Source organism: Podarcis muralis, chromosome 10, assembly GCF_964188315.1.
Source record: "Podarcis muralis chromosome 10, rPodMur119.hap1.1, whole genome shotgun sequence".
Classification (NCBI taxonomy): Eukaryota; Metazoa; Chordata; class Lepidosauria; order Squamata; family Lacertidae; genus Podarcis; species Podarcis muralis.
Window position 1 is genome coordinate 45,789,130 of NC_135664.1, and position 110,900 is coordinate 45,900,029.

The 110,900-nt window shown below is 42.8% G+C and overlaps 4 protein-coding genes across 8 annotated transcripts; 2 read left to right on the forward strand and 2 right to left on the reverse strand.

Moving 5' to 3' along the window:
• Positions 1 to 569: 569 nt before the first annotated feature.
• ACO2 (aconitase 2) lies at positions 570 to 21,866 on the reverse strand. Its single transcript, XM_028746826.2, has 18 exons — positions 21,722 to 21,866; positions 17,217 to 17,359; positions 15,661 to 15,919; positions 14,325 to 14,417; positions 13,110 to 13,268; positions 12,574 to 12,724; positions 11,539 to 11,643; positions 10,076 to 10,167; positions 9,511 to 9,616; positions 8,808 to 8,965; positions 8,623 to 8,696; positions 8,229 to 8,340; positions 7,657 to 7,779; positions 7,029 to 7,184; positions 5,360 to 5,551; positions 3,921 to 4,053; positions 2,412 to 2,533; positions 570 to 1,050 (listed from the first exon to the last, which is right to left on the reverse strand). Exons 1-18 carry the CDS (start codon positions 21,755 to 21,757, stop codon positions 913 to 915), a joined length of 2,352 nt encoding a protein of 783 aa, XP_028602659.2. The 5' UTR covers positions 21,758 to 21,866; the 3' UTR covers positions 570 to 912.
• Positions 21,867 to 22,417: 551 nt separating this feature from the next.
• Positions 22,418 to 31,276, forward strand: PHF5A (PHD finger protein 5A). Of its 2 annotated transcripts, none has more exons than XM_028746825.2 (4): positions 22,418 to 22,698; positions 24,647 to 24,670; positions 27,244 to 27,410; positions 30,772 to 31,276. In XM_028746825.2, the coding sequence occupies exons 1-4, from the start codon at positions 22,647 to 22,649 to the stop codon at positions 30,859 to 30,861; spliced, it is 333 nt and encodes a 110-aa protein (XP_028602658.1). In that variant the 5' UTR covers positions 22,418 to 22,646; the 3' UTR covers positions 30,862 to 31,276. The 2 variants fall into 2 exon arrangements, with proteins under 2 accessions (XP_028602658.1, XP_028602657.1); XM_028746824.2 differs by lacking the exon at positions 22,418 to 22,698 and adding an exon at positions 22,741 to 23,095.
• Positions 31,277 to 41,557: 10,281 nt separating this feature from the next.
• Positions 41,558 to 53,219, forward strand: TOB2 (transducer of ERBB2, 2). The gene is made up of 2 exons (XM_028746144.2): positions 41,558 to 41,845; positions 48,786 to 53,219. The coding sequence occupies exon 2, from the start codon at positions 48,872 to 48,874 to the stop codon at positions 49,895 to 49,897; it is 1,026 nt and encodes a 341-aa protein (XP_028601977.2). The 5' UTR covers positions 41,558 to 41,845; positions 48,786 to 48,871; the 3' UTR covers positions 49,898 to 53,219.
• Positions 53,220 to 76,172: 22,953 nt separating this feature from the next.
• TEF (TEF transcription factor, PAR bZIP family member) lies at positions 76,173 to 103,327 on the reverse strand. 4 transcript variants are annotated; one of them, XM_028747828.2, is made up of 5 exons: positions 103,137 to 103,323; positions 89,129 to 89,455; positions 87,305 to 87,525; positions 85,555 to 85,766; positions 76,173 to 83,729 (listed from the first exon to the last, which is right to left on the reverse strand). In XM_028747828.2, the coding sequence occupies exons 1-5, from the start codon at positions 103,237 to 103,239 to the stop codon at positions 83,708 to 83,710; spliced, it is 885 nt and encodes a 294-aa protein (XP_028603661.1). In that variant the 5' UTR covers positions 103,240 to 103,323; the 3' UTR covers positions 76,173 to 83,707. The 4 variants fall into 4 exon arrangements, with proteins under 4 accessions (XP_028603661.1, XP_028603659.1, XP_077791057.1 ...); XM_028747826.2 differs by lacking the exon at positions 103,137 to 103,323 and adding an exon at positions 92,313 to 92,614; XM_077934931.1 differs by lacking the exon at positions 76,173 to 83,729 and having other exon boundaries at positions 85,551 to 85,766; positions 103,137 to 103,327.
• Between the last annotated feature and the right edge of the window lie 7,573 nt (positions 103,328 to 110,900).

The following is a 110,900-nucleotide window of genomic DNA, read 5'->3' on the forward strand; positions in this document are numbered from 1 at the left end:
CAGTTATCCCAAAGCCAAGATATTACAATATCCAATGGGTGTTCCAGCAGAGGTCTAGCAAGTATGTTAGATTTCTAACCTAGGGGGATTCATTCCCCTTTTTGAATAGTTGTAGCCAGGGGAAAACTCCAATAGCAGGTTCATCTAGTGTGCTATATTATGTTGGAATTTTATTGTACAATTGTTTATTCCTTTTAAAACCAGATATTGAAGAAAGTATCAAAATAAGAAAGCATGAAAAAGAGCAGAGAGAGATGTAGAAGAAGGATAGGTATGGAAATTCCTGCCAAATGTGAGTAAAATCCCCTGGAATTGGGAAATCTTAATACTGTATTGGTTCAATATTGCAACAGGTGCTGCGCCCTATATCAAGATATTTACTAAAACCTTTAAGACAAACAAAATTCTAACTAAAATGAAGATTCCACAAAAGCTACTTGATTCTACATAGAGGCCACATTCTAGGATTTATAGTATGCTTCCTGATGGACTCCTCAACCACATATTACAGCCTATATCCACTACGAAGCTGAGCAGAGTGCTAGTAGGAATACTAAATGAAGACTAGATGAGTCAGTCACAATCTTTATTTTGTTTTCCACAAGAACAATAATCTTCTAATCTTTTATCCTTTTGCCATCACTGAAATGATCGGGCAGAAAAATCATCAGGAAATATAAATACAAAGCAATATGGGACAACTGAAATGCACCAAACATAGGCAGCTATGGAAGCCAGAACCTGATAATGCAAAAAATGAGTACTCTCATTAATGTCAGCAAGTGAGTACTGTAATAAAGGGGAAGCTAAGTTAACATTTGATCACAGACATTAATTGTCAAGAATCGTAGTGGAATTGCACTTTTATAGAGACAGTCATCAGGTCCACTGGATGTGTGTACTTGTCTAGGTTCAGTGCTTCTGCAGCTCTTTCATTCTGTTGAGTGCGCTACCAGCTTGGAACCACTCAATCTGAGTCTCGTTGAAGGTGTGGTTCAGAACAATTGTTTCTTGGCTCCCGTTAGGATGCTTAATGATGCATTTCAGGGGCTATGAAGGAAAGGAGAGAAATTAGAAGTCTAGGACTAGGTTAAGCATCTCAGCTTGTTCCGTCAGACAGCTAAAGGCATCATTTATCAGTTACCCTGGTCAAAAAATGCATTTGATTTTTCTTCCAGTTTTTTTGCAAGCCGAATTGAGTCTAAGAGTGAGATACCCAGATCTTTTGTTTTAAAGGACTATCCATTTAGTTAACATAATTCACAACTCAGGTCTACATAAATCATGACTTGCCTACTTATCTGTACAGTGGTACCTGGGGTTAAGAACTTAATTTGTTCTGGAGGTCTGTTTTTCACCTGAAACTGTTCTTAACCTGAAGCACCACTTTAGCTAACGGGGCCTCCTGCTGCTGCTGTGCCGCCACTGCACGATTTCTGTCCTCATCCTGAAGCAAAGTTCTTAACCCGAGGTACTGTTTCTGGGTTAGCGGAGTCTGTAACCTGAAACGTATGTAACCCAAGGTACCACTGTATTGCAGATCATGTATCCAGTTAACGTTAGCTAGATGTTATGGGTAAAGATCAGAGCTCAAATGCAAGAATTCTATGCAAAAGACCCAAAAATCTGTCTCAAAATAAATTATGCATTTTCCAGATAATTTTAAAGCATTTATGAACTACTGGATATTTCAAATCTCTAAGTGGCATACGAAACTACAATAGTAAAACAGTGTCAATAAAACAAAAAGCAAAACAGCAAACATAGCATTATAAATACAGAATTCGGTAATATAAGGGCCCAGTCTTATGGGTCAGAGAAAGTCTGGGCAAAAAGGTCTGCCTTTACAAGATTTTACACTTTGATCTGCAGCAAAATATTTGCACCATTTTATGGGAAAACAAGAAGCTGGAACCATAAGCACAGAAAAGCACTTGAATACTGTACAAAGTAAAGAAGTTCATCCATTCAATCTAGCCAAGATTCTAGATTTCTAATACAGTCGTACCTTGTGTTGCGGCCAGGATCCGTTCTGGAGCCCCAGCTGCTAGACGAAAAGGACGCAGGGCAAAGTGCCGCACACACGTGGAGCGGTTTGCGCTTCTGTGCATGCATGAGCGGCAAACCCGGAAGTAACCTGTTCCGGTACTTCTGGGTTTGCCACAGACGTTCACCGGAATGGATGCTAGACAAGGTGGACGTTAGCGAAGATATTACTGTATATTGTTTGTTCAGGTACCTCTGAGAAATCCAGAATATCTGAACTGCATTTTTTTAAAAAAATAGAAGTTCTTTAGAAATTGATCTACTCAAGTGGAACAATAGCCCTGATATATACAGCTGTATACTACAAATATGCAGCAGAAAAGCAGGGAGAGGAAGGACTATTGCTGAGAAACTGTGGCCATTACCTTTCCAGGAGCAAAATCTTTCAGACCCACAATACTGAGCTTGTCCACAGGGTGGATCTTGTCGTAATCAGCCGGATCAGCAAAGGTTAGTGGCAGGAGGCCTTGCTTCTTCAGATTGGTTTCTGTTAAGAACATTGGACTTAAAACAGTCAGCAGATCACTTTCAAGACACATTCTAGCAGCCTGTTGCAAGAAGTAACTGAATGGTTTTTCAATGTAGTCTATATTTCATCTACAGAAGCAGTAACAGATATCCTAGCAAGCAAAATTAGTAAATGTGACTGAAGAAACAAAGGGAAGCAAGTCTCTATATCCCAAAGGCAAATCATTTAAGATTTTCAACTGGAACTGTTAACCCGCTTGCATGCACTACTGCAGCTTTCTAAATGTGCAGCCAATAGAAATAGTTTTGTTACTTTAACATGCCACTGAACACATAAGCAGTTTTTCAAGGAGAAAGTATATAGAAGGAATTTAAGTCTAAAGGCCTAGGATTATAGTTTGAGGAGTTTACACCAGAATAAGGAACTCCCTGAATTGGGGACCATTTCTTTACAACAAAATAATCATGGAAGGGTCCTCTTTCCCCTTAATACATGTATACAATTATCTGCAATGAGAGTTCAGCAAACTAGAGAGAAGATAAGAATATTAACTTCTATATTGTTGGATTCCATACATGAGATCAGTGAACACAGACGGTACCATTAGCCATTTGGATATAAGCATTTACAGGTCTAAATCTGTTACCAAATGCCATAAAAAGTAGATGACTCAGAGCATGATTAAAACAGAATCACACTATGTTGCAGCATCCAACATTTTGCACTTCAACTGTAATAATAAACTACAGCAAGCTGCAAAAGAGGTAAAATGCTACTACTTATAATTTAACTCAATATTTCAACACACAATTAGTAACCCCCTATTATCTGGCACTCTTTATCCACTTTCAGTGTTCTGAATTGTGCTGGCAGTCCACCATATGGGATTCATCCCATTCCTTTTTAGACAAAACCACAACTAGAAAACTAGCTACATCATACATAATCCTATGGGTCTGGTTTGTCAGCAAGAAGTCCAGTACATCCTATTATCACGGTCCCTTTCTCTCCCAACCACTTTGCTATTAAATTTTGTTTAGGGCAACTACAAAGACAGAGGTGCCACACTACATGCGCCAGGGTTTCCACAGCTGGCTGTTCACAGTGACACCAGCTCTCCTCCAGGGAATCCCTCTGAACTGTCCTGATGTAACTAAAGCACAAAAACTAAGCTGATTACTCTCCACTTTGGACATGTAAGTTTTGATATATATGGTGGAAGGATCTTGAGTACAACGGAGGTGATACACATTTACAGAAAACCACTAGTGCATAGCTGTGGATCTAAGCATGTATGCACCCACAAGTTCCTAAGGGAGCAAATGTTTGGATTTGGACAAAAACCCAACTGTACGTATAAGCTCCATATCACTTCAGTTGGCTCTATAAAAAGTGGGGTTCTCACCATGAATCCTGGCAAAGCTCTTGACAATGATGGCTCTTCCTCCAAGATGTCGTGGTTCCAGTGCTGCATGCTCCCGGCTTGAGCCTTCACCGTAGTTTTCATCCCCAACCACTACCCAGTTAATACCTTCTTTCTGTGAACAAAGCAGATGCACACACACAAAACATTTAGTACTCAGAAAGAAAGAGACTGCTGTGGCAAAGCAGGAATGAAGGTTTATCCCAGGGCTTATCAGACACTCGAACTCGGGACAAAAGGGAGAAATGTGCTAAGAGGAAGGCACGTTTGGCAAACCCTCACCATGATCAACTCCTGCCTGGAAACCTATGTCCCCACTGTGGAAGGACATGGGGATCCAGAACTGGCCTCCACAGTCACTTACAGACTCACTGTTAAGACCATGTTCATGAAAGACAATCTTATTCTGCTATGAGTGATCGCCAGGGAATAAGAATAAGATGTCATGTAACCTTTTGAAGGAAAAGAAGACTGAAGGCCATGAATGGTAGCAGCAAGTCACATGAAGGCAATCAGAATAGGTAACTACTGGACAGAGTTAAGTTTCTTTTGCACGTAAGAAAGAAGAGAAGAGCTAAACATGCTTCCCTAGTTCTTGTGGTTAAAACTGGGGGCACCCAAGGACCTATAACCCCTCTTTACTACCCGGACCTTTCCCTATGTTGCATTTATTTAGTTTGGTTAATTTATTCTACTATAGTTAATTAGTTCAATTGTAACAAACAATATTTCATTAAAGAATGCAGTTGCACTCATGTCTTGCTTGCAGGCTGCCCACACACATCCAGGTGGCCACTGAGAACAGGATGCTGAACTAGGTGGGACTCGGGTCTGATCCAAGCAGAACTCTTCTCAGGTTCTTAATATCCCACTTTTCAGGGTACAATGCTTCCAATAAAACATACAAATAATTTCAGTACATTAAACACACACAAAATGAGTAAACCAACATGTGACAAGCCATATGGAGCCATCACACAGGGCAGCAAGTAGCAGATAGCCCTGTCGAGGGGACAGTCCAGCTGGAATCTTTATTATTACTTACATTCCTATACCCTATACCCTCCCTCTTAAAGGAGACTCCTCTCCTTCCTCTCATGGGATCCTTCTGACAGGACAGTTGATCGTAGTTTGGCCCTGGATATAAGTTCTGATCAAACCGACTGGAGTCCTTGGCTCCAGAGCATCCTCTAGTGTCTAGAAGTGGAACAGCACCTTTTTTGCAGGACATCGTGCCTGAAGCACAGTAGCTACAGTATACGGTGGCTTTTATACAATTGCAGGACAGTTGAGAGGAGATTTTATTCTTGCTTTATGGTGTTTAAAGTGCAGAAATGAGTTTTGAGAAGGAAGCAGTGCTATTTGTGAGAATGCGGCTAGGAACTATTCACCTTCCCCTGTGGTGCTTAGAGAAGTCTCACCTTGTAGTAACGGGCTGTGTCAGGAACAGGTCCAAACTCCTGGGTTAATGCGTTCCTCACTGTGTTGGCCTTATCGTTCTCAATATTTATGGCTCCAATCAGCAGGTTGTTTGAAATATTGTCCAGGTGGCCACGGAATTTGAGCCAGGGGCCTGCTGCTGAAATGTGGTCAGTGGTGCATTTACCTTTCACCTGGAATACAAGTTAAGAGAAACTCGGTATAAAGAATGAGCATTTTGACAACATGAGGTATGTTTCAGTTTCAAGGGCTTATTGTGTATTGCATTATTTAAATATTTTAAAACTGCACTTTCATATAAAATATTGCAAGGTGGTATGCAACTTAAGAACTGAACGTGACAATAAAAAACACATCAGTACAAGCGGCTTGGCAACGAATCTCACATTTGAAAGGCGTGCCTGAATAATAAGCTTTCAGAAGATGCCTGAAAGCAAGGATGACTCTTACTGAACCTCTACTGCTAGGAGTTTCCACAGGACAGGGTGTGCTGCACTATAGGTTTGGTCCCCAGCAGAGGCTAGCTGAACTTCAGGGGTATGTGGGCCACCAAATTGCCCAATCGGAAGACCTTGGTCACCATCAGAAACCAGACGGTCCTTTAAGGTATTTGAAGGCAAAGTTGTTTAGGGCTTTGTGGGTTAACACAAGAACCTTGAACCTGGCCTGGCTGCAAATTGGTAACCAGTGCAGCTATCTCAGCATCAGTTCTCAGGTCTCGAAGCTACCAGCATGAGTTTGACCAAACTGCGGGAGGCAGTGGAAGACAGGAGTGCCTGGTGTGCTCTGGTCCATGGGGTCACGAAGAGTCGGACACGACTAAACAGCAACAAAATCTCATCATCAAGCGACATGTTGCCAAGCAGCCTGCTCCTGTCAGCAGTCTGGCTGCTGCCTTCTGTGCTAGTATCCAACTAAGTTTTAAATGGAACCAACTCACTGAAATTAAGGGACCTAATTCATGGTCATTATTTTCAATGGTTCAACCCTGAGTAGAACTAACACTGGATACAGCCCTATATGATCAAAAGGAGATATGCTTTTTTATTCCGATTTGTTTTAAGTTATATAGAGGACCACCACAAGCTTTGGGGTTTCCAATTCCCCAATTTAGTATTCTTGGCATCCTTTGATTTTCATGCCAATGTGGAGATTCCATATATTTAATCCCGTCCATACGCAACTTACTAAACTTTCCCCTAGATCTTCCATTAAAAGCTACTGAATTGGCAAACGGTTAAACCTCATAATCAGATGAGATTAGCTGAAAATTATCAGTGGAACCTACCCTTGAATACTGTGGTTGGGGTCATAGTGCTTGTGATATAAAGTTCAAGGACCCACCTTATAAATTACGGGCTGTGAGTTGCCAGGAACATTTGGATATCACACATTGTTGGCATCTGTCTGTCCTGAGAGACAAAGGTGTATGCCTCCGGGGTGAAGCCAAACCGCTGCGTTAGCAGCACCGAAATGAACTCCCTGGGGTGCAAGCCTGGGCAGTGTGTATGGAGGTCTCCAGCAGAAGAATACCTCAGAACATCCCTGAAGTGTGTGACACTGGACCCTTGGAAGCAGGCATTCCCAATTCCAGCTGTGAGTGGACAACTAATAGTTCCCATCCCTACCCAGGCTCCCTCCCCTCCTTACTTTTATGAGAATTAACATGTCTTCAAGGTCCTTGCCATTCCACTTGTCAAAGGGCTCAAGGAGCTGCAAGCGCTGACTGGTGGGGCTCACATCCACATGCTGGCTGCTGCCATCCTTGGGGGGATGCTGATAGGTGTCCTGTCCTGGATCAAATTCCTGAAGGAAATTATTATTAAAAGCAAAGGGATGTAAGGAGGAAGCCAACCTTATCCAGAAGAGAGAACCCCCCCCCCCCCAAATTCATAGTATTCATGCAAGGCCACATATTTTGTATTTCAGGATCACAAAGAAAGGGTATCTCAAGGAATTCCCCCATCAATCATCTCTCTGCTCGGCCATCTTCAGGTGTTCCTTGAATCATGTAATCTTCCCTAGTTTCAACTCTTTTCTGCTGTCGTTGTTGACTGCCTGCTCCCACCTCCCACATCTATCTCACTCAGATAAGACAACAGTCTCTGTCCAGTGGGATTACTACTCATGTTCTGCACACCACCTTAAGAGCATTTTCATATTTTAACAGCTATACTGAGGCAAAAACATTGTTTCCAATGCATCATCCTTTAATAATATTCCTACCAATTGGTGATGTAAGATGGGAAGCAAGTTTGACAAGAAGTGGGAAGATTACCAGTTTGGGCAGCTCATCAGCATCAGGTGGCTCAAGTTTGAACTTCTTTCCATCAGAACCTGTCAGGAAGTCTACCTCCGGGTTAAATTTCAGAGTGCCGGCGAGTGATAGGGCTGTTACAATCTGAAAAAAGTATCTGTTATGGGTGAGAGAGAAGTCCATTTCCTAAATTTCAATCTATTCTGTCACTCTAAAAATTCCAATCTAATTTTTTTTTACCATAATTCAGACGTCTCACAAGGAAATACTTGTTAGGGAAAGCCTACTATTAGCATGAAATGTGAGGGTACAAGGAAGACATGTCTGCTCAAGACTGAAACCAACCCTGACTAAACTGCATAATCTCCTCACCTTAATTTCAAGTGAACAACTATTTGTAGTCTCATTTTGAAAAGACTTGTGGGCCAATAGGTTTTAAAGCACAAGGAAGCTATCCACAATTCTTATACTTCCCCCGCTTGAGCTCTGGAGCTTTCAAAGGCCCACTTATCCTTTTCCCAAAGGAAATGCAGCAGGTCCACTTTCTGATGCCTACCGCTCCCCTTGTAGAATAAACCTGATGCATACTATACCTCTGGTGAAGTTACAAAAGCATGTGTTTCTGGGTTGGCATCATTGCGACCAGTGAAATTTCTGTTGTAGGAGGTAACAATTGTATTCTTTTCTCCCTTTTTCGTATCCTTTCTGCAAAGTCAAGCAAAAGAGAAAGGCTTGTCAAGATCTACAGAAAATGTGAGACCTGAAGCTGTGAACAGCTAGCTAGCCCACGTGCAAAGCTCTGCAACCAGCGTTCCCAAAGCTGTGCTGAAAAACAATTTAAAACATCTTCTTCCCGCTAACCAGTTCATTTGAGATCTGGGAGAACGATCTCTGCTTGCAAGTTTTTGCTTTATCTGCATTCATTTCATTTCCAATGTAAAAGGATTTGTTTCTTATGGGAAATCAGTTTAATGCATTCCCTCTTACCTGTCCCACTGGCCTATGCATGGCCCGCAAGCATTGGCAAGAACCACTCCACCAACGTCACGCAGGATTTTTGACTGAAGAAGGTAAAGAACAGAATTAGCCAATAGAAAACTACATGGTGGTCTTCATCTTAACTCTTCAGGAGGCACATACTGGCCACGATGCGCCATCGCAAGAGTACTCACATAGCCATCCCTCTCAATGGTGGCCCGGATCTGCTCGGATCCAGGTGTGATGGTGAACTGAGACTTGCACTTCACCCCGTGAGCAAGCGCTTGCTTTGCCACAGCGGCAGAGCGCCCCATGTCCTCGTAGCTGGAGTTGGTGCAGCTACCAATCAGACCTGTGCACATGAGATGGAAAAGTCAGTAACAGACCTCCAAATGTTTAACCTCACAAGTCCTGTTAAAAAAAAGAAAGAAATTAAAGAAACATGTAACATATCAGTACTTATTTTGCCAGAGATTTCCAAGCTAGGCTCTCTGCTTAACCTCTACTATCTTAGAGCAACACTTAAAGAGAAAAACAGCCGGCTTCCCCTTGGAATTAAATTTGAGAGTGAAATAGCTCAAGCATGTTCCTTAAAGGAAGAAAGGATAAAGACGCCTAGTGGGATACTGAATGTTCATGTTTACAGAACAGGTTTGTCACAAGAAGGTTCTGCATATTCTAGACCACAGCCAATGAGGACCTTCAAGCTCTGTTGTAGTCCCAACATGCAAGACTGGAGCTACCTGTATACTTGAAAGACGGAGCATTCCTTCCAGGAACTGGCTTAATAGTTATGAAGAGCATGCTTAGAGGCAGCTGAAGTAACGTTACCTCACTTTTCAAGGTGGAGAGAAAAGCTACCTGGAGAATCATCAGCAAGGGAAAAGTGCTACTCACCAACTCTGATATCTACTGGCCAGCCCTTCTTTTCTGCCACAGCACCAACTTCTTCTACAGTGTGTGCCAGATCTGGAGTGAAGGGCCCATTGATAAGGGGCTTCAGCTTGAGGAAGGGGGGGGGGGGGAATGTCACAAGTAGTTGAGAAAGTTCTGAATAATCACCACTACATTGCAAGAACACGATTTTTATACACGATGGCAAGACAGGAATTTTTCATGAACAAGAAGCACTTTAAAATGTTTGTTCTTAAATAGGCACTTTTAGTTGAGAAATCTCAGTCTAGGAAGAATGGACCAGGAAGAGCAGAATATATGAAAAATTTAAGTCTAGGTTAGATTTTAGGAGTGAAAAGGTCAGCAAGATATGCAGTTTCCTTATTTCAAGTTGCTACAATAACTTTTCTTCTTTCCAAGTCAATATTCCCTACTGATATATAGACTAAACTTTAGAAAGGAATTATGTCAAATCTCTTGAGCAATGTCATTTGAATATATCATCTAAAATGCCCTTGTTAGGTCTCCTACATGAACTGTTTCTTTAAAAATAGCAAGCGTATCCTACCTCGTTGAGGTTAATTTCAATCAACTGGTCATAAGGACATCCAGGATCTGGCTTCAAGTGCTCTTGGAATTCATCTGCCAAACTAGCAATCGCTGAAATCAGAGAGGGAGAAAGCTGAACGGAGAGGTCAAGAGGAGATAAACCAAAAGGCAGTCAGCAGTAAAGAACAGGTCCCTAGACTGGGCTCTCCAGGACTGGACTGATATTAAACATTCACCATATTTTGTACATTAAACTTATGTAAAGTGATTAAAGTTATATACATTTATACACATTGCATATTAATTTGGAAATTTATATGCTCGTACCCAATTTTGCATTTTGGTTCATCATTTGAGTTGGGATTTGTATTTCCTTGTTTTGGGTACCTTGAATGAAACAAGCTTCATGGAGCTTTTCCACAACATGGAACTATAGTTTGATCTGAGGTCCCCCATGTGGTTGCAACCCTTGTACACACCTCTCAGTAGCCAACAAGACCTCCTGTCCTTCCCATTTTCTTTTTTAAATTTAAGTTGTGGGCTTTTCTGGAGCTATTTGGTTGGGAGAGGGTTGCCTATTTTGGGAGAATGTTTCCCCCTTTTTTTAATCTGTTTAGGGGACTGTAGATGTTGTGCTTGTTTGTGGGGGGGGGGGGGATTCTAAGCATTTTCCTTCTGTAAAATGTGCCTCCAGGCCCAAAAGGGTTGGGGACAAGGACATTTCCATTCTCCTCTTGCCAGAGGAAGCACACAAACCAGGTATATGTTATGGCTTATTTCCAATACTCTGAACCAGACTTTTCCAACCTGGTGCCCTCCAGATGTTGTTGGACTACAATTTCTATCATCCCTGATCATTGTTCATGCTGGCTGGGACTGGTGGGAGATTTAGTTCACCAACAGCTGGAGGGCATCAGGTTGGAGAATGTAGCTCTGAGTCATGGTTTATAAAACTGGCACAGTTATGTTTTAATCAACAATAAAGTTCATTCATTCTAGCTACATTTACTTAAGAGGATTGTAACTGCATAGCATAAGTTACCTTCTACAAGAGCCCTGACCAGTTGATGTTTGCCTAAAACAAACATGAACTGAGGAAAGGACACAAGCTGCAACTCTGCACCAGGTTAAACGACATGACGCAGTTCAATTCTCCTTCTCCCCACCCCCCATCCCATTCTCAATAGCCTACCATCTCTGTTCAGTTAAACAATTTAAGGGAGCAGCCCTTTGAATTCATGATTTGCTTTATCCCATTAACTCATGAAATGAAATGTCTTCTACAGCTTCATTTCCTTAGGTATTTCCCAGAAGTCCTCTTGGCTTTGCAGTATGTTGGAAATTAAAATCCATTTAATTAGAATAAGAGACAAACAGCCCGCAAATGAAAGACGTAATTTCACACAAGGCAGAACAGTGAAGAAAAGGAAAAAATGCCTTCCGTTTTGTATGACCCCTTGACGTCTTTCCACAAGTTCTTACCTGCTCGTCCAGTCTTGGACAAGTATGTTTTCATCCGGCTATTGTAAGGGAAGACTGAAGTGGTGGCACCAATCTCTGCTCCCATATTGCAGATAGTTGCCATTCCTGTGGTTGAAATAAGTGATCCATACAACAAGTGAGATTCAAACCCAAGTAGTTAAAGCCATTCGCAAGTCAGTATACTGACCTGCTACAGTCTACCATTTTACTTATGAGTTTATAAACAGCCAAGAGCCAGGTATTACTGCTTGTTAGATAAGAAAATCTCTCTTAAAAGCAGAGATTTGGTATGCAGTTAAAAAAACTAGATAGTTTGATTAATACACTACTTGTACTGCAATCCTTTCCCCTTCTAATAGCAGCAGTACTGTCTTTTCCAAGAAAAGAAGTCACATTTTACTACCAATAACTGTTAAAAAAAATTATTCTATAGATTTACATGTAGTTTTAGTACAGGACCCAGGTAGTGACCAAACACAGCCACCTCTAGATAGCACCTCTTTGGGCATGACGACATGAATTTACAGAAAAGCAAGCCTCACTTGAGCCACTTGGAGCCATCAGACCTATGAAACTGCCACTCCTGGTTAGGGCTGGGTGATATCTGGTTTTCAGCATTGCGATATATCACAGCTAAACACCACAATATTTCAATAGATCACGATTCAGTATCTGAAATAATCGATTCCTAGAGCTATGTAGAGGTGAACATGGCAATGTCCTGGCAACTGCTACTACATATGGGTCTAATTCTGAAACTGATAAATGTTTACTTACCTTTAGCATATTGTTACAACTGCTATGTTATAGTACTAGTGTACCAATAATGTTTAATGTTTAAATTAGGGATTAATACAAAGATTCTTCTACATCACACTGCTGATCTACTTAGCCAATTGCTGCTTGTCATGTTCTAATTCCACTCCCAAGGACCAACAATTTCTTTCCATCCTCAGTCACTGATCTGACCATTACCACCAGCTCCCAAGCCTTCATGGTCCAAAATTTTCTAGATCTAAGGTGCTTTTTTCCTACCTGTGCAAGAGATGGAGTCAACGCCAGGCCCATGATACTCTATAATAGCTCCTGTGCCACCTTTCACAGTAAGTATGCCAGCCACTTTCAGGATCACATCTTTAGGAGAGCTCCAGCCAGACAGCGAACCTGTCAGTTTTACACCAATTACCTGAAGAACCAAATAAAACGAGTTAGCAGAAAGAGTCACTTCCAAAAATAAGTATGCAGATTCAGTTTCTCAAATGGCTGTTTACTAATATCCTTATTGCAAATATAAGAGAGATTATTGGAGCAGAGATTCACATTCCTTATCTGCTATTAAGCTCAGGTATGCTTAACTAAAGTTAGTGGCATCAGCGTATCTTCCAAGCTACAAGAATAAGAAAAAGGGAAGAGAGGAAATTCAGAGTTTCCACTTACAAGCAATAGATATACATTTACACCAGCATATTTTGATATTGTAACCCCCCCTTTTTTTCTTTAGAAAGAACCCTCTTGTTCACCTATCCCAACTGTCTGCATGGAGGCAACGTTTATATGCTCCACTGTCTCACCTTTGGGCATTTGAGCTCCCAGGGGACTCCCGCCATGACATCAACTGCATCAGCTCCACCAACTCCAATGCAGATTGCACCCAAGCCACCACCATTGGGGGTATGGGAATCTGTGCCAATAAGCATAACACCAGGATAGGAATAGTTCTCCAGGATGATCTGAGAAAGAAGGAGAGATTTATGTAGACAAACTCAGCAGGACTCTAAGGTGATGTAATAACTACCAAAATGGTTTGGAAACTTTTCTAGTACTAAAGCAGATTCAGAAGGGTCAATCAGTTTGGGCTGGCTATGAGTCATGCTCATCAGGGTAGGGAAGAAAGAAGCCATCAGTAAGGGACACAAGAGGAGCTTGCTGACACAATCACATGAATTTAAAGACTTCCATCTCCTAAGTTTCCCCTTGAACTCCTGCTCTCTAAAAATTCATAGTTAATTATAAGAATACAAATAGCTCAAAAAATACTATGACCAATTAACCTTAAGGTCAAATCTAATAGGATATATTAAAGCCATTAGTTTCCAAAGGAAAACTAATATTACATTAAAAGAGTGAGTGAGTTCTGGCACAGAAAATGCCACAGTTTAATTGTGGAGAGCACAAATCCATTGCTGCCCCTTCTCAAGTCCCTGCTTTCAAAAATGAATTTCAGCAGGAAAAAAACATGCAAGTGACATGGTGCAGTGTCCAACTCTGCAATTCTAACCTGTCAACTTTCTCTTAAATTTGCGACTACAAGGGAAAAAACACTGGATTTTGGAGACCCCCCCCCAAAAAAAAACACCCTTCCAATGGTGTTCTAGAAAACAAAATATCAAATTACACTCTGATCAGCATGACCTTGAATGGACAGCTGGAAAATCTGTCCAGAGTGGCACACATTAGTCACCCTGCAGGACCACATGTCCCCCCCCCAAAAAAAAAAGAAGTTGCAAGTTCTTCTCATATGAAAGATTGAAAATCGCCCACACAAAGGATGTCACAAAGTACAGAGAGTTATTTCTCAAGAAGGAGGGGATGGGCTATGCCTAAGCATCTCCAGGTAGAGCAGGGAAATACCTCTGGCCTGAACCTCTGGAGAGTCACTGCCAGTCACGGTGGCCACTATTGAGATGGACAGACCAACGGTCTAAAACAATGCAAGTCCGCCTCCTATGTTCCAAAACCATATGTACTAAAGTTCTGTTCTTGCTGCTAAGGAAGAAAGAGTTTACCTGGTGAATGATTCCTGATCCAGGTTTCCAGAAACCCACTCCATACTTGGCAGCTGCTGTGGCTAGGAAGTTGTATACTTCTTGATTAATGTCCTGTTTATACACAGACAAAAATGAAGTGCATCTGTAAAGATATTGGTATGGTTTCTAGCCCAAATAGTTAAGAGGCCAGCCACCCCCCTCTTCACCTTAATTCCTTGATTTTACTCTGTACAGAGATTTTATTTTGAGAATGACATCCCAGTCAGATACCAAGCAGTTAGGTATTTATTTAATTTGCTGGTTGCAACTTACAATAAGTTATAATTTTCCTAGGCATATGTTGACAGGCAGGATAAATAACCAAAACCTGTCTGTTGTGTTCTAAAAAAAAGTCTGCATCCAGAGATTAATTGTATAGCTTGCATGAGTTGTATACAAATCTATTCCATTTTCTTTTTTGTTATGGCAAATATAAACAACTGTATAATAATCTACTCTTTTCCAAACACTGCATGCTCTTCCTGTAGAATACATATTTATATATGTATGTACATTCTTCTGAGACACATGCAAAATGAGATGCTGTGTCTGATCTCACCAATGTAATAGACTGAGCCAATTAAAAATAAAAACAATGCCAAAGATTATAATGCATGAAGGATGATTTTCTCTGTAAATGCTGCAGTGATTTGTTTCTATGAATCAAGAGGGCACATTTGTTACATTATTCAACCTGACATGCAACAGTCCAAATGCAGAACAAATTTAAAAAATCACTTCTTTCCCATGCTTTTTTGGTTACTCTCCAGATATTACTTTGCTGACTTAATGAGCAAAAAGATTCTTGAGCTGGAACATTTCAAACCCAAGAAATCACATGAGGTACCTTTATCGTAACTACAACAGTGTCTACTACAGCAGTATTGCTCTAAGCCTTACTGTTTTGGAAACTAAGGTAAACATTTCAGAGGAAGAAGTGACAAGATGGAAAGTTATTTTAAAGGGCAAGACTGGAAAATATTAAAATATGCAGGATCCTCATGGCTTGCTGGGGTCTAGGAAGGTTTTCCCTGCATTTAGCAGGCTTACCTTTCATTAGTTTAATGGTAGTTTAGAGACTCTTAGTCTGTACCACCACATCCGTTTAGTCCCAACTTCCATTTCAGATGCAACCTCATGCAAAGTGGTTGCTAGGTCTGAAACGGGAATTCTGCCAGTGACTGCAGCATTGTGACCCATAGGTCAAAAAGGAAGAGGGGTGTTCTGAAATTTCACATATTGATTTAAACAAGCCAATTATGTGGCTGCAAGCCTCCAGTAAATAAAATGCTGGTGTAAAATATAAATAAATGACCTTTGCTCTTCGGAGATCTTTCTCGCCACCCAACTGAGCTTCAATAAGGTGATCACAGTGGATGGTCGAGGGCACTGCGACTCTGGGCAACCCGCTGCTGATGAACTGCAACATGGCCATCTGGGCAGTGGCATCCTGCATGGCTACACGGTCTGGCCGCAGACGCAGATATGTCTTGCCTCTCTCAATATCCTGCTTGGCAGGATCGTCTAAGTGGCCATATACAATCTTCTCTGAAAGGGTAAGGGGACGGTCCAATCTGTTGGGAAGGAAACAGGGAACTTTATGTCTTCAGCTCCTTCATTTTAACCACGTCACATATTTCAAAATGTTAACATGAGACTCATAAAGGTCCTGTCTGCAGCGCCAGGGTAGGGAAATTACGGTCCTCCAGGCAGGTTGGATTCCATTAGTCCTAGCCAGGGTTGTCAATGGTAAAAGGTGATGTGAGTTGTAGTCCCAACAACTTCTTGAGGGCCAAAAGTTCTCCACTCCATTGTAGCCCATTACTTTATCCCAGTTCCATCACAGGTGAAGGCTCATTGTCAGGTTCTACACGCAAGTATGTCGCTAGAGGAAAGAGCTTCAGGAGCTAATGGCTAGAAATAGTAGATCCTGATGCTGCATACACTCTAATGTTAGAGCTAACAAGGGAAATTTGTGCTCCAGAAGATTCAGGGCATGACGGAAAGCAGAGAATCCTGCGGCCCACAACTGCTTGCTCAACCAGGGTTTAAAAAGCAGGTATGTTATACCAGAACTGACTCCTAACTGTTCTATTTAGCTTCTCTAATTCTCATTTGAGATGTTTCCCCTTTTGTAAAATAAATATAAATTTGTATGACGTTCAAAGCAGTTTTTCACTCATATATTCACCTTCTATTTTGGGTTAAAATCTCAACTAGTTACATGATAACAGCTTGCATGAATTGATTAGGTTTCCTAGATGCTACAGGTAGGGTGGAATGACTTATAGGATCTATGGCAATAATTACCTCACAGCTCTGAAGGCGAGGGCACATAATGGTCATTTTTGCTTTGATCCTAAAAGTTTCGCAGCTAGGACTACTAAGGATGAACCAGTTAATGCAATTATTTTCATACTCAGATTGGTTACCAAAAGCTTGGAAGATGCAAAAATGACTATCCATAACAGAAAGTTATTTCTAGAAGCTTTATATTTTTAAATTTATGCCCCCCAGAACAGAATTCCACAAGTTCACACACCACTTTAGAGTGCTTAGTTAAAATGGCAGCATTTAAAATGAAGTATTAGTAATAAGCAAGCACTTTTTAAAATAACCTGTGCAATTAAGACTACTTTAAGCCTAAATCTTTTCTAATATTTTGAACTGAACCAGTTTTAAGGAAAAGGGGAAAGAAACTGAAATAAACATTTTTTGCCACCACATGCATTCAAGCCTCAATACATGAAAGCTGTCCAGCAATATTCCATATTCCACTACCACTACAAGATCTTGCATACAACTGTATTTTTGTAATAACTACTTTCCTCCCAGCCATTTAATCAGACATTTTTCAAGCTCAACTCTTACCTTTTCCGGACAATGTTGATGTTTTTCTCAAGCTTTTCATAGTTCACAAATTCACTGGGTTCAAACTGACTCATGGCCACTTTGGCCCTCTGGCACAGGACACGAGAGGCATGGTACCTCCGAACACCTTTACTCAAGGCTTGCTGAAATAAACAGACAAGGGAGTGCTTAGCTGTCACCATCAATGAAATGTAGACCTTACAATGAGAAATATGAGAAATACTTGGAAGCCACAAAATGTCAAATGCGAGAGAACTCCAGCAGCTTTCACCAGCTACCGCCAACAGGATACTGGCTGCTTCCAAATGGGATTCTGAAGATTAGGGAGCACCTGCAGCTACAAGAAGACTAGAAGTACCACTTTGTGAATAATTTCTTTTTTCAAGGCCCAATATGCTAAGCCACTCCCTAAACTTCTCAAGCTTGCAGTAAGTACACCTCTGCACACTCTAACAGCACCTCTCCAGTTTTCCAAACAGCACTGACCAACCCAGTGCCAATCCTTGCCAGAAGTCCACACTTCAAAGTTTGCAGCAAAGGCTTGACCAACACACACATGATAGGAGAGTGGTAGGAGAGAGAAGTGACAGAATAGCAAAAAAACATAAAATGTCCCAGCAAAAAGAAAAACAGGTAAATCAGGGGAAGAAAAACTCATAGCCTAGTTTTCTACTTGTGGGGAGTGTTTCTCCCACCCCTAACATGGGGAAGCATTAAAAAATATGATCCCCATCTCCAATCTGAAGTAGTACAATCCATTTTAAAGCACTACTACTACTACTATCATCTTCTGCTGCATGTGTAGATAGGCCACGTTTAAATCATGAATGTTCAGGCAGAATATATAGCTAAGCTGCCAGCTTTTAGTTAGTTCTCTTGCAAACTAACCTACCTTACAGGGTCACAGTGAGGCTAAAATGCAGATACAAATATAAAACAGAACAATTATAAAATTGTGAGGGTAGATGATTTCAGGGAAAAGTTAATTGATTGCACTGGAGATCTAGAAACACTGTTCACAGCAAAGAAGTGTCAGAATTTTGATTGCAACAGCACCATGCACACAAGTAAGAGATAGGCAACCACTGTATGTATAGGCAAATTTTATTTGTCAAGCAAAGATTAGCACCATTGTCAGTTGCTGTCACTATCCCCGAGTAAGCTTCCAGCTTTCAAATTTTAAGACTATTTTTAATATGAGACTGACAAACACAATACAGCAATCCTAATAATGCTTATTCAGGAGTAAATCCTATTTAGTCAAATGGTACTCCCTAGTAAAGGTACTTAGGATTGTAGCCAAAGCTGTCTTTATGTCCTTGTATGACTGAAGAAGTCAGCAGATCTTAAAACAGCTTTCAGTTTCAAATCTGATCAAGTAATGGTCAGCCACCTTCACAATTTCTTGCATAAATCTGTCCTGAAAAACCTTAGTACAAAATTCTACTGAGAAAGGAAGTGACTCAAGACTCCAATCCTCAATTTGACTTCTCTGAGATTCATCACTTTGTGCGGAATATTAAAAACACTGACTCTACTTTGTAAGCATTTCTATGTGCAGCAAAAGGCATATCTTTATTTCAGTGCACAATTAGATTTTCTGCCTATTGCTTTAGTTAAATGGAACTACAATTGGAAAACTGTTCACTTCATAATCCAAAATACAAATCTAGGCAACATTATGTTTGTGATTTCACTCATTTTTCTGCTCCTATTGTCATTTTGAGTGAGCAGTTCACATGTTACTTCAAAGCCATCATGACTAAAAGTACAATACATCAGGAATGCCTCTTGTGCAATCCCACTGAAATTAGTGTGACATTCATGTTAACAGAATTTGCACATGAGACATTCCAGGTAGATAGCTTAATTATGAGGGGAAAGAGGTGTTGTGGTCCATCAACATCTAGAAGGCCAAAGGTTAGCACCCTTACTCTAAATACTGCTTTTAATTTTAAGATGCAACCCCAAACGTCACTGAATTTTCAGTCCCCACAGCAGTCTTTCAGAGTTGGTCTTGAAAGCCTCGTTCCATTGTTAGCTTATCGGTGTGCAATCTCTCCTTCTACCTGAAGTTGGCATATACCTCTCAAAACTCTGACACAGCTGTTACTTTTCCAATTCTATTCTCTGCTTGCCACCTCCACAGTATCTTGCTTCTTAAATAAAACTGGAACTGTCCAGAACAGAACAGAAATGCTTTCCCACACACTGCTACTATATACGGTATAGTTCTGTGTAGTATAGTCACAATACAGCTAGCTTCTAGCAGCTTCCCAGTACTTTTAAAGGGAACTCTGTACAGGCGGTAACCATTTTAGAAATGTCCAATTGATGCACGATCACTGAGACACGGGTTCTTTTGAGCTTATACGTGCTCTGCCGATGTGCATGGATTCTAGGAATTGAACCTCCATGTGAAATGGTCACCACCTGTATCCATTAACAGTATAAGAGTGTACTCATTTATGATCTACCACTTGATATGCACCTTCAGCAGCAGGGTTTATACTTTATTAGCAGCTGCTGGACCAAACAGCTAGAAGATCCAGCACAAATTCCTCCCTCAGAGCCGACTGTACAGAAGTAGCATGCAAGCCCTCTTGAGTAGAAATAATCACAGTGTGCCCCCTCCATATACCCTTACTCACTGTAAGTGACTAAGGGATAAATGGAGTGGGGGGGGGGGGGGGACAAAGCATCACTGTGCAGGGAGCTAGTTTTGGTAAAGAAAATACAGTGGTACCTCGAGTTAAGTATTTAATTCGTTCCGGAGGTCCGTTCTTAACCTGAAACTGTTCTTAACCTGAAGCACCACTTTAGCTAATGGGGCCTCCTGCTGCTGCTGCCACGCCACTGGAGCACGATTTATGTTCTCATCCCGAAGCAAAGTTCTTAACCCGAGGTATTATTTCTGGGTTAGCGGAGTCTGTAACTGAAGCGTATGTAACCCGAGGTACCACTGTAACTGTTTTCAGTATGCTGCATATTGGGTCTTCAGTGTCCCTAACAAGACCTGACTTTATATCAACGGACGATACTGTTTCAGGGAAAACATTCAACATATGTGGATTGGGCAACGTTCTTTATTATGGTCAAGCAGGCAGACTTTTCAACAAGTAGAGATAATGAAGTATATGAAGTAGGGGTGCCGAGAAATAAATTTGTCCCACTTATACTTGGGAAAAATGTAAAGCAGGTATCATACAGGCTGGTATCAGCAACAGCATCTCTTGAGTCTTCAGAACCCATTAACAAGCACCATTGAGGCCCCAATGTAAGTATTCCCTTTTGCACATGGTATCTCCTTCATAAACCAACAATCTTAGCTTCAAGTTCATCCTGTCTACAGTGTTGGTGTCTATCTTGGCTGTGAATCCTGGAAGACCTGCTCCCTGCCTTGCAGGCCTTTACCAACGTGGCCTGGGCGGGCAGGATCCTGACCGATGCCAGCTACAAAAGTTGAGGATGCTGAACAGACTCTTGGACTGGGGTACTTTTTAGGGGGGTTGTTGAGCGGGGTTGCTGCTGTAATCAATTTTTTTGCTATCTATTTTAAATATTTATGTGGAAATTGTTTTGTTTGTGAACTTTTGGTATTTATTGTGTCTACTTTTGTTATGCGTGTAATTATGTATTTTTTATGTTGCAAACTGTCTTGAGCATGGTTTGAACTACGGATAGGCAGCATACAAAGTTATGCACGTCCATCTCATGCCTAAGCCTGGGCTTTTTGGTTGATTGAAACAAACCAACTTTTTTTTAACAAAAGGTATTACAAAACATTATAGAAAGTAACAATACATCTAACATTTACAGCTCGACTATTTGGTGCATATGTTTTACAGCAAAATCTTCTACATTTTTCTCAGAAGGACACCCCATTGAGTGGCTCACCCAAATAAGAGTGTATACAGGATTGTAGGGCTAGAGAGGTTAAGTCCTACCTACCCAAAAGAAGTTCTGTGCATAATTTGTAGCGTGAAATTTGGTGAACTATTTGTGTGAAACAAGCCACAGGGAAGAGGCCTATTGCTGAGAAGTGAATTCCTATGCCACCTACCGTGTGTAGGTTGTAAAAATCCATCTATCAATACGGCTGCATGCATAACGGTACAATGCGTCGTTTATAAATGCCGAGTGTGGAGGGAAGCCAGCGGCGGCGCAGAACCCCAGTAACCTTGCCCTCACCTTGAGTTCGTGAGTGGGGCCCCACCAGACAGCACACCAGCCCCGGAGACAGCACGAAGCCTTCGCTAGTGTACATGGGTTGGCATGCCAGGCCTTTCTACGGTACTGCCAAGCAAACATCCCTACTCGCTTGCAGGGAGTCACAGGCGGGACCGGCATGGGGGACACATTGACCTACAGCGAGGAAGCGGAATCCGAGCCCGAGGAGCAGCGAGGGGCGCGCAGGCCTCAACCCCCACAGCCGACTCCGCGAGCTGCACTCAGCTTCTACCGCTTGCTCTGCCCATAACCGAGTCTACGGGTACCAGACTCACCTGTAACCGACTGACTAGGACACAGTACGGCGCCATTTTGTTCACTGACAAAGATGAAGTCGCCGCGCGATAGCGTCACACGGGGCTTTTAAAGGACGTGCCTCGTAGGCGGGGCCTAAGCCGCGCCCATCAAGTCTTCTTTTAAATAGAAGCGGGCACGTGGAAACAAAGTACTTCCGGAGGCGTGACTTCTCCACAGGAAACCGGTTTCCTCGTCAAGAATAGTACATAGTGATAAGAAAATGCAGAGAAGTCCACCTTTAAAAAATGGGAAATTTCCGGGTTTACGTGGGAATACGTATTCCCTGTTCCGCTACAATAGTACCGAAAATAAGGTTGCCTGTACAAATCAATGGGGAAGTTTATTAGCTTAGCGTAGCTGACTGAGGAGGAGCAGCGCTTTCACCCAGAAACAAAAAAAAAAAGTAGCAACCTTAGGAGTATTATGTTATTTCTGCCTCGGGTTGCTGCGCTAGCACCGTGAATTCCTTCCCAAATTTCTATGAGCAGCTCTCACTTCCGCCCTTAGAGAGGGAAAGCAAACGAAAGGTGAGACCTCTGTAGGCTTTTCAAGTCTAACTCTACGCTGCCCGTCTGAAAAATGGGTCCAATCTCTAGCGTGCTAATGACGTCAGTCGAGAGGGCGGTACTCTGCCAGGTCCTGAAAGAGAAAGAGAGAGAGAGAGTTGTAAATTGCCGACATTTCCCCTCTTCTAAAGATATTTTAAGGGCTACGAAGAAACACGTTATTTATTTGCGGGATATTCGAGTGTGGTAACCCGGAGCGGGAGCGCGCGAAAGGAAATTAAAAGCCGGTTTGTGTGGAGGTGGGCGAGTGTGTAGGACCTCCGCTTTCCTCAGGACCTGAAGGGGTCAAAGGTGAAAGGCCAGTAACGACAGCGGCGCGAGGCGAAGGGGTTCAGGGATGGCCAAGCACCACCCGGATTTGATCTTCTGCCGCAAGCAGGCGGGCGTGGGTGAGGCCCCCCCTTCCTTTCCCTTTTCCCTCGGACCGGGAGCCTCGGGGTGCCTGGGCTGCGCGCGCGGCGGGAGGCGGGCGGAGAGCAGCGGCCGGGAAGGCCACACCGGCCGGGTCTCCCAGGCGGGAGGCTCGACTGACTTCTGCCCTGGTCCAAACGGCAAAACGCGGCGGCGGCGCCTCACGTCTGAAAGGGAATTGCGAACCGGCGCGGAGAAGGTGCACTGAGAGCGCTTGGGCCTCACTCGTTGTGCCTGAAGTCGGAGCCGCCCAATGAAATCGATCGGCGGGAGATTCAGAAATGGACCGGCGAAACCTCATTCTCCGCATCTCGCAAGCGGCAGTGAACTCGGGGGATTCTGTTCCCTCAGATGCAGTGATAGTCGCAGGCTTAGGTGGCTTTAGAAGGAGCTTTAAATCAGCCGAGGTCTAGTCCGTTTAACCGCTAGCCGTGATAGCTGAATTCAGAGCATAAGTTCTGTATAAAGTTGTTGTTGTTTAGTCGTTCAGTCGTGTCCGACTCTTCGTGACCCCATGGACCAGAGCACGCCAGGCACTCCTGTCTTCCACTGCCTCCCGCAGTTTGGTCAAACTCATGCTGGTAGCTTCGAGAACACTGTCCAACCATCTCGTCCTCTGTCGTCCCCTTCTCCTTGTGCCCTCCATCTTTCCCAATCTGTATAAAGTAGTTGCTCCTTAATGTCTCTCCCATCCTCAAGTTGCCAGCTGGCCCCTAGGATGGTTTATATTGCATACAAATGCATCTCTGGAGCCCATCACTGTTCCTCTCCCCCCCCCCTCCCCGTCAGATATTCCTTAACACAGTGCAGTGTTCGTCTGCCAAACTTGCAGCTGTCATAAGCAGAGCTAGATGGAAAAACAAGTATATCTGCTGCATCATTGTGGCTTGTAGAGGGAAGCATTTAGGTCCTGCTGTATAATATTAGAACATGATTTGCACACTTCAGTTCTGATCAGTCCCTAGCATCTAATTAAAAGGATTTCAACTAGCTGGGCTGCAAAAGGGGAGATCCTCTTGCAACCAAATACTTGCTTAAAGTGGAATGAATGTTGTATCAGTTACAACAGTTTTACATGCTTCCTATATGAGTCACATAGTCATATCTAAAGCCCTACATTTCTGTCCCCTTCCTTCCTGCTTTTAACTGATATTTTATTAACTGCTTCTTAGTAGCAAGGATTTTTTTTTATTAAAAAAATCATACTTGCTACAAGATTTTCCTGCCATACAACTACAGGATTTGGGCCTCCTGCCTTCTTATTTACCTTTGGAAGTTGTAAGTTTACATGATGCTGCGTCACTCTCGGTCTGTGACGTACATGAGACATAAGGCTTTGCTATTGTATTTTCATCAAAATAGTGCATTCTTTGCCTTCATTCCCTATGAGTATTACATTCTTACTGTTGTTTTGAAAATGACAAGCTCTAATCTTGGCAAAACACATTAGGCAGAGTGAGGAAATATTATGTTTGCTTTAAGTTTAGTCCTGCCAATACAATGAAAGCCTACGGTTGCATTCCTAAACACACGTACCTGGAAACAGGTCCCACTGTTTGAAACTGAAGGGAAAATATAAAGGCTGATTCTGAAAATATACTCAGGTACTTTGTGCCATGTGGCCTTGCTGCCACTGCACTGTATCTAGCTACTCACTGATTAAAGTTCGTTCAGTTTACCTTTGACTAAGCATGGATAGGATCAGCCCCGAATATCTGGATAGGATCTTCTTACAGAATACCAAAAGTTAAGTGTTTATTAAACATTTTAGTTAATTGCCTTTAAAACCTATTATTCTCTCATAGTTCACCCATCCCCACCTGAATATGAGGTAAATCCTGAAGAGTAGTACAGATTCTAGAAATAATGTAGAACTTTTAGAATTTCCAAATGAATGTTATTCATTTTTCTCCATTTTTATTGCAGCCATTGGACGACTATGTGAAAAATGTGAGTATAGCTTTTTACATACTGTGTGTCTTCTGTGATTTAGAGCCCAATATTGTGAATCAGGATTTCTTCCAAGCTGAGTAAAGTCTGTCTTCTAAAATGCAATTAAACTTATACTTATAACCAGTGCATTTTTTCTAGAAAAATAGGTGCCAGTACTCACCATGAAGTTGTTACAGTAAGTGCCACACTTTTTAACAACAAAAAGAGGTGTTGATAGTGCTTGTTTTCAGGGGGTACTCAAGAGTATGCACAGAGTATGATGCCATTTTAAGTTTAAAATTCTAGCTACACATGTAGTATAATCCTATATTTGCATATTCAGAATTTTTCCACTATGTTCACTGAAACGTACGCCCAGGCAAATTAGTATAGAACTGCAGACTTGCCATAGACTTGAGAAACTTCACCTTTTCACCTAAACCTGTCTGAAACACTTTTGGATCTAAACCCAAGAGAAGAGAAGGAATATAAAAATTGGCAACATACCTATATGTTTACTTTAGATAATTTAAAAATAAATTAGTCATGGTGGATCAATGCTATATAGATTGTAAGGGGGGTGAAAAAAGTTGGTAAGAGTTTAAGAGAAGAAAGGAAAGGGTTGAAAACTGTATCAAAACATGGCAGCCATTCCCTTCAATCCCCCTTTAACTTCATGCTTCCTAAGAGCTTTGCAATGTTAAGCAGGGATGTCTGTGTTGCTCCAGTACTACTGTAGCTACATTTTTCTCAAACTTAGAATGTCTGAAGAGACCATGGGCTGTTTCAGATGTAACGTTAAACCATAGTTTGGCACTGGCAACTTAAGAGTTCAAGGAAGCAGACCAGGAAAGCAAGGCACCTGTGAAAAGAAGGAAGATGTGCACCAGCCACAGGCTTCTTGATGCACCACATCAGGCTTTGGACTTTTGTCCAATCCAGCCCACAGAGAACACTCTTAGCATTCCTGATATGCTGCAGCTGTCTTTACTGGCATTTTAAGACACAACAGTCACACATGCATTAGCATGTGTGCTAATCAGGGGCAGTGAAATTCAGGCTCAGGGGCCAAATGCCAGGCCTTTCTGCCTGGCCCCTGGAACTCTCCCCAGTACACACCTCCCTGACCATGCTTCACACCCCAGGAGCTCTTGCCTGGCTGGAATGTGTCCTTGAACTCTGATAATTCCTCTTGTACTCATGGATGGAGGATAGAGAGGGTTGATTGAGTGTGCATAGAAACTAGGCTATTTTACAAAGGTAAAATTTAAATTTGGTGCCATGCCCACTTTTGCCCACCTCACCCCACCCACCATTGGCATGTAGCCCCAGGAAGGCTGCCCAGAAAAGAATGCAGCCCTTGGGTTAAAAAAAGACCACCCTCACCCTGCACTCTGGGGTCTTCTTCAAAAATCAGAAGAAGTGTGAAAGCACTACTGCAGCTATTCCTCTGGTCCTTAAAAAGCATAGGTACCTTTAAAGTGAAAGCAAAATTTCAGGCCACATAATGACCAGGCTAGCTAGTGTCCATTTTGAGGTGAAACTAGGCAGAAGTAAAGGATGTCAGAAAGAATACAAGGATGTCAGAAAGGATGAAGTTATGGGCAGATTATGGCTTTTCTTAATATCACTATTGGGGGAACATATGCTGTCTCTCCTGGTCATAAAAGGACAGGATAACAGCACAAGCTATTGCAGACAGGAAAGAGATGCTTTTTCAGCCCAGAGTAGGATGCAGAGTAAGAGAGTAGAAGGTGCTGCACTTGGGTGCCTCCCAGGGCTTCTTGCCACACAAATGAAATGGCTCCCTACTCTTGCCCCATCCTCGAAACTAGAAAAACAGCAGTACTGGGGGGAAACCATGAGATGGTCTGTTGTAGCTGTCACCCAGGAGATTATCAGCAGCATTCTTAAAAAGAATTTGTTCACCTTCCGAAAGAAAGAGCAAGTTAAACAAGTCCTTAGTAGGAATAAAGATTAGATGGACGAGGGTAATGGGATATGAAGCTCTTCGTCTTTAGGTCATTTGCTTGGATATGGTCCAGGCTGGCAGTGCTTGTCATTGCCATCTGTTGGCTATTTACTTACTTGCTAACTTTGGTTCCATACCTCAAGAGCTATCGACAGCAATAATGGCTTCAATTATGTATGTGTGCACTTGCCCGTTCAGCCTTTCCTAAAGCCAAATTAAGAAAAGAAGATCACTGAATATACCTTTCAAGTGTAGAAGATTGCATTGGCATTATATGATTGATGTATCTGTGATGCTGCATTCTGTGTTCATCCCCGCACAAAGATGCTGATTTGGTGTTACCTATGATTAAAAAAATTCAAAAAATGTGGCAGACTGGTTTATGGAGAAGTTCAATCAAATGCCAATTGCTTTGGGCTTTTATCTGTAAACAACTCAAGCCATTGTATTTGGGGTGTGGCAACTCCACCTTAAACACATCTGCCTGGAAGCAAACCCAGTTAACGCCTTGCTTTTGTAGCATGTTCTGTGGGTAATCTAATAGGCTGTGTATATTCTTTCTGTGGGTGGCTTGTCTGCATCTTTTCTTTCACTTGAAATACATGTTCTTATTTTGCAGGTGATGGCAAGTGTGTTATTTGTGACTCTTATGTGCGGCCCTGCACACTGGTGCGCATATGTGATGAGTGCAACTATGGGTCTTATCAAGGGCGCTGTGTGATATGTGGAGGTCCTGGTGTCTCTGATGCATACTACTGTAAAGAATGCACCATCCAGGAGAAAGATGTAAGATTGTTACAGGGGTTTGCATTTTTCCGCTCTCGATAAGTTGCAATTGTTTGTTCTTAAATATTATCGTTGGCCCATATGTTGGTAAACATCTGAAGCCTGGGATGCTTATATTCTAATATCTATATGCTCTCGTGTCCAGTACCTTCAATAAAGGCCTATTCATACTTGTCTCTTTCAAAAGGCCCCTAAAACAAACATAATTTATAATTTCAAACTCTTCTAAAATAACTTATGGCTGCAAACCAGTAGACAGATTTCATTCATGCCTTAGATTACAAGAGATCAAGGACAGGGGTTTAAAAAATAAAAATCAGCATTGGCAGTTGAACCTTTAATATAAAATAATAGTATCAACTACCAGCCGTTGTAGTGTAGTATTATTCTAAACAGCAATCTGGGTTAGCGGTCTTGGGGTGGGGTGGTTTGTAAGTAGCAATGGTATCAGATTTTCTCTGCAGTGACACAGTCCTACAAATTCCTTTGTAATGTCACTTGTTGAGATTCCTCCGTTGCAGGGGGATGATGATCCTTAGGGTCCCTTCTATGAATTTGGGACACCTTATATTTTTGTCTGAGGGTGGGTATTACAATGTTGCAACAGTAGAACTGGTGTTCTTCTGTACCAGAAACCCTTACAGTAAGAGCAGATTCAGACTGTTTTAACAATGAATGAGTACAGGAAAAAATGCCTTGACTCTAAAGTGGCCTTGCGAAAAATAGGTCAGGGCTCATGCATCTTTAATAGTTGTAGAGAAGAGGGAAGGTACATCTTTTAAAGGTGCAGGAGCTGCTGTGCTCTCTTTTTTCACCTCGCTGCGCCAATTGTACCACAGAAATGCAATTATCTATAAAGTGAAATGCACCTGTTTTGCTGGTTACTACACAGGGACAATAGAAGTGACCTTGTTCCTACTCAGCCATCTCGCATTTGAGTTGAAAAATAAGCAGACGTAGAGAGCATGGCTCTTGAAAATGGAGTAGCTGACAATTAGCTTCATTCTGTCTGATACTAACTGTGTAGGAAGAGCTTGGGGGGAGGAGGTTTTTAAAAAGGAAAGGCTTTTTGAATTTGCATATACATTACTTGATGATTTGCAGTTGAATGTGTATTGACTACCTCCATTAAAAAGTACTGTTTGAGATGCTGTGACATTAGAGCCATCTATGGTGTGATAGATGCTTTATGAGTAAGTCGACATTGGATTCTACAGTTGAGTGCATGTTGAATGTGTGCATAAACTCGTCTCAGCTGTAGACAGAAAAGAAGTCACTAGGGCTGCTAGACAATATGAAGAAAATGGGTCAGTAACAATGGGTTCTTTTAGCATAAAGTACTGCTGCACCCAGGTTAAGATGGAATTCTGTGAAGAGGATCCTCTCCAAATCAGACAGATGCTGACATGGCGAGGCCTTGAAGTGCAGTTGGAACTGGTTTTAAAGCTATTTCTATACTTGTGGGAAGTTTGTCAGTGAATACAATAGGGTAGCCAAGTGAAAAAGAGGCCAGGGCTCCTTCACCTTTAAGAGTTGTGTGGGCGCCCTGTCTGCTTTTGCAACTGATCACACAGTAATGAAAGTGGCCCTCCAGAAAACGTGGCATAGGGCACGCACAAAATGTGTCACTTCAGACTGGGGAGGTATTTATTGATTTCCTGTGTCAAAGTGTAAACTGAGGAAAATATTGCATCTGCTGAGTGGGTAGGTTGGTGAAGAGAATCCAGTACCCTGCAAAAAGTTCACAGATCAGCTTAAACGTAACTGAAAATTATTTGTAAGGTGGGTTCCTCCAGCTGTAACTGTACCACGCTCTGTTTCTTCATCCCTTCACAGCAGCTCTTGGAACAATAGGCGGTCCCTGCCTACCCTGAATCCAAACTACCCTGGCATATTCAACAGCAAATGATCTTCTACCTGCCTAACCCTGTAGCTGCCATGCCAGTAGTGTTAGAAACTGAGATATGAAAGCTAGGAGCTAAATGGCACCTTAAACCTATGTTATGGGTGCAACAACAGAATGTCTAGGTGCACTTTTTTATAACAAGCATACAAAGCTGAAAATGAATGAACTGCAGCTAAAATATTATGTTCATTTTTCACGTGCTCTAGTCCTTCCCCTGCCTACCCTCCTAATATTCTTAAGAGGGTCTCTTCTCCAGTCTTCAGAGAGTAGCTGGAAGTGGGGAGGCAGAAAGGGTCCTCCTTTCCTTCCACTCTGCAGTTTTAATCTGAAATCTTAGGCACAGTACTGCACCCAGAGCTCAGAAACTGCTTGCGCTAAGGAAATTCCCTGTCACAATGGGAGTTTCGAAAACTGCATGCCAGTAGCAGTCTGTAAGGTGCCACAGAAATGAGAAAGAATGCAAAATGGAGAAGCTTCTCAAAAGTGCCAACTGAGATTCATTACAGCTCAGTGCATTTCAGAACATCAGTTCTTTCTTCAGGAACTACCTCAAGCCATCAAATTCTGTAGAGTCAAACAGCAGCATGCTATTTGACTCCTTGAGGAGCTCACATATTGGCTTTCTGTTGCTTTTTCATTTTCTAGCTCTTATGGTGGTTTAGATCTGAAAATATGCTGGTGTATCTGCAGAAAGCTGAAGCAAAGTTTTTGAGTCGGGCTTGCAAAGTGCTTAATCTTCTTGTTCTGTACAGCTCTTAATATTTCTCACTGTCCATGCCTGCTTTCTTTGGGTAGCCATGTCATACTTGGAGTAGACCCATTAAATCAATGGACTTACAGTAAGTCAGCCATCACTAACTTAAATCTTGATTTTCAGGGGTCTACCGAGTATGACTTTGGATCTTTTAATTCCTCTGTCTTTGCAAAAACACTCCAAATTCTGCAAAGCCCCAAACACCAAGGCCAGATTAAATAAAGGAGCTTTGTGCAACTTATTCTGGATGTAGAATTCATACGCCCCTGGTAGAGAAAATTGAATTGCAGCACTATCCTAAAATAGTGTGCAGTGGTACCTTGGGTTAAGAACTTAATTCGTTCTGGAGGTTTGTTCTTAACATGAAATTGTTCTTAACCTGAAGCACCACTATAGCTAATGGGGCCTCCAGTTGCCGGTGCGCCGCCGGAGCACGATTTCTGTTCTCATCCTGAAGCAAAGTTCTTAACCTGAGGTAATATTTCTGGGTTAGTGGAGTCTGTAACCTGAAGGCAGAATCTCTGTTGGACTTCAAATGAAAGGTTGGCATAACTATCTGTAGCCAGTATGTGTATCAGAATCGGGTCCAGTGTTGAGTGTTTTTTTCTTGCACACGCTATCTGAACTGTGAAGTAACTTGTATGATACATTTATTAGCATTACCCTTGTTCTAACTATATCCCTTTTCTGTTCCTTTTCAGAGAGATGGCTGTCCCAAGATTGTCAATCTGGGCAGCTCAAAAACAGACCTCTTCTATGAGCGAAAGAAGTATGGCTTTAAGAAAAGGTGATCCCATCTCCACCATGGTACATTTGCTGGAGACTGCAAGGATTCTTTTTTTAAGAAAAGGACTGCCATCTTACTGGAAAGCAGCTCATTTGTTCTTAGTCCTTAAAATTTGTTGCAGAAACTAGTATGTAAAACTAAATTTGGAGGTTGCTGTCTTCCCTGCCATTCCTCAGTGGTCCCTAATGTTACCAAGGGAGTTGAGCATTTTTATTGCATCTGTGTCTCAGAGGAAGGAGATTTACATTTCAGCCCCTGTGACTTCCAATCTACCCCTTTATAGATAAGCAACCTAAATTTCTGTTGACTGAATCCTTTCACTTAGTGTTATGACTGCGCCTATATTTTCTCTGAAGTAAGCCAAGCCACAGCATCTTTGTGAATTATGCATCAATAAAGTTTTATAGTAGTCTTCTAAAGGAGGGTCCTGTCTCTAAATCTCTCCATATTGTTCTTTCTGGGCTCCTGTTGTTAGATATGTATAAAATGATATCCTCCAGCAGTGGCAAGTTTGAAGTCCACAGCACTGAAAGGCTTTAAAGAACAGCAGCTCATATTGTCTTAGCATGTGTCTTGCATCAGTGTGAAATGCTTATGCTGTAAAACCGCCATTCTTGACTACTGTTGAAAAAGTCTAGTTGCCATTTGAGATTTACCCAGTTTTGTTCTAGTGCAATTATCCACATAGAACTAGTTCAGCAGCAGGAAAATGACATCCTACTGCTGCTACAGACAAAGACCCATGAGAAGCAGACTATAAAAAGATGGGTGTTGCCCTGCCCAGATTATTCTTCCATCCCATAAATGGCATTGTTATGAGCTGTGATTACCAGATTCCAAATCACAGCCAGACATTGTGCACAAGTTGTCGTCTCTGAAGGGAAATAGTTGGTGTGGTAAAAGGTGTGGTAATAAACGTGTAATTCTAAGCACCAAGGTGCCTCTACATGGTAGAAAGCTACTCTCCACAGAACAGGTTCGGCAAGAGAAGCAGCAAGCTTTCTACATACTCGCAACCCTGGACCTCAGCCTTTGCTTCCAGGGTTTCTGAAAACAGGTCACTCTTAACTGACCTTATTCAATTCCATAGTCCACTGTGCCTGTTAGGCAAAGCATATTAACACACCACTACAGCATAGCCATGAATAACACTGTTTCTCAAATGCTATAACTAGAACAGGTCTCGGTATACTCTGTATTAGCTCCAAAAGCTTACTTTTGGAATTTTGATTTTTATAGCTAGTTTCATAATATTTCTTGTCTTTCCTCTTTTTTTAATGCAGGTGAAGCTTTTTCTTCTTCTTTTTACAAAAAATGGTAATGGCTCTAGAGGCTGTTACTGAGCTAGTGCTGGGGACCAATAAGATATATTACGTTTGGGGAGCAATTGGATGGGAGGATGGGACCAGAATGGAAAGACTCAAGACGTAAAATATTGTAAATCTATCCAGTCATGTAGCCACCAGTGCCACAATGGGTCAGCATGTCTGGCTGTTAACCAGAAGGTTGGTGGTCTGAGCCCTCCCAGGGATAGCTGTGGGCAGGATTCCTGCATTGCAGGGGCTGACTAGATGACCCTTGAAGTCCCTTCCAACTCTACAATTCTATGCTTCTATGATAAATTAATTCTCAAAATGAAGACTCTGTACTCTAGATTGCTAGTGCTTGCAACCCCAGTTTGGCACAGCCATGTCTTCATCTGTCCTACATCAGACATCATATCAGGTATAAAGCAGGTAGGCATGGCTTAGCCCAAATGACCTAATGGGCCAAATGGAGAGGACTCGTGGGCCATAGGTTCCCCACATTGGGTATATGATGTGGAATGGCTGAAAATAGTGTATGCAAGAAAACGAAGATGTGAAAAAGCATTAAAAGTGTTCAGAACATGACTTGTGACATGATTTGTGGATTCTGTCTTGTCTTGGTCTACTGTTTATGTTATAGACTAAAATAATTGATACAAAGAGAAGTGACATTCCTTTTAATGTGAGCTACTGTCTTGAATCCCCGCAACGGGGTGAGCTCCCGTTGCTCTGTCCCAGCTCCTGCCAGCCTAGCAGTTCGAAAGCACGTCAAAGTGCAAGTAGATAAATAGGAACTGCTCTGGCAAGAAGGTAAACGGTGTTTCCGTGTGCTGCTCTGGTTCGCCAGAAGCGGCTTAGTCATGCTGGCCACATGAGCTGTATGCCGGCTCCCTCGGCCAACAAAGTGAGATGAGCGCCACAACCCCAGAGTTGTCCGCAACTGGACCTAATGGTCAGGGGTCCCTTTACCTTTACCTTTACTGTCTTGTTAATGAGGAGTTTTGCTTCTACTTGGCACAGATATCTTAAATTTTATATGTGTTTGTGTAATGTAGCCTTTCTCAAACTTGTTGGACTACGACTCCCATCATCCCTGACCATGGTCGTGGTATCAACAACATCTGGGGACCCAGGTTTGAAAGACTGGTTTAATGCCTAAGAATCCAACAAAAGTGAAAATGTAAAGCAGGCTGCTCAGATAATAAATTTATTCTGATTTCTTTGCAACCTTTTGTTATAAGACTAAAGATCTTGTCTTATCACCAAGCTGGATGAATTCCACTAACCACATGCGGCAGCCATCTAGGGGCTCAATAAACTTGATTTTACTTCCTTCCTGGACCTGCAAAAATTGTAATGGGGGAGTGCTTGGCATGCCACAATAATGTGGCAGGTGGGCTATTTTCAATTTGAGGGATTACAAATTATACAGGCCTGCATTAGTAAATCTCCAGGGAAACCAATGTTACCAAGATACAGTGTGTACTACTTTTAGCGACCTTGGCACTCAAAAGCTTGTACCACTATAATGGCATAGGCTCCTTATCCTTCAGTTACAAAGTTTAAAGAGTGTTTTTAAAAGATTTAAAAACCATTGCAGCCTCTACGGAGAATAGCTTCTTGGAACCTGCATTTACCAATCCTAAATCCAGTCACTATATTTCAGCCTGGCTTTTCCTCTGAAAATGGAGCCCAAAGCCTGCCTTGTGAGATTATTGTATAGAAAGAATGAAGCAAAGACTTATGGTATGGATGCTGTACTCATGTTGGTCCTACAATAATACAATTTGTAAAAACAAAAAAACCCCACACACAACAAAACTTGCATGAAGATCTGTGTAAATTGTGCTCTGGTGTTGAGAATATATTATGTACCTTTCAACTAGCCCTGCTTTAAATGCATTGTTATGTTCACATCTATGCCTTTGTGTCCCATTAGATGCACAGCTGGCCAAGTTCTATGAAAATAAAACTTGCAATGTTTTGTCTAGGCCAAGAAAGGAGTCATACCTACTAAGCTGAAATTTGCTCATGTGAGGAGACCTGGAATGGCCCATAATAGCCCGTTAGTAATATGCTTTAATCATGTGTATCATATGCCTGGTCATCTTCCTGAGTCTTACATGTAACCATCTTAAAATGGGTGTGATCAACTCAGTAGTTTTCTGTCTCACGGCTTCTCAGACTTTGCCATCCCAGCTATCCTTGTCAAGGAAGCAATTATCTTACCTAGTCAAGTTCCCAAGTCAGGTGAGCACTTGAGGGAAGGCATAAAGACTGTGAAAAACAGAGTTGCCCCCATGACTCCCAGCTTGGTACTCAGGGAAATGGACATAAAGGAGGGATGAGGAATCTATGGTGTTGGATGTCTACATCCTATCATCCCCAGTGAGCACGATCAATCATCAGGAGAAATGGAATTTGTAGTCCAATAATATCTGGATGGCCACAGGTGTCCTATTAATGCCATAGATCAAGAAGAGTGGGAGGAGAATGGCTTCTTCCTCCCCTCACAAAAGTCCACACCTCTCACCTTCCAGTCTTAAGATATAGAGAACTAAATTGGAGGATGATTTGAGATGAATAAGTCTGACTTTGTAGTATATATTGTGTTTTGCACCTTCATGGTGAGTAACTGCTCCTTGTCAAACTGTTTCTTCATTTGAAAGGCAGGAAAGAACTAATTTCCTTGGGTTGTAAGTGTCAGGTGATGCAAAGGTAAAGAATGCTGGGCAATGAGTAAGTGCTAATTACACCTAATTATAGACTGACTGGTCTTTCTTGGTATTAAAAACTCACAGCAAAGCTAGTATGGTGGAAGGAATGTTTTTCCTCTCCTATGAATAGGATTTATTCAGTCATCCGCAGCAATATTAACTAAGTTTTCTGGATTATTTTTAAAGTGTATTAAATGTGTGTGTTAAAATGAGGTAAATGTACCCCTGCCCATACGGGCCAGTCTTGACAGACTCTGGGGTTGTGCGCCCATCTCACTCTAGAGGCCGGGGGCCAGCGCTGTCCGGAGACACTTCCGGGTCACGTGGCCAGCGTGACATCGCTGCTCTGGCGAGCCAGAGCCGCACACGGAAACGCCGTTTACCTTCCCGCTAGTAAGCGGTCCCTATTTATCTACTTGAACCCGAAGGTGCTTTCGAACTGCTAGGTTGGCAGGCGCTGGGACTGCACGATGGGAGTGCACCCCGCCGCGGGGATTCGAACCGCCGACCTTTCGATCGGCAAGCCCTAGTCGCTGAGGCTTTTACCCACAGCGCCACCCGCGTCCCAATGTGTGTGTTAGTTTCCACTAAAAAGTTCCAAAGCAACTTACAGATAAAAAATACAGTAATAAAATTACTAAATACTAAAAACTGATTAATAATGTAATAAAATACCATTAGGGCTGCCCGTGTGCCTGGGAATTTTTTTTAAAAGTGCAAAACAATTTCATCCAATTTAAAGTCAATTAATTAAAAAGTAATCTTAGGCTGCAATCCTATACTCACCTAGGAATAAGTCCCACTGAAGTCAGTGGAGTTTACTTCTGAGTAGACATGTATAAGATATTGCACTGTTAGAAAAGCTACATAAATTGCAGTGTCAGTTTGAAACTGGACTGGTCAGTCTAATGTAAGGCTGGTTTACTAGAAACAAAATAAATTTAATAATAAATTGTGTGTCTTTGCTGAAAACGTTTTCTATTTCAGTTTGTCTTCCTAATTCTCCCTGACTGGTTCCAAATGGATATGAATGATGAAAAGATCGCGGAAATATAGATGAAATCATTGACGGATATATCTGAGAATAGATGTATGTGCTGCATTTCAATGTATTGTGGAGCAAGCCTTACTGAATATACAAGGATCTGTTTTTTTCATAAACATACATAGTGGTTCAGGGTGCATGTATTCCTTCAAGTATAGCATTGATGACTGGAATATTATATTTCACCTTTGTAAAAAGACCATATGAACCATAGAAAAATTAATGCTTGAGGCATCTCTACATAGTATGTCAGTGGACAGTTCTGGGTGTGTGGGGAAATTCATTGCCTTTATTTAAATATTTGGAACATTGTCTGCCTAATAAACATCCAAATATGCTGGCAAAAAAATATGATATTACAAGTGGGGCCTGCAATTGTTATTACAATTTATATAATTATTTTTCCCTGCTTTTGCTTATTTTCGGGTTCTCTCAAGCATGTTGATATTTTTACTTCTTGTATTTTCAGTAGCCCCATTTTGGCTACATAGCCGTCGTAACTCAGCAACTGAGTTTGCTATTAATATACATAATGATTATGATGATCATATAGCCTACATATAGAACATAACCTGTTATGCATACTGGGCTATACATTTATTACATTCTAATTATATGAGCTTCCAGGATTTAAGATACAGTAGTTCTAATAGAACTGTGCTGTAAATGAGCTTAAGGTCCATTTACTTTTATGGAACAAATGAGGTCCCACTGAATTCAATAAGACACTTCCAGGTAAATGTGTATAGAAATGCTGCTGTAATTTAATTTTACTAGATGTAGATTGAGTTGACTATATGAAATCTGAAAAACATATCCTTTTGAGCGCTCCATTTAGTCTTCTGGACAATGAGATTTGAACTTAAAAAGACTTGCATTAAGTGTGTTTAGGATAGGGACATAATATTTAGTCTCATTTAAGTCAAACTGGTATAATTGTATATTAATTCCGTCCTACTTTTCTGTTGTCTGGATTAGCAGGTTTACTAACTTCCTGTTGGACAAACGCGTTGTTATTTTAACTGGTGAAGCTGTTATGTTCACTCTGGGCACAATCCACCAAGTTTTCCTACTATGCATAGGAAACTACAAACGTCCCACTGAGTGGAATGGAGATGAGCAGCACAATGAACAACAGGAATAGTAATTCAGATTTAAAACATGTCAAAAATTATTTTTAATAATATATGGCAAATTATCCTATTGATACAAGTAATATTTCATTTCATATTAATTAATCATCCATGGTATGCCCCAAGCAGGTGCATTAATTTCAGTGAGGTTTACTTCCAAGCATGTATATTTAAGAATGCAGCCTTACAGCTCAATTCTGAACTGTGCTTTTGAGTAAACAAGCCACATTGAAATGTGGACTTTCAAGTAAGCGCAGTTAGGATTACACTCGAAATGTGACTGGCAAAATTGTCCTTATATGCTTGTTTACATCTCTGGAGCTTCTAGTAGAGGTGTAATAAATAAATATTAACATACGATAAAAATCAGTAACATGAATGCTGTAGAAGATATTTCTACTGGCTTTAGGGCTATGCCAAAGCCTCTGGCTTTTGTTGTAAGTAGTAAGTGCAGCTCTCTCATGCTTAACTGTGAATAGGAGGAATAAGGAGTAGAGAGACACTTTATCTACTATAAGACCTAAATGGTTCGTACAGGGCAGTTTAAACCTGTCCTGCTTTCCTGCTTGTGTGCTGTGCAGACAGGCAAAAGAAAAACATAGAAAAATTTCCATAGTTGCGCTAATAAGGGTTTAGATGCACAGAATGTGTCTCTACACCTCCCTATATATAACCAATAAAATGCTCTATGGAGACACATACTAAACAGTATATTTGTCCATGGGAGCAGGTAAAATACAACACATCCCTTATTTTGAACAGCACAGCTTCACATCGTTCCTTAAGTCTTGTTTTTAACCTTCGTTTGGCAACTTCAGGCCTAGGGAAACTACGGGCAAAAAACTACACTTCCCAGCAACCTTGTTGCCTTTCCAGTTTTACACACAAAACACGCCGACCCCACCCCGCTTTTAGCCTACTGGTTAACGCAGCAGACCAATCTGCAGAACCCCCTAACGACTCCAGCCAATGGGAAGGCTGTTGCTAGCATGGTGCTGTTATTTTTAGAACAGCCTGCGCTCCTACACCTTGCAGGTTGTTCTGCCTATCTCAGTGCTTGCGTCTGAAGTTACGTCGACGAAGGCAAATGCACAGGCGCACTGCTGAAAAAGTAGTCCCTGAATCGTGCGGAGTAGCACCTGCAATTGAGAGCGGGGAAACGTGCTCCATGAATAGTTAAAATGCCATCTGACATCCGTGCCTTGTGGGGTTTTGTTTAGGGGCTGTGAGCTGATTTGCATACCCTCCGGCATTTGAAGGATGAAAATAAACAGGGAAATAGAGGTGCGCTTCTGTGCAGCCTGCAGTTCGCGTGCCTTAACGCAAGGCAGCCAGTGGGGAGATCTGATGGCGCACGCCAACCTCTTATGCCACCGTGTTACAAATAAATACGTATATTTTACGCTCGGATTCCAACGAAAAAAATAAAATTGGGTTTGTCGATCGACGAATAGGACACGCTCGCGCACACGCAGATCTCAATAGTCTGGTTTAACCACGGGGATAACTCCCAAGAAAACTGGGGTGGACAGTATTTGGGGAATGGATCGCAGAGATCCCTCAGGCCCAGGATCTGTTTTCCATGCCAGCAAAAGGTCTGGGTTGTTGTGAAGCGAGAGCGTATCCTGAGACTGCGCAATGTGCCTCTGAGTGCCCTCTCCATAGATTGAAGGGGAAGGGGCCAAGACTACCTCACGCATTTTAAGTGAGCTCTTAAGAAAGTTCACGCACTCAAAAAGCAGATAGTTTTAAGCTTCCCACAGAGCTGTGAAGTCTTAGCCCACGGTTTCCAGGCAAGGGCAAACCCTCCCTTCTCTCTCTCCCTTTTAAAGAAACTAACAGCTGCCATTTTTTGAAAGATCCTATGGTCGGGGATCCAATTTCCTGCTATGACAAGACTATTTTAGCAGGGCATGGCTCCCGAAAGAGCTACAGAAACAACAGCCAAATAGGTTTTTGTCTCCGATTCCGCACCAACACCACTTTGTCAATGCTAGATATAGACAAGTTATCGGTTGCACACCAAAGGAGTGGACTCTTGCATCTAATGAAACGGATTCTCTTTCACGAAAGCTCATGCCATAATAAATGTGTTTACCTTTAATGTGCCATAGGGTTCTTCGATGTTTTTGCAGGAACCAGCTAACATAGCTACTTGTCTGGAAAACGCTACTTTTGAGTAAGTCCCATCGAACTTAATGGGGCTTGCTTTTGAGTATACATGATGTATAGGATTTCTCTCTTGGTAAGCCTATTCTGCAGAACACCCTCAAAAGCAATGGGGCAGGAAATTATCTTACTGTTCTTTAAAGAAGATTCTTGCCATGCAGAGGTTTGAGAGGAACTTCATAATTAAGATGGCTTAAAAAGATGGCTTGAAATTGCTCTCCCAGTCTCCTCAGAGTGTTTTCTCTTCAGGATGGCCACAAGGAATTTAAAAGCTTACCCCACTTACGCCCACTTAATGTTTGGGAACAATGCATGGAAAAGGATGAGTGAAATCTGCAGTGCAGGGTATTTAATTTGATTTACAGAGACAAGTATTATAGAGTGTCAATTTCACCTGTCAAAATATTGTATGTTTAAAGTGCAGGTGGATTTTTCCTGAGAGGTAAATGTAATATAAACAGGTACTAAGAGCCAATTGAGTCGATAAGAACAAAATTTCGACTACAATCCTCCATTCACTGAATCAGCTCACAGAAACACTTTTATGGCATAATTAAGCCAGCTGCTACTATCATCATTGTCCTGGTTGAAAAAAGCCCATCACTTATGAAAATGAGGAAAGCAACACAATTGTGATTTAGTGGACTAAAATTATGTACATATTTTATAATAAGAATTAACCTTCATTAAGCAGTTCTTAACTAAACTAAATAATGTGTTTACAAATAGTGGTCCTACTCCGTGGTACAAGCGCTGTTGCCCTAATCTACAAATCCATCCTAAACATGTTTAGCTTGTCATTTTATAAAATGTTATTTCTGCAGCATGTTTATATTTTAAAAATCTAAGCACAGAACCCAATTTTTGTACAGGGCCTACGCTTACCACTAGCCATATGAGGCAACAGATGCTAGGAAGCAGCAGAGGCAGCCTCACAGGCATTCCTCCTGGCTCCAAGATCCACTCTTCGCTGTTGGATGCCAGAGCTCCGCCTGCCACATGGCCTGGCCGCCCTAAATGAACCTGCTTCCCACAGGTGTGGCGGAGGCCACTGCCCCATGGCCTGTGATGAAATAAAATCCAGCTACCAGTCCAGTTGCATTGTGTATATCAAATGGAAGTGCACCATCTTGTGCTGCACCTCAGGCTGCAAAATGTCTTGGGCTGACCCTGCAGTGAGCATTTTTCTAATGCTGGACTACATCACTTATCACCCCTGTCTGTTGGCTGTGCCGTCTGAGGCTGGAGTTGGCATCTGACAGCACCAGACAGGAGGGTTACAGGACTGGGTGAACCAAAATATGCAGTGGGAAAGGGAGAGATTGTTCAATTTCAGTCTAATTCAGATATCCTTCATTGGTATGATGAAATACAAACATAAACATTTAATGGAGTAAAGCAGGAGGTACAGAATAGGTGTATATTTGTTCAAAGCTACGGTTCTTACTGGAGAAGTAAGCACTGCTGAATATCATGGGTTTTTCTTCCAAATAAACATGCATAGATACCACCAGGCTATACAATATTTCTTGCTTCATTTGTCAGAGGCAGGAAGCTGCCTTATATCCAATCAGACTATGTGTCCATCTAGCTCAGTATTATCCACACTGCCTGGCAGCTCTCCAGGGCTTTAGTCTGAAATCTTTCTCAGCCCTAACTGAAGATAGCAGAGTAGAATCAAATATAATTACCAACCCTTGTCTCTATATTCACATTCACTAATTGGTGGTGAAAGGTGCTAACCACCCACTCACACCATTAGTGAGGCTTAAGGGTGGGAAATATGGAATTTCCCCACCTCCAGCAAATCCTTAGGGGCGGGGAGCATTTCTGTCTCCATAAATGATTATGTGCATGGAAGAAAGCTTGTTGGTAGTTATTGCAGATTAATTAACTCAGATTACAAGGGGCAAAGTCTTCAGTATAAAATCTTGATCTCTCATGCAGCCTAAGCCTATGTAGGTTTACTCGGAAGTAAGTAAAGGGGGTCCAATCCTTGGTTTGTTCTCAGGAGGGTTCTCTGAAGGGTTGAATACAAGTTGTTGCCTGTCACAGAATGAAGAGGGGAAATTCATTAAAACGTACCAAAATAAATAAATAAATATCCGTGGCAAATGACGGACTTTCTTTACGGGAGGAGTTTCCAAGCATCTGAAACAATAATATAACGCGCCCGGCGCAGAACGGGTTAATTTAAAACCAGTGTTTGGGAAAGTAGTTCCAGCCTGCCCTCCTTCCCCTCCCCTTCCTTGTCCTTTGCAGGACGCGTCACCCTGGGTGTGGAAGGGAATATCCATGCGCAGGGTTGCTAAGGGTGAAACTTTTCATTTACTTTGCTCACTTTGGGCCAGGGAGAGGGTGGCTTCAGGTTCCCTGCGCAGGGAGGGAAGGAAGGAAGTAGGGGGCGCCCCAGTCAACATCCCCCCACCCCACTTCTGATTGGGCCTGTAGAAGGGGGAGAAGTTATCTAAAACAGCATCCATTTAATTTTTTTATATAAAAAAAAAATCGAACGCCCACCACCATATCAGCACTTTGTGAGAGAGGAACTCCCAAGAAACACCCTGGAAAGAAAAAGAAGCCACCAAACCATCTCACCTGGTGCTGAAAAAAAGAAGTAAGTGATGGCTTATTGCTAGAATTGAGGGGTGATGAGGGCAAAGGAAGAGGAACGATTTCCATAGTCACACAATTTAAATATTTTCTTGAACGATGTTTTTCTTCCGCACGCCGGCTTAGCTCGTTGGGGTTTTGCTTGCGCCTCGTATATTCCTTTAAGGAACGAATTAATCGCATTGTGCTAATAAGATTTTCAGAAGCCGCCAGTCTTCCAACTCCGCTTCTGGTTCTCTCAAGGAGAGAAGGGCTGGCTTCTACTCAAATCATCGTAGGCAGATCTGCTCTGCCCCTTTAAAAGAAAGGAGGAAAAAAAGGAATCCCTGCCTTAGTCTTAATAGCGCTGTGTCTCTTACACGGCACTCTCCTCCCCCCCCCCAACTCCAAAATATATTAATGTTTTTCATTTCGTGGTGAAGGGAGGTTGAAAGTCATTTGGGTTGAACGATTGAAAAATGTCCCCGGTTCACCATTTTGTTTCTACTCATTTTACCGGAGTGGATTAAAAACAAACAACAACAGCCACCCCAGATCCCTCAGGTAATTCGCGATGATCGAGTCCTTGGACCAACTATCGTGCAAAAAAACCCTCCTCTCTGCCTTCCTCCCAGGTTCGGGTGAATTAGGGGAGAAAATTTCGATCCTTTTTAAGAATGTAAACGGTGGTGGAGGCAACAACAACAACAAGAAGACCAACAGGGCTGGACCGAAAGGGGTGGCCGTGGGGGATCTTTGGGACCCGAGCGAGCGAGAAAGAAGATGGTTTCTGTTTCGCTCAATCCGGATCAATACTCAAAAGCTCGGCTTTTGTCAGGAAAAAAGATGGTTCCAGCCCGTTTTGTGCTCGAACTTTCTTTCCCCCTCCCTCCTCGGAATAGAGCCCCGGGGGCCTCTTTAGGATTTCTTATGTCACAAACGCAGACCTAAACCAAAGCAAATACAGATATATTTATATTATAGTGTGGAGTAAAGGGGGGGGGGAGAGAAATCCAGCCTCCCGCAGCCCCACAGCTTAAGTGGGATGATGAACTTGTTCTCCTTCCCGCAGTGATTTAATAATGGGATGGAGGCGGGGAGGCTCAGGAAAACAAAACGGCAGCACTGGACTCGGTTTGGGGAGCAGCTTTCGGTGTGGGAAGGGCCTTTGGCCGTCGTCTTCCTCTCATTCATCGTGACAGCCGCCCTGTGAGGTAAATTAGGCCCAGGGATCTGCCTCGGAGGGCCCTGCAGGTGCGGGCCTGGGGCGGCTTGGAGCCCAAAGCCACATTTTTGCACTGCCCTTGAATTTAATTTTGGGGTGTCACCTCCGCGCCCCCCCATTATTGAGAAGGGGGATTTCGGGAGGGAAGGCTCTCGGCTATGGGGCGGGGGCGCCTGTGACCCAGAAGCTTGGTCGGCCCTGAAGGGAGAGCCCAGAGCCTGGAGGTAAAGGTCAGGGCCAGATCACCTTCACTCGGCCTACGCTTCTCCTCGGCCTCCGCCCATATTGGGGGGGGGGCCTTCCTTTAGGAAGAGGAGGCTGCAAGCGGTTCTTTGGTGCGTGCATCCCTCGGGGAGGGGAGGCGGAGGCCGGCTGCTGGCTGGGGAGGGAACAGGGGAAGCGGCCTTTCCTCCTCCTCGCCCCCCCAGTGCGGGCCGCATCTCCCGGCTTGGTGCCTTGGCTGTCAGTTTCAAAGCGCACTTGAACTAGCGGGGGATTTACTTTCGAGTATTGCAAGGACGCCTGGCCAAGTCTCCGTTTCGTAGGCCTAGCAGCTCTGCCTGTGTGTGTGTGTGTTGGTGTGTCTTTTTTTGGGGGGGGGGTGTTGTCTACTTCTGAGCTACCCAGCAGGAGCAGATGTGAGTTGCAACCGTAACAATAAGCCCTGATTGAAATTTCCTCCGCTTAATCCATCTCCCGCCCCGCAAGCCGCCTCCCCGCGCGGGGGAGAAAGAGGCCGAGAAATTAGTTATTCCACATAGAAATCCAACAATGCAAGATGGCATGTTGAGGCCGGGGGGGGGGGGGAATGGAGGGGGGGGGAGAAGCGTTGAGCAATCGAGCACAGAGAGCGCATGCGCCTTGGAAAATTTTGTGCCGTGCTCCACTGAGCAGGCGCTCGCTGTCTGGGCCAGCTTTGGCGCAAAGCATATTGAGAAGGGTAGTTAAAAGGCAAAGTAGGTCACTCGCCCAGGCGCTGCATCTTGTGTAGGAGAGAAGCAGGGCTCGCTACGTAGTACAACTCCCGGGACACTCCAGTCGAGGCAGAGCGGAGGGGAGGGGGCCAGCCTTAATGGGTGTTGAGGCTTCCTTGGCTGGGTCATTCATCCGTGGACCTTGGCACAGGCGATTATTGAAGTTGTGGGGCAGGAGGCGGGCGGAGAGCAGGTCCCCGTGCGGGACGGTAATGCCAGTTTTGCGTTCGCGAGGAGGCCTGGGAGGGAGGTGCCCTGTGCAAATAACGCCCACAGACGCAGGAGGTTTTGGCAGGAGAAGAGGGAGTGGGTTGTGCAATCGTGGATCGAGAACGTGTCTTCCTCGGGCTTGCCCCTCCCCAGGCACCGTCGATTTGTATTGCATCTGTACTTAATTCAGATTATCCTCTGAAATTGGGTGCATTGGTGAGGTGGGGTCAACTGAATCGAAGGTTGCTCTTTTGCTTGGGTGTGGCTTGCAATCAAATGTTAGGAGACTGTTATAAGATTCTGGCTTATATTGGGATAAAGCAATGATGGCTTTATGAAGCCAGTGTCGTACCGCTTTCCTCCCCCCAATAATTGCCGTATTTTGTGTAAGGGTCAGAAACCTAGCTAACAAGGTCATTATTTAAAGTATTTACTCAATATGACTGGACCACTGTAGAATTTCCTCATGTGCAAGTGATGGACCTTGGCAATGCCTGTATTACTGAGACATTATGCCCTAATGCCAGAGATTGTTCTTGCATCGAATCATAGGCAAATGTCGTGTAGCTCATTATTCCACATTGTGTCATGTGCTTGTAATTGTCTCGTGCAAAATAAATTGCTACTTGCCTCTGACATTTTCAGAACCATAGTCCTGAGGTAACGTGCACCTTTATTGATGAAGTTCTGCAGAGAAAACAAGGGATTCCGTATTGACTGTTATGCTTTGCCACCTGCAGTCGTCCCCTGTGTAGGTTGCCATATTAACAGCCTAGGGATTACTGAATCCTGATGGATATAAAGCTTATTTTGTTGACATGTAAGCTAGATTTATATTCCTTGGTGGACCTTTTTTCTAAAATGATTTAGACTGTTGTGCTAAATTATATGGGGTCAGCTAGTGTTTGATTATTGTTATATGTATAGATGCTATAACACAAACGTTTAATTTACCATTGTAGTGATAAATGCAGCATGGTATATCCAAAGATATAGATTAGATATCTGTAGTTTTTCGTACTATCTTTGAAGACTGACAACCATCAAAGTTCTGCTTGAAGAAAAGTAATACATTCCTTTCATTTCCCTGAGAGAGAAAGAGCCAGATGGACAAGGGAACTCCTGTCAGAGACAGTCTTTCCATTCTCCAGCTGTAGATGCCTGTCTTAAAGCTATACTATGAAAGAGCACCCCTCAATCAGGACAGTGGTATTTAGGTCTGAAGGTTGCAATCCTTTGTACACTTAACTGCAAGTATGTCCCTTTCAACTTGGTGGTATTTACTCCTGTGCATAATTACTCTGAAGTGAGCTGTAACTTAATATTCTGACCAAGGCATTCAGCATGTACATAAGCAAAAACAGTTTATTTCCTGAAAACATACTTGTAGACAGCTCTGTGTCCCTTTAGAAAGAAAGAAATACTATCAGATCTGAATTATAGCAGCTAGTTTCCAAAATGTGGCATCCTTATAGAAATATAAGGTCTCTTAATGCCAGTCATGTATTACCCTCTCAAGTTTGCTAAGCTTTCAGTACAGCAGACTGAAACCTTGCTATATGTGGAATAAACGCAGACGCCGGCCTGTTTGTTTACTGAGGGTGGTGTGGGTTGAACTTGCACATGAGCTTCTGTTCCAAGCTGATGGTGTGCTTTATGGTAGGGGTTCCCAAACTGAATATCATTCAGGTGTTCCACAGCATGCTGGTGAAGGAATTCTATAGAATCCTATGAAATTCAAATTGTAGTGCAACAAAATAACAATATAAGAAAAGAAGAAGCAATAAAAAGACAATTAAAAATCATACAGTATTTAGCACAGTGCATTCTGTTGTGAACTGCCCTGTGATCTTTGGATAAATGGCAGTATGCAAATGTAATAATAAAATTAAAAATAATTATAATTGCTGCAAGAGGCATAAACAGAATTTAGGGGTTTGCCATTGCTTTAACAATAGTTCTTTAGCCAGAAATCCATTGGAAGGCTCCATCTTAAAGAGTTTGTTTGACTGCCGAGCTTGAAAATGTTCTGCTTCTAGTTGACCTTTCAGAAATTTGCCTTACTCAAATTTCTCCTGTGGCAATTTCCATTTTAAGAAGCACATTCAAATAGCTGTGATAAAACTTCTCACGGTTTAGTAACTCCTGAAAAACAAGCTCCAAGGTCTTGGGCTGTGCTGTTAGCGGTCAGACCATGGTCAACTACATAAGATTGCATTCAGAGGTATTTTTTTAGAGAGCTCTTCTTTTATTTGCTGCAACTTGATACTATAGCAGGCATAGAATCAGCAGGTTTCTGTGGACATACTTAATGCAGAGTTTAGTTTTTTAACGCTTTAGTGAAACACAATAACACAAAGTCCTGCTGGTTCGAACCAAAGACCCATCAAATCCAGTTTGTTTCCTACAGTGGCTAACCAGATGCTTATGGGAACAAATACAGGATAAGTCCAATATTCTGCTCTTGTTCCCCAGCAACTTTCAGAAGCATGTTGCTTCTAATCCTGGAGAACAGCATACAGCCATCATGACTAGTAGCCATTGATGGGGCTACTTTCCATGAATCTGTCTACTCTCTCAAATACTGTTGGTGGCCAGTGTTTGAAATTTGCCAGGTGCATTTTGCAGCTGGCTATCAGCCACTTGCAGCCAGGTGAAGATGCCCGGGTGCCAGGATGGTGCCTGCCATCTTCACCATCTGGAGATGCATGCCTGGGAATCCTTGGGTCTTGAATGTTTTCACACACTTGCAACACATCCTGTAGAATTCTATCCATTATATTTTATTTGCACAATCAAAATGAATTTCAGGAACCAAAAAATCATTTTGAAAAATACAACTTTCAAGCTGTCTGGCCCCAAAATGGCAACCAGGCATTCTTTTTGGCGAATGCAACCCTGGTTTTAAGGAATCACCACCTATAATCACTACATCTTCTGGTAGAAAATTCAGTATATTACCTGTGTACCGTTTGTACAGTCATTGTGTGCTAATTCCTTCTTTCACACAATTTTGTCTAATTCCAGCTGTTCATACACCAGGGCAGTTTCAAACATTGTAGGCAGATAAGCTGACACAAGTGTTCACAAATGGCACGTAAGATGGAAACTTATCCAGTAGCTTCCTTGGTTGTTCCTAATGCTGTAGTTAGAGCTCTCTTTGTTCCTTCTTCAGGATAAGCTTAGATTTCTTCTTAGCTCCAAACACCACACCAGAAGAAGCAGTTTGACACATATGCCAGAAGTTTGGAGTGTATCCTTTGCCCTTGCTTTTTAGTAGGCACTTGTTATAGGTGATCCTAAGGAAGCAAAAAGCTAGTCTCTATCCTGCTAAGCTGCCAAGATAATACATACAGCTTTCTTTTTAAATATCCTTCATTTTCTGTTATTTTTTTCTGGGGCATTTAGAGTTGTATTTAATAGAATGAGTGATGATTGGAGGTCTCCTAGAATGTTAGTAAAAAAAAACCTGGGGGATAAAGAAGAAAAGTTGGTCTTTGCGAACCTAAGTCAGTCTTCCATAATCTATTGTCCTTCAGGTGTTTTGGGCTTCATCACTGGCCAGTGGTCAGTGATGATGGGAGTTGTACACCAAAACATTAGAGGTCAGCACGTTGGGAAAGGCTGACCTAAAGTTCTCTTCCAGGCCACATAGTACTAACCTTCCTGAGTCTTCCTGATGAACGTATGCCTTGTTTTTATATCACTTGGGATCAGAAGCTACTGCTAGTTCCATCCAGGATTATCTTCTGTTTATCTGAGTTGACCTTCTGAAGCTATTTTCAGAAGAAACACCTTTTCAGCTTTTTGTTATATATTTAATATTACAGTGTCAAGGATCGCTGGTGTTACCACAATGGGATGAATCACCACTAAACTAGTTTCTGTCTTTTGAAATGTATTGATCTGCTTTGCACCAGTGTCTTAAAATGAAACTTTGACTCATTAAGACAGTAGCAACTACATGAAAGCTCTGCTAGTGGTGCTATCAATGGCATTGTCCAGATAGCAACACCTCTCTTTAGTGGCACCCCAGTTATGAAAATCCTTCCCATTGGAGGTGCAGTTGGTCTCCTTAGCAATTTTAGGCACTTTAAAAAATACATATTTATTTATTGAGGCTCTTGAAGGAAGTTCAGGCACTCCAAGGGTGTATATTTTGCTGGTTTGATTTACTTTATAACATTTAACTTAACGTGATTTTTTAAAGGATCTATCATATTTTTTATTGTGTAGTTTTACAGCTGTTTATGTTGTATATCACCTTGCAATTTTTGGCTGGTGAGTGGTCTAGAGATAAACTAATAAATAATAATGTTTGACAGCATACAAAGACCCAGAGAAATGTGTATGTGTTAAACGCATAAAGGGATATTCTTCTTTACAATCGTCAAGGTGCAAATGCACTTTGCACAGTCTTTTATTTATTATTGCCAGTTAAGATGTTGAATTCTCAGGAATCAGTTTCTGCAACTAAAAGTATAACTATTGTGCTGCAACAGTATTAAAGATACAATATTTCCACCTTACATTTCATTTCTCTTTGTCTTTTTCAGAATTGTTTGGAGCCAAAATCCGTCTATGTTTGTGTCCGCTGTCTATTTTTAATATACTGCCCTACCTTGCTTGCTGTGAAGGGAGTATGCATCTGGAGATCAAAGTTGCTCTGAACTTCATCATCTCATATCTGTACAACAAGCTTCCACGGAGGCGGGCCGACTTGTTTGGTGAAGAGCTAGAGCGGCTGCTGAAGAAAAAATATGAAGGCCATTGGTACCCAGAGAAGCCCCTGAAGGGTTCTGGCTACCGCTGTGTTCACATTGGGGAGACGGTGGACCCCGTAGTCGAGATGGCAGCCAAGCGGAGTGGGCTGGCTGTAGAGGATGTGCGGGCCAATGTTCCTGAAGAACTGAGTGTCTGGATTGACCCATTTGAGGTCTCCTACCAGATTGGTGAGAAAGGGTCTGTCAAGGTCCTATATCTAGATGACAGTGAGGGCTGCAGTGCAGCCGAGTTGGACAAGGAGATCAAGAGCAGCTTCAATCCTGACGCTCAGGTGTTCGTCCCCATTGGCAGCCAGGACAACTCCTTGTCCAATTCTCCATCCCCATCGTTTGGCCAGTCACCCAGCCCCACGTTCATCCCTCGCTCTGCCCAGCCCATTACCTTCACCACTGCCACTTTTGCTGCCACTAAGTTTGGCTCAACCAAGATGAAGAAAGGCGGAGGAGCTGGAGCAGCCACCAGTGGTACAGGGGTTCCACCACAGCAGCAGCAGCGCCTGGCCAGGTCGCCCACCAATGGCCTGCTGAAGCACAAAGGTCTCTCCCTGTCTATGCATTCTCTGAACTTCATCGGGGGCAGTTCGGCCCCTCAATCTCAGCTCTCCCCCAATGCCAAGGAGTTTGTTTACAATGGTGGATCGCCAGGAGCTAGCAGCCTCTTCTTTGATGGTGTAGCCACCGAAAACCAGGCCGGCGGCATGCCTCCTGCATCCCAATTCAGTGCCAGTGGCGGCGGCGGCAATTTTGACATGGCTCAGGTCTTTGGGGGCAGCACCAACAGCCTCTTTCTGGAGAAGACACCCTTCGTGGAAGGACTCAGCTACAATCTGAACGCCATGCAGTATCCCAGCCAGTCGTTCCAGCCAGTGGTTTTGGCCAACTGACCACCATGAGAGTATTCTGGGGAAAATAACTTCCAAAAAAAGAGAAAAAATAATTAGAAATATTTGAAATCTTATAAATATAGCTTCTTGGAAAGAGACAAATCCTGATTCGTTGTGTCATGCCAGGAAGCGCTGCTGAAGCACTGATTATTTTTTTAAACTTGTTTCCTGTGCTCTTTCCTATCCGTTGTTGTACACTTAATGAGGAAGGTTATTGTTCCAGCCCAGCAGTGGTGGGAGCCAGAGCCACTTATGTCCCATGCTGCTTCTTGGAACTGGTTCTCAAATATTCTTACTGCAAGGATGGCATTTTTTCAGGGTACTGTCATGTCCCTTGCAGCCAGATACCTTGATCCCCCCCCTCCCTGTTTTGGAGTGATGGGGGATGATTTAGACGGCTTCTGGATGTGTGAAGTCTCAAGCACTTCCTAGGGTAGGCCTGGGCTTCTCAATGTGTGATGAGAGGCCCAGACAGTGGAGCAAATGTATTCATTTCTCATAACTCAGTTTTTGTATTCCTATTGCAAAATGGGAGTAGAACAAAGTTCTCAGCTTCTGTTTCTTCCTGCGCTAACTGGTGATGGCAAGGCCTTAGCCCCTCTAGCTTCAGGGGAATGCTGGAAGGGGCAGCATTGTAGCATCTGGGACAGGTTTTTCCCCCCTACAGTTTTCCATTGTAAGCACCTCCTCTCCCCTTAGCCCCCTTAAGAGTCTGGAGTTAGATGTACTCTTTTGGGAAGCTTAGATCCCGTGTCAGCTGCTAATGCTATGATGTATAAATAGGACTCTAGATGCAAACACTTCTGACTTGTGAGAAAAATTGATCCATGTATATTGCACTCTCTTTCAAGGGTAGGAGTGAGAGCTGGCCTTCCAGGGTTTTGTTTGTGTGCCTGAGCAGCCCCCATTGATGTTCCTCTGGACCAATTGCCTTGGTTTATGGGGTTCTGAGCTCTTCTGTTGACAGCTGAGCATTTGGTTACTAATTCTCATGGAAAGAATGGTTTCCTGCTCTTGACTATGATAGCACTACTTTTTGGCAGGGAAGAGGGAGTTAACAGTGCAGACTGCTTTCTGGATGAATAGCATGAGGGTTTGCACTTTGAATCTCATGTCTCTTAAGACTTCTGACCAAAAACCTTATGATTTTTCATTTGAAAGGAAGCAGGCATTCCTGTACGGAAGAGCGCCCCACATATCAGGTCCAGTCTGGACTTGTTCCATTTCGAGAGACTGCATGAGGAATGAAGTGGGCTTGCTGTAGAATGTTGCTCAACATGTGGTGAGAAGAAAATGTTCTCTGATAAGAATGTAGAGTCTCTCCTTCCTTATTGTTGCTATTGAACTAGGAATCCTAATGGTATTCCCTGCATCTCCCTTTTCTGTCATGAGAGGACAGCCTGGAAGACAGGGACAGTAGTGGCCTTCAAGAGTGAGTTTTTCTTTTCTTTTGGCAGATGATTGGCAAACCTTTCCCCATCTATGCCTTGTGAGATAATTACGGAGTCCAAAAGTTTACTTCTCTATGGCGATAAGGGGTGAGAGAGAGCTTCAGGGGAGATAACATAGATGTGGCTGTGGATTACATACTCTAGGCATATTCTCTCTACCATCACTATCTGCTCCCCACCCCCAAACAGCATGGTTTGGACCGTGTATAAAGTGTTGCTTTTGCACCTTCTCTGGCAAAGTCATATTGAATAAATAAGCTACAATTCTAGAGCTCTCCAGTGACTTGACCTGGAGACTTGCGTTTCCACTTAAGCTAAACTGAGGATTCCCTGTAGGACTGTATATGAGCCTTAACTGCTACAAGCATCTGTCCTCCTGTGAAGGATGCCTAACTCTGATGCACTAGAGATCATTCGGTGAAATTGATGGGAAATGTCTCCTGCCCAGGCCACGGCGATGTGGCTTATGCATGAGATCTTCTCTAGGCACCCCCAAGTTGAGCCCTTTTTTGTTTCTTTGTACCCCTTCTTACCCCTGCCTCTTTGCTGGGCTGAGGAAAAGGACACTAAAAAAGAAAAAAACTTATTTGCATTCTGCCTGTTTTCTGTGAGCCACTAAGGGGTTGAGGAGGGAAGATACTATTGGGCAGTAATGTGATGGGTGAAGTTTCATGAAGCTAGAAGTCCTAAACCTGAACAAGACACGTTAGACCTCTTCAGTAAACACGTTTGTTTGTCTTCCCCCCACCCCCACTCCCAACATTACCACTGCCACCCACTTCTTTCCCCTCAACATGTACTGTAGACTGCCATGCTTTTACACTGGACTTCCTCCCTAGGAGAGCTGCTGGCTCCCTATCTGCCCAGCATAATCTCCGCCGAGAACTTCCACATGCAGCAGAAAGCTGCCCTGAGCCCCTGCCTTGGGTGGGGTTATGTACCCTTCTCAGGCTTAAGTATATTGAAGGGAGGGAGAGAACTTCACTAGCACCTGCAACATGTGATGTTTCACACTGCTTTATCCTGTTAACTGCTTTTTGAAAAGAAGTCTGCGTTCATAAGGAGGAAAAGGGGAAGGACCAACCTCTGTATTTCCTAAAGGAACACATACCGTGCTTCAGAAGCATTTCCAGTGCTGGCGACAATGAAACTCACGGCCTCTTTTTTGGTCTTGTTGTCTCAAGAGTTAGACGTTCAGCTTCAATTTTATTTTTAAAACCTGCACTAATTTACCTGGTTTCTTAGGAAGAAAAAGAGATTTTTTTTAACTTTTATTTTTATGGGTTTGTGTTAATTTTTTTGTTGTCCGTTTATATTGAATAATTTGCTACATTTGTAAAATGTAAGAGGTATATATAATATATGTATATTTCTAACGTAAAAAAAATTGAACTTTTTTCTTTTCAAGATTTTTTCTTAGAGGAGAGAGAAAAAAATATTTTTTCAGGAAAATTTTAAAAAAGCAGCAGTGAAAGCTCCTTTTCTCCCCTCGCTTCCCTCCTTCCTGACCCTTTTTGAAGAGCGAATCAGCAACGTGTGATCTTGGAGTATGGATGGACACAAAGAGGACAGAATTATGTATGTTTTTTAATGCAGAGGTCCATGCTGTTCTTGTTTGGTTTTTTGGTTCTTACATGCAGGGGCCATTGAGTAGGGATTCAGAGGGGGTTTTCATTCTTTTTCTTTCTTTTTTCTCTAGCGAAGGAGGAATACAATCAGAGTTTTGTATTCAGAATGTTGTGCAATATTTTGGAACAGGACATTGGCGTGTCTAGAGATTTAGTTAAAAAAAAACAAAGGTTGATCAAATCTGTACAGTTTCTATTGTTCCAGATTTTTTTAAGTTTGTATTAAAAGCATGATATATAATAGCCTCTTGTCCCTGTTGTTTGTGCAAGGGCACTAAGGGTTTGTAAGGGTGGGAAATAGATTTTGGGGGGATTAGGAGGGACATTTCTCCAGATGGGTGCAGTAGTGTAAAGCCAGAAAGTAAATGTCCTGAAGACAGGCTCAGCTCTTTTGAGACATCCCCAGGGTGAGCGAGGAGCTCGCTGCAGAAATAGCACAGACCAGACATGACTGATACCTGCTGAATGCCACCTGGATGACAACTGGAAATGTTGCAACAATGAAATCTCCCAAAGTATGGTTGGAAGCCACTGAATGCCGTATATAAAGCAGAAAATGCTGTTTAGCACCATAATCTTTTCCTGGCTATTGCATCTTTAATTGGACTACATTTCTACCACAATGTTTCTATGTGGAAGTAAATTTGACTGAATTCAGTGAGATTTGACTTAACATTTGTGTATTAGAAGTAAGTCAGGGGTGTATGAGGCAACACCTATCTTAAAGGATACCAACATTTTCTAAAATTTCTGCCTTATATAAGAAAACCCTTAAGTGTATTGGTTATTCCAAATGCTATTGGTAAATGCAATCGGAGGGGTTTGCGAAAATACTTGCTTTGCTTCCAAATAGCATTTAAAACATGGCAGCATGACAAGTGCTAGTGATTGTCGGAGCATGCAAAGTTAACCGTAACAAAATTACAAAAAGTGCCCTAATTATATGAATAAAATGAAAGCATTTTACTACATAATGCTATGCCAACCAAGAACTCAGAAAATAATGTTGCACTGGAGTTTTGTAATACTACTACCCCGGCTAGCCTGTAAGGTAAGACATGTCAACTAGGATCCGCAACACACTGCCCTTATTCCTGGATTAAACAAAACTGGTTTTTTGGGTAGCAGTAGCAATCACCACTGGGGGCTTCTTGTGGCAGACTGTTTTAAGTGTTCAGTTGGCCCAGTGCTTCAGGATTTGTTGTCCTGACGTGTGCAAAGTGTATTATGATGGTTTCAACGTTGCTTGAGTGTTGATTGTAGCTGCATGCAATGGTTAGAAAACCAGTATTTTGTAAAGAATGTACAGTATTTGTCATGCAGCAGTTAAGAAGCCACCATTAAAAGGTAAAGGGACCCCTGACCATTAGGTCTAGTCGTGGCCGACTCTGGGGTTGCGGCGCTCATCTCACTTCATTGGCCGAGGGAGCCGGCGTACAGCTTCCGGGTAATTGGCCAGCATGACTAAGCCGCTTCTGGCGAACCAGAGCAGCACACGGAAATGTTGTTTACCTTTCCGCCGGATCGGTACCTATTTCCTTGCACTTTGACGTGCTTTTGAACTGCTAGGTTGGCAGGAGCCACCATTATGAGCACCTAAAAAAGGAAAAGTGTTTCCTTCCCAGTTAAGCGCCTTCCTCTAAGTAACAAACTATACCAAGTTTGGTCACAATAGTGCTTTGGTAGCCTAGCCAGAGCACCAAGTTCTAACATGTCTCCAGAAACTCCTGGATAGTTTCTCCCAAGCTAGGGTGTGGGGTGGTGGTTAGACATTCATCATAGGGGACTCCCATGTTAAGAGAATTTGAAATATTGAGTCATTTGAGAGGGAGGGATCCTACCTGAACATGGGTTATAATGTCAACAGCACTGGTATTTCTGCTTGCTGTCATTCCCTCTTAGGGCAACAACAACTTACAGCATGAGTCATCCATGAAGGGCAAGGGAGGGCTGTCGGAGAACTGAAAAGAAGGCTGATCTTGCAATGCTTAAGATATGAAGACAGAGCAACAGGCCTGGAGAAAGTGGATTGGAATGTAGGATTGCTGAAGCCTCAATTATTTAGATCATTGGATTTAAATAGGAGATACATGCTTCCCACACACAATAGCAGCTGGAAAATCACAGCTCACAGAGGGCCTTGCATTCTACAGCACTGCAAGCCCAGATTTTGCTAAATAATCCATTGTAGCTAGAAGAGTTTGATGTGGTAATATGTCTTAAGATTTTTGAGCTGTTCCCCAACAGTACAGGGGCTGGTGTAAAAAAACCCAGAGAAATAGTAATAAGGCTATCTACTGGTTTTACTTTTTAAGATTGCTGGCTTTTACATTATCAGTTCAGAGTTTATGTACATATTAGCAGTATCAGTCATGTTAAAACTTTCAATTTACAAAACATAACAAGATCCATACCAAATTCCAAGTTAGCTACTACTAATTAAAAACCAGAGTAAAAATGTCAGTTACACTGTTAAGGAAGAGGCTCAGGTTTTAACTTTGAGCTTCCACAATGTGGAGTTTTGGCAACTGCAAAGCGGCCATCTAGAATGCTTTCCTACAGGCTTCATTGATAGACAGAACATGGCTTTCTGAGAATTTCATGTATGTCACGGTGGAGTCCAAATATAAGAAAATGAAATATTTTTTAGGAAAGATGCATTTAGAAATTCACCTATTGTGTAGAAAACACAGTCAAGAATGTATACTTAAATATGAATTGGTACAGTTTCATCATTTGCATACTGATGCAAAAACGGGGTGGAACAGAGTTGCGTATGTGAAACTGACACAGATCAGAATCGGACTGATCCCTCCCTTTACATCATTGTAACAGCAGGCAGGCACTAGAAAGGTGGTGTGGCTTCCACAAAGTGTAAACCTTTTCATCTCTCCAATTCAAAATGTACCAATGCCAACTTTGCTGGCTGGACTTGTTGGAAGCATGGAGTGGGCAAAGGCAGAACAATTAACTGAGGGGGGAAAGCAGCAGGCTTCCTAGGTGTGCAAGACTCCCAACCAATTCAGGCTACATGCTGGGATGCTGATCTAATGTTCCTTTTCCCTTTCCCTATGGCAGATCTGGTCTCCTGGCACCTCTAGGTTAGTTTTGTCTTTCCTGAATGCCATGGCATGTCATAGGCTGGATGAGTGGCAGAATACACATGGTCCCTCTGAATCAGGCCCCACCTTCAAGGGTTATGGTTCAGGCTAATGCACACATTTCATGACTCTTGTATAAATGAACAGTTAACAAGATAAGTTCCATAACATCGTTCCTCTTCCCCACTGTACATTATGTTTCTTGCTCAGGAGTGTGATAATTCTATACCCTACAATGCAGGTTTGCGTTTGGGGATGTTAAGTCTGCCAACAAAAACACAGGCAAGTAGGAAAGGCCTGGGCCAAGGATAGCCAGCCTTAAAACCTTAAGTGCCTGTCTGTGCTCTTACCTCTGCTTTTCTGGCTGCCCTCCAACTTAAGCTGAATGAGTCTCGTTCACCCTGACCCCTCCACTAATTCGCTGGAGGGGTTACGCTTCCAGGCCTCCTGCTCCTCCTCACCTCTGCTGTGCTGACCTCACAGTGTGTCACCTTAGACAACCTTTTGGGCTTATCAGAAACAATTTCATCTAGTTTTTCTCTCTCCTTTAACTTCATTGACTTCCGTAATGAATGGCTAGCATTAATTAATATTGCAGTCATTCCCAGTGAGAACAAAACCTGGGCTGTAAATAAGGCAAAAACACTCAGCTGTAGGTTCAGGGGCAATTGCACGTTTAAAAAATTGCTGATTATTATTTGCAAATGCACAGAGTCACTTGCAGGGCTCATTGCCTTTGAAAGGATCAGCATATTTGAAAAGCAGGCCAATGTGTTCCTTTGCTGAGATGGCTTGCTCTACTTTAGCTTTAGGAACCATGTGAAATTATGTCACTGATGTAACACAGTTGCAGCAAGGTTCTATTTTTCTTTATCCCAGCATTGTGAGGATGGGGTAAAGGTAAAGGGACCCCTGACCATTAGGTCCAGTCGTGGACAACTCTGGGGTTGCGGCGCTCATCTCACTTTATTGGCCGAGGGAGCTGGCGTACAGCTTCTGGGTTATGTGGCCAGCATGACTAAGCTGCTTCTGGTGAACCAGAGCAGCGCACAGAAATGCCATTTACCTTCCCACCAGAGCGGTACCTATTTATCTACTTGCACTTTGGTGTGCTTTCAAACTGCTAGGTTGGCAGGAGCACAGACAGAGCAACAGGAGCTCACCCCATCGCGGGGATTCGAACCGCCAACCTTCTGATCGGCAAGCCCTAGGCTCTATGGTTTAACCCACAGCACCACCCACGTCCTGTGAGGATGGGGTACTCATGTCTAAAGAGTAATGTTCTCATTAAGGGCTGCTTCCATAAAGCCCCCTTTAGCAAGAGCTGGTGTGTTTGGTCCCACAAGAGGCAGTTGATGGCCACGAATGTGGATGGTTTTTGAAGAGGGCTAGACACACTTATGGAGAATAAAGCTGGCCACCAGTGGCCACTAACCCTGATGACTATGCTCTACCTCCACTGCCAGAGGCAGTATGTTTCTGAATACCCGGTTGCTGGAAACCACAGGAACTGCACTCAGAAGCCACTTGCAGGCTGCCCATAGATAGCTGGTTGGCCACATTGAGAACACAGTGCAGAACTAGGTGGGACACTGCTCTGGCCCAGTGGGCTTTTCTTGTGGTGTAATGGTTATGATGCTGGACTAGGACTAGGACAGTCCACTGATGCTGAACTAGGTTCAAATCCTTACTTGGCCATGAAATACTAGGGCTGGTGGTCTCTCAGCCTGACCTACAGCGCAGAGTGGTTGCAAGGCTAAAATCGACTGCGGGGGGAACAGGTAAGAGAAATCATGTATTCTGCCTTGAGCTCCTTGGAGGAATGGTGGGATATAACCATTAATTTTTAAAGGCCAAGCTTTGCCCCCCCCCCCCCCCGGAGACCAACAAGTGACAGAATGGGAAGTGTGCGGCAGCAGACAAAACAAGAGATAATAAGCAAAGTTCAATTCAACCTTCAGGTTTCTGTATCTGACTCCAGAAAAAGTATCATTGCTTGTTACTGTCCTCCCAGCATGGCAAGTGCGATTTAAGTTTTTCAAAGTAAATGAGACTTGATTCACGAGCAATACAGATGGGCATCTTTATCTACAAAAGGAAGGATTTTATGTTCGTTTAAAGAAGAGCCTTTGAGTCAGTGAAGATAAAAGCTATTTGGCCTATTTATGTTGTGTGAATATTTAAAACTTCAATCCATAAATCATGAGTAGGAGAAGTGCTTTATATCCCGGCAAGCAATACTATTACGTTTAACTTGTGCTCAGCAAACGCAACCACAAATGGGATAGAAGCTGCTGGGTTGTTCCAATTCTTTTGGTTAATGATCGGAACGATGCGTGTAGACTGCTGCCATGTAGTCTTTCAGCATCATAATTCCCTACAGCACAATCAGTCCTTTCCTTCCCAGGGAATGGTAGCTCTGTGGGGGGGTAATGTGGGTCTTCTGATGACTCTTGGCACCCTTAACAAACTGCACTTCCCAGGATTCTTTGTTTGCGGGAAGCCATGACTGTTTAAAGTGGCATAATATCACTACAAATATGTGGTGTGCATGTGGCCTCTGACTGTCATCTACAATACGTGTCTCCAGACTTCCAAGGAAAGTCACATTTCTACCTCTCTTATGCAGGAGGCAGAGGATGCACAACCCACAGGAATCTGTCTCAGCTTGCTGGTGCCATCACATCACAATGCCAAGAGCATGCAGCAGCAGTGTTTAGATCAGTATGTAAGTGGAGGCATACAATCCACTCCCTTGACAAAATGTTTTGTATCTTAAATAAATGATGGGCTCTGCTGCACAAAGTCTTGTAGAAAGGAATCAAGAAAGGCTCCAAAATAGCCCCCAAATAGATCCTGATTTTGACACAACAGGTCTACTTAGCAAAGAGAAGCTTTCCTTGTGAATTTTAGGGAGCAAATAGAAGAATGGATCTCTTACATATTTTTCTGATTACCTCTGAGCTTTGTCTCCAATCTACTGTGTACTCCTTATTCTTTCAGGAGAATAGGCATGTTTTGCAGGGAAGCTAACGAAGAATTGTTTGGCATAATGTCTTTATAAATTTGTTAGTCCTTGAGGAAGGGGTGGGGAACCTGTGTTCCTTCAAATGTTGGACTGCAACACCCATCATCCCTGCCCATTGGCCAACATGGATGGGCTTCATTACAGTGTGCATTTCCTGTCCCCACCATCCAACGGTGTGATCTACACAATGAGGTGGGTATTCACACAATGTGATGACATTGGACCCTGGCTAAGCTGAAAACTATGGGGATGCTGGTTTTGGTGTCAGTTTGAGTTTTGTAGTGTGTAATGACTGTACTGCAGGAAGTAAAGGGAGATGCCATCAACCATGACTGATTGACAAGGGTGCCTATAGGATTCATGGTTTTGCAACCATTTCCCGTTCATTCACAAATTAGACTGACATCACAAATGCTGCTGCATGTGCCCCAAATCCAGCCCCAGATGCTGGTATTACAGATTGCTGCAGAGATTATAAGCTCCCCAGTGTGTGTGTGTGTGTGTGTGTGTGTGTGTGTGTGTGTGTAAAAGCTAGACATGCTATGTTCCATTTAAAAGATACTACAATCTCTAGGTGGAAACGAAGATCACAACACACATTTCTGCTTCATACGTCAGATAACTAGGAGAGAAGAAAGACTTCTTTGTTCCATTGCCAAAAAGCACAAAAGGGAATGCAACAACAGAACTCCGCAATGATTATGCATACTCAAAATGCTGCAGAGGAGAGACTGAAAGTAGCACAGTGATTATTCCTAGATTAGAGAAGTAAATACATCTTTAGGATTGGAACTTTGTGGGAAAAAATATCAAAGGAGCATTGTGTTCAAGCTAGGGCATTTTGCAGTTGTGCCATCCTCCATGATAGGACTGAAAGCTTGGAAGTAAATGGCAACAGTGGTAACACAGGGCACAGGACTCTGTGTGTTGCTTTTGCATAAATATTATAACCTGGAGAGAGGACTGGTTGCACAGATGTTATGCCTGAGGGCTCCTCCGCCCCTATTTTTTCTTTTTTAGCAATCCTTTCCCATGGAGACAAGGAAACAGATAACATGGCAACAACATTGAATCAGGTAATTTAAGTTCCCAAAAGAATTTGCAATTCTTTCCTGGGAATATAAGCAAATATTGACATGAGTCAAGACCGGGATGGATTTACCTGCAAGTATCTGTTTTCAGTACCAGATCACAGCCTCAGAACATGTAAGGAACACCTCGGATTCCAAACAGAGTACCTTTCATTCACCACTGCCAGCCCCCATGCATTTGGGGAAAGGGTTAAAGACTTGTAGGTCACAGGATAAAATGCTAGGAATTATTCACTGAAAGAGATTTATCATATACTGAAAGTACCAGTACTGCATTTGGACACTAAATGAATTATATTAGGAGGATGTGTAACCATTCTATGAGGTTGTGTAGGAAAGTAATGGGGAGGACATACAGACCAAATGTGGCCAGTGGAGAGAGCCCATTTCCCTCCCAACAAGGCAGCTGTGCCAGCTAGTGGGGCAGCTGCCTGCACTGTTTAGAACAGAGAAAACAACCCTGCAAGCACAAGCCAGTGAACAATCTCTCTGTCTGTGCATCTCCCATTCCCTTTGGAACAGCCCTATAAATAGAGTCTTCTATTCTGGCCCTCTTGACGTCAGACTCCCAGCTCCTTAACTCTCTGCTAGTCTCCAGGAGCTGGCAGGCGGAGAGAGGAGAGCCCTTTGCTGGTGTGGCTGCTGCTGCAAGTTAACCCTTCACCTGTCGTCTTCTCAACAGAGAGATATTTCGTGGCCACGGTTTGAATCTCTAGAATACATACCTGCCCAATGGATCAGATTCGACTGGTGTCCTTTTGCCCAAATATTGGCTGAGTCCTGTGGCCTCTATTCTGCACACTTGGCCAACTGAAAGGTCATGTTGGCTTACAGAGGTGAAGATTTAGCAGCAGATTTACTTCTTCTGCCTCTTCCCCCACCTGCTCTCCTGCCCCCCCCCCAAAAAAGACCATTCAAAAGCTTTTTAAGAGGGTCACACATACTGGATAAAGGCAATTCCTCAGCAGAAGTGTTTCATGTAATAGAAGCAAGACAATGTGTTCAAATTAAAAACAGCCCGTGGATTCCCAAGCGAAAATACTTTTGCCACATAGAAGAGATGCTGTTTTCTCTTTTCCAGTTTGAAACATTAGCTAGCCAGGATGCCAAAGAACATACATCAAGGGAATAAGAAATAAACTTGTTTTACATTAAGGTTGCAATCCAATGCCCATCTTTCTGGCTCCAAGAGGGCCTTTGGTTCTAAGGTAAGCACGCCTAAGATTGCACAGTAAGAGGAGCAGTCACTCAAAGGGCACTTCGACATTGTTGCTATTTAGGTGGGTGGGTTTGTGGATGGGGAAAGGCAATAGGAAGGTTTGTAACTAATGATGCAAATGTGACCAGGTCCAAAGTTGGCCAGGGCTCCTTTTATAGGAGAATAAATGCCATCAAGTTCACCCTTTCCTCCTGCCCCCAACCCAAGATGAAAGCTGTCTCCTGCCAAAATGTCCTCTTCTATACAACTACTATTGATGTTACAGGAGTATCCTGAGGTGCAAGTTTTGTGAACAAGGGGGGGCAGGTAAGGAAGAGGGGGGGGAATCTAGACTACTAAGCAGCAACAGTTCACCAGATGCAGTCTGAAAGAGCCATCGTGAGATTATTTGTAACAGATCATGAAAAAATAAAAGAAAAAGTAGTTTGGAAGAGCTCATAACAGGATTGTGCACAGCACATACTTGAAAGAACTCATTCCCTGCATGTCATCTGTTTCTACCCTTACTTGATCCCTATCCAGAGAGGCAGCTCAGCCTTCTTGAAAATCTGGATAGACCCGTCTTACTGGGTCATCCAAGGACCACAACAAAGCCACAGCTAGCACTGCCGCCTAGGAAGTAAAACATGTATGAAACATGCTGCATTCACACTACACCTTTACAACACATTTGAAACCAGAGCCAGCCCACCCATGAGGCAAGGTGAAGGAGCCGCCTCCGGCAGCGGAAACACAAGAGGCGGTGCCCCCACTGGTGCTCCACCTGCCCCATTACTCTCACCACTGCTGGAGAAGCAATCCAGGTAAGGGATGCTTCTGTGGTGGCAGAGCTGCTCAGCTTTCCTGCTGATCTCCCCCCACCCCAGAGGCGGAGAGAGCTAAGTGGTAAAAGAATAGGAGACCTATCAAAAACAGCAGTCTGCTAAGCTTTAGTAATACAGTGGTACCTCCGGTTACACATGCTTCAGGTTACAGTCGCTTCAGGATACAGACTCTGCTAACCCAGAAATAGTACCTCGGGTTAAGAACTTTGCTTCAGGATGAGAACAGAAATCGTGTTCCGGCGGCGCGGCAGCAGCGGGAGGCCCCATTAGCTAAAGTGGTACCTCAGATTAAGAACAGTTTCAGGTTAAGAACGGACCTCTGGAACGAATTAAGTACTTAACCTGAGGTACAAGTTAGTCTTTCCTTAAACATTTGAGGAGTAGCTAATGAAAATAGATCTTCTTTTTACTTCCAACCCCTCTATTTTAGCTTGCTTTTATTCTCATGTTGGTTTCTCTTGAATAGCACAGCATAGGATGGCTTGTGCATAACTTCAATCGTGTTGTTACTGGAGCATGGAAAGGGAACAGATAACTGAAGGACAGGTGGGTCTACAGATATTGAGACTTGTTGGTATCTTTGTTATGTGCTGAAGTTTTTAAGCCACTGGCTCTTAACATATTTATTGAATAAAACATTAACCTGGAGGAAAAAGGAGGAGGAGGAGATTTCCTAATACTGTATCTCCATACTAGGAAAAGGCTGAAATGTTGAATTTATGCCTTTAATGCATCTGATAAAGGCTGAAAAACCTTGCTGGAAAAAGAGGCTGGCAACCTCACTGCTGAATTAATGGGGAATTGCCAGGTTGACTCTTGCATTTGACACCCCAATGCCATATCTTACTACCCTTCTTTCCTGGAGACATTCCAGTAACTGCAGCCTCTCTGCCATGCACAGTTGCTGATTGGGGTCACTCTTCCCAAGCATTTGAAACTACCTATGAGGAGCACCTCATATCATATCCATGGCACTACTTAAGATTGTAAATGCCTATTTTTCTTCTTAGGCACAGAGAGAGGATCTTGGACAATTAATAAAAATTACTGGAAATGTAGAGAACAACGGGCATGTGGAAGGAGAAAAGGCTTCCATAGCAAACTATCTCCCTTGCCAATGATGATAGTTCTTGGAAATTGCTTCATTCTTTCTGGAAATACTTAACAAACAGTTAGCAACCAAGGTATTGAGAATGTTATTTATAAATCCAGTGAGGCAACAATATTCAGGAGGGACAAACCATCCTACATCACCCCCCCCCCACTTCCCTTCTCTGGGGCCTCATCAAAGTCCTCTCAGAGGCAGCTGTTTCTGTAAAGCAATATTTGAACATAAGAAAACTTAAGTAGCTGCTCATAATCCAACTTGCTCAGGAAAGTTTCTCCAGTCATGTGAGCCTCTCCTTGTCATAACCAATGAGAACAGAGCAGAGCAAAGGTTCCTGTAAAGCAGTACACCAGGGTAATTTAACTACGTCACTAAATAATATTTACTTTAGAAGGGCTGAAACATCCTTATAGAGTCACCAGTCCTCATCCTTTAAGCCTTCTAGAGCAGAGGCAGGAAAGCTACGACCCTCCAGATGTTGTCAGACTCTGCAGCTCCCCATCATCCACAGCCAGCATGGCCAATGGACAGGGATGCAGTCCAACAACAACTGGAAGGCCATAGGTTCCTCTTACCTATTTCAGAAGCTAGGGCTGCAACTCCAACCCAATTACCTAACATCATTAGGTAATTGCTGCAGGTTTGGAACCCAATACTGGGTCACAGCTTGAACTACACGGCTTGCAAAAACAACACAACCACCATACAAATATATATTAAGCTATTAAGAAGTGGGCCCCATGAGGTATGTGTGGCCTAAAGGTGGCCCCAGTCCTGAAAAGGCTGTCTTCACCTCCCCACTAATGTAAATGATCAATTCTGGGATAAAAAGACTGCAACCAAGGCTGGCCTACTTGCAAATTGTGTTTTCGCTTCCCACCCACCACTACCAGAGGATTTAAATGAAATGAACAAAAACACTTGAACTATATGCACACTGGACTCACTTCTGTTGACTAATCAATATATATTATTCCAATGGAACAATGAGAAAATCTACAGTCACTGTTGAGTGACAAGGCAGACAGGACAAAGTAAACACTCAGCATTTGGTCCTTTGATTGCCATCGACAGAGCCCTGCTGTTTCTCCTTGTATAGTATGCGTGCGGGTCTGATTCCACAGATGTTGTTCAAACACATGCATATTAAATTTTAAAATAAAATGATTCATCACTGCAGGCCCAAGAGAGTCTGGCCGTAGACATTTACGTGCAACCCAAACTGGATTACCTTTTGCCAACAAAACATTAGTTGCAAATGCAAGGGAAGAGGCCAGTGTTTAGCAGGTCATTTTGGTTGTTCCTAATAAAGGAATTGCCCTACTGTGAATATTGGAGTGCTCACCAATTGCCCTTTCCATACTACTCTGGTATGGTACCAAATATTCCATGATCCATGGTTGGACAGTTTCTGGACTCAACCCCATCTCTCCACCCCATATGGACTTCTGGAACTTCCTTATTGGCCTGTTTTTTACTCAGCACTTACCAGTTCCAGATCCTTCTTCAAAGGATGAATTAGGACGAGTGGCTCAATAAAAACTTCCAGGAGAGAAACACAGAAGAGGGAACCCCTTTTGCTGCAGCTGAGTATTCCTGGCACAAAGCCTCACAGAATTTTGTGCTGCTTGACATTGGGAGGCAATAGCAGCCAAAAGTGAAGCTGAGAAGCAGTATTTTTTCTTTTTCTTTTTTGGTACTCCACTCTGCTGAAAACCATATGGCAAAATGTGAGGAGACAGAAGGCTTGGACTGTGAGAGTGTGTGTATCTGTGTGTGCGTGTTTGAGTGAGTGTGTAAGACAGGACTCTCTGCAGGTCACTGGCCAGTTGTTCTAACCCAGGAAAGGCCCAATTTTACACCACACATTTAAAACACACACTCACTTCAGGAATCCTAGGAACTATACTCCTTACAGAGCTATAATTCACAGCACCCTCAACAAACCACAGTTCTCTGGTATCTCAGGGGGAAGTCATGTGCTTTAAATGTATGGTATGTACACAGCCCTAACTCCTTTGGGGCTGCACGCAAACCTCCCCACACGAGCAAATCGCCATGTATTATTCCAACTAAGCCCTCCCTTTCCAAACACTGAAACCTATTTTGAGCATGTGGCAGTTAGTACTATATTTTATAGACTATAAAATGGCTTGTTCATTCAAAGCAACCTAGTCCCTGGACACTTGCCAATGGCTTAATCTTTCCACAGCAAATACTCCTAACAGGACACCTTAGAGCTTTTTTTTTTCTTTGACTCTCTTCCTGCTCCCTCAAATTATATTCATTCTCGAGCAAGGCATTCTACTGCCCCTACCCACGTCAACCACTGCTGCCCTCTGGTGCAAAATGGAAATGCTTTATTTTCACGCTCTCTGGGTGCCTATCAACCCCTCTGAAAGCAGCTCAGCATTGACATGCTTTGGAAAGCCCAGCTGGAGGAACATATTGGGAAGTGCAAGCAGTGTAAATGTCACGTCACTCTTTCCCTTTCCCTTTTCTGAGGCTGAAGTGATGCCCGAGTGTCTCCCATTATGTAACACACAGAGCACATGGGAGCCAGGATGCCACAGGGTGGATTACAGGCAGTGAGTGGAACAGCCGCAGCCATCGGACAAAGCTATTTTTATAGCTCATTTCTTGCCGCCGCCCCCCTTCTCCTCTAGCTCTTCTCATAGTGCCAAGAAGAGGAATAAGATATTGCACAGTTTTGTTGAAAGGAGTATAAGAATTCCTTCACTGTAACTTCGTTAGACAACCAGCAACACTAAAAAGCTGAGGTAAATCTGGAGATTCTGACGTCCAGGCCAGACTCTGGAGGTGCCTCACCATCCTAGCAGCAAGTATGGCCGCCTGAGCTGGCACTTATCTCTGCTGGGGAAGATTTTTCCTCAAACACCGAAGGTTGTACACCTCCTCATTTCAGCCACCACCCATCCCCCTTTCCTGACTTTGGTGTGTCTCCTTAATCCCCATTCCCCGCAGTACTGGCAGTCCCCTCTCTCTCGTAGTAATATTAGAAAGGTCACTCCACTGCCATTCCCACCCAGGGCGACCAGAGCAGGATGTCGGTGGAAACTGCACCATAGTGAATAGGGAATCTAACACCCCTGGAATCGCCCCATCAGCTGAACAGAGAGGGAGAGACAGATGGTCAGGAGCAAGAGAATGCCTGCTTAAAGAGGCTACATGTGACCAGCTTTCTCTCAAAAGCCCTGCTCATCCACTCCACTCCCTGGGCTGGCTGTTGCTGAATCAACCAACACCAAGGCAAATAGCTCTAGCTCCTGTCTGCAGATCAACCAGATGCAGAAGAGGCCAGGGGACTTTTCGTTGTTATCAGAGACCAAAAGTGGTCTACAGCAATCAAACAGCCTAATGTCTGAAGTAGAAATTTTGACAAAAGTTCAGAACATCCTGCCACTGTGCTGGGTGCAATTTTAGGCATAAATCTTAATTTCACTTAATTCCCAAGGGAGTAATGTTTTAGGGGAGGGGGACGCTTCATAAATAGAGCTACAGTATATATTAATTTACTGGCTTTCTGTGCAAAATGAAAGAGATTTGGGGCATCCAGTGATGCTCTGGGAAATTATAGGCATTGTTCTGCATGCCAAGCAGTTCTGGAAGTAGAAAGGGCCTCCCTTTTCACTCCAGTTGGTGGGGCAGTGAACGCCTTCTTTCCTCTGGGGGACAGATAAGTGGCATGGTTGGTTTCCCGCTGGCCTCTTGGTTTACTTTCCTCATTTTTCTAGCACTGAATATCATTTTTATTTGTGGAGAGGGAAATACAGTGGTACCTCTGGTTACGAACTTAATTCGTTCCGGAGGTCCGTTCTTAACCTGAAACCGTTCTTAGCATGAGGTACCACTTTAGCTAATGGGACCTCCCGCTGCTGCCACGCGATTTCTGTTCTCATCCTGAGGTAAAGTTCTTTTTTTATTATTATATTTTTTATTAACCGACCAATCAAATCAAATCACATCACATAAATTCCGAATTACAAAGCCGAATTTTAAATTTTTGTTGGGGGTACCCATATTTCAAGTTCCGAAGGGGATTCCAATCATCTTCTTACTGCTGCGTTAATGTCCAAATAATGTTCACAATTCTATCCAGTCCTATCTTGCTGTTTCCACATCTCATCTTGTTATTTTCATATATTTTTCCTTTTTCTTTGTGATCTCTTCTGATATTCTCCATAAGCTGGTAAACACAAATTGTAATCCTGTGTGCATTTTTCCGTTCGTCCAATAACCATATCGAGATGGTTTCCATGTATCATCACTTCCATAAATAAAAGCACTCTTTCCATCATTAATCTTCATAAATCTGTCGCCTTCTTTAGACCTCTAAGGAGGTTTGCCCGCTGTATGAAAACAAATGCATTCCTCCTCCCAGACATAAGTCTTTTGACAGAACTTGCCAAAATGGCAACACTGTTTTTTACTGCGTCATCCCAAAGCTCTCATACTTTCTACGATCTCCTTAAAACATGCTTTTGGTTAGAAATTATCTCCACACAGTCTTATATCATCCAGCTTAGGTCATTTAAGCGGCATTTCTGACTTGTGTGTGGGGATTATTGGTTAATCACATAGAAGAAAGAAAGGAAAGTTCCCCCCCATCCAGTCCTGTTGCCGACATACCGAGCCTTGATGTGTCTTCTCATGATATATTCCTGTTTATCCGACCCGTCTTCTTTCTCAGAGATCCCTTCAATTAGCAGTCTTTACTCCCCATTCTTCCTTGAAATATGAGCATTTGCTTCTCTCTGATTGTTTCTTTTGAAGTTGCTGCAGCTAGTGGCGCGAATCAGAGACAGCATCCAGGAGAGCCGAAGTCCACACAAGGCCTTTCTGCCTAGTGCCCCCACCCCCTCTAGTTCGGGGGTGGTATATGGGCACAGCAGGCAAGGGCAGTCCCCCCCATTTCCTTGGGGGGGCAGGGAGGCTGCATACTCCCATCACAGCCTCTTAATTACCTCATGTGGGTCGGAGAGATGTTATTGTTGGCCATCTTCCAATGTGCCCCTAGTGGCCCCCCCATCCTGAGGTAAAGTTCTTAACCCGAGGTACTACTTCCGAGTTAGCAGAGTCTGTAACCCGAAGTGTTTGTAACCTGAGGTACCGCTGTACATGGTAAGGGTGCTCCCCCCCCCTTTTCTTGCCCTGGATGGCATGGGGTGGGGAGTGAAGCAGGGATGGCTCTACCTTCCTTCTTTTCCTCGCTCTGGAGGACATTTTGATGGGGTGGAAAGAAGAAGGGAGAGGGTTGGCTTCCCTTTGTTTCTTGTATTTTGATCGAGTGTTGGGGAGGAAGATGCAAAGGGGATGCCATCCCCACTTGCCTTAAGGCTTGTCTCATTTCTTTTCTGCCCAGAAGGGCATATTTATTTTTTAGTGTAATAATAATAATAATAATAATAACAATAATAATAATAATAATATCCTCCATGCAGCTCAAGGTGCTATACATAGTTCTTCCTGCACGTCATTATATCCTCATAGGTTGGGCTGAGAGAATGGCTGGCTGAAAATTGCCCAGCTAACTTCATCACTGAGTGGGATTTGAAACCTTCATTTCCCAAGTCAACCAATCAGTTAGTTGATGCTTTGCTACATAGGAGTAAGAGTATTCCTAGTTTTGTGTCAAGCCATGCCCTCATGACAGCCATTTTGCATCAAGCCACGGCGCCTTGTGGCAGCCATTTTGTGACTGGTGGCTTCAACATTCTCTCAAAATTCCAAAAATGTTGACGACCGCTGCTTAAGTAGCACAATCAATGAGAATTGCTCCTCAGTCCTAACCCAGCTCCATTTCAGATGCAGTCCCAGCTCCATTTCAGATGCAGTCTGATGTTGCAGTGTTAACAGTTTCCATTTCCTTGCTATAAAATTGGTCCCTCACAGTTGGAAGCGCTGTCCAGTAAAGGTACTTCAGTTACATTCATTAGCAGTTTAGCTTACAGCCTCAACCAATTGGTTGAAAGCTCAACAAAACAATGTTAAAATCACATAGTACATTTAAAGCACGTGGCCACAGCCAAGTAGTTAATACTTGCTTTTTTAGTGTTAATGACTCAAAATGTCAGGTACACACTTAAGGGGCAGTGGCCAAAAAATGGAGTTTGTGGTACAAAACTGACTGAGGTTTTGAGAGGATACTAGATTTTAGGGTTGGTAGCTAATGGCAGACAGACATTTTCATTATTTATTTGTATTTATATCCCACACCTTCAGCACAAAATAATCCCAGGGCAGCTGTTACAACATTTTGAAAACAATCCAACTATAAAAAGGAAGCACACGCACTGAAAACACAACAATGGTAACAGCAGCAGCACTGAATTAATGCAGCAACCACAAGAGGTTGATTAAACACAATACAGTATTTTTAAACGTCTAAGGAAAATAAGAAGGGTTCATGAAGCACCAAAAGACACAGAGTGCCAGGCTAAGCTTCCTGGGGAAAGTAGAGTTGTTACAGTTGAACAGGTCACTCCCATGTCCCCTGATGCACCTCAGGTAGCAGAGACACCTGGAGAAGAGCTGTTTACAAAGATCTTAACACATCAGCTGGTAGATGTGAGAAAAGGCAGCTCTAGAGGTAACCAGACCTAAAGCCCCATAGATCATTAAACAGCAAGTATCCGCACTTGCAATTATGCTTGGAAACAGGCAGTCATGATATGTTTGCTAGGCCTGGTGCCAGTTGGTGACTTTATGATGTGCTTTTATTTACAGTGGTACCTCTGTTTACAAACGCTTCAGGTTACAAGCTCCGCCCGAAAGTAGCTGCTCCTGGTTGTGAACTTTGCCCCAGGATGCGAACGGAAATTACGTGCTGGAGGTGCGCACAGTGGGAGGCCCCGTTAGCGAAAACGCGCCTCAGGATAAGAACTGTTTCAGTTTAAGAACAGATTTCCGGAACGAATTAAATTCGTAACCAGAGGTACCACTGTAATTTTTAATTCTTTTGTTTTACTACTTTGTTGTTTTCCACTTTGGGTTCCTTTGGGAGGCAGGGCAGGATAGGAATTTAATAAATATATAGAATTATAATATTCCAAACCAAATTAAGTTTGAGAAGTCTGCAACATATTCACACATATTGTATATACACAGGTAACGCAGGTGTGTCATCTACACACCAAACATGTTGCAGTGATCTCATCTGGAAATGACCAGAGCTGGATCACTATGGCTAAGCTGCATCTGTCCAAAAAGGCCACGGCTGGCATGGCAACACCAGGTGGTGAAAAGACACTGCAAAGCACATCATGAGGGCCTCCAGTAACAAAGCTGAATTAAGTAGCACCCCAAGACTGTGGGTCTAATCCTCATATTTTAGTTTGTATTGAATTTTAAAAATGCCATAGGCTTAGGTAAAGGTAAAGGTAAAGGTAGTTAGGAAAGTTATTTTATTTTGTTTGCCTTCTTTCTGCTGTTCATTCTCTTCCACCATATGAATCCAACTAGACAGGATGTGTGAGCGGATTGCTCCAAGTCCTGAATGCATGTTCAGAAACTTTTACCATTATTTTGTTACCTGGCTTTCTTTGCTGCTGTATGGAAAAACACATGAATATGACTGTTGATGATTTTGTAAGTACACTTCTTTTAAACTTACCAAACTGTGTAATCTATTTAATGCTAAGAGGGTAGAAAGGGAAAGTCGCCGTAAGCAACTTTGAATGAGATATTTAAAATGTCTAAGAGCCTATATTTCCATGCTTCACTTTGCTGCGTGTTTTGCATTTTAAAATCTCTGCTGAGGCTCTCTCTTTCCAGAAAGTATTCTACCCTGTGTTTGGATCAAGGAATCTGGCATTATTTTCTCTAAATCAATCATAAACCAGCACCAACATATGGCAAACCACAGGTTGCCCATCTCTGCTGCAGAGGAAAGGGATAGCCTTGGAACGATATTCCTTCTTTTTATAAGGCTTCAAGAGCACTTGCGTGATAAATTGGATAAAGGTCCCTTTCACTGCACTTTAAATGAATACACAATACAGGAGAAAAGAGCACTTAAGCTTCTGTGACTTAGTACTATCTGTCAAAACACTCATTTATATAATTTGGGCTAAATGCAGAACACTTTCTGCATGGGAGAGTGCATAATAATCTCCTTTTGGGCAGGGAAGTAGATCCTTTGCCAATGCAGTTTGCAGTTGTCACCATGGGCGTAGCCGGGGGGGGGGGAGAGAGGGGGGGCAGCTGTCCCCCCCATCAATAAAAATAAATGAAAACACATAGCTAACTTAAATTCCCCCACAAAAGGCCTACCTCCCCAACAAAAATCCTGGCTACGCCCATGGTTGCTGCTACATATCTCTCTGAAAAAAATATTTTGCTCCCCATACAGATTGGTTTTGACAAGCCTAGATCCCTCTTATCCAGACTGGCAGTCCCTGGGGTTGCAATCCTTTTCACTTGTGGCACAAAGACTTTTTTCTATAATTCATTATCCTTGAAACTGCTCAGTCATCCATACTAAACAAACTCGAGGAGAAGCGGACCAGAATGTAGAGTCTTAAGACTCTAGCCTGATCATCCATCATGCTGGTTCAACTGGCATATAGAAGGAAAGAAAGTGTGATTGTTTGCTAATGGGAGGTTTATTTATTTACAATCATTTTTTTACTGCCTTTCAGTTAAAGAAAATAAAAGCCATTCCAAGACAGCTGGTTGCAAAGCTTTGGCTGGATTAGTGTCAAAACAGTATGCTTCTCTCTCTCTCTCTCTCTCTCTCTCTCTCTCTCTCTCTCTCTTTCATTTCATATCAATAACCTTTAGTTTCTTGTGCAATCCCATCGGGAGGGTTATTTATTTTTAAAGGGACAAGGTCACAGCACTTGCTGTGCTGCAACAGCGCCATCTGGTGGCGAGTCATTAGAAAAGCAGAACGTTTCTTAACCAAATTAGAAGACTGGACAAGGGGTAAGATGAACGTGATGAGGGCACATGTATAAATGTGGGGGGACCTTCATGCTGAGAGGGATGATGAGTTCTCCCTCCCCTGATTTCCCTGCACTCCTTTGCCCCACTGTCAGGTCTTGGCCAGGATCTAACAAGGCCTCATGTGAAGAGCCCAATGCAAGCAGCCAAGCCAATCAATGCAAGCAGCCAAGATTCATAATGACCAGAAGTAATATATGGTTGAAAACATGAGACAAGGAGAGAGAGATTGCATGGTTACTTGGTAAGTTGTTCAGACTAAGAAGCTCAGTTGGACACAAGGGCTAGAAAAGTGAATAGAGAACAGAGAGGGTCAAAGCAGAGCAGAAAACGAAATCTAAACGCCTTCCCTCAAAATCAGAAGGGATGGAAGTTGTTCAGTAACCCTGAACTTCACTGGCCCCACTGGTGAGGGAAGCTGCTTTCAGGTCAGTCTTGCTGACTGTGCTCTCCTCTCCCAAAGCAAAGTTCAAAACCAGAAAATCAGTGTTACCTCCAGCATTGTAACTCCAAGTGTATCCCAGGTAAATCGTACATAAGGTCACCTATTGCAATGCCTGGAGTACTGCCAGTACTTTTGCTCTAAAGCCTCGCTACTTCCAGCTGCCCACTCACTTCCACCAATCTTAGCTCTTTTCGTGTCACTCCCCCTTTTGCAGAAGATAATTCAGATGCAGTTTTTTGATTCAAACAACCACTACTTAGAACTGTCTCTCTCTCTCTCTCTCATCTCCCAATGAGGCAGCAATTTTTTTAAAAAAATCCTTCCAATTTTAGGAAGGCATGAAAATAACAAAGCACTAAACTTTTCAAGATGTGAGGTACAAACTCTTAAATACTACATGGAAGTCTCCCAACAGACTCATGGAGGGACACCACATAGTATCGGAATAACTGGGAAACAGCAAAAATGGGGCAGGTGAGATGTATATCCACCAAAAAAAAGAGATTTGACAGGTGAGATGCAAAACAAAAAACATGAACCATGCTGCACACAGATAATAGGCAACTGCCCCTCTTTCCAGAATACAAAAGTTCTGAAGCACCTCCTCTGGAATACATTTTCTCATCACACAATTAAATTTTAATGAAACTCTATCATTCCTTGCTTCCACTCCAGCCTGCCCACACCTTTAAGTCATTCTCACCTGCCTGACACCCAGAGCAATTAAACTGATGAGTATAAAAGGGCATTCTCTGTATTGTCACCATAGCTCTTTTTCAGCTGGGCTCCTTCAGGCCACATTTCAGGACTTTTAGGAAAGGTTTGAAAACTTACCTGCTCACACTGGCCTGTCCTTGAATTAATTTTTTCTTGCTGCAGTTGATTTTGGCTATATATGTGTGATAGGGGTGGGGGGGTGGCTGGATGTTTATTGCTACTGGCTTATTAAATGTCTGTAATTTTTTGATGATATTGTATTTGTATTATTTAACAGAAGCCAACTTAACAGGGTTTGACTCTTAAAGCCAGCATACAAATAGATCAAATAAATAAACACAATTTAAATAAAACTATTTGGTTTGGAGGAAGGGCCAGTGGTATGACTGGGGTTCATGTAGAAGACAGCTCCTTCAGTTGCAAGGGGACAACTGTGAAGAGCTGAAATGTATCACCATGGTGTCTCATTACAACCAAATGTCAGATGAAAGAAAGTGGAAAATAGAGACTGATTTCCAAGGTTGGAGAAAGACAATAGTTTAAAAGCTGGAAGTGGTTGGAGAAATTGTTTCCAAGAAAGACAGATATTTCATTGATTCCATTGTTGCCTCTTATCAAGCAGGTTTTTTGCAACCAATACAAAATCCTGTAAAACCTGTTTAAGCAGAGTCAAAAGGAGGATAGTGTGTGTGTGTGTGTGTGTGTGTGTGTGCACGCGCGCACGCGTGCATGCGTGCGTATACACACACACAACGCCCCCCCCCCCACGGCAGCAATCTATCTTTCAAACCACCTTCAATTCCTTGAAAAAAGCATTTTTTAATCTGACCCAAGATTTCCGCAAAGGTCCCTTTGGAAACATTTAGCACTCTTGTCGGAAAGGAGACAGTCTAACCCAGTTCTTGTGGCTGATGTGTGCAAGTCATCAAAATCAATGGACGCAATTCCAGTGATTTCAATTTATCCACTCAAGAGTTTGACCAACCTTGGATATCACCAGTTTTTTAATGAATAATTTTTATTAATTCTAGTTTTTTGAGGCATAGCACTGCTTATCATCCTCACAGACTTCCGGGTCCCAAAGATTTCTACACTTTGTCATTTAAAAGCCATATTTAGCTCAAGTTGCAAGAAGATAGCCAAGTTTGAATCTTCTCTTTCTACCTCCATATCCAAACCCCATTTGTCAAAAACAAAAACCCGAGAACATTTATGATCAATAGTTGCTATCTTAATGTCAAACACTACCACAAAACTCCTACTGCCCATCAGCATTCAGAGGGCAAGAGGCAGGTATCCGGCAAGGGTGGGGGGTAGTCTAGGTATCACGTTGTGCAAACTCTACCAAGTGGGGATTTTTTTGTCTCTTTTTTCATGTTTGCCACATCTTCTTACCCATGGGTAGGCAAACTAAGGCCTGAGAGCTGGAGCTGGCCCAATCGCCTTCTAAATCTGGCCCACGGGCGGTTCGGAAACCAGCATGTTTTTACATGAGTAGAATGTGTCCTTTTATTTAAAATGAATCTCTGGGTTATTTGTGGGGCATAGGAATTTGTTCATTTCCCTCCCTTCAAAATATACTCTCCCCCCCGCTCACAAGGTCTTGAGGGACAGTGGACCGGCCCCCTGCTGAAAGTTTGCTGACCCCTGTTCTTACCCTACTGGAAACTGACTTCATTGCTAAGGAAGCAGTAAGTGACTTGTGGCATGACTAGCTCCAGTAGGCAATTTAATGTTCTCTTTCCATCTGCATAGGATGTAATTTGACTTGCATGATTGGCATCTAACTTCAGTACTTATGCTCTAGGGAAAACTTTTAGTACTCTTTTAAGCAACCCTTTCTGGTGCTTAAGAATATTAACTTACTATTGATTAGTGGTGCTTCGGAGACAGTCGATAGATTCTTCACGGCATGTGAAGTTTTAATTCCCACAAAAGGTCCCATCCCCACTCCCCTTTTAAGGCAGTTCCAGTACATAGGAACAGATGAATTTTTTGCCTTTTGTTTCAAGATTTTCAACAAAAGGCTCCGGGAGACCATTTGTGAAATAGGTGGTTTCCATAAACGAGTGTTAAGTGCTTCAGGAGGGATTACTCAGGATGTGACTTTGCCCACACACATTTTAAGAAGAGCAGTATGTGGCGCTTGCTTTTCTTTCTCAGGAGAAGCAACCCTGTTCAGCTTTATTGCGCTCCACAGATACTGGCTGTAGTTGCAGCAAGCCGGGCTGCTTCCAGGGAAAGCCTGCTCCCTGACGCGCTGGAGTGGTGGGGGCTAGGGCTGGAGCCGGTTTTCCCCTCTCACTCCTGCAGCCAGGGGGTCTGGCTTAATAGACTGCATTAAAGTATAAACAACGCTTTTATATGCACTGGGAAAGAAAAGAAAGAAGTTTGACTCCCTTTATTGTGATATTTGTTTTAATATGGTGGTCTGGAATATCTCTGAGGTATGCCTGTATTTCTGATACACTCACAAGGTAAAAACATGAGGAGAAATAAATATAAATAAAATAAACTTTTGTGTTCATTCATGGCTAGAACTAGCTTGTAAATATAGGAAGCAAGGGTACAGCCTGACTTCTGAAAGTGATTATTGACACCAACTCCTACAGACAGACATCAGAGACAGCTGAAGGATCTGCACCACATCTTTATGTTCTGGTGACAGTTTGCAAACAATATACTGCAGTGACTATATCTTGTACTTAGTAGAATATACACTTTATTTTTTTAAGGGGGGAAAATCCAACAATTCAATACAGTCAAAACTTTACATTTTTAAAACAAAAGCATTCTTTTTAAAAAGACACTTAGCAGAGAGACTTACATACCCAGACAATCCACCATCAGAGAGCTCATATCCTTAATTCTATCTATTAGAAAGTGTCATAAAAATGAATACCAGGTAGGCTTTGAATATGAAAATGTGTGTTTTTTTCTTACCAGGATTATCATTTTTAAGTCCTTTCGACAGTCATCCATTATTCATTTGTGTGTACGGGGGGGATGGGGGGATGGGTAGGGATAGACATTTTTACCCTGATGTTTTTATAAATGGTAACGATCCTACTATGTAGTGCCTTAAAATCCATGACTGAAAAGCATTTTATATACTAATCTACACACTTTCACTCAGTACATACTGGAACACAAAGAGAAATGCAAATGTTATACAGCAAAAACAAAGAGTAGTTTTGACCAAAAAAGGTCACATTTTATATTGCAGTCACATTTCCCCTGTTTAATGACAAATGGAGCTAAACACTCACCTGCTGCTCCAAATGAACAGAATGGACTAAAGACAATGAAACTCCTGAGTAGTTAATCTCTCTAACTATGGAAAAATAACATAGCTACGCTGCAGGATTATCTGAGAACATATTTTTAAAGGGACACTGTATCCAGCTATGTTATAAGCAGATCAAGCTTTCCATGCCAATGATAATGGAGTTTTAACAGCAGAAATAATGTCACTAAGCTGGAGAAATGCTAAGGGAAGTATGTTGCATGCAACAGATGCCAATGTAGAATACTGACAAAAAAATAATAATTCCAAATTCATCTACCATTTTTTTATGGCTAAGCTACCATAAACCTAATGTATAGTGTGCTGAATGACAATTCACACCAGGTTGGTGCAAAGAGCACGTATGAAAACAACATTCAGAGTAGTTTGCATTTCTGAAATCATCATGTGCTTTTTGTCAACAGGAATTAATGCATGAGGATACTGCTAACTGGCAAGATAGGCTTGCCTCCAAACAAAACCAGTTGAGTGTGATTATGAATAAACTCAGTGACCACAGAAATAGCTCCCATGCCAATTCTCAGTGTCTCTGCTTTTTGTGGTTTATTAAACGTTTTGTAAATAGAAAGCATCACAAACCATAGCTCTACAATAATTTAATTCCGCTTGATTTCTGCAGTTTTCTAAGAAACAAAATCCTCAAACCATGCTACATTAAAATATCTTAATGAGTTTGCAGAGGTTACAATGAAAGCACTTATTACTCCAGGAGGACTGAGATTAATATTAAAGTGTATTTACATATTTTGTCGTACAAAATACAGTATTCCAATAATCATGTTATTACTGTGTTTCAGACACAAATGGAAAAACACTACACTTCTGCTATTCTGGACCCAACTAAACACCTTGCCAGCTGATGCTTCAAAGCACAAGTTAATTGTTATCCTAGTTCAGCAAAACAATACAAAGAACACCTCAGCCTCAGTTTTGTATTAGGAGGCTGCCTTGCTGATTAATTCAGATAAAGTTCACAAGAAAGCACTACTAGGAACCACAAGTAAGAACCATGTGCATTAATGGAGCAGTGGGGGAGGTTATATGTGTGTGGGGAAAGATGTATTATTAAGAGTCTGAAAAATAGAATTATTACATTCCCTCCTCAGCCTCACCTTCTTTTCATTATAATTAGATAGTACAAGTTCACCAGAAAGATAATCAAGTTGACAAGCTTTCACATCAAAAGCAATTCTCATTATAAATTAACTCAAATGAAGAGAATTAGTATCTAAAGTTCACAATGAGAATGACTTTGAACTCAGCAATGCCTTGTCTCTTACAACGTTGCATCTTCCTTGCTGGGCATCATTCAGCCAGGAGAGCATAAACTTGTGTTGTTTTCATAAGAAAGATGTTTAGCAAGGCATTGCCATTGTGAGGGAATGTAGTTGCCATTAAGTATTTTTATAGGTTCTGTGACAAATTTGGGAAAAACAGATGTAATATATAGAGTATGTTTTGGAGCCACAGGGGGAGAGAGGGTGTTTTATTCAGACTACACCCAGTGAAATTACTGGACCTAATTTAAGTCAGGTTCGTTAGTTTCAACGGGTCTATTTTGAGTAAAACATAGTTGCGTAGCTTAGTTGAGTAAAACATCCAGTGTATTCTTCCCTGCTTCTCAGCTTAATGAGATCTGCATACCAGTGAATTCAATGCTGGCTCAGAAATGAGCCTTGACTTACTTCTGTTAATGAAAAAAGGACAAAAGTGTTTTTTAAAGCGGAAAACTGTGTGTGTGTGTGTGTGTGTGTGTGTGTGTGTGTGTGTGTATTGTTGTAGTTGCCATCCTATCAATGCCACATGCAGCGGCGGAGCATATGCCTGCGCTGCCCAGGGTGGGCGTGCTCCCAAGGGGGGCAAAACGCGCTCCTGAGCAGGGTGGGGCACAGAGGGTGCCCTCCCAGGTGCAGGATAGCCACTCGGGTGCACAGAGCGGTGCACGCGCCCTGCAGCTGGGGGTGGAGGGAGCCACTGAGGGCGGACATTCGCCCCCACCCCCCAGTTGTCAAAACGAAGGGGGGAGGGGGGAATGCTACCAGCAAAGTGGCGCAGCTCCCCCTTCCCCCGACGGCTTGGGGTAGGCTTGGGCAGCACACCGAATGTCACCCCCCTGAGCGAAGACACCTGGGGCAGCCTGCCCCCATCGCACCTCCCTTCCTCCGCCCCTGGCCACATGCACACCTGGCTTTGGCTGCAAACTTGCAAAACAGTTTTTTGATATATTTTTTATTTTGTTTGTTTTTAAAGAGCATGCTTGAACAAGATGAAGCTTCTTCCAAACAAATCTCACTGCTCTATACAGGTCACATCTGTCTTTTCTCTCTAACTGGTTTTCAAACTGAAAAAGGGACAGTAATCAGTTAAGAATTTTCGATTTGCCAGCATTGTCTCACAGCTATGCACGTTGCACAGAGGCAAACTTCAGATCTGTCACAGACTGTGTGCTCCATAATGAGGTGCAGTTAATCAAGGCTGCCTGGAGATGTGTCCGTGGATGCCTGAGGCTCCAGCATTGCAGGTGAAGTCAAGCAGGTGTGGACCTGATTATTTGGATGGGAGACTATTGGGGGCAACCCAGCTAGATGGGTTGGGGATAAATAATAAAATTATTCTAATTATTATTATGTATACGCAGGATATAAAATTATATTTTAAGTGCCTCTGCATGATGTATGTTTGCAAACACATGGTTATCACACTCACAAAATTTAGGTGAGCATTTAAAAAGGCAGATCTAAAAGGGTGCACACGGAAATACATGAAGTAGATATTTAGCTGAAGAGTATATGAATACTAGTGAATCAGTGTACACATTTTTCCAGGAAAGCAGAGGTGCATATACAAAAAGATAAACAATGTGCCTTTTTTTCCTTAGCAAAGGTTCAGATTTGAAAGATTTCTGTTACTCTAGAAGTTGAAACAATTCAGTTTTGTATAGCTGCCTTTAGTGGGTGAATCAGCCTCAACATGAGTATCTGTGTTAAAACACCCCCAAATTCTGGGGTTTGTTTGTGTTTTTGGGGTGGGGGTAAAAAAAATTGAACTAGATGCTTATGGCCCAGATGTGTTTAGGAATTCTGTAAAAAAAACAACACCATAGAGATTCTAGTATGTCTTAACTATTCAAAATATATTTGCTCTTAACAATTTTACAGTATCTCTGTTAAGCTTTAGCTGCTGGTTCTCTTTTACTGCACCTGTTATCTTGATACCTGACAGAAGGACTGCCCACTAGGGAGTACTAGAAGCAAGCTCTACATCTAGAATACTTGGTTATTCGGCACAATACAGCACAACACAGCACAGAAAGGGAAAGTGCCAATCAATATATTTTTTTTAAAAAAAAACCCACCTCCAAAGACATTGGGAATTTATACAAAACAGCAACCAAGATTAATATCATAGGTTTAATATAAAAACTTATAAAGGCTTCAGCACCCACAGCACTAAATATATGCCTCCATTACTTCTTGAATGAATGATACAAAAGTAATGAATAAGGGAAAACTCCACCAAAATTTCACATGAAACCTGCACAGAGATTGATCACAAAGAACCACAAATTATCCCTTAAACCTAAATCATTGCTCTAGTTGCAAAGTAGAAATCTCACATGACTATTAAAGAATGATTAAAAACCAATAAACAGAGTTAAATGCCTATGCTAAGCCTGTACAATGAAATGAAATCTTTAAGAAAAGGAAGATCAGCTTCTAAATTATTATTTAGAAATTATTATTATTATTCAATTAATTTCATCTATGGATGAAATTCAGTTAGGGGGATATTTTATTTCAATCTCTCTCAAGGGGATGATCATGTACATTAAGATTACCATAACAAAATTCTCTTTATATAGATTATTTGCTTTTGAAGTTTTTCTTTCTTGTCCACAATATTTATTTAAAAATTAAAAGTTGTTAACCCTTGGATCTTCAGTGGCATGTTGATAGTAACTGGGTAACCATAAAGAGATTACTGTTCACCTCAAACTGTTCCCAGCATAGTCTGTAATCCTACAGATCACACTCTGGTCATTCCATTATATAATTAAATAGCAGTATGTAGAAGAGTTTGCATACTTATAGCAGGCATCCTGCACTATTTCTTTGGACAAATCAATGTTAAACATTAGTGCAAACTAAGAACATTATTCTCTACTGTTATCACTATAAATTGGTTACCAAGATGAAGAGGAAGGTGGAAGACCTGGTTATGCTAATAATATATTATTTACCTCCCATACCAAAGAAATAATGCATTTTAAAGAAACAAAGTTGTAAAGTCACATGATGTTTACTGTGTCTCATTTGCTTTTCCTGGGAAGAGTATTACAACTACTTCATCTTCCTACACAAAGGTACACGTAAAGTTACACACATAACCTTTGCATCGTGTTGTACAACACATGCAAATCTTCCAAGTGACTTGGAAGCACATTAAATGTGGGAATTCATATTCTATTTCAGTTGTTTTGTGCTATAAAATGGCTGGAGAACTAAAATTATTAACAGCTATCATGAAGAGCTTTCTAATGTAACACACACAGGTATTGGAAATCTGGCTCCAACTGCAAGTTATAAGAGTATGAAGCACATCATTTGGATTAGTACTACAATTCTGATATTATTTTCTTTCTGTGTGTATTTAATCGTTATACCAATCTTCTCCAACTTTTGAGAGATTCTATAAAGAGCCCACAGTCAATTTTACTAAGTAATACGCACACTGGTGCATTAATTGCAAACAATTAAAATAGTACAGGCAATTTCTTAATTTTGTGGGGATTACGCTTTGAAAACAGCAGAAAATCAGTGTTTTGCAAAATGTAATCTACTAGCATAGTTGTGTTGGGACTTTCCTGTCAAGTCCAACTTCTGAATCTGAAATAGCAATCTTGAAGCCTCTTGTGCTAAGCAGGGATTGCCAGCATTGAACTGTACACCCAAAAAATCCCGTGTTGCAAACAGAACACGCTAAACAACAACAAGCAACACGTTGGCTAATAATGTACTGACAATATTTTTATAACATTATACTGTTTCAAAATTCATAAACAGAAAACATACGTGCATGGAGTCACAAATTAATAAGAATCGAATAAATGGAACATCCATGCACATTGTCCATGCACATGTTTTCTGTTTATGAATTTTGAAACAGTATGTTATAAAAATATTGTCTGCATTGAACTGTAGGCACAATAGTGCCCCTGAGGTCTTACCATGGTTCCGACAGGCCAAATGAGCCCCTCTTACTTTCTGCCCTTTTAATGAGCTAGCGAGGGGGGAATGCATAGAGCTGAATGAGGAAATTGGAAGCATGATGCTTATTTCCACTTTCTCTTTTAGCTCCATGTCCTTTGCAAGGCCCAGATTAATTATTCTGGATAAGATCACTTGGAAAAGTGATCTTCTTTCTGTGGGGAGGCTGATCTGGCTGAGGGAAGTGGCCAGAAGGGAAGGTGCCCTTGTCCAAAATTCCAACCTCTGTGCTATGCTTTCCATTAATCAACTGATGGAAGCCTGCTAACCCAGCCATTAGTCCTATGACAAATTGGTGTGGGTTTTATCCAGTTTTGAAATATATCTATTCTTGACACATTTCAAGTTTCATGTAGCTCATACTCAGGGTGTAACTTCTACAGAATTGAAATGCCCTATTTCCACAAGCTATTTTGCTGTCCCTAGGGTCTAAGCAACAGGTTCTGCTACCACATAGGCATGTATCTGATGGGATATTCCAACTGTGCTATGTCTGATGCTTCAGGTTAATGAGTCCAATGCTCATCATACCATGTTCAGGCACTCAAGTGAAATTCAGAAATCTTTAAGGGAAAAATAGTAGGGGAAAACAGCATAAACGTTGCTTATTTTATTTCTAACATGTACAGGACCAGGTAGAAGTGAAAATCAGCAATTATTCCGTAATTATTCAGTTGGGGCAATCAGAAGGCCACCCCAATTTTGATAAGGGACTTGGGGCAATTTGTTCAGCAAGAAAAAGTAAACTAGATGTTGAACTTGCATCTTCTAGAAGATAGGCAACAGCAGATAAAATGAGTAACTGAGTGAATAACTGAGTCACCCTACTTTCGCAACCTGTCCTTTTATTATACTGCTCCCTCTTCATTACACATCTAGGTTTATGAAAGTAAGGAAATAGAAATCTCTTAGGATTATTACAAGGAGTAGATTGTGAAAATGCATTCATCATGCCATCACAATCATTCTATTGTCAGAGTCAGCAAGCTTAAGAAAAAGTGCTAATTTCAGAAAGTGAGTGTCAGCTTTAATCAGCCGAGAAAATAAGGTGCATCTAACTTGCTAGCATTTGTTAAGATATAGTGCATCTTGGGGTACGTGTTATTTTCCATTACTTCTATTTTAATTGATATGTTGGTTGTACAGTGAACCAAAACATATTTCTTTTTAATCTGTTTTCCACATACGCTGTTTCTGTTCCAAGAGTACAAGATACAATAGATTAACAGAATTTAGCTGCAATATTGATATCCATTCTAAAGCACAGAACAGATATGAAAAAGAAACACAGAAGGAAATCTTGAATAATTATAGTTATATTCCCTTAATACTTGCCCCTTCCTCCCAATAAAGGATCACCACTAATTAGTCAAACTGAACTCAAGGACACGAGCACCAAGTGTCATTGAAAAGAGTTAATAACTGTACTGCATATTGTGGGTACAAGGAAAAATAGCAGTACAACAGAAATGTACCCTTAGAGACCTTGGTCTTTTCATCATGCTCAGCCCTTGGGTAGTTCAGAGGGAGGTACTTGCAGGCAAGCAGGGTCATCATCAGTTGTGGAACACCTCACATCTTTCACTATTCATTCTGATGGCAGGTGGTTTCATGTGTAGTTTTTAGTTTCTTTGTGATTTTAAGAGTCTTTAAAGTTGCATCACTCGGAATCGGATAAGTCACTTTAAACAAAGCAAAGCAAGAATATGACTATTTATAAAACAGCATATTGTTACATTCACTCTCAGGGATGTTACCAATTCCCCATTATAAAGGAAACAGACTACTTGGGGAGCATTACACGAGCACTAAAACCACTCCGCTGAGTCAAGGTATCACGAGAGGGAACAACAATTCTAGGAAATGTATTTTAACCGCACAAAATTAAACTGCTTCCCATTTCTATCAATGAGCCATGGTAGAGCTTTTCCAACTGTTGATCCATACCCAATACCTGGTGTTTTTTAACACTACTAACGTGACCTCCCTTTAAAACGTGGGTGGGTGGGCACAACAGAGGACTGTTACTGGCTGCAGCACATCTAGATTATATTATCCTAAAACAGCAGCAATGTCCCAAACATTGCCTTTAAGAAAAAACCCCATTCTGCCTAAAAGCTAGTTCAGCATTCAGGCATTTTTCTCTCCTTGATCATTAAGAAAGCGTATTACATGCTGAAAAATTTTGCTACAAGGGGATGTGTGCACCTGAACTGGCTCTGCTAAAATTCAAGGTACCCATTTACTTCTGTATTACTGACATTCTTATGTATCCTTGCAACCAATGGCCTTGAAGGAGGTCTCCAGTATTACACCAATGTATGCTGCTTTAGCTGGAGGAGGTTATTAGCAGCTATGGGGAAAGCCTTGTGTGTTCTTTTCAAGATAAGCACTAAAATATTCTTGAGACACAAGACAAGCAGCTGTCAGGGAAACCATATGCAAGGCAACCCAAAAGGATGAATAAATTAAATAGCTTGCAGCAAGGTAATGTGCCCCACCCACCTCTTATATTGGTCAGGAGGTCAGAACCAACACTGTAGCAAAGCATCATTTTAATGGGTCTAAAGCAAGCTCTCCCAGGACTAATATTACCCTACAACTCTAGGTCACAAATATTGTGGCTCATACTTTTTAATAAAAATAAGAATATACTCCTTTGAAGAATTAAGTGCAGGAATTTACTATAATGAATTGAACCTGTAATTTAAGTGAATATGATTATTTTGTCAACAGCCACTCATATTAGTTAAAAAACTAATGCAAGTGATTTGGAGACAAATTGCTTAAATGAAAGTAAAAAAATCCAAATCAATTAAGAGGAAATGCTTCCATTTTACAATATGCAAAGGAATTTATAATTTTTTTCCAGAAGTAATACACCCACAGCAGTGTTGTTTGGACAGATTGCAATCTAAACCCCACTTATTTGTAAGTCCAATTGCATTCAACAGGACTTACTTCTGAGTAGTCACGGTTAGGATTGAAGCCAAAGCCTCATTTCTGCCCAAAAGAATCAAAAGGCCCAGAACTGAAAAGAAGATTCATACTTGTTCTCAAAGTAGGAGAAAACTATCAGTCCTGCACGTCATATTATTTTATATGTATAACTTGGAAAAGGGAGCAATTACAAAATTATTTCAGCATGATTTCTTCCACATTATATGATTTGTTTTAAAGGAAAATACTTTCGAACCATTTGCCTTCCATTCCAGACATGACAGCAGTAAAACACCTGCCAGTCTAGCAACATAGACAGATTTATTCCTCAAGTCATCAAATTAGTGTTATTTGATTAGAAACACCAAATTCTTAAAACGTGTTAAATTTGTTTTTTAAAATATTAAAAATTGGCATTTGCAACACAAGGATCAGAAAGCGCCTGACCAAGTTGTGTCAGAAGAAGTGGATCCTGTTCAGGGTTACAGAACAACCAAGCTACAAACATTAGTCTCTATTGAAACAGAGCAAGCCAAGGAACAAAGTAAGGGGAAAGGGTTTGCTTACAAGGGTCCATATCTGCTCTCATATTTAGAGACAATGTTCTTGCATTTTCCCATTTCCTTTCGCAGCTCTGCCACCTCGGTCCTCAGAGCTGTATTCTCCTTCTCCAGAAAGGCAGCTCGGACTGTGATCTGGTTCTCTTTCAGGCGACGAGCATCACGAGATCGTTTGGCTGCCACGTTATTCTTCTTCCGCCTAGTCCAATATTTTTCATCCTAGAGAGAAAATAATCAGTTCAATAGTGAAATACTTCAGGTATCAAAAAGCCAAAAAGTACCTACCATATGGCCTCTTCTTATGACCAGCTATGCAACCCAGCCTAGCAAGAGTTATCCATGCCCTAGCAACTTCCAGGAAAATTGCTGTGTCTCATATGTGGGGACTACTCAGAAATCTGGCACAGGAAACAATCTGCTAGATTGATCAGTCCTGATGAACAGACAGAACACATCTTAAAACAGCTCCAGTGGTTACCATCCACTTCAACAGCTGGGTTTACTTATATAACAGGATTTAGTGGGACATACTGTAATTTTGCTTTATTCGATCATAGAGTCATATAACTGTAGAGTTGGAAGGGACCCCAAGGGTCATCTAGTCCAACCCCCTGCAATGCAGAAATCTCAACTAAAGTATCCATGACGTATGACCATCCAACCTTTGCTTAAAAACCTCCAAGGAAGAAGAGTCTACCACCTTCTGAGGGAGTCTGTTCCACTGTCAAACAGCTCTTACTGTCAGAAAGTTCTTCCTACTGTTTAGTTGGAATCTCCTTTCTTGTAACTTGAATCCATTGGTTTGGGTTCTACCCTCCAGTGCAGGAGAAAACAAGCTTGCTCCATCTTCCATATGACAGCCCTTAAGATATTTGAAGATAGCTGTCATATCTCCTCTCACGTTTCCTCTTATCCAGCCTAAACATATCCAGTTCCCTCAAACCTTCCTCATAAGACTTGGTTTCCATACCCCCAATCATCTTAGTTGCCCTCCTTTGCTTAAGTTCAAGCTTGTCAATACTGTATCCTTAAATTGTAGCACCCAGAACTGGACACAGTACTCAAGATGTGGTCTGACCAAGGCAAAATAGAATAATTCTATTACAGTGGTGCCTCGCAAGACGAAAAGAATCCGTTCCGCGATTCTTTTCGTCTAGCGGTTTTTTCGTCTTGCGAAGCAAGAAAGCGGGGGGGAAATGGCGAGACTCGCAAGACGTTTTCGTCTTGCAAAGCAAGCCCATAGGGAAATTCGTCTTGCGAAGCGCATCGCAAACAGAAAACCCTTTCATCTAGCGGGTTTTCCGTCTTGCGAGGCATTCCTTTGATCGGGACACTATACTTCTGTTGAAATATAGAAATATGCTTGAGCAAATGCTGGTGACCTTTAAAAATACGTATATAAATATATATATACATATATAGCATGTATATGTGTATGTTCACACACACACACACACACACACACACAGTAGTTGCTAGAGAAAGATGAAGGCATTTTCATATTGCTCATACCTCTGTACCAAACAAACAATACAATGGGTCAAAAGGGGTCAGCTGATTTACTAAAAAAATAAAAGGGGGGGAGCTGTAGGAAATACCAGTACTATGAACCAGAACAGCAAAGTAGTGAACAAACCAGCTTCCAATAACCTTTTCATTATTACCTCCCATCTATGCAATAACTCATTCTAAAAAATTACACATGAACACTGCTCTCTAACTCACATTCTAACACTGTGATAAAAACCAGGTGTTACCTTTTGGTCTTCCGGGACAAAGACTTTCTTGGCTTTTTTAATCATGGGCTGTGGTTTCAGGTCCTCTTCAGCAAACTTATGCTTTCTAGGGTTGAAGAGCTCACCTCCTGGAACACTGGACAGCACTAAATCAGCAGGGTCAGGGTTGAAATTCACATCAACCTCAACACACTCTGGATCAACAGGGCTGGGAGTCAGTCTCTCGTTATCTGGTGAGGATTCTGGCAAAGAAAAAAATGGAAATAGGAAGTCAGTGTGAGGAACATAGCAACAAGGAAACCAAAGGGTCAAAAGCAGCCCCCCTTTATTTAATGCCCCCATGTTCATGGCACTTTACAAAGGAGGATACGACATGTCCTCACCCCAAGGAACTTCTGGTCTAAATCTAGACACAAAGGCGACACCCATGGGAAAGGGAGGAAGAAGGCAAGGGAGGAATGTGTGATTTTAGTTACATATCCTTGACCTTAGTTACAGGAGGGTAATTAAAAGACCACATGGATAAAATCACTATAAAGCAGCCTTAAGGCTGTGCTGTTGTGACAGGAGTTAGTGCACCCATTTCATCCCACCAGAACACCCTGATACTTGCAGCAGGAGCTGGGATACAATCAATTTAAGGTCAGTTAACAGGTCACCTAGCTAATTTAACTCACACAAAAAATAACTACATCAATCCATGGTATTTCGGAAATACACCTAAGATATGCAAGGAAACCTGGACAGCAGCAAATTGAAAGGTGACACTAAAAAGTACATTCCTTCTTCTAATGTCAAGCCACAGGACTGCCCCAGCCTGGTTGGAGTCCCATAGAAAAGACAGGTATGAGTGTGCCTGTGAGTGAGTGCGGAGGAGGCTATTAATCCCAATTAACATCCTATTAACAATCCATTAAGAATTTGTTCTGAATCTGGGATAGACGGGGTCATTCCCAGAACCCAGCATCTGCAGTCTTCTTGTGTTAACTACCACAAACTGTGTACCAGCTTGTATGCAGTAACACCTACAAGAATAGTTTAAAGACAATCCTGTTAAGAAATATATATATAGCGAGATAGTTCATCTGTCAAATAAGATTAATTGCATATGAAAACAGCTAACAAATTCATGCTTTCAAGAAACAATTCCCCTCAACATCACGTCTGCCAAAGCAGATAGCCAGACATGCAGGGTATTAATGCGCTCTGTTTCATCATGTGAAGGATAACATTTTGCTATTCTTCGCTGTCTGGATGGTAATCTACGAAGAGGAGAACTCGGACTTGTGAAAAGATATGTCTATTGGTCAGAAGATGTTTGGGTGTAGCAATCATGACTGGGACTCTGCACATTTTCAGATAATAGTTCCATATTTCACATACATCTCCTAGCAACCATTTATTAAGCTACCTGTTGTGTCAAGAAACACAAACACATACAGGCTTTGTAAAAGAGCATGCTCTGTCTGAAAGTACAGCTCACTTAAAGCTTAGAACAGACTTACACTACTATCCCAACGTTAGGGTATGTCTCTGTGCAAAAGTTCCAGAAGCACAATTAATGAAGTGGAGGTCTAGTTCTAACGTTACTTTCATTCATGGGTGGGCACACAAAAGTCACTTGGGCAGGGCCTCTGTAGTTGATGTAGTGTAAAAGCAATGCACTAGCAGCAATAATGAGCTATATTGCAGAAGCAATGCAAGTTACACGGACAAGTTTAAGCCGACTTGCTACAGCTGTTTTAACCATCCATCTCCACTTTAAATGAAAAAGCATTAAAGCACAATGGGCAAATATATTGATTTTGTGATTAGGAAATATTCAATTGGCATCATTACACATACCTGCACTTGTGGTAGTTTCTGATGGCTGGAAAACCACTGTGGAAGATGATGAGAGTGGGGTGGTAGCAGCAGAAACACTGGCAGGTTCTTTTCCTTCCAGCTCAGCCACAGGCAGCAGTGGGTTCTGGTTCAGATCCAGGTGAGTAGGACTGGAAGGGATTCCATTCTCCAACAGGAACTCATCCAGATCCATGTACTCCAGGTGGAAAGACTCCCCATCATAAGGAATTGTTTTGTCCCAGATGGGAGGCATGAGGGAGGCAGAGACTGCCATTGTACTAGCAGCTGCCGCTTCATCTTCCTCAAGTTTTTCCTTCTTCTCTTTATCTAAATGTAAAATGAAACGATGGTTTTAATCTTATGGAGAATTATAATCATGGTTCAAACATATACACCACTCAATTAGTCAACAATATCATGGTCCAATACACTTATCAGAAGGCACATGCTAGGTGCCAGAACAGAACCATTTAAGATTAGAAACATCCCTTTTCAAATGGGGGTTGGAATTATGCACAAAATGCAACACTGGACTTTGAGACTAAGCTATCAGAATGAATGCTGGTGTGTACACTCAGCACATAACTATAAACATCTATGTTCACAGCCAAACTCCAGCCCAACTCACAGCAAGACCGTTAAAACCCTGGATTCTAAGTAGTGTACTATGGTTTCACCAAAGTGAGTGTTTACTTTGCCTGTCTTTGATGCTATGGTAAACATGCACTAAGAAGCCACAACTGGCTGACTCATATCCACTGCATGTTTGGAGACGTACATTTCCCTTTTATATGTTTACATCCAGTCACCAGTGAGGATGTGGCAGATAAGCTGTAAAAGTGTAACTGTCCTAAAAGGGAAGACATATCCACATAGTGTTAATAAATCACATGAAGATAAACATTCTAACTTCCCAGCTACTATTGCCATGTTACATTTTAGAAGTTTATACAGTGGTACCTCAGGTTAAGTACTTAATTCGTTCCGGAGGTCCGTTCTTAACCTGAAACGGTTCTTAACCTGAAGCACCATTTTACTTAATGGGGCCTCCTGCTGCCGCCACGCCGCCAGAGCCCAATTTCTGTTCTTATCCTGAAGCAAAGTTCTTAACCTGAAGCACTATTTCTGGGTTAGCGGAGTGCGTAACATGAAGCGTATGTAACCTGAAGTGTATGTAACCCGAGGAACCACTGTATGTGATCAACATATGACAAAGCATTTTAATGTGTTTCTTTGACAGTGCAATTGTTTGCATGTTTACTCAGAAATAAGCCTCAATGTATTAAATGGGACCTATTTCCAATATATAGAATTGCAATCCAAAAACAATAAAAGGGGGAGAAACATTTGTCAATGTTTAGTGACATGGAGACAGGCTCTGTACATGGATCTTATCATTTTTTTATTAGTGGTGGCCATACAGGAAATTGTGAAAACCTGGAAAGCTCTAGGATATATAATACAGTGGTTCTCAAACTAACCCAGGATATTTTCTACCAAACTTTTCCCACTGGTGTGGACATCAAGAAGTGCAACAATAATTAATATGGTGACTGAAAAAACCCAGTGTGTGGACTCTTATACAGCAACTGTGCACACACAAACATTAGATCTGAAACAACCCATTTGCAAAATAATGCCCCTCTCTGGATAACCTATGAAAAAAAGCTTGTTTGGCTGGCTGAAGTGGTGGTGAAAGGGGAGAAGAGGGCTTGCATAAAGTAGAATTTTAATAATTCTGCTCAAATGTTGTCAGCCACTTATGCTACCATATTTAGTCTGTAATAGTATGTATGCATGATACTTGTTTTTATGTTTTTCTCCTTTGCTTTAACTGAAATGATTAAAAAAGAAAAGAAAAAAGACTTAGGAAAATAAGTTGACTTCTGAAAACATATGTAGATGTAAAAAGTTTTATTACAGTAATAGAAAACAAATGGCAAGAATTAGGAAAGGGCTGCAGCAGGCACAATGCTGGAGCATCTACTTTGCATTAAGTATTTCAAGTAATAAAAGAACTACCTTCCCATAAGATTTTAAACAAAGCCACACTGCATGCTTCACCCAATACACAAGATCACATACTTTTGGGTGTCCAAACAAAAAAAATTCCTTCCAGTAGCACCTTAAAGACCAACTAAGTTAGTTCTAGGTATGAGCTTTCGTGTGCATGCACACTTCTTCAGATACACAGAATTTTGGGTGTCCATTACAGTATTTTGAGTGTCAGATCTACAGCTCTCCAGACCTTCTGCACAGGGAAGGAATTTTATCACCTAGACTAGAAACCAGGGAGCTTTGAGAAAATAAAAACAAGGCTCCAGTGAACGTCCAAAACTGGAGGAAGGCTAACATTTACTACTGAGGTTAGCAAACTGTCCATTATAGATTTTCTTCTTATCTACCATGAGTAAAAATCTACCATCCATCCAGATTCAGACAGGTGTTGTGGAACCAGGTGAATTGCAAGAGACAAATGCAGGTCAGCCATCCTTGCCACATCTACAAAACGAGATTTACATTCACATCCATCTTGGAATGTCGATGGAGAAATGTGCATGCAGGTGTGTCACTTGGGAAGGGCGGCTCCAGAACACGTATGCATGCTTACGTTAATCAGGAGCACCTCCATCTCTGGAATACCACGAAGCATCAAAACAACCAGGGCAAATGCCTCCCCCTCACTTCCCCCCACGCAACTCAACCTTGAATATTTGCAAAGAGTATTCGCTCGAAGCCCTGACGAAACCCCCATCTGTTGTCTCCAGATCGTTTCTCTGGATCGGGAAGGGCGGCGCAGCGAAGAGAGCGCCTGGCCTTTCCGTGTGTAGTTTTGGCAGGCACGCTGCCGCTGTGGTTATGGGGAAACGGGAGATCAAATCGGCCCTTTAACGCTGCGGGAGGAGCCGTTGTTTTGCCTCCTCCGCCACGACCCCTTGCGGTGCCACCCGAGGCATGTTTGCACGGCGAGGCTTGCTCCCTCGTAAGCGTGCAGGAGGGGCTGGGGCTGCTCATCTCAGGCGCGTAAACAAGCCGCCCGGATCATGGCAGGCGAAGGACAAACCGGGGCGCCAGAGCGCTGCAAAATGGATGCGACTCTGCCCGCGCCGTTCCCCTCCAACCCTCCGGCTCGCTCCGCAGCGGCCGCCCTCCCCGGAGCCCCCCGCGCTCCCGCCGCCCTCACCGAGGCGCGTGTCCCGCGGCGGGTTTTCCATCAGCTTCTTCAGCACCAAGGGGAAGGCGCCCGCCAGGCCCCGCTCCTGCTGCGCGGCTCCCGCGGTCCCCGCCGCCGCTTCCTGGTGCGCGGCACGGCTGGACATACTATAACCAAGCGGTCGGCGAGCGGCGGCGGCTTCCGAGAGACCCCCACCCTCCTCGTGAAAGCCCTGAGAGGGGCGAGCGGCGGCGAACGAGGCCAGCTGAGGGGGCACCCGCGAAGCGAGAAGGAGGGGCCGACCCGCCACCACTCGACGCCGACGACGCCGACTGCGCGTGCGCCGCTCCGGACGGCGGCTTCTCCGGGGGGCCCCGAGGCGCTTTTACTATTCATGAGCCCAGCGTCGCCGCCCTCACGTTCTGCGGTCTGCGATTGGCTAGGGCCTCCGGGAAGGTGGGGCTGGCCGCCAGGCACGTGCAGCTGAGGGGTGAGTTTCTCATTAGCATGGGGGCCCCGCCCTACGCGCTGGCGGGTATGCCGCCGAGACGCCCTATTGCTTTGCGCGCGACGCGCACCCGCGGCTCTGACCTTAAGTGAGCCTTGAAGCGAGGGGTGCGCGCCAGGGTAACCAGCAGAGGGAGGCGGCGGAGCCCTTTTCACCTGCGTGGGAAGGAGGGGGAGTGGAAGGTGAGGGGACCAAAGGGGTGCCGGGACGGCGGAGGGGGCCCAGCGGGGCAGCCCCGGGAAGAGGAGCTTGGCGTCTTTAGAGGTCGGAAAGCTCGCGGAATTGGAAGCCAGCAAGCGCATTCACAGGAGGAACAGCAGCAACAACGAGGCTTCCAAAACGGAGCCCCTCACACCCTCTGCAGGAAAACACGAACACGCACAGTTTGTTCTTTCACCTACCATACACACCCATACGCCTCTGAACCACGTTTAAAAATAGCATCCACCCATCGTCAGAGAATCGTAAAGTTGGAAGGGACCCCCGAGGGTCATCTAGTCCAACCCCGTGCAATGCAAGCATCTCAGCTAAAGCATCCATGGCAGATGGCCATCCAAGGAAGGTTGTCAATGGGAAGTTTCTGTCATATTTAAATAATTTATTCCCCACTTTTTGAGGCAGTTACCTGCAAAAGAGCTTGCAATATTTTGTAAAAGTACAGCGATACAGAAATCCATTTAAATAAAACCTTTTAAAATAGGGTATGTATGCCCCCCCATGGCTTAAAAAGGCAAAAGGGTCGTTTCTCTCCCCACTGTGTTTCAAGTAGTGTTCGCTGCACACATTAGAGATGGGGCTGCACACATTAGAGACGGGTCCCTGGAATTCTCTGAACTCCTGTTCAAGGAAGGAAAGGGTATCAAACAGGAGTATTTCTCAACAGGCTGGATTTAGGTAATGCCATATGCACGGGTGGCACTGTGGTCTAAACCACTGAGCCTAGGGCTTGCCAAACAGAAGGTGGGCGGTTTGAATCCCCACAACGGGGTGAGGTCCCGTTGCTCAGTCCCAGCTCCTGCCAACCTAGCAGTTCAAAAGCACATAAAAGTGCAAGTAGATAAATAGGTACCGCTCCAGCGGGAAGGTAAATGGCATTTCCATGCACTGCTCTTGTTTCACCAGAAGCGGCTTAGTCATGCTGGCCACATGACCTGGAAAAACTGTCTGTGGACAAACGCCAGCTCCCTTGGCCTGTAAAGCGAGATGAACACCGTAACCCCAGAGTCGTTTGTGACTGGACTTAATTTTCAGGGGTCCTTTACCTTTTATTTGCACCTGGCTTTAAACACCAGTGGTGGGAACATTGGAGGCTAGTCCATTTACAACCAGACCAGGGGGTGGCAGTGCTTGTCAGACTTCTGCTCCTTAGTCCCGTTGCCTGTGTAGAATTTAGCAGGGAGGAGGTTGCAGACAGAAACCAGTATTAGTTGCCTTCACCTATTATTGGCTCTGCTTCTGCCTGCCAAAGTTTCTGGCTCTATATACTGTTGGCCTCCTTGCCTTCTGCCCTGCAAATCCCAGTGGACCCCAGCCTCCACTGGGTAGGAGTTCACTAGAGCCAAAGTAAGCAATAATAGGTACATATTGACAGTCGGAAACAATAAACAATTCTTATAATTACAATTCAGTTCACATAAGAATGAATCGTGAATGAAAGATTTAATTCACTCATTGTTGGAATAAACAAATTAATATAATCTAGAAGTTCTGAACCGTACTAGAATCTTGGAAGACACACTAGAATCAAATGTGCTTGTAAAATTCATCTCAGACCATGCCTAAAAGTCTGCGAACCTAAATTTCTAGAGCTGGGAATGCCTTCCTTTGTGTCCATCCCTTTGGGAATTAAGATCTTGAATTTAGGTCCCACTAGTGGCATTACATTCACGTTCACTACATTCACTACATTCACATACAAAAAAGTCCTCATGAAAATTGACCAGCATTTTTAAGTGAGTTTGTTTTCTAATATATGTAATGTTTATGCATTTTTGCCCGCTATATTGCATTATGTCCAACGAGATGCTTTTGCAGGGCAGTACTGAAAGCAGGATTGCATGTAACCACCCCGATGCCACCATAAATGTAAATAATAATGAATTCATTAAAAAAGGACATACCGTATTTTTCTGTGTATAAGACTAGGTTCCCCCCCTTAAAAGTAATATCAAAAATTGGGGGGGGGGCGTCTTGTACACGGATACATCTCCCCCCATTTTCTTAAATCAGAGTCCCCCAAAATAGGGGGCGTCTTATACATGGGGGCATCTTATAAACAGAAAAACACGTTATTTTGCTACTTTTACAAATGGGTACTGTTTGGTTCATGTACAGTATGGCTTATATTGGTCAGCAACAGGAGTCACAATATTGCCTTGCTCTCAGTCTACCTAATTACAGTCAAACATAGAAAGCTGTTTTATTATATTTATGGCTAGTAAAGCTTCTAGGGTAGTTTGAGGCAGCTTGAGACAGGTGAATTTCCTTGGGCGGTGTGTTTCTCACACTAGGCTGGGACCCAGCAATGAGTCAAGGGCCACTTTCAGGTGGCCCTTGGTGCCACAGCCTGCCCGGTGTCTCCTCACTGGCCTGGGATTAGAATGGAAGGTGGTAAGAGAGGGAAGCTGTTAGAGGAGGAAGAGGTGAATGCAAAAGGATCAGTGAGAAAGGGCAAAGGACACTGAACATTTTGAAGTCTGGTGGGATAAGGTACAAGTTGAGTGTGGAAAAACCCTTTTCACTTAAAGCCACTGGATCAGCAAATTCTTCCTAATATGGAGTGGCTGAATCACAATACATCCATGGCAACTGTTCTTACTTAGCTTGAGGAAAGCTGAATTGTGGAACTCCTTGCCACAAGGAAAAAGCTAAGGCAAAGAATTTAGCAATTTCAAAAAATGGATTAGATATCAGTAGAAAGTAATAGAAATTGCCAGTTGATTATGCCAAACTTTACCTCCACCTGCCACTATTTTGGATTTTGCTTGGCTCCTGCATCACCATGATTTTCTCCTGCATCAATTTCCTCCAGTGATCTGTTCCACCATCAGCCACTTCTGCATTCTATCTGGAAGGTCCAGCTGGACATCATCATTGCTGAGACTGGTAACATTGAAATCCCACTGAAGGCTTGCTGTTTTCAACTGTTTACAAAATGGTTGGGAGGGGAATTATCCCTCAACATGAAATCTGGAGTTCAGACTAATAGGATTAGTGGTAATAAGATTTCTCCACAACATCAGCACCTAGCATATTCTAGTGCACAAGGACAACATCATAACCAGGCACATGTCATCTGGAGATTTGCGACAAGGTGCGTCATCACTCTGCAGACGACACCCAGATCAGTTTATCGTTTTCATCAGAGATCAGGTGAGGCTGCAAAAGTGGTAAGCTGGTATTTGGAGATAGCCATGGACTGGATAAAGGCCAATAAACTGAAACTCAGGTGCAGTTTCTGTTGGTAGGCAGTTCATCTAGCTTATATGGCGTTCTTTAGCCTTTTCTTGGCAGGGTTGTACTCAGACTTCAATCTGCAGTGCCGATAGATTTGGTCTTATATTTAGAGACCCAAATGACTTCTAGCCATAGTTATGTTATGGAAACATCCAGGTTTGACTACTGTAAGGCACTATATGTGGTTCTGCCTTTGCCGAATACTTAGAAACTTAAGTTAGTACAAAATACTACATCAAGATTCGTAATTGGCTGGTTGAATGGATCACATCCCAGCAGTCTCAAAACAACTGAACTAGTTAACAATCAATTGCCAAGCACATGGCTTTTATGTTTATAGCCCTTAAACAGCTTAGCACTGGGATACCAGAAGGACTGCATGAACCTGCCCAGATATTAAGGTCTTCCTCAGATGCTCTTCTGAGCTCCCTTATCTTCAGAAGTGAGAAAGGTGGTGCTAGATCGGCCACCTCAGCAAAGGTAGAAGAATATAGACATCCAGGCCACTAGCCATTATCCTCCTTTAAAGTCACCCAAGTCATCACATCTCGTGGGAATGAATTCCATAGCACAGTGGTTCTTAAACTTTTTTCTCTGGGCCATACTTTCAGAATAAAAATTTGTTCTCACCACCGATTTTTGTGTGTGTAAGAAATACATGGGGAGAGACACCTCACGGCAGTGCTTGATTTATGACATAGAACACAACTAGTTTATAATATGATCATGGGACATCCAGAAAGTATAAAAGAATGCAGCTAAGAACACGAATCATTTCTTAAATAAAATACTGATTATCCTTGAATCTTCCTGCCATATTGCCATCCTCTCCTGCCACACCAGTGTGGTGCACCACAACCTTTGAGAACCACTGGTCTAAATATATAATGCTGACTGGATCATCTCTATATGTTTCGTCATACTCCTTAATGAGACAGGACTTCTTACCCTTGCAGAAGCCATGCCGCCTCTACTTCAGCAAGAACTGTTCTTCCATATGCTTGGTAATTTTAGCTTTAATAAAGCTTTCTCCAAACAGATGTAAAGCTAGCTATCTTGTAATTACCAGAATCCCCTTGGTTCCCATTTTTAAAAATTGTGTCACATTGCCCACTTTTCAGTCCTCAGGTATGGAGGCTGATGTTAGGAGGAAAGTATATGTTTTTGTTAGAAGATCAGCAATTCATATTTGAGTTTTTAAAGAACTCTCAGGTGGATACCATCTGCATCCGGCTATTTGTGAATTTTAAATTGTCCCTATGGCCTAGAACTTCATTTCTTTTTAGTACTATTTGCTTCAGTTCCTCAGACTCTCATCCTGCTATAGTTGGTTCAGGTGATCAGATCTGCCCTACATCTTCCACCATGAAAATAAGGTAAAGGTACCCCTGCCCGTATGGGCCAGTCTTGCCAGACTCTAGGGTTGTGCGCTCATCTCACTCTATAGGCCGGGAGCCAGCGCTGTCCGCAGACACGTCTGGGTCACATGGCCAGCGTGACAAGCTGCATCTAGCGAGCCAGCGCAGCACACGGAACGCCGTTTACCTTCCCGCTAGTAAGCGGTCCCTATTTATCTACTTGCACCCGGAGGTGCTTTCGAACTGCTAGATTGGCAGGCGCTGGGACCGAACGACGGGAGCGCACCCTGCCACGGGGATTCGAACCACCGACCATGCGATTGGCAAGTCCTAGGCGCTGAGGTTTTACCCACAGCGCCACCCGCATCCCCTTACCATGAAAATAGATGGAAATAATTCATTCACCTTCTCTGCTGAATTCATTCTCATTTTCCTCCCTTAGTGCACCTTTCTTTCCCTTATTCCTTTCTAGCCACTTTCCTGCTTCTAATGTGTATTTTGTTGGTCTTTGTGTTTTCTAGTGATCCTTGAATGGCAGGCTAACTGCAACAGCTTGGGAAGAAAAACAAGTACCACTTGCACAGGATGTTCCTCTGAATCCAGGAAAAGGACAAGCAACATTCTCCCAACCCCATTATTGAGGGGGCTGTGGAGATCAAAGCTGTTGTCACAAAGAGAATGGGAATGGGCTGACAGACAAAAAGTGTTCGATCGTGTGGGAAGTTTTAGGATGAAACTCAGCTTGTATGGAAGACTAGTGGGTCTTCATAGGAGAAAATATAGAGAGAGGAACCTCCAAACTTCATAGAGCTGTTCTTTTAACTGTGCTGACCTTCCATCAGGTGTTAGACTGATACTCTCAGGCTTGCTTTCCTCATTTTCTTCTTCACCTTGGGAGAAGAGACATCTTTGTATGTCTCTCCTGCTGAGAACAAAGAGCAGGCATGGTTCTTTGTATCTCCATCTTAGACAGAAGAAAGGATATTTCCTATCAGGTATGTTTTCCCTTTAATAAAATTAGCTTTCTTAATTTCCTAAACTCTGTATCAGTGTGATTATAATCAAGAGCAAAGCATGCTTCTCCAGCAAGTATTCAGTGCTCAGTTCAGCTTCCTATCTATGTATTAAACCTACACAAATATTCCAAGTGAGTTCACACTGAAGGAGCTGTAATCATAGACCTCATTTTGGGCAAGCCTGGTCCAAACAAATCATATTATTATTATTATTAACAGAGAACATGCAAATGCATATAGAAGCTGCCCCAAATAAAACTGAATTTAGCCAAACTTTACAGTACTTACAAGACTGAAGCTTCTGTCTAACATTGCCCCCTAGGCAATTTGTCAATACCTTAATCTATCTACAATGTTTACTTGAATCTTTGAACAGTAAATATATATTTATCCAATAGAAGTCAGTAATAATTGTTGTTCTTGTATGTATATGCTGCCCATCCAACTCGGTTGCCCCAGCCACTCTGAGTAATTTCCAACAAAATATTAAAACACAAAAAAACTGAAACATTAAAAACCACTCTGTAGAAGCTGCCTTCAGGTGTCTTCTAAAATTCAGATAGATGTTTATTCCCTTGACATCTGATGGGAAGGCATTCCATAAGGGAGGTGCAACTACTGAGAAGGCCCACAATGCACACAAACCAAAAATAGTACCTTTATGCCCAGAGCAAGAGGAATTTACCTGTGCAGCTGGCATTCCACATATCCAACCTCTCGTTTTAACACCACCAGCCTCTACGCATGCAATACTAGTGTGCTCCAGTGAGGTGTACACTCACTGGCATGCTATCACTGCACCTCAAGGCAGGCCAACCTAGTTTTAAAAAGACACCAGGTGCATGAGACGCTTCACAGGGTCGTTCTTGCCTGGCAACTTATTTAAATCAGGCTTCACTTCACCAAATGAAAGAGTTGCCTTCTGGCATAGCAGAAACATCCATAGGGTTGATATTCTGAACTAGTATCCATATTGTGACATACTACTGGCCCATGGTGTGGCACATAGTGGAGTTTCGCATACATTGTTTAGGATCTATGTGAGCTATTATTTAGGAACATAATGCATAGGAACTGATTGTGCAGCTTTGCTGGACTACGCTTTTTGACTTATAGTTCTTTTGGAATTAGTTGTTCTGACTGCCAAGCAGACTAAATGCTGCACCCTAGACTACCAGCTGCACCTTCTTGGTTTGCTTAAAGTCTAACAACTTCAGACTCAGTCCCTTTTTGGTACTAGCCATGGGCAGTAAAAGAAAAAAAGCAGAGAATTCAGTGAGACTCATAACTGGCCCACAATTAAATGTCTGAGAAAATTTTATTTTATATTAGATATGGGAAAGGTCCATGCTGATTTAAAAGGAAGACAAATAACAGGATGATTGGGTCTGAGGGGGAAATATGGAGCCATTCAGGCCATTGGAAAATCAGTTCTCATTTATACTGTATACTAAAATATGTATAGCTGGCTCCATCTTCTAAAATATCAATGCAGTGTACAGCAAATGATGACCTCTTTGCTTTCTATTGACTGGTGCCTGTATGGAGGTAGCCAGATGTTGGAAAACTGGCACTGGGCTGAACATTGATTCTTGGTATAACAAAGTACGGTCAATAGCATTGGCAGATGAACTAACATGTCAGGTCAGAGCAGCAAAGGGCAAACACAACCCCTGTTTCCTTTATATCTTATGGCAAATGTTTATTGAATACATAAATAGTTCAGACTGGCAGAAATCCAGCCAACACTCACAGGAAAATGTGATGTGATCTTTTAGAGTAATCAAATGAAACTTTATTACACAGCATGGCAAAAGCCTGTAATTTTATCATGACAAGTTATTTGTTGTTTACTGTTGTAACAGTCGTTTTCTCAAAATGTATCTTCTGTACCATAAAGAATAAATGAAAAACATTATTTTTTTAAAAAGACAGTGAACAACAAAATAGGCAGGTACAGCAAAACATAACAGAATACAATGTAAGTCTGGGATCTGCCCTGAAATCTTATGATGAGGGGTGGTCTATAAATTTAAAAAATACAAATAAATAAATAAATAAAGGCACGTTTGGGAGCCCTGCTTCTTGGGGGTCTGATCTAGCCCTCCTCTACAAAAATTCTGCAAGATCACACTGATTTGGGTAGCAGCAGATAAAATAAAATAACAGACAGCACTGAGGCAGGTAGAGCTAAGCACCCTCATTGGGGTGGTCCCTCCCTGTTCATCAACTTAATCATGTGATGTGTGGAGAGTGGGTGACAGCCCCCTTCATAGCTGATCCACATGGATCAACCGAAGGAGGATACTGTGAACTTGTACGTTCCAAGAATGTGTGTGAGTGTGTGTGGATGGCCACACCCACTTCTAGCTTGTGAACCCCAGAAAGGTGATCCAAGGTGAAGGAGGCCATTGGGTGGGAGGAAAGATACTCACTCCTGTTTTAGAGGAATGAGTAGCAACCTCTCTTTCTGTGTGTGTTCATGTGCATTTGCTTTATTTAAGTTACAAAGAACATAGCAAGTAAAAATGGAAAGTTGTTTGCTTAAGGGAGAGGGAGGTTCCCTTGACAACGTTTCAAAGATAGCATAATCTAAGAATTCAGCTTCTGAGTAGCCAAGATAAACCACATCCAGTGAAAAGTAAATCATCACCCTCAAAGATCTGTTTGGTTTCCTTTGTATGTTCATACAAAACCAGAGACAGACAACCTGTAACCTCCAAATGTTACTGGGCTGCAGCTGACAGCATCCCTGCCCATCAACCATCCTGGCTGGGGCTGATGGGAGTTGGAGTAGTATCACAACATCTGGAAGACTGCACGTTGCGCACCTCTGTTCTTCACATGTTGTTTATCTAAAATCTGCTAGGTAGTTTCAGTCCTTCTGTACAGAATGTCTTGGAAGCACAATTCATATCCATCAGGAGCTGTGCATTCAGAATTGTGGACCCAATTTTGTGGAACTCCCTCCTAACTAATATCCAGCATCCCCCCACTCCCTGTTGAACCCGAAGCCTTTTCTTTATTCCAGTAGATATTTTAAGTAATTTCTGATTTAATAGTTTTTAACTGATTTAATCTGTATTGTTATTTGTTGAACCTGATGTAAACCATTTGGATACATTTATAATTAAACTGTCAAAACAACCACCTATCAGAACAATTACATACTATTTGACTCTGGATTAACTGTCTGGTCTGCATAATTTTTCCTCTTGGGTGCAGTTCTAATTATTTTGCCAGAGCTAAATTGGACCTCCTGTTTCCAATGATCTTTTACAGTAATATCAAATAGTTCTGGGGGGCGGATGTCACAGAACAGACATCTGGCTCCATTTTTATACCAGTGGTTTGTTGCAAAGGTTTCTGAAAGGAGGAAGTAGAGGACGAACAGGACAATGACAAAAGGAAGATGCTAGACGGACCTAAAAAATGAGAAACACGTATTCTCCTTTACTCCCATTTTCATCATGGCACAACATTCCAACTAAACTTTGGCCATCATCTCTCTCCTGTTGCCTCAGTCAGTTCACATAGAAGGCAATTTCTTTCAGCAGGCTTTCCCCACTGCATCAACTCACTACATTGCCCCACAAAAATCTGCCTTATTGCACATGTTTGGGACCCTGAAACGACCACCAGCTTGTGTTATAGTAACCAGGACCATATCTAAAATACGCACCACAGCATTTAGATGAGTTCCTGGCCAATAGCCAGAAATGCAGCGAGCGACTTAAAAACAACAACCCCCAAACAAACGCCTACATAACGGGAAAGAGAAAGCATCAGCCAACGGATCCCAAAGCCCATCGGAGCACTTGTTAAAGCATTCTACTCCCGGATGGCTTCATATAAGAGGTGGAGGGAGACGCAGCAACTTATGCCTCAGAAACAGCGCCATAAAACGACGTGACACTGATTTAAACCTGTAGGATCGTGGACTTGCTCTCATTTGAAGCCCTTTGACGTTGTTGCTGTTGTAGTAGTAGCAATTTATTATTTATACCCCGCCCATCTGGCGGGGTTTCCCCAGCCACTTTGGCGGCTCCCAACAGAATATTAAAAACACGATAAAACATCAAACATCAAAAACTTCCCTAAACAGGGCTGCTTTCAGATGTCTTCTAAAAGTCATATAGTTGTTGTGGTCATGATCCGCCGGAGCTGAGCTCGCGGAATTAAAAGGTATGGAAATCCTGGGAGTTTTTGATGCCCAAGTAGAACGGCTCCAGCAGCAGCAGTAGTTGCTTGAGCTGAGAGATCAAACCGGACCATCCACACAAGACACCCACCACGTATCTGACAGCTTCTTCCGAAGTCTCCGGCCGCCCCCTCCCTGACCCACACCTAATGTAGCAGCACCAGAAAAGTGTGGCTCTCAGCACGTGTCGCTCCTCTCGACTTTCCCGATGCTTGTGGCTTAGGTCGAATTAAAGAAGAGCCAAAGCCAATATATTGTATGCCGCCACCCCTCCTTCTCCCAATCTGGCTTGGGGGCAAAAGGAGCACACCCTACCTTTCAGAGATCCCGTCCAGGGCACCGAGTACTCCAGAAGAGACTTCAGCACTTCAGGAAAATCCATGGCAGGAGGGGCTCCGAGTCTGCTGCAGCTGGACATTTCCCGCCTTGGGCTGGGGAAGGACGATCCCGTTTCTTCTTCCCAAGAGAAGGGCCGGCCGCGTGTCTGAGCGCGGAGAACGGGCTTTCAGCAGAAGTCACAAGAGGAGCCCGGAGCGATGTTGCTCAACAACTCCTGGCAGGAGGAGGCTGTCAGAGGAACAGCCAATCAGAGACGGGCGCAGCCCAGAACTCTTCAGCCCGCCCCGCCCACTCCCCGCTGGCCAATGGCAAACAGGGCCGGGCCGGTCTGCCAGGGCTGGTTTACGGGGCCCGCTGCAGCCAATCAGGCCCCAAAGAACTGGGCCGGTTACCTAACTTGCGAGAGGAAATGGGCTCGGCCGCAGGAAAGGCTTAAATCTCAAGTGTGAAGAGACGGGCAAGAAATCAAAGGAGGATTCTGACAGTCTATCACAACCATAAAGTACAATGCCAACCTCAGGCCAGTAAATCATAGGTTGCTCTCTGGATCAGGCAGAATAAATGCATTAGTTACCGTAGTTCCTCCTGGTGTTGTTTTGTTTTCAGTCTGTGGAGCGGCTTTGCAAATCATCCGTCTTCTTAGGAAGGGGTTCGCAGCGTGACCCTGGAAGCTGCCACCTCTTAGCCAGTATTTCTGATTTCTCCATCAGAATACTGTAGGCAACATTCTATATTTATTTCTCATATGCTACTCAGTGTCTTGTGTGGGGTCATGACCCATAGGATCAAAGTTCTTAGTCTTAAATTAGATAAACCTTAAGTAGTATAATCACAATTCTATCTCTTGGATAAAACCCCATGGTACCTAATTCAGTTACCTAATATATGACCTGGCAATAGAAGCTGCAAGGCAGAAGCGGTAGAGTTTGTTTGCTTGCTTCTGTTTGCAACAAAGCAGTCTTTCAGGTGGAATCACAACTGCTGCCCACAAACTACGTAATTCTGTGCTCCCATTGTTCACAAAGAAGATGACCACCTGCAGTTCAAGTGGTTCATCGCACACAATTCTTGGAGTGATTGATGGTGTGTGTGAATTGCGTTGTGGGGTCCTTTAATCTGGCCTGGGTGTGGGGTAAAGGAATCATAGGGGAAATTAATTGCCGTGTGTAGATCCACATTCTGCATATGGCTAATTTGAAGATGCCATGGACATACTCATCTATGATTGGTGGGAATTTGTGGCATTCAATACAGGTGGCAGGGAACTTGTTTGAGCTGTTTTAGTTTGTGGTGTTTAAAGAGATACTGCTTTGCTTTTGCTGCTGGGTGCACATGTGATGTCAAATACGCTCTGCCAAAGTTATAGCATATGCCACCAATGTAGCTAAGACGGTAGAATTATGGGTCACTTTCATTCATCCTGTTTCTCATGGAGTAAAATGACACACCATGGTGCTGCTTTGAGCTTCAGAGTTAGTGGGTGTGGAAAACACCCTACTTGTAATCTAGTTTCTACTTCTATGGCATCAGCAGAAAATCTGTCGCAAGATTTCCAGGAACCTTTCTGTACTGTTTATCTTAAAGCCATATTTATACAAAACTAAAATAGAGCAATGACCTTATACATAGTCTGGGTGTGGCACTATATTTGGGGCCCAAGTGTCATTGGTGGCTAGAGGTGCCTTTTAACAGCTTAGGTTAGTTCATTAGCTGCAACACTATCTGAATAAAGCAGACTTTGAGTTTTGTTAAACATGCTCTGGCTATTTCTGGACTAGATTCTGGACTGACCCATTCAGCTCCACCCAGCAAGGCCAGTGGCCAGGGATGGTGAGAACAGAGGTGCAGCAATATCTAGAGACCCACAGGACAAGTTTAGAGCCCTTCTGGTCTCAAGTATAACTCTAATTCCTAATGCTATATAGCTTGATACTGAGGGGGATCATCCAAAGCTGCCAATTAATCTTCTTACTTTTGCCATCAGTTTTAAGACATGCTTTATTATTATTATTTTTATAACATTTTTATTAGGGTTTTTACATTACAAAATAGAAAAATACAAAATACAAAATACAAAATACAAAATAAAAATAGTTAAAAACAATAAATATTTTCATCACATTATTTCTCATTTACTTGTTTCCCGGACCTCCTCATACCTCCCTTTTTTGTATTCCAATTCAAATTATTAGCTCAGCAGTTTCTTTCCCTCTTTATTCTACCCTGATCTTTAATCTTAAGTTATTATAACCTTGAATTTTTACTTATCTAGAAACCACTTAATTTCAATCCAACACCATTCTAACATTCATTAATTTTGCAATATCTCTGTAGATAGTCTTTAAATTTCTTCCAATCTTCTTCCATGCTTTATTAGGCATCATGTTCCTAATTATGTTCAAATACTTTACCACACTGTGAACATAACATACTTTAAGGCAACGTCCCCTAAATCCTGTGAACTGTAGTTAACCCTTCACAAAGCTACAGTTCCCAGCACCTTTAACAAACTACAGTTCCCAGGGTTCTTTGGATGGAGTGTATGCAGCCTGTTTTATACAAAGAGACAGACTGGTACCATTTTGAATCAGTTGTGTGATTATGTCAGCATCTCAGTCCAGTAGCGATAGGTGTTGCAAAGCCTGCTTAAAACTGTGATTATTCCAATGGGAGCAGTCAGCTATCCCATCCCCCAGTCACGCTTCACACCTAGACAAGTTGCCCGGAAGCAATGTTAACAAGCCTCAGCTCTTCCCTGGCACCCCTTACACAAGTCCCTCCCACACACTGCTTGGAGCCTGGAGGCCTTACCTGCAAGATCCTTGCCCAGTGTGAGGAACTGAAATGCCTGCAAAACACCCACACCCACACACCCACACCCCTGTCACAGTTGTGGGTGTGCCAAGCCTAATTAGCCTAGCAGCCTGAAAGCTGAATACCGTTGTCACCACACGAGAATAGACCAAATACAGTGGTACCTTGGTTCTCAAATGCCTTGGTTCTCAAACAACTTCGAACCTAAACACTGCAAACCTGGAAGTAAGTGTTCTGGTTTGCGAACTTTCTTCGGAAGTAGAACGTGTTCCATTTTGAGTGTTACACTTCCAATTTGAGTGCCACTCTTCTGTTTGGAGTGCCACACTTTCATTTGGAGAGTTACGCTGAGGTCTGTCTGTTTTTGCTATTTATTTTGTGTTTATGTGGCTCTTTTCTTTGGTGTGTGACCATGTGGAACCCAATGCAGCTACTGATTGATTGTGTGACTGCAGTACATTGTTTATTGCTTTCATTTTATGAATCAATTGTCTCGTTAGATAGGAAAATTCATGTTAACTTGCTGTTTTGGAGGTTGTTTTTAAAAGTCTGGAATGGATTAATCCATTCTGCATTACTTTTTATGGGAAAGCATGCCTTGGTTTTGGAACGCTTTGGTTTTGGAACGGACTTCCGGAATGGATTAAGTTTAAGAACCAAGGTACCACTGTGTCCCACCAGATCTGTAGAATAGACCTCCATAGCTGAGTGAGAATTTGAACGCAAGTCTCCAGCATGTTCACAGCCAAATGTTCTCTTCAATGTATCAGATTGGTTGCCAGTTCTCTTGGGCAGTGTTTCCCAACCGGTGTTCCGCGGCACACTAGTGTGCCGCGAGACGTTGCCTGGTGTGCCGCGGGAAAAATTAAAAAATTCGAAAGATATCCGGAGAGGCGGCCTTCAGGCGAGTTTTAATTTTAATTTTCCTTCTCCCACTTAATGCCCCACGCTCGCCCGAGCAGCTTGCAGTCCTCGGTAACCACGGCGACCCGAGGGAGGGGAGGGAACAGGGAAGTCGAGGGCGGCGGCAAGCCGCGATGACGTCAGTGGGCCGCGCCGCCTCGCCCTGGCACGGTGTGAGAGCCCCGGCTAGTGGCGCGAGCTTCAGAATAAGTGGGATCCGCGTGCGCGAGACCGAGATCGCGGGTAAGGAGCTCAGCCCTGGGCAGGAGGAAGCGGGGCCGCGCGTGCGGGCCACATCCCCACAGAGAGCGAGCCTCCCCCGGCCCACCACTCCGGGCAGGTCCACTCGCATGAGGGGGCGGCGATGGCGACGGCCGGCAGCTTGCCTGCAATGCCATCCCTCGAGCAGGCGAGGAGCCCGGAGGCTACCAGATGCGAGTCCTCTTTCCCACCCTGCTCGGGAGTCCAGAGCACTTGGTCGCATTCAGGATCTAGAGTGGGGAAGCGGGGCTTGTGTCTGGGCTGGACACATTGGGCTGCCTGTGCCGCTCGACCTGCGGGGAGAAATCAGGGTGGGAGTCACGACCGTGAGGCAGGGCTGCCAAGTGTGGCAGAAGAGGACACGGCCGTCGCACCTGTCCTTAGGTAGGAGCTTCTTCCGTGTCGACCTGCTGCCCTAAAGTTTTGGCTTTTTTCTTGGCTTTTTGGCGGTTGGCACAGAAGGAAGGCAAGGGGGAGGGAAAAAAATTGAAACTTACACTTTCGTGCGTCCCTCCCGGCGTGACGCTGTGCGCTGACGTCACGGGGCTGTAATGGTGGTGTGCCTCGAGATTTTTTTCATGAAACAAGTGTGCCTTTGCCCAAAAAAGGTTGGGAAACACTGCTCTTGGGCACAGTGGATATGATACACCAATAGCTGAAACAGCTGCCTTTGGGGAAGAAAATAAAATTCCAGATAGAATGATGGTGATGATACACTTAAAAGAAAAAAAGTATATCAGAATTACCAGATGGTGACCAGGTGGTTGAATCCCATCTAGAAAACTATGTGTTTGGATGAAGAAACTAAAACCAGTAAAAACTGAAGTTAATTAACAGAGACTTGGAAGCATTCTTCCAGCGCTTTGCCAAACCTGATCATTCATAGCTGCCTAATGCATTTGGATCATGTTAGGAATACATCGCCAAACATGGCAAAGCACTTAATCACAAATTGAAAACAAAACAAAAAACTGAGAAAGTTTCCCAACAGTTTCAAACGGTTATGTATTTATTCAATTTATGTCCCATGCCACTTAAGGCTCTCAGCAACTTGTACAAATATTTTGTAAAGAATTGTTTTAAAAAATATAATTGGATTTTTCCTAACTCTTGCAATGTCACCCTCCCCGCATGGCAGTGACTCTGAGAGCAGATGGTAGCTGTTATGTCTGCTCTTGCTCTGAGGGATGGGCAACCTCCCACCTGTTCTTAAGCCACTAACCAATGACTGCAGCCGGTGTGTTTTTTCTTTCACCTACCTACAGTTTCAGGGCAACTGACAAGAAGGTCATGGGGAAGGCCATGAGTAGTTAGTAGCCACAATGACCATGCCTCCAGAGTCAGAGGCAGCAAAGCTTCTGAATACAAGTTGCTGGAAACCGCAGGAGGGGAGAGGGCTCCTGTGCTCAGAACCTGCTTGGGGATTTCCCACAGGCATCTGGTCGGCCACGGTGGGAACAGGATGCTGGACAAGATGGGCCACTGGCCTGATCCAGCAGCCTCTTACGTTCTTATGACAGCCAAGCAGCCTTTTATTTGGATGGGAGAGGGCCTGTAGAACCCTGTCCCTTGCAGCCCTAAGAGAACGCAAGCTGGATCTAGCCCAGTATTCTTTTCCATAAGCAGGACCTGAGTGCAATGGCATTGGCCCCACTTGCACTTCCTGGAAACTGATACAGTGGTACCTCAGGTTACATACACTTCAGGTTACAGACTCCGCTAACCCAGAAATAGTGCCTCAGGTTAAGAACTTTGCTTCAGGATGAGAACAGGAATTGTGCTCCGGCGGCACTGCAGCAGCGGGAGGCCCCATTAGCTAAAGTGGTGCTTCAGGTTAAGAACAGTTTCAGGTTAAGTACGAACCTCCAGAACGAATTAAGTACTTAACCCGAGGTACCACTGTACACAGAATGCTACCTCTGAAGGCAGAGGTAGGACTTAGCTTTATCCTCCATGAGTTTGTCAATCCTTCTAAAGCCATTTAACTTGGTGGACATCACTACATCTTACTGGAGCGTATTCTGTAGTTTAACTACGTGCTGTGTAAAGAAGTACCTCCTTTCCTTTATGCTTTGTGCTTGTAACATTCAGCTTCATTGCCATCTTGCCCAGCTTTAATATTATGAGGGAGAAAAGCCTCTGGAGCTTCTAGCCAGTGACTGAATCCAGACTGAGGGCAGAGTGCCGTTTGTGCTCATGTCCTGTTTGTGGCTCCCCCCAGGCACCTAGCTGGCCACAGTGAGATCAGGCAGGGCTCTTCTGACGTCCTTTGCCTGACCTCAGTAGTCCTCATGCCAATCAGTGTGTGATGGCATGAATGTCCCAATTATTAGTAAACAGTACATGTGACATCCTAAAATAAGCACTTCCTGTGGCCCACACCATCCCATGGACTTCCATTTCCCCTTTTCCTCTCAAAGTTAAGACTCTTCGGTGGCTGTGTACTTCCCCTCACTTTGATCAGCAATGGGTGGTATAATCATCTGTCACCAGTTTTGATTTAAAAAAAAACAACACCACAAAGTAACAGGCCTCTTCCATCCCTCCACAAGGCATCAGCAAGCCGTTTTGTGAACTTTCACTCCAGGGTTGTTGTTTTTTCGTCTTTTACACCTGCACATCAGCAGCAGGTGGGGGGAAAATGCTTTAAGTCACATATTTGAAATATTGTCTCAGATGATGTTGCACTACAATACTATATGGCCCAAAGCGCCATTCATGGTTACATGTATTTATAACCCTAAATTGTGATTATTGACATCTTCAAACAGCAATTTGCTTTGTGGTAACTTGCTACCATAGAAGCTTGGGAGGCTGAAGAGCTGATTAACCTGGGGTATAGTGAAGTACACCAAGCTAACTGTACACAACTCTTTGTAATAAGGCCACAAGCCCCATGAATGTATGGGCCATGTGCTAACATCTCTAAATAGCAACAAGAACTGTCAATGTGCTTATAAAGTACATAACCACCTTCTTGCACGGCACAGGCACCGCCTCTCAGATTAGGCAGGATTTACATGAATGTGAACCATGCAGCAAGTTTAATGGTTTACATACATCTTCTCTCTCTCCTTTACACACACTTTACTGCATGTAGGCAGAATTAGAGTTTCAGAAGATCTTCCTCTGGACTTTTCTCCTGCTGATTATCATTTAAAAAAAATAATCAAGCATGATCTGCATATTTAGCCAGTCTATACTACAGTTGGAAAACCTGTGGAACTCCAAATGCTTTTGGACTACAATTCCCACCATCCCTGGCCACTGGCCTTATTGGCTGGGGTAGATGTAAGTAGAAGGTTTGATGTTTTATGACTCTTTAAGAGTGCTGTGGTTGAACTGCTATACTGTATAAGCTTTGTTCTCATTTGCCTCTGGGCAGACTCTCTTAACTGGCAGTTTGGCAAGAACAACCGTGCTAAGTTTGGCCAGGGCACAGCCTGACTCCCTCCTTTGGCAATCCTCACAGAACTCTAGCCCAATGGTTGCCATCAATTTGATTTGAATTAATTTTATAATGAAATGATTTTAGAATGTTGTATTATTTTAGTGTTGTTAGCCGCCCTGAGCCCGGCTTCGGCTGGGGAGGGCGGGATATAAATAAAATTTATTATTATTATGTATTATTAAGTTGTTCTGTCCTCATGTGCAGTAGTTAATAAACTAGGTTCCTAACTTGGATCCGTTGCACTTGCTTTTATTCTCTTAGTTCCATGTTTTTATTTCAGGTGTACCCTCACCTGGGTAACAAACCAGTGG

Coding starts and splice junctions, on each gene's coding strand:
- ACO2 (XM_028746826.2), bottom strand. CDS start 21,757: ATGGCGCCGTACTGTGTCCTAGTCAGTCGGTTACAG. Junction 9,617..10,075: donor TTGAAATTAACCTCAACGAG/GTAGGATACGCT, acceptor CCCTTCCTCAAG/CTGAAGCCCCTTATCAATGG. Junction 7,185..7,656: donor CTGATGAGCTGCCCAAACTG/GTAATCTTCCCA, acceptor AATTTCCTTCAG/GAATTTGATCCAGGACAGGA.
- PHF5A (XM_028746824.2), top strand. CDS start 23,002: ATGGACCGGCGAAACCTCATTCTCCGCATCTCGCAAGCGGCAGTGAAC. Junction 23,096..24,646: donor AGTGATAGTCGCAGGCTTAG/GTGGCTTTAGAA, acceptor TTTTTATTGCAG/CCATTGGACGACTATGTGAA. Junction 27,411..30,771: donor GCACCATCCAGGAGAAAGAT/GTAAGATTGTTA, acceptor GTTCCTTTTCAG/AGAGATGGCTGTCCCAAGAT.
- TOB2 (XM_028746144.2), top strand. CDS start 48,872: ATGCATCTGGAGATCAAAGTTGCTCTGAACTTCATCATCTCATATCTG.
- TEF (XM_028747826.2), bottom strand. CDS start 92,448: ATGTCCAGCCGTGCCGCGCACCAGGAAGCGGCGGCGGGGACCGCGGGA. Junction 89,456..92,312: donor GCCGCGGGACACGCGCCTCG/GTGAGGGCGGCG, acceptor TTTTACATTTAG/ATAAAGAGAAGAAGGAAAAA. Junction 87,526..89,128: donor AGAAACTACCACAAGTGCAG/GTATGTGTAATG, acceptor TTTCTTTGCCAG/AATCCTCACCAGATAACGAG.